This window comes from Gymnogyps californianus, chromosome 24, assembly GCF_018139145.2.
Source record: "Gymnogyps californianus isolate 813 chromosome 24, ASM1813914v2, whole genome shotgun sequence".
NCBI classification, from domain to species: domain Eukaryota; kingdom Metazoa; phylum Chordata; class Aves; order Accipitriformes; family Cathartidae; genus Gymnogyps; species Gymnogyps californianus.
The window spans coordinates 2,242,090-2,351,619 of record NC_059494.1 but is presented as its reverse complement, the minus strand read 5'-3'; the positions used below and the strand labels follow the sequence as shown (position 1 = coordinate 2,351,619).

The following is a 109,530-nucleotide window of genomic DNA, read 5'->3' as shown; positions in this document are numbered from 1 at the left end:
AGTGTATTTCAATAGCTTTTAAAGTTCTCCACCCCACAGTGGCATTGGAATTGTTTTACAGGGGACAGCACTCAGACAAGCAGAAGTGAAAGAATTTGACCTCAGTTGCTCCACAGGCTAGAAACTGGCCTGGCTGAAGTCGGGGCTTCCACAGATCCACCCACTCCTTATCTCCTTAGCACACAAAATTCTGCTCAGCCAGTGTCGGGGTAGCCTAGAGGTAAATGCAAACCCACTGGCTCTGGAAGTCTGGCTTCAGTTTTTTCATAAATTTATAGCATTAGTTTGGGGGGGGGGGGGGGGGGGGGGGGGGCAGCGGAAGGAAACGCAGAAGAGCAGAAGGACCTGAGAAGGAATGAAGGAAGTGACTGAACAAGTTACAAGAGTGATTTACAAGATAGGTCAGACAAAAATAGGCACGTCGTTCACTGTTTCAAATCCCTCCCCCCATTAAAAAAAAATAAAATTATTTTAAGACAGCTTCCAGGCACTGTATGTATTAATTTCAGATTTTTGAAGGGGAAAAAAAATTGTCTGAATACATTTAAACGCCTAAGGACAGATTTGTGGATGGACAGACTACTGTCACTCAGGTCCCATGCTGAGACGGAGCTAGAACGTTCCATCAGCAGATAAACAACGGCAGAACAGCCAAGAGCGGCCACGGTGCGTTCGCAGCAGCTATACAGCTGCAGTAATCCGTGAAACTCTGACAGGTGCACGGTTACTACAGAAGCTTAGCAAAGCTTATCTCCTCCTTAGTTTGAAGTATGTTGTGAAACATGCTTCACCCATTTGACATGCTGAACCCTTTAATGAAATATCATTACCATGATATTTCCTCAACAAAAATGAGCGTGAATTTTACATGAAAGTGTAAGCCAGTTCCAAAACCTAGTGCTTTATTACAGATGTTTTCAATACATTTTAGCAGGGTTAAAATGCAGTTAATAAAAAAAAAATAACCTTTCTATAGAGAATTTAACTATGTTGTGCTATTAAAAATAACTGAAACTGGTCACAAAATTTAATGTTGAATTTAAAAAAAACTGTTTTAATACAACTGTATTGCTGCAGATTCCAAGAAGCTGTTAAACTGTCAAGATCTCTAGAGAGAGATTTAAGTAAAAAAAATGTGAACTTCTTTCAAATAACAATTAAAGCTCTTCCTTCTCGATAGTGTTCCTCACTGCTCTATCCTTTCCAGATTCTTTTTTTCTCTCTAGCTTTTTCTTAAACCGTTGCTCAAAGTATTTTTCTTCTGTAACTCTTTCTCTCTCCTGCTCTTCCTCAGTCTGCTTTATGTTCATTTCCTTTTCAGGACCCTAATATTAAGATTTCATTTTTATGCACCAATAGGTTCTTGTTCAGATTAGACAGGGGATTTTTAAAATGTGGTAATAAAGAACCAAAACAGACACAAGAATTTCACGTTACCTTCGTTTCTCCCCATGTTTCATCTCCAAAGTCTTCTGCATAAACCTCATCATCTGTTATCAAGAAGTTGTCAAAAATTGTGCCAGCTCTCACCTTTGAAGGAATAGGGGAAAAAACCAACCGAGGATGCCTCTGTTTTCTCAAGAGTTTTCATCTCTTTTTTTTTTTTAACAATATGTTTGTATCATATATTCAATATAGAGTATTCATGTCAAGAACCCCATAGATTTTTACAGAATTTGATGAAGAAGTCTCTCTTTTTGGACAACTGTTTTCAAGAATCTAAAGAACTTGGTTTAACTTTATGCACTTCACTGCTCTTCTTAGAAGTTTTAAGTCTCATCACTGGCTAGTCAAGAAACCGGAGATAGAGGCAGATCTCAGAGGTACCCCAGAGGGCAGTTTTCTCCTCATTAATTTTTGGGTAAGTCAGGAGTAACTGAGCTGCTTGAAGCCTCAGTTACACACCTCAAGTCAGGTGGAGTAAGTCATACTTTGCAATACTTACACAAATTAGTTTAGGCCCCTCACTTACCTGTAGATGATTATCATCCAAACAACTACAACAGAAGATCAGTGCGTCTTACAGATTTTTCAATTGTATATATATTTACTTAAGAGCAAGTTAAAGACATAGGTCCCTAAGATCCCAAACCAACAGATAGTATTTATATGCAAAGGGTAAACAGGTTGCTATATACTCAGCGAGAGAGAAGTTCTTTATTTTCCAGTAAAGGCATCTCACCTGCCAGATATCTAGTCCAATGATGCTAATATTTTCATAGCTGTAGATATTGAAGTCTGGCGAGTAATTGGGGTTGTCAATCTGTGGATGAGGCCAAACTCCTCTATAATTTGGGTTATCAATCTGCCTTGGTTTCCATTCCCCCTAGGATAAACCACATGTTCTGAATACAGTCAGGCAAAGAAAAGTTGCTTAAAGTGTTATCCATAACTAGGATTATGAGATTATTTATACTCTGTGTAGAGGATTCTTGACCATAGGATAATGCCATTCTCCATTCACAGCATCATCCCAATCTTCAGGTTTCTCAGCACTAGTGTCCATAATGTATTCAGGTTCATCCCAATCCTTTGAAAAGACACAGGAAGATTAAGAAAGCAAAACTAGTGCAGAGTTCAACTATATTGAACGTGTATTCGGTAGAAATTAAGTAATCCAGTAATGCAGAATAAGGAGAGCAAATTACCTCGGGTTTGATGTCATTTGGATCATCAATTTGGATTCGATCATCCCAGTCAGTGGGTTTCCTCACTGTTGGATCATTAATTTTCCTTGGTGGCAAAAAACCTAAATCATCTTCTAAGTTGCCGGATGCAACCATTTTGTTATCAATTTTTACTTCATAAGTCTGATCTGGCCTTATAATCAAAGTATATAGATGTGTATATCCGTCAACCTGGGTTTTAAAGAAAGCAAGTAAAATTTTTTAAGAACCTTAAATATAGCTCTTAGGAACTGCCTTGCACCAGAATTATAATACTAATTTCTAATGGATTTTTCATAAGCAGTAGTAAGAAAAAATAATTCCCAAAGTCTCCTAGAGGGGGAAAATAAAATTAATGACATTTTTCACATATATTTTCCAGTCCTCCCATCTGGGTCTCTGAACAAAACCGAATGGTTGCAAGAAAGCACAGTCTAGATCTGATTGGCAAGAGGAAGTATCACAAGACTGAAAATAGTATCAGATAAAGTAATGATTTTAGTGAATATCAGATACAAGTTATTTATATCCCAAACAGCTACAGCAAAGGCACATAAAAAGGCCTACTACATAGGTTAAAAGCAAAAATATTGAAAGTATAGCCAGGATCTTACATTTATATCACAAGAAAGCACTCTCTCGCTAGGAAATGTGGAATTAAAGTTACAATCAAGAAACACAATGACATACATTTCTTAATAACATACAGCACCCTTGCAACCTTGTTTCATCCTGTATCAGTATCAGGTATTATGAATGCAATTATTAAATTGCAAACATACGAACTAAGAAATATCTGAAGTCCCAAAATTGACATGACCTTTAAGATATGATGAAAAGTAGAACTTCTCAAAGGTGTTACATGTTTGGAATAGTGGTTTGGGGCTTTTTTTGTTTTGTTTTGTTTTTTTCTTCCTAATATCCCTGTAACTTGTTTATTTTAAAGTTTATGTATCTTTGAAATGTGTATTTACCTTGCATCTGATTTGTTTCTTGATTGGATGGGGTTTATTCTTGTAATTTAAAATAACATGGACTTTCTTTGTCTCAGATCCACAAATATCTGGCCCTACAAAGAGATTATATGCTTTGTATCCTTAACTTCTTTGCAGAAAAATACAGATTGTTTACCCTTTCCTTCTATTACTGCTAGACATCTCTCCCATTCCACGTATTTTGATGTATTCCATTCCATTTTAAATGGATGATGTGGCTTCCACTCAAAGTCTCTAAATCTACGTTAGAATGGGTTAGTTTCTAACCCAGAAAACAAAAACCCAGGCAAAATAAAAATTATCTATGGTGCAAGCTGAATAACTATGTAATTATATTAGATACATAATGACAAATTTCACTAAGTCACTGGAAACTACATAGAAGTATGTAAGGGCAGATAATGGCGTACAGTATGTTGTTTCAGTTAAAGGTCTTAAAAAAAAAAAATCCTGCTGAACAACTACTTTTATTCTAAGCTCACTCTAATCATTTTCAGTAATGTCCTTCAAATCAGCTCAGAATGTTTGCATAAATATGTATTTTGTTAATACATATTTAGAGATCTCTCAAGCATGGAAGATCTAACTCCTTACAGTCACAACATCCTTCTTTGTTAAGACAGCCTTCCTTTATGATTTTTCCACCATTTCCACAATCATCTTTGAAGAACTGCACAACAGCAGCAACAGTATTTTAGTAATGCAGAAATAACTATAAACTCACCAAACATGATGTAATAATGTGAATTTCCACTTAGGTTCTTCTGGTCCAAGTTTGAGGAAAAAATCTTAACATATCCCCCACCACAATCTATCTTCTGCTCATGTTTCACAGTATACTGAATGACCAGAGTCTTCCCTTTGTTACTAAATGGTTTAAATCGTGAGGAGATAGCATAAAATTTAGAGTTTTCACTAGTTTGTAGACCTGTAAAGATATTAGTATAATAGACAAACTTACATTTTTTCTCCATTTGCAAAGAAATAATACTTTTATTGCCATGCACTGCACATCTATAAAGGCAAATCCCCAACTCTAGAGATGATTCCCATAGTGTATTTTGAATGAAACCCACATACCTTTATCTCGCACTGGATCTCCATAGAACTTCCCTGCAGTGAGTTTAAACTTCCCAAGGTCTGCCTTGTACTCAGAATTCATCCACCTCTTCTGCCAGTTGGCTGTCCCGCAAGGCCAGCGCCAGCAACAACACAAGAGCAGGGTCAGTCAGCACGGTACAGTGAGGGGGGCTCCCTCCCCACCAGCTCACACACTCCCAGCCGTTACCGGCAGCTGCCCCACCACCCCCTCTACCCCCTTGCCCTCGCCCAACCTCCGTCCAGAAACTGCTCCTGGAAATACACCGTGGCCCGGGCAGAGCCCAGCGCGGCCCCGAGGAGCAGGGCCAGCCTCAGCGCGACGACGGCCGGAGCCCTGCCACGGCGCCCTCTCGGCCCAGCCGCAGCCATGGCCGCCATCGCCGCCCTCACACGACAACGGACTCACGCCCTCGCGCCTCCGACCAACATCACCCGCAGCCTCGCGCCTTCGGGGCCCCGCCCTTTCCATGGCGGGCTCTGATTGGCCGCGCTTGCCTAACTTATTGTGCAACGGGATCGGATTGGCTTAGCGCCACCGAGGGGGGAGCGGGCTGCCACGTGCCCGAGCGGCGAAATGCATGCTGGGGCTTGTAGTCGGCGCTCTCACGGGCTGGCGGCAGTATGCCTTCTTGGGATTGGCTACTTACGGCCAAGCATCGCCGGCGCGCGAGGGGGGGGCTCTACGCGGAGCCAATGAGGGGGCGGGATGTTGGGGAGTCGCGGTCTCCGGGATACGGCCCGCCGCCGACCGCTCTGGCCCCGGCCTGGGGGAGCCGCCGCCGCCGCCTCAGGACGGCCCGTCCCGGATGGCTGCGATCGCTCGGGCGCAGAGGGCGCCCGCGGGCGGAGGGCAGGTGAGGCGCCAGCTCTCGTCCCGGCCTCCGCAGTGCCTCAGCGTCAGCCGCGCTCGGTTTGCATCTGGGCAGCCGCCGGCCCCGAGCCGGTGTTTCAGCCGCGTGCGGGGAGGGCCCACACCGGAGAGTGGGAGGGGGTGGCACGGCACAGGTTGGGACGAGGGCAGGGCCGTGGGGAGCGGGAGCGTCTGCTCAGTCCCGGGAGCTGGGAGCTGAACCGGGCCGCCTGCCTCCACCTCTGAGGGCTCTTTGCATCCTCTTCTCGGCAGGGACGCAGCGACGCTCCCCGTAGGAGAACCATCGCAGCCGGGCGCAGCGTCCTTCCTCGCTCCTGTAGTGACCTCTCTGCGGTTGACACAGAGTTGGAGAAAACTGGAAGAGCTCTGTTCTGCCACAGCAGATTCCTAAAGGTGCGCAACGAAAATGTACATGGAAGCCAGTGGTGGCAGACATCGGGAAGCGCTGTGCAGACAGCGAGCAGACACGCCGCGAAGAGCAGTCCGGGTAGCGCTTCCCACACACGGTCGAGCTCAGCTCTGAGGAAGGTGGCACAACTAGAAAGCAAAATCATGAATCGAAAAAAGCAGATGGAATTGCAAAACACTGGCTTGGGCCAGAAGCCTTTGGATGAAGAGTCCTTCTCATCTGCTTCTGGTCACGAACACAGTGCAAGGGGCAAGAAATATCTGAAGAATTACGCTACTGCCAGTGGAAATATGACCCTCAGTAATGCCTGTTCTAAGGAAGAGGAAAGCAGCCAAAGCCCTGAAAAGAATCTTATGGTTAAACAACAGCTTGGTTTGGATAGCGATGAAGAGGAAATGAGAGAATTGATGGAGAGCTCTTTGGAGTTTTCCAGTGGAAATCTGGAGAATTGGAGAGTTGTTGTAAGTGATTCTAAATGGGGTGGAAAGGTAAATACAGACTTTGCTGGATTATGTATTTTTATTTATACTTTTATGAAATCATTTTAATTGGTAGGTCACTTTTTATTTAGATAACACCAGAAATTAAAATTTGATTTTGCATTTGCGGCTTGCTCATGATATGATTTAGCTTCAATTCACATTTTAAAATTACTCTTTTTTTACCCATTATAATTGGTTTTCCTTTTTAGTGATCTACACATAAGAAATGAAGTAACACAAATCTCTCTTTCATGTTCTTCAAAAGAATAAGACTCCAGTTGCGTCAGGAGTGCCCCCTCCATCTCATAAAGAAGTTTCACTGACAGAGGTATCTAAAACATCTTTTCATAGCAGAGACGCAGAGAAAAATGGTTTTGGTAGAGTTAATTCACCAACACCTTCACCAGCCAGCAGAAACCTGTCAGTACGACATAATATGAGATCTCAATCACTGTCCTCTTCCATGAAAGACAATACTGTAAAGATTACTCTGCCTAGAACAGGCAACACCAAGCAAAGCCAAATATCACTTGAAAGTGACAGAAGTGAAATAAAATCATTAGATGAATTATTTTCAAAAGCAGCTGATGCGGAAGATTCAACTAGCAGCAGCTCAAATGGTAAGTTAGTTCTAAAATATTGTCTCAGTAGACTTGGCATGAATTGTACTAATAATCTACTGATAAATTTACTAATAAACATGGGCAGATACTCACATTGAAAGGATTCAGTAGTGTAATTTTACCTAAACCGAGACTTTTATCAAAGGAATTATGTTGCTCTGTTTCTTTTTTCTAGTGTAATATATTTGTATTTTTCTTGGCTTTTGATTTAATGGGTTCAGTTTAATGATGCTTCCCTGGGTGACGGTTATGTCATCAAAGCAATTACAACATTTTAATAGTTTTCAGATATGAGTGGGACAATGTACCAACGGCTCTGAGTGAGAACAAGTGTGAATGAGGGGCAGCAAGCATCTCTTGAACGGGGGTTAGCAGATCCACTGACAGGCAAAGGAGGAAACATAAGAAAGAGCTGCTGCTAAGTTAAAGGTTCAGAGTGATTGACTGCTATTACTTTTTAGTATTACACTTTAAATTAGGAATGTGGTACTGACTTTTTTTTTTCCACGTTTCTTGCTTAAGGGAAAGTGTACTGTAATTTTCATGCAAATTCTCATGACGAAATATCATTTGATTCTAGACTTCAGAGTGAATATCCTGAGCCTTGATGATTTGGCACCAAACATCACCAGTGAGGCAGCAGAATCAGAGCAGAAAGTAAGTAGAAATTCCCTACTAGCACATATTTCCATTCTGTGTTTGGTGGAGGGTGGATATTTTAAAATGAATACTTCTATTCTACTCATAGGCTATGTGGGGTGGGCACGTCTCACTAGCTGTAAGGGTTAGATAGGATTTTACAGTCTACTGAAACCTGACCAAATTCTTTTTTTAGTGTCTGCATTTCCTTACTAAATGTAACAGCACTGCACAGTTTGCAGGGTGACACAGAAGAGCAACATTTTTATTTCCTAATGAAGTAGTAGCTAACTCTCAGGGATGTGCAGCAGAACAGATGAAGAATAATGGAGGCATACTCAAGGTTATATTTTGTTGATTCTCCTAACATACAGCTGTTTTGTTTTACAGGGGACAGACATTCACATTACTCAAGAATCAAATAGAAATCCAAAAAAAGATACCTTCCTGGTGGAAAAAGACCAAACTTCTCTTAAAATGGCAAGTGCAGTAACTGGTGTGAATGATGCTTCTGAAGGGGATATTGAAAAAACCGTGACTGAAGCTGAAATCTCTGAGCATTTGAGTGGAGTTTCTGCAGATCTTCCGAGACACAAACAGGATTATCTTGATCATGATGAGAGAACTGTTAATTCAGAATATTCTGAAGACTTTGAAAGGTCTCTGTCTACAACAGACAGGGAATCTGTATCAAAAATGTCAGAGGAACGTTCTGAGAGCTGCACATATTCTGGAAAACACCCATCTTCAGCATCGTCCCCTTTATTTACCAGAGAGCGGCATGACCAGGTACACAGAGTAACTGTCAAAGAAACCGCGGTGCAGACAGCGGATCCTCCATTCACCTATTGCTGGTCAAAGAGTAAGTTCATGAGATATTGCCCTATTCAGGCAATCTTTACATTTTATATGCTAGCCTAGTCAGCCTTGATAGAGTTCTTACTTTCAGTACTAGCTTCCCCTAGCTGACATTAAATTAAAAACTTTCTAAAGCCCAACACTTTAATCTGCTATCTGTAGCAAAGATTGGGATTGGACAACAGAGTAAGAACTTGGAACTGTTTTTTGCTAAAAAAGAAGCACAAGAGGAACTCTGGATGGATGAGCTAGTGTTAGCGACAGAGCTTGCAATAACCCGAGTAATATTCTCAAATGGAATTCAACGTTTTTATTGTATCTTTACTATTGTAAACAGTACTACTGTATCGTTACTGACGTGATCACCCATCGTAGAGTTCTTTTTTTGCATTGTATTTATTTCTTGGGAAAGCACTATGGCCCCATTTACAAAAGGCAGAGGTGACCTTTAGCTGTTTCTGAGGGGGAGCTCTGTTCCTACCTCTCTTGACTTAAAGGAAAAAGTGGCAAGAGCCGCTTCTTGCCACACTCAAGGAGGAGAAAATAGAAACTCGGGTGTGCTTGAAAACAGTACCTTCCTTCAAGTACAAAAGCCTTTATTTTTCCTCTGTCTAGGGTTAGAAAAGATGCCTTCCGCAATGGCACGTGTTGTGAACGTACGAGTGAAGGAACTGTGGAGGTCATAGGACTATTTTAGCATTAGGCTTTACAGCGGTTCTGCAGCAACTGATGTCCCAAGAGAGCGCTGAGGATGAACCGAGTTCTAGCGCTAAACCTTTCCACCCTCCAAACCCAGTAATTCTGATTTTATCCTACACACAGCAAACACCTCCGCAGTACTTGACCCACCTGTAGGAAACAGTTACATTGATCCGGTACCTATCGCCAGTCACGTCATCAGCATGGATGCAGTAGAAGGTACTGAAAAACATGTTTCTTACTATTCTGTTTTACTGTATTTTATGCATCTAACCCCTGCTTGGATTGTTTAGCCCTTACTATCGGACTGTAATGTATCCCTAAAGTACATACTCTCCGTTTCTTGCAGCCTTGACAGCATACAGCCCGTCAGTTCTTGTTTTAAATGCCATGTTGAAACAGCACTTGATGTTGACTCAGCAGTTTGTAGAGAACATTCACCACCTTCACGTAACCCTTGTGGAGTCACTAGAGAACGAGAAGTTCCACTACCATACCCTGGAAGAGGCTAAAGAGGTATTTACCATAGACCAGGCAGCAGCCTAGATACCTTTCCAAACGCTTCTACTAGTTGCGGCAAACAGATTTTCTTTGCATATTTTTCATTAATCAGATAAAGTTCCTATTATCATTGAATAAATTACTTCATAAAAGAAGAATACTATAACGCTTGTGCCCATATTAATAACAAGTTGGAGTTTATACAGTAAAAGATGACTGAAGTCTTACTGGAGGCCATAGTTTTGAAAGAATAAGCTTTCTGCTGTGGCATTTAGCTGTCCTCAAACGAGCAAGGATCGTCCTCGTGCTGCAAGAGAAGTTATCAGTTTCTGTTGCTAGTATAGAAAAGTGCAGGTATCTTGATGTGAAGATTTATTATTTATTAAATACTAGAAAGTATTTATCTACATAATAAAGAAATTTGTGTATTAACTTTTTTTTGGCAGTACATCAGGAATCACAAATCCCCACCTCTAACAATTGAGCAAGCACGTGAAGAAATTCGGAAAGCGCAGGAAGAAAAACTGCTTTGACTCTCTGAATTTTAAGTAAAATTCACATTTACAGATCTCAAGCTGGAACAAGAAACCCTTCCAAATTGCACAGATAAAAAGTTACAAACTATGGACCGGAAGGATTTGTACTAACTGCTATGTTTCCTATTATACATAATTTATTTTCCTGTATCTGAATTTTGTACTAATGTACGTGATATAGGGACAGGCAGGAACCTTCAGCCAGACCGTGTCAGTGCTCAGCAGAAAACCAAGAAAACACTCCTCTCTAAGGGGAGCGGGTAAGTCCTCGCAGCGTGCATGTCTGTCATGCAGATCGTGTGAGCTGTGATCACATCTGTGATCACGGTAGAAGTGAAAGTCTGGACTACAGCACCCGAGGAACACGATCACAGCAGAAAACTGCCGTATCCTGACTTTAGTGCCATATTTAAACAGTGTTGATCTGTAATTAGCCTTGTCGGATTACTACGAAACCAAACACGCGCAAAGTTAAGATAAATTCAATACAAGGAAGGCTTATAGCCAATGTACGGGAATCCATTTACTCTGAAATATGAGCCACCATTTGATTTTTATTAAAAAAAAAAAAGTGTTTATTGGAAGGCAAAACAATAAAATTCACAAGTTGATAACATACAGGTGGTGTATGCTGATTCACAGACAGGTACAGTTCCACAACTACAGTAGATCTAGAACAAACTGATATTTCACCATATTAACTGAATGGTTTTAAGAGGGTTTCTGCTATACAAACAAATGACTCGGGAAGAGGTTACCACCACGCCGACCTCTGGAGTGGAAGTGCAGTGTAAGGGCCTAACATCTTTCGCTGGTGGTCTCTGGAAACAGTTACAAAAGGTTTTTTTTTCTCATTTAGATTAAAGGAAGTTTCCAAGAACATTTCATTGTTAGAAACTTGCAGAGCAGAGAAAATGGATTCTCTTCTATTGAACTAATTAGCTTTTATTAAAGGGTATATACAAAAATATAAAAAGCTTAAAGAATGTCTTCCGTTACAAAGCATTGAACATCCCTTAGAGCGCTTGAAAAGCTAGAACAGTTAACCCTCGTGTTCTGACCAGAGTTGGGACTGCAGCAGCTGGTGTGTAGGGGCGTTAAGTTGTATGGTAGGTTCTAACAAGCTTGCACAGTGCTCATAGGTCACCTGTACTGGAACTAGATGCTTCATTCCCCACTTAGACATTAGGATACACTGCTCAGCATCAGTCTGACTTGATCCCAAGGCAGCACCCCTCCACTTCAAATAGAATTAACCTTTTGAGAGAAATAAACATACATTATGGAACTAGAGAACATATAACCATATCAGATAACGTCTGTATTCCACAGGAATGAATGACTCACAATCCTGCACCAGGGATGGCTTGGCTGGGGTTTAATTCTAGTATAAAATGGGTAACTAATTAAAAATTTTTGCAAAATAAATGGAAATTCTTAAACTCGCTAGACATGTCACAGTAACGACTGGCCTTTTCTAAACGCTAAGCGACAAGTGTTGAAGTACATGTCATAGCTTTCCATTTTTCACCATAGTTTTAAAAGTAATTCATTTGTCACTTCCTCCAGACTTTAATCCGGATTTATACAAGTTTAATGTTTTGTAGAAGATGCAAGACATCTTTCTTCAGAGAGTCTTATTCGGGTGGTGGAGGGTCTTGCGTTTCACGCTTCACTGAAACAATAGGGAAAAGAGTTCTTACACATTCTGCAGTTACCTAAGCTGTCTGAAATGTTTCACGGAATGAGGGCTCTATTCATAAGGAATTGTTCCTTTTGGGCTTTATTTGAACCCATTTGATTACACAGACCTACTGCAGCCATAGGCAGAAGTGACTTTTCATTTCGCATGCCAATTTTTTCCTTTTAGTCATTGGCAAGTGCAGTTGTTCTACGTAACACAGACTCTCTGCAAAAATCCATCGTTTGGGTAATCGTCTTCATCTCTTAAGAAGCACCTCCACTTTTTCTGAACCCTTCCTGCGCTACAGCGAATTTATCACAGCGCTAATTGTAGGAAACTCGGAGTTGGGCAGGGCCGAGCAGTAAGCCTGGTCTAACTTCCTTCCAACCACAAAGACCCTCCTGCTTTAGCGACCATCCCTCCTGTGGCGCAGCTCCCTCCGCTACCTTTGGGATTGCTCCTATTTTTTGAAGGGTAACATTCAAAGATGCAGGCTCTCGGTATCGCAGCCAGGAAGTGGCTTACACAGAACAGGCTAATTAATGTTTCAGAAACGAGAATACAACACAACTCCTAAAAGGGAGAAGATGCTGGGTTAATCAGAGCATACGTCTCCTTACCTGTTGTTTTATTGTATCCGTTACGTTAGAAAGAATTACGAGTTACTAGTCTTTTGGTTTGGGTTTACAGTCTACAGTAAATAGGACAAAATCGCTATTAAGTCTGCACAGTTTATAAATTGCTTAGAAACATTCACTTACATTCATCTCTGGCCTTCATGCGTGCGATAAACGAGTAACTTTTATTTCTTCGGTAATTTTCGTAAGGGTCATCTAATGCAACTCCCACTCCTTTATATTGATCCCATTTGTCTCGGATATCCCCTCCTTTAATTGGATCCTGAATTCCTTGTTCCTTGGCTCCCAATCCACCAGATCCACTCCATCCTGCAGAAAGGACACAACATCGCAACCCTGTAACTACTTTTTTACTACTGGAATTCTGAAGACAGACAAACACAGACATTTTGGAAACAACCAAAGCAAGCGTCAATTTGATAGAGCAGGACAGTAACGGACAGCCTGAGACAACGCAGGAACTGTCCCATTTATTTCAAAAGCATTAACATGCAGAGATTCTGGGGGCTGACAAACACCAGCGCTTCCCCTAAAAACTTTCGAGAGTACAAGGGGAAAGACAGCGCAGGCCCGATCTGTCCAGGCAGCCCCGCTGATCTACGCTCCAGGGAGACAAAACGCCGTGGGTAGGAAAGTTCGGTGTCCTGACGATGATCCACCATCACCCACCCGCAGTGGGGACAGTCCCTGTCTTCCATATCCTTCCCAGAAAGGCAACTACCACCACTGCTCCATGTCCTATATACTTACACCTCTGAATATCCTCACGCTGACCTTGGAATACCAAGGGATAGTTACCTATGAACAGCCATTAATTAATTGTATCCAAGAGTTTGGTGCCCGATTTTGTTTCCTGGCTTGTGTAAGATTCCAGAACAGCATCTTACCCATTTTCACGAGCATTTGATGGCCTTTATTTTCTTCTCCAAGTCTTGATTCTGGTATGGGAGGCCCAGAACTGGAGCCCAAACCAGCAGAAGATCTGAAGAAATAAAAAGAACAAATTAAGAACAAGTGATCCTGTTCTGACACAAAGCAAGGTCATTTATATTCTGTTAAACATTAACACCCAATATAATCCCATCCACTCTACTAAGCTATTCTTTTATAAAGCTCTTAGATTAGATTATGGAGTTATAAAGGTGCCAGAAACACCCTACCTGCTTCTCAGTACAGGGGAAATCAAACACTACGGTCTTCCTAACAGAAAGCACGCGGAGGATTCCTCCTGCTTCCCAGGAAGGCATACAAAGCCTTCATAGCTGCACAGTGTTTTGTTATAACAAAAAGCCACCACAGCGGAGTCATATTCTCTCTATAAGCACATATAGCATATAAAGCATTTCTAAATCCGCCTTCCATCTTCTTTTCTACTCTTTGTTGAAATGCCTGCTATACCCAGCTTATGAGAAAGCACCCTTGTCGGTACTTTTCCGAACAACCCAGGTAAAAAGAGAAATAAACAAACAAAAGTTTACGGAGGAGTGGGGCTGCGAGACCGGGACCGGCGCCGCCTTCCTGGGGAGTATGACTTCGATCTTGATCGTGACCGCGATCGCGAGCGGCTGTGAGAAGAGCGGGATCTGCTCCGGCTTCTGGGAAGGGAGAGCACAGGAGATCAGATGCACAAGTTACCAGAGCAACATCCACGGTTCCTCATTCAGCCTGAGCGTTGGTTTTTTCCGCCCCCCGCAGCTCCCGAGATTCAGCCCACTGCACTCTACCTGGACTGAGAGCGTGAATAGGATCGTGACCGAGAGCAAGAGCGAGATCGTGACCTCGAATAGGAGCCAGATGATTTTGAAGATCGCGAATTGGACCGGGAGGATGAGCGACCTCGGCTTTTAGACCGACTGCGGGACCGAGAAGGCCCACTGCACAGATAAAAGCAGAGAAACTCCAGTGAAACTCCTGGGAGAAGCACGACAAACGCAAATATACTTCTGATCGAATTCAAATTACACACAAGCACTGTATTTCTGCAGACAATCCAGTGAAAACTTGAGTGTGGCAAAAACTATTTTCTGCAGATCAGAGAAATTCCAGCGCGTTGAAACTCAGTTATTCCATCAGCATGTTGCTGAACACTTTCCCTCTGCGTTTAGCCCGAGGTATTCCTAGCACCTTCCAAACAAACAGCATGCATCAGAAGGCAGCAAGCAGGATCTCTCACCTATTTCTCTTCTCCTGACCTTTCCTCCGCCTCGCTCTCATTTTAGCTCTGAAGAATTCGTACAGTCCATTCTGCTCCCAGCCTTCACTGCAATAAATCAACCACACATAGAACCGACATCTGTAAAATTCTACTTTGCTCAACGGAGACGTTCAGGATTTCCGCTAGATTTTGTAGGGAACAAAGGGCCTGGGCAAAAAGGTCTCACAAAGCTCGGTGTAAGATCAAACAGCGTGTGCAGTTTAAAATACAACAAGAGCACTCATTTCAGCATTAGAAGAACCAAGACACAGGCGAAGGAAGAGAGAGGCACTTCGTGGTTTGAGACAGCTTCTTAGGGCATTTTCCTTACCATATTGTTAGCTATACCTACTCTTACCTGTTTCTAGGCCTGTCATGAGATGGTGGACTATAAAATGCCTCAACCGCAGCCAGTAGTCTCTCACTGGGGGGCATTGGGGGTGGAAGACGTATATCTTTAGGATCTAAAGGTTTATACTCATGATCTTCAAGCTGCCGGAAACAAAACAAATTACATTCGTGTCATGTGTCATGGGGTGGCTACCTGAAGAGATAAATATAGATTTAACTGTGTAGGGACCTCACATTTCACTATTGGATAAAAAATGGTCCAGAAATAAGGATTCTGCAGATGACCCACTGCTTTCGCGTGCTATTGCTACCATTTTGAGTTCTATGAGAAAAGCCAGCACTACACATGTCGCAGCATTAACTGGATTGCCAGGCAGATAAACGGCAGATCTCATCTATCCACCTTTGTGATAACAGTGGCTGGATGGAAGCCTGGCAAAAGCTGGTGTATGCTGAGAGTAATACAAAGTTAGCGATGGAAGAGACCTATTTGTTCATCTCAAACACAGAATGCATAAATGTATAGATCCCCGAAGATGCTGATACAGACACATTTCCTGTTCTCTATCATTCTTTGTTTGTATATATAACATTAGTGTTGTAAAACATCTTTGTAAGAAAGAACTCTGAATACCAAAAACTAGTACACAGTGGCCACATCAGAACTGCAAGGTCCCTCTGCCCATCTGAGAATCACTGGGGATTTCTGTTTTCTAAAAACAGGGGTAAGATTTTCAAGAGTAAATTAAGTCTTTCACATATACGAGCTCAAACGGCTTTCACCGGGACACAACACTTGAAAATGTTACCATTTTCACTACCTTCTCCCCCCGCTCCTGCCTTGTATACCCTACAACAACTTTGGCTGATGGTTGCTGGATGGAAAGATTTGAAATTATAAATGTTCACGTCAAACTGTCCCTAATATTGACCACGGGATTTTGATCTTTTAATTCTACTAGTGAGGGCCCATTGCAAGCACTTACTTTTACAAGTGGAGCCATCAGTCCAGCAGGAAGATCAAAGTAGGGAACATTTGGCACCAGGCTAGGATCATCGTGGTTCATGTGAGGGGGGCCTTGTCGCCGCATGTGAGGAGGCTGCCCGTTAAATCCATGCGGGGGAGGCCCGAAATCAGGGTGCTGTGGCCCTCCCCAGGGAGGATGCTCGCTGATTCCAGGATGAGGCAATCTGTGACCAGGGTGATGATGAGGAGGTCCAATTTCTGCAGAGTGGGAGGGTTAAAACATTCTATTTAGCTATAGAGAAGGGAAGGCAACCAGAGATGTACTTCAATTAGTGCATTTATCCTAAAAAACAATCTTGGCACCCAGAGCCTTGCAGATCAAGAAAAGCAACAGAACTGAAGAACTAGAGGCTGGCTACAGGTCCACATTCATGAATATCTTGCGGTGCATCTCCCTCCCTGGCCATAGCAACCGCTCTCGGGACAACAGGATACTTTAACCCTAAGCCACTGCTTACTTTGGGACATAGTGTGGTCAAAAAGTACCACAAGAAAGATACGCTCAAGAACAAAAGGTTTCAGATGCAGCAGGGCAGCTACTGATGAGATCTATTTCTGAAGCCTAAATACACAAGCATGGCTCAGCATGGACCTGTAATTAGTTCTGTCTCAATGCCAAACCATCATATATAAAGAAATAAATATGGCAGGAATTAACTCACATGAGTAGGTGACAAGAAAATACTTTGTTTAAAGAGGCGTTTCGAGAAGAGGTAGAGAGAATATCCTGTTAAAACAGAGAAGTGAATGACATCCATCCAATCACTGATGGACAAACCATTTGCCACGAACACCAGGATACCCTGCTGAACTCCTTGCACTATATGGAGAAAAACGCAAGACTGAAAATCAACATCTTCTGCAGCAGGACCAACAGTTTTTCCAGGAACAGCCATTATAGCCACTGCCCCATCTTCAGCCAGTACTATTTGACTCATCTTCATCAGAACTTGAGCACAGTCTGCGTTGTCGTTGCTTCACCGCTTTCCTAATTTTAGCCATCTCTTTTAGTAGATCCCCTCCTCCAACAACTTTACATGAAACAACAGATGTTTTGGATCACCGCTACAATCCAAAACAGAGCATCTTTTCTGAGCTTAAACCTTAATTCCCCCAGGACAAGAAAAGCTGTTCTCCCTACTCACTACCACAACTCTTAAAAAAACCAAACAACCAACAAACCCAAAGAAAAAGAAAAAAAAAAAACCAACCAAAAAACCAATCTCTACTGGAGAAGTTAATCACAACCCTAAATATATAAGCTCTAATTCATTGGTTTGCAATGTTTTTTGGACTTGGGGAATTCAGAATCTTTTAAGCTTAAAATAGCAACTCCTACATAGCAACATAATTGCGCTTCTAAGTGGCTTGTCATACAGAACCACAGTGATCTTTAGACTTTACACTGATAAGGATCATTCCAGAATAATCATAACTTCTGCATGTGAAATAGAAACTACATCGGGGCAGAACTATACCAGACTTCACAAGGGAGCCCGCAGCCAACTCTGAGCCACACAGGCCAGGCAAGCAGTGCACTGACTACGCTGCCGGACATCCCTGTGTTCCAGCAAGAGAGCAAACCAAACAAAAAGGGAGAACTGGAGGTAAGGATCATTTCACCAGACAATACCAAGCCACACAATATTAAGGCAGACAATTAGAGAGCTCTTCGGTAAAAATAAAGAGAAGAAAAGAAGGGCATGGATGAACGTATGCACCAGAACAACTGCTTCCAGCCTGGCTTCCTCCAACTTCCTCCATCTATGGAGGGCACAGCTGAAGAGCCCTCATCTATGGCCTGATGTGCAGGCGATCGAATTTACAAGCAAATGCTGCTTCTCACCCTTGAGCTTACTACTTTTAACGTGAAATAGTCACAAAAGGGGTGCCTGTAGAGATGCTGACTCGACTTTGGATTACAATTTCTGGTTATCTGCATCCATTAGGGAAGGAAGACTCAAAAAGCAAGGAAGCATCCAACTCTGCACGTATTTCCTACTGAGTTGTTAGCAGTAGCTTCCCAAACCCCCAAACTCAACATTTCTCAGGAAAACCACAACAGTCCACCAAGAATAAGTTGTCACCCCAAAGCACTAAATAATTTTGTAATGGCAATCAGCATCGCAACATAAGAAAACCTGGCCTGGTACACACTTTACCTTGAGGAAAATCCCCCTGGGGGTAATCAAAACGATGAGGATAAGGAGGCCTTTCAAAGGGATGGCGAGGTGGAAAATCATCCTGCATGAAGCGAGGTGGAAAGCGGTTGAAATTATGCGGATGCGGGGGCTGGTTGAATTGGGGATGTTGCTGATGTGGAGGAAATGGGCCTCTGAAGTGAGGTGGCCGCTGCATTCGAAATGGAGGTTCCCTTTGACCCCCACCCCATGGAGGTTGTTCATGCTGGTTGTTCCACGGTGCTTCAAACTGGTTGTTCCAAGAAGGATCGGGCTGGTTGTTCCAAGGTGTCTCTCTCTGATTGTTCCAGCCTTGATCTCTCTGTTCGTTCCACATTCCTTCATGGTTGTTATTCCACGGAGGACAATGAGGTGGTCCCTAGCGGCGAAGAAAAGAAGCCTGGTCATTAGGCTACAAAAATAAAGGCGGCAATAAAAACAATCTACCTTTTTTAAGTAAATACAGCCTGTAGGCAACACGCACAAGTGAAAGAACTTTCCGAATACAAGGTCTGAACAACTGCAGCTTCAGAGTAGAGACAGGAAAAGACCAAAGTGTTACTGAACCAAGCAGCTCTGTACTCAAGACAGCACTTCTTGTTCTGCTTGTTCATAGGGAAAGTGTGATGGTTGACAAACTGAAATACAATTTGTACTTTGCCTTTAACTGGGCTCAGAATGAGAAAGCTTGGCATTTGAACCTGGATTTATAACTTTTACAGCTTTTCACCACACTTCCACAACCAAGATGGTCATCGTGAACCTCCACCTCCCTCTACACCTTGTTTCAGAACTATGTTTCTTACCTGTTGTTGACCCCATGGTGCAACAGGGTGAGGTTGGTCAAACCAGGGTGGTTTATTTGGAGGAATCTGATCATGAGATCCAGGGCCACGTGGTCCACCAGAGGCAGGATCCTGCACTCCAGACCCTGTTGTGTCATACTCTGTAGAACCAGCTAGAGGCAGCTGAGATTTACCATCATCTGAAACAAAGTGGAGACTACTATAAGCATCCAGGTCACACGTAGTTAATAAAACACCAGCACACCTACAACAGGCTCCACCGAAACTTTGTTGGATGTGTAAACATTCTGCAGAAATCTATCACTGGGAGAGAGGATTTCTGATCCATTTAACATTCGTCTCTCTGGTTCTTTTTATATTCAAGCATCAGACTGCACCAGCTGCAAACCTCCAAACAGTTTCAGGCTTTTGCCTGACCCAAACCAGCACAGCACAGTACCTCACTATTAAAAAAGGAGCAAAAAAAAGTCTCACAGTGTTGCCACCCACTGATTTCTGCACAGGTCCCCAGAACAGGTCAGTACCTGCTTGTGTAACTGGAGCAGACGGCGGAGCCGAGGCTGGTGCTGCTGTCGGGGCTTGAGGCGGGGGTGTTGATTTCACCTCGTTCTCTAGTGGTGGTATTTGTATTTGTTGCTGCTGCTGCTGAGTTAAACTGTTTACAAACTCTTCATGTTGAGTTTTCAAGTTCTGTATCTGCTGTTGGAAGGCTACCTGTACAGGCTGCACTACCGTTGCATATTCAGTGATCAAATTTGCCTGATAAAATGAGATGAATTAACAAGTTAACACTGTACCTAAAACAGTTATCCTGTCTGCTCATTCAGAATCTCCTATATTGCTCTCCACCCCCTCCCAAGAAACACACGAGAATGCAGGATAACCTACTGGCAGAAGAACCTAGCCACACTACGAAGCTTTGCGAAGATTTCCAAAATATTCTCTGCAGGCTAGAATCCACAGTCTATATTAATGCCCAGCTTTCAAATACAGCTAAAATCAACAGCATTCATTATTAATGCTAAAAATGAATAGTTCCTGCTGCCACAACAATTTTTATGCTTAGTGTATCCAATTTAAAGCTATGGTTTCTTTAGTTTCCTTTTTACCAAACACTCATTTCCATAAAAAGAGAACACACTGCCAAATATGTACACGACTGCAGCAGTTACAAATGCAAACAGACTTTCCGGGATCGTATCAGCAGCCAAATTACTGAATGTTTGAAATAACACGGTTAGGTTTTTACATTATTTTCGTAATCCCTTGTAAACAACTTCAAGGGAGGGGGATGGGGGGAATTAATATTTACCTTTCAAAAAAAGGAAAGCATTTCCTAAATCTGTTTTCAAAATATTTACATAAATAAGAAAAGTGTTACTTTTCTTTTGTGACTAACCTGGTACTGGCCAAGTCCAAGAGCCGGGCTCTGTAACTGCTGAATAATTGACTCATCAAAGTACCCGTTTTTCTCCCATAGTTGAAGAAGCTGCATAAATTCAAGAGTGAAAAGTTTTTAGAAATTATGAACAATAAAAGAAAAATTGAGGCACAGCATTTTTATGTCTCTAGCTTTGTCAAAAGACCTAGGATTTCGGCACTTGTCTTTGAACCACCAAAGATTCAGATGCATTCATCATTACTATAACTTTTAAATAAAGCCTAGGTACTTCTAAGTTCTAGTTTAAACATGAACGAAAGCACATCCTGTAATAGACTTTATGAAGACAATCAGACTACAAAAATCTCAGTGGTCCTCTTCCATCCTCATATTTGTGAATCTGCCTAGCACTAACCTAACAAAACAAAGCATACAGTTCAACCAAAACCAGATACTCACTCTGGCAATTTTCTGTTGCTTATCCTCCTCCACTGCTAGAAAACTGGTACAATAAATAGGCACAACCACCTTCTGTAAAGCAGCCAGAAGATCTCGTGCTTGCTTCCGCTGGCTTCAAGAAAGGAATGGGAAGAGAAGAGTTACTGCCTTTCACTATAACACTAAGAGCACTGTAATATTCGATTCCTCTCAACTGCTATACTAAAAGTAGTGGATTCGTAAAATAGAGAGTTCTCTCCTTTACATTTTTACTGTAAAGTCTTGTCTGGAGGAAAAATACACAAAGTAGGTAAAAGCTGAGTTTGATTATTAATCAATGCCAGCTATGGACATCTTAAGACGGCTGCTAAAAATAATTAATACATTAAAAACAAAAAGTCAAACTAACCATGTATCTAGCAGAGAGAGACTTCACCAAATTAATCAAACCATCAAACTGAAAACCACAATTTAATTCTTACCAGTGATGCAATACATCATTGATTAAGTAGATTAGATGTAACCGAAGCTCAAAGTGAGCTCCTTCTGCCGTTATACGATTTCGCAGGTGCCCAGCCATCAGCTCACAGTGCGCAGGAGATTTTGCATTACTAAACATCCAGTTCTTGCCAGCCTTAGAAGAGCAAATTTAAAATATTTTGAGTTAGTCTAATGTGTTCGCATCATATGGACTTTCTAGAACTCTGAAATAACTGCAAGAAGGGAAGTTTTCAAGTAACAGCTATCATCTTACCTACCATACAGCACAACAATAAAGCTGCTGTTTACTATACAGACAATCTCAAAATTCAAATTATACTTAACCCACAACACCACCAAGTAACTGTTCAGATTTAGGTCACTTACTGAGATTGCATCTTTCGTACAAGTGTCAATTATTGGCTGCAACAGGTTGTCAAATTCGTTCATATCTAACTGTGTTTCCTCCAAAACTTTCTGCATTTGTTGCTCAATTGCAAGGGCTACTGCTGATGTGATTTGCTCCTGAAAAAAAGAAGAAAATAATAATAAAAAAAGAATTATATTATATTCAATGTTCTTTTGAAGAACTAAGCTGCTGTATCCCTGTCCTCTTATCCGTAAGTAGCTATCTTGAAGACCAAGATCTTTTACAAGCAATGTGACCACATATAAATGTTTCAGTTATTTGTTTTTGAGAAGAAAAGACTCTTCTCATTCTTCAGGAAAAGCCCAGTTTATTTCCACCTCCAAGATCTCTCCATTGTGAAAAAAATAATTGTGGGAAGCTCCTAAACGTCTAGAACATAATCAAGGCATGCTGCTTTCCTCCATGAACTCTTCAGTTTGGTTCCCAGTAGCTTTAACAGCAAAATGTCGCCTGCAAAAACCAATGAGTTCAAAGCGTGCAGTTCCCTTCCACCCCTAATCAGAATCCACCTTAGAATGCTACAAGTTGGAATGTCTTGCAGTTCCCAGCAACCTGCAGCATTAAACAAAGATTAAAGCAGTCACAATTTATTCCACTCTGCAAATCAACAAGGTTTTTCATATAGTAAATAAACTGTTTTAATCAAAGATCAATCTTGCTAGCACATCAGACACATCTGTTCCAAGGAGATGAGGGCAGTTGCCACAGAACAAAAATACACAAAGTAACACTCCCTCTCCTCACCACCACTACTCAGAAGAAAACCTTCCTCTCCCCTTTCACTCCTAATTTCACTCCACAGCCACTGGCAGTCTAGGATAAACCAGGTGAGTGCTTATCTTAAACCAACCTGTCTCATAGCAAGGAGATGCTGCTCCTGCTGCTGCAGGTTCCACTGACTCTGCTGGATAAGTTCCTCCACGGAAGGAGTGCCCTGAGGAGCTGGGATAGGTGCAGCCGGTGGGAGAGACGGTTGTGGCAGCGGCTGGATCTGTGCGGTAGCCTCGATATCTTGACTTTGCTTGCACAACACTATCAGACAAAGTAAACTTTTAAAGTAAGCCTCACAGAGAAATCTGCTACCACCAGCCCACACACGACAACCGTGCTGGTTCCAAAACAGACCCTCGCTCTTTGCACAATTGCTTAACACAAAATGGAAATCGTGCAGTCAAGGGTGGAGGGTGCAGAAGAGGAGTGTCAGCAACTCCTGGCGCGCTTCGAGAGGAATGACTCCAACACAAGACCAGCCTCCGGAGCTGCTGCACTGGACCACCCTATTCTTGCGGGCCCTCCCGGTGCTGAGCTCCGTCTCACCGCACCGCCTGTACCTGCGGTGCAGCCCAGCCTACCTCCAAACCCGCAAACCGGGGGGGCGTGAAGAGCCGCGGGCAGGGCTCAGCCAACTGCCTGGAGCTCAGAGGACAGCAAGAGGCTGCAAACCAGTCCCGGCGTGTCAGAGCAAGGCCAGGAGGGACAAAAACGGCTCCGCCAGCCGGGGCCGAGAACCAGTGGCCGCGGGGGAGGGGAGCAGAGCCCGCCGCGGCCCTGTGCCGGCCCCGAGCCGCCGGCCCTGCACAAGCCGCGGGCCCCACTCACGCTGCTGCTGCTCCAGGGCCAGCTTGTACTTGTAGTAGCCGTAGAAGTCGCCCCCGAAGAGGAAGGAGAATTTGGGGTTCTCCTTCTGCTTCTCCATCGTCATCTTCTCGAACTCGGGCCCGTTCCGCGCCACGAACTGCGCCAGCTTGTCGATGACATTCCGCAGCTCCTGGTCTGTGGGGAGGCAGCGCCGTCAGCCGCCGCCAGCCCCCGCTGCCGCCCCGCTCCCCCCCCCCGCGTCCTCCCTTCCCTTCCCACCCCCGCCCGGGCCGCGCTCACCGTCGGGCGGCAGCGGCATCTCCATGGCTGCGGGACAACGGGGCGCCGCCGCCGCTAGGCCGCACCGGCCGGAAGTGCCGCGAGACGCCAGGCGGCACGCGCAGCCGCGCTTTACGGCCCCGTCGCTATGGAGACGGCGCGCGGCGCAGGGCACGTGCGGCCGTTTCTCCCCACCCTCCCGCGCGCAGCGGGCGGGACGAGGCGCCCTGAGGAGAGACCCGGGCCCCGCTTCTCGCCGTGGGCCGGGCCCGGGACTGGCGGGGCAGGGACCGGGACCGGGACCGGGACCGAGTCCAAGTCCAGGAAGGGCCTGCGGGGGCAGGGGCCAGCCCCGAGCCCGGGGGTAGGCCCAGGCCCAGGAGGCCCGGGCCCAGGCCAGGCCGCCGAAGGGCCCGCGGGGCAGGGTCTCAGGCCGCTCTGTCAGCGTTGCAGGAGCCGTCTGGGCCCATGGCTCGCCCTTCCCCAGCGCCGTGCCGCTGGTGTGGCTGAGGCTTGCGCACACATCGCCTTCGCCGGCCCCTGAAGGAGAAGCTGCTGCTGGCCTGCGGCGTGTGAGACCTCGTCCTCTCCCGCTCGGCTCCCCGAGTACCTGCAGAGCTGCCGGACCGCTCCAATTCGAGCAGCAGGTGGTTCCTCTACGTGTAAAACCCCACGTCCAAGCTGCAGTTCGGTTGCCAGAAATGAATAGCATTAAAAGAAAGCATATCATTTAATACTTGTTTCATCTGGGGGACAATCCATCGCAGTGGCACTTAAGCTACGTAGACCATCGGCACGGTGTAAAAAGGAACATGGATGTGTAGGAAGCTCAGTAGAGAGCGAATTGAACTTAAAATACAACTGTTAAGGAAAGAAAGTGCAGATGCTATGCATAGACATTAAGCACTGCTGCTTTCTTTAAGTGACTTCATTCCTTTATGCAGTTAAAACGAAAATGTTCATTTCTGGTTCTTAACTTTCCTTTTGCACCTGATACTCCATTATTTTTCAAAGTGGAATTAAAAATACACCACATTTACATACCTGCTGGATTCAGGAAAACATTCCCTCAAAAGCAAGGTACTGATCTGATCAGCTTCACACCCTAGTCAAGCGGTACAAGGCACGGCAGAAACTGCTCAACTCCTTCTACTTAACACAATTCAAAAAAACCCACAAAACCCCACCACACTTGAAGACCATTTCTACGAGAACTAGACATCAAAACTCAAAAGTGACGCCCAAATAATTTTGGTGTCCTTCAATATTTCAGGAAAACTGAATCTACAAGTGGACATGATCATGTGGGAATCACGAGGCCAAAAGCAAACCTGAGCATCCTGACGCTCCCCTGGAGCTGTAATCACTGTCTGAAGCTTCAGGCATTAAATTACACTTTGCAGGATTTCTGGTCACACCGATAACAGTCACAGACATCCTCACAATAAGGCAGAACTTTTTATTCTTACAAGACATACCATGAAGACCCCTCTATATTACCTACAGAATACAAAAACTCAGGAAGATGGATGTTTCCATGTATCCAAATAACAAATTTAAAAAAAAACAAACCCAAACCAAAAAAACAGACTGACCATGATTCTACATCACTCTGCAGTCCTGGAAATTAACACAGATCCCAGAAGACCAGATTAAGTTCAAATCTTAGCTCCTAACACTTCAAAATTCCTGCTGCCGCCTTCCATCCCAACACAAACGTTACTGCTTTGCACGTTGGAGCCCATGCAGTCACCGTCCAGGCTGCCACGTTCCTCAGCACGCAGCAATGGTTTATCCACAAAATGCCCCAAAAGCTATAGTTACCTGACAGAGGCGTCTGCCAAAAACCATCTGAGCAGCTGATTTATTTTAGATGGGAAAGAGTCCCAGTACCTGGAAGTCACCAGTGTGGTTTCTTCCCGTCAGCCCATAAGGGATCCCAGCTTCAGCAGCAGTATCGACAGGCTGGAGGGGTGCGTCGCAGGCAATCCGGCTGACTAACGTCCAGAACTTCACAGAACGACAGAGTTGAAATAAGAACGGGAAAACAATACAGAAGCATTCATTTGCTTAAGTGCCAGATTTCATACAGTAAGGAGTGTGGGGGTTTGGGGTTTTTTTTTGTAAAACCACCCATATTCACATCAATTTATAGGTACCAACATAAAAAAAAAAAAAAAAAAGATGAGCCGTGACTGCCACCTGCATATTTGCACTTGCATATCTACATAATGTGATCGTGTCATACACCTGTCATCTCAAGATTAACAGATTTGTTTTACTGGCCTGTACCATCACCACAAAGATATTTCAGAATTAACAGCTTACAACATGGTTCAGAAATGGAAGCCTTAGAAAAACAAACTTTCCCTTTATTCATATTGCACTTTTTTCACAAATAGCTACACGGCAGAAGTTTCTGCTGCTGCAAAATGCTACATCAGAAAAATGTGAGTTTCAACACAGATTAGAAAGAAAAGGTCTTGAGCTTCAGGAATCATCATGAGTTGACCCCAAATTACCAACACTATTTTTACAAATCACCGTACACCTACAAAGCCTAAGTATTGCCTCAATTTTATTTAGCATTCAGTTATTTAAAAAACACGAGCATTTTACCGGATGATAAAGATGCTGTAATCACTACTGGGTACTAAACTTGAATCTGCAAGGGAAATATTTTGAAGATCTCTTGAAAGAGCACCAAATATTCTACGGAGCTATCAACAGAAAACCCACACGTAGTGGGGAGAGATTGGTTTCTTTCACACTGGTCTTTCTAGAACTATCTGGGACTGGTTTGGGAAGAATTTCCCCATTTTGTGATGTATTTACATGTATGTTAGAAATGCACAACGGAAATCAAAACAGTTCTAAGGATACCAGTGACTAGTGTCCCAACGCTAGTTATGGCATTCAAAGCATCATAGTTTCAGTCTACGTCACCCTCCGGTAAGGTATCACACCCATACAGCAAAACCTTAATCTGATTTCTCGCAAGTGGCCATTACTAATGTATGGCACTCCCAAAGCTTCCTGCAAGGAAAAAAACCAAACCAACCCCCTTCACTTTGATTTAATAACAGGGTCATTATACACGATTGTCTAGATATGCCCTTTTTATTCCAGTGTTTCCATACTTTCTACAGACCTATATACATAGTTAAATACGTCATTAATTTACAAACCATGTTAAAACAAATGTTTCACCTTGCCAAACAAAATCTCGCAGCGGTCCAAGATTAAAATATATATATTACAACAGTATCAGAAACTTCCTTTACCTGAATGTGGGCAATATTGCTTAAGGACTCGGATTCAGGTACTCAGCAAAACCACCTCTTGTAACCCATTCACTTAACCATTTTAATTGCATGTTCTACCATACAAAATTATCCCCGTTGACCACAGACCTGAACTAGAAGAGCATGAATGCTGTCAGGCAGTCTCCAGGGAAGAGATTCACTCTCCGGGCCCTAAACGGATGATATCCTCATTTTTGGTCAGTCCTTTTTTGCTCTGCAAGTACAGTAGTTTTGTTTCAGAGACACAGTGAGGCCACGAGCCCAGACTGGAATTTGGGACGAGGTACTTTCAACAGAAAGCCCTCACCTGCTACCGTACTCTTGACAGAAAAAGCTGAGCTAAAGACCTGCCACACTAAGTGTGCAGTACAAGCTTTCTCTGAAAACAGTTGCAAAAAAGATCTGGTTATGTTCTTTAAAAGGAAACCATCTAAATATATTTAATAAAGCCTCTGATCTGTGAATAAAGTATGCGGAGCTTTACTCCAAGTAACAGTTCAAGTTGTATGAAGATGGTACAGCTGCAGACATACCAGAAGATGTAGAGACGAACTCACAGTATGCCTGTACATCCCTGGGGCCCACACTGCTACTGTCTTCCTGGTATTTCACCCCCCTATGTAGTAGGGAAGAATCATCTCCATTTTCCAAATGGGAAACCGAGGCACAAAGAACACAATTAAGTTGCAGGAGTCTAACAGTTTACAGCTAGCTCCCTTCGAAAGCAGTTTGAGAACTTCAGCCCCTCTTAAAAATCTCAGCCTAAATATCTCATCCTCAAATCAGCCTTTTGCAGAGCCAGAACCTAATCCAAATCCAGAGTCCACACGCTCCTTTTTACATGTATGTAAAAGCACTTAAAGATTGGGAAGTGAGCCTTAGAAATACACATTTTGCACTTTCCCATATTAAAAAGAAGTAATTATCCATAAATTAATACCGGAACAGGCAAAAGAAATTTCATCTGAAAGAATGCTTTTCCTCATTATCTTGTTCTTGTTAACCTGGGTTAGGGAATAATTTATCTAGATTTTCTAAACTAAAAGCCCAAGTTCTAAGCTAGCATGAACAGATTCAACTCCAGTCAAGTGAAGGAAGTTCTGCTCACAAACATTAGCAGCATATTTAACCCATCTCTGAAGTTTCAGAAGGACCATTTCCTCTTTTGGACTGTGTGGTGGAAGGCAGTCTACATAACTACCTCCTCAGTCAGCCAAAAGAATAAGATCAGGTTGACTATGCACTTAAAAATAAATTCTTTATTATCCAAGAAAGGAGCCAAATCATCATCTCGCATCACGGAAATGGTCATTTTTAAAGCAATAAATACGTGGAAGGAGTGTTCTGTAGCACACCCTGAATTTTGTCACTGGTATCTAATACCTCTCTAGTAAAAACATAATATTTATGCTATCAAAAATCTCACTGTACAACAGTTTTTCTGTTAAGGAAAGAAGGCCCCTAAAATCTTCCTTTGCTAAAGTAATAACAATAACAATCTGATTCAGTGAAACCCAAGTTCAACTGGTTTCATTCCTCTCATGCACAAATGCAGTATCTGACGCACAACAATCAACTCGTCTAGAATTAAGTACGTTCATTTATACTAACTGAATCAGTTCTTCTTAACCATAAATTATCTATTTACTGATGACTCAAATATTTTTTTCTGAACAATTTACTATTTGAGCTAGGGGAGTTGCAGGAACAGAGCAGGATACAAAATTTAACTTCTTTCAGCGGAAAGTGGAAGTCACACTAAATGCACACAGCAACTCCAACAGCAGTAATTAAGAAACTTAAAAAAACAATTAGGGGCTAAAAAGATAGACTTAAGAAACAATTAAGAATGATGATTATTCAAATTAATGCATTCATAATATATGAATCATATAAGAGAGCATAATTTATGCATAAAACTGAGAAGAAAACACCTTAAACCTTTCAATTCCTAAAGCAACAAAAGAGTTTTGTAAGAACAGGTCTGAAGCAAGTAAAAAAATATCATATTATTCCAAACGCTTTATTTGTGAAGGTGTTTTCTGTATTGCCGAGGAAGAGCAATGTCTGAAGTTACAGGACTACATTATTCAGAAAACAATTATGATCTTAAGCTCTGTTTGTCATCTACAGTGACTGGGACAACAGTGATTTTAGAGAATTCTGTTTCTCTATGCCTGAAGTACGCTTCTTGAAGAGCTCAATCTTTCTACTGTCTACTCTTTCAGAAACACTTCTGGTTTGTCATCAAAAACTGAAGGCATAGGCACAAAAGTAGCTAATACCCACATGAAGTTTCGTAGTTGCTCGAGGTGAATTCAGGTCTACCTATCTGCAACTGATATACACAAGTCAATCCTCCTCAAACAGACAAATCCTGATAACCAAAGTACGCCTTAGTTTCGCTTCTTTCTGAAGGTTTCATTAAAAGAAAGTATCAGTAAAACATACTAGAGAACAAATTAAAGGTGACGTTACCAGCGTGGAAACAAAATACTGGCCAGAATTTAGCTGCCGAAAGAATAATCAGCTGACAGACTCTGAAAAGGAGCAGTGACAGCAGATATTTTACTCTGAAGTTACGTACGTGCGTTTCACCAGAATCTCTGTACAAGAGCTACACTGTGCATTTCGTTCCAGTGTCAGATCTAGCTGTTTCACGTTTAAAGGTCTGCTTAGCAGAAGTTGAAGGTCTGTACCGCTTTCACTACACATGCATCTTCCCTTCTGCGAAAACTGTACAATAAAATGGCTTTACATTCATGGATGTACTAAAAGTTTCTGATAATGTTGGGGACACCTTGATATCACAGTCTATACCTGTTTGCCAGGATTCTATATATCAAAACGATTTAAGTTGTAGGTAGTTGGATAGTTTTGCCGATTATACTGGAAGTGGTCTGTTAAGATATTGGTTCGACCATACTGATAGTCTCCGTGTTGTGCAAATGCCGTAAGTCCGTTCTGAGACTTTTCAGGAGTGTTTCGATGCCGGTCCAAATTCACGAGGTCTCCAGTTGTAACTGGAAGTAGCTGCTTCTTTGCTTCTTGGTTTGCATCATATTTTGTCTAGGAAAGAAAGAAAGTATGTTTTTCTTAGATGTCACCTAACATATTCATATACCTAGAAAAAAGCATACAGTTTTACAATTACACTACTATCTATGCCTGTCAGGGTCTTAAAACATTAGTGGCTTCTAATAAAAACCTCGTTCCTCTCATATGCCAAATCAGTAGGCTGCTCTTTTGCTCAAGAGATTTGAGTGAGTTACTTCCCAGTGTTGATTTTTCAAGGAAATATTAAGATCAAAATTTAAGTTTGTTAGAGGCCTAGCAGCTGGCCTGACCCAAGCACCCGAGTACTTCGCTTAGGCGACACACACACCTCCTCTGCAATGAGGTTTTATGCCGTGCATTCTACATTTTTGTTCTGCTAGCTGTTAACTTGTGGTACAAAAAATAATTTAGAGCTACTGGACTGTTTCCAGTGAGTTTCCTGAATAAACAAACAAACCAACCAACCAACCCCTTACCTTGTTATATAAGAAGACCCCTAAGATAGCCGTCATCATTCCAAGGACATTGGTGCTCGTTACCGGATTGCGAAGCATTATAAGGGACACGGTGATGACCATGATTCTTTTTGTGGCATTTGCGACAGAGTAACTTAGCGGGCTGATCAGGTTAAGAATACTGAAGGCAATGACATTCTGGGCAAAATTACAAAATCCACTGATTATAAGCAGCATCAAGGTCCAGGACCAATGAGACATCGTGCTCTGTAATAAAGACAAACATTAGAAGGAAAAAAAAAAAATTATCTCAGGTTTCAGATAAGAGACCAAGAAACACAAATACAACTTGAGTCACTTCTTACCTGCTCTTGATAGGAAGAATATCCACAACTTAACTCTAAAGAGCACCCAAGTACGTTACACTACGCAACTACCAACTCTGAGAAAACATCTCTCTACATACTTGTCACACACATTCTGGGTGCATTTGCTCCTGTCTCCAGCTACTAATTCCTGAGATTTACGCTGTCACATAAGCTACCTCTCCTAACCCTGACGTCAATTCTCACAATAAACACTATGCTTGTTTTTTTTATACTGTTTCATGAACCAATTTGCAGGTATTTCACAACAGTTCCTTCCATGCTGATGAGGAAGTACACTGAAACACTTAAGTGCACTTTTTTGGTATAGGTGGTGGTGTTTGTTGGTTGGTTTTGGGTTTTTTTCCCTCTTTTCTTTCTTAATAGCAAACAGTTTCCCAAATACAACACTTACCAAGTCATTCTCTACTAAGAAGGAAGAAAGATCTACCAAAACCCACGTTGGGATCATGAAGAACACAGCATGGCACCCAAGTATGTTCAGCAACCGAAGATGATGTATTCGGGAATCTCTTAACACCTGACAAAAAACATTATTAAACAGCCTTTCTTCAGCTACTGCCCACGTTATCAGCGGAGATTCAGGAGCCATGTAACAGTAACAGCTTTAGATGACAGATAAATTATGAAAATAAGTAAATACTGTTACAGTATGAATTTCCTATAAGGATGACCAAAGAAAAACAATGGCTTCTTGAGCGGTGACTCTTAGTATTAACAAGATAATAATACATGTAAAATGCTCTACAAACCAGAAATCATTTTGTAACTAAATAGATTCAAGACATACATTTTAATTTTGTTTCTAATATTTCAAGGAGTGCCCAGTGTTGGCACTGACTCATTCACTACAGAGAAAGGATTTGATACAGCAAGATACATTAAAAGCTTTCAAACGAACTGTTAAATTTAAGCACTATCGAACTGTCAGCAGAAAAAAAAAAATCCATGCCGAGGAATAAAGAAAAGGCTCAGGATAAACTCTGAGTTCTGCCCAATTTTCAGTATAACAGCTTCGACAGGTAGGAAGAACTGTAGAGAACAGGCACACAAAATAACCAACCATTACTTTGGGCTCCTTTGACTATAAAGTCAACGTAAAAAAAAAAAAAAGTCTATATGTACTGGAAAATACATACTGCCCTGCTAAAGGATGATGCTCCTGAGCAATGTTATGAACAGCAAAACTATTACCTTCTTTGAGAAGATGTTCTGAAGTGAAAAACACAGAGTAGCAGCAAGTGCACTGATGAGTCCCCACATGTCAAAGGAAAGTTCTGTGACGGTGGCCAACAGGACACCAGTTATTATGGGGATCAGAGACAAGTACACCTGAAAGAGGAAGAGAGAGGAGTGGCTTACATCATGTAAGAATTTTCATTTCAACTGAGTTTATACATACCCCTGATTTGGGGAGGGAAGGAGAAGGAAGAATAAAGCAACAGAACCAGGGATCAACTTTTATACTGTTGTAGTTGAGGAAATTAAGTGACTACAATACACACTGTAACAACTCCAGTGTATCAGAGAGCATCACCTTGCTCAATGTTTAGACGTGTTTTCTTTACATTCACAATAAAAGGAAAAGGAACTTGTAAAATCCGCATAATCTAATTTTAATCACAAAATTCACCCAGCTAACCACAGCCTGAGCTTTCCTGATCCCAGCCAGCAGAGCACACTGCAAACACCACCAAGAGAAGAAACCTCAGCAAACCTGTCCGCACCTTCGTCGTCTGCTTTTCCTTCATTATGATCCGCGAAAGAAGAACCACCCATATTGGCATCGTCGCTTTTACTGAGAAAGGAAAGAAGATGTCGGTGGAGATGCGAAGCTTGGGCCAACTCCATTAACCACATCGGCAGCGGGTGAGCGCCGGGGATGGAGGAGAGGCTCAGGTCCGCTCCCACCAAAGCCACAACCTCAGCCCAGGCTGGGTCATCCCTCCTCGTCACTGCTGGGCACTCGTGCAAACACGGGCTGGTTCGTGGTGCTCTGGGACACCACACTGGGCACCCACACGAGCGCACGGCGGGGCACGGCACACCACGCCAGGCACCCACACGAGCGCACGCCGGGCTTCAGGTCACTGCACCAGGCACCGGTGCAAGCATGCACTGGGAATCAGGACACTGCACTGGGCACCCATACAAACACACAATGGAGACTGGGACACCGCACCAGGCACCCGTACAAGCACACAGCGGAGACTGGGACACCGCACCAGGCACCCGTAGAAGCACACACTGGAGACTGGGACACCGCACCGGGCACCCATACAAGCACACAGCAGAGACTGGGACACTGCACTGGGCACCCGTACAAGCACACAGCGGAGACTGGGATACCGCACCGGGCACCCGTACAAGCACACAGCGGAGACTGGGACACCGCACCAGGCACCCGTACAAGCACACAGTGGAGACTGGGACACCGCACCGGGCACCCGTACAAGCACACAGCAGAGACTGGGACACCGCACTGGGCACCCATACAAACACACAGCGGAGACTGGGACACCGCACCGGGCACCCGTACAAGCACACAGCAGAGACTGGGACACCGCACTGGGCACCCATACAAACACACAGCGGAGACTGGGACACCGCACTGGGCACCCATACAAACACACAGCGGAGACTGGGACGCCGCACCGGGCACCCGTACAAGCACACAGCGGAGACTGGGACACTGCACTGGGCACCCGTACAAGCACACAGCGGAGACTGGGACACTGCACTGGGCACCCGTACAAGCACACAGCGGAGACTGGGACACCGCACTGGGCACCCGTACAAGCACACAGCGGACAGCGGAGACTGGGACACCACACTGGGCACCCGTACAAGCACACAGCGGACAGCGGAGACTGGGACACCACACTGGGCACCCGTACAAGCACACAGCAAGCTTCAGGTCGCCCCACAGGGCACCAGCGCCAGCAAACACTGGGTACCCGTACAAGCAGACGCTGGGCCCCAGGACATCACACCGAGCGCACGCTGGGCTTCAGGTCGCTGCGCCGGGCGCCCACGCGAGCACAACCAGTGCTGGGACATCTCACCGGCCACCCACAGGAGGACACCCCGGGCACAAGGCCACCCCACCGGGCACCCCGGCCTCCCCGCACACACCGGGCCTCACCTGTGTGCGCGTAGGAGACCGGGACCCTCCAGAGCGAGACGTGCGCGGAGACGGAGGCGAAGTACTTGCCGAAGGCGAGCGGCAGGATGTAGCGGGGGTAGGCGCGGGGCGGCAGCTGGGCCGGGCCGGCGGGCGGTACCCGCCAGGCCCGCAGCAGCGGCGGCAGGAGCCCGCACAGCCCCAGGATGTGGAAGAGCGAGACGGTGACGGGCCGCGGGAAGCCGCCGAGCAGCAGCTTGTTCACCACGTTCCCGCCGGCGCTCAGCCCGTACCAGGCCAGGCACAGCGCCGACACCCGCGCCCCCTCCCGCAGCGCCGGACCGCGCCCCGCCCTCCCCGCCGCCGCCGCCGCCGCCGCCGCCCCCCCGCCGCCCGCCGCCGTCAGCGGGGCCGCCATGGCTTCCCTGCGCCGCCCGGCCGCCGGTGAAACGTCACCGCCGCCAACGCGTCGCTTCCTGGGGCGGGGCCGGCGCGAGGGCTCGCCGCCGCCTCAGCGGCTACGGGTGCCGACAGGAGCCGCCGCGCCGCTCCCGCGCGTCACTTCCGCCGCGGCCGTTCCCTGGCGGGAAGTCGCCGCCAAGGGGCCGCTGCCGCCCGGCCCGCACTCACCGTTCCTCCGGGCTCGCAGTGCTCCCAGCCCCGCGTCCCCTCCGGGCTTCCCCCCCCGCGCCCCCCCACCCCCCGGCACCGCCGAGCCCCGGCGGCGTTTTCCTGCGGCCGCGGGAGCCGCTCGGTAGGACCGGGAGCCCCGGCACGGCTGCGCACCGGCCACGGGAGCCTGTCACCCCGGCGCTGGCAGAGCAGGTTAAGGCAAGGCCCGGAGCCCGGTCTCAGCCCGTTACTCCGTCAGGCAGGAGCCCTCCACAGCACTGCTGACTGGGGGTGCCTCAGCCTAGGCCCAGAGGCAGCCCGAGGGCTCCCGGCGGGAGCGCGGCCTACAAGAAATGCACAAACATCTCTCTTTCCGATCTGGTTTTACAGCAGGAGCGTGCTCCTAAATGGAAGGCAGGCCTTAATGGCAGAGCAGCCACCGAAGCCTGCCTCAGGAAACCCAAAGGGCAGTCGGCACGGTGACTGAGCAAAGGTCACGTACTCAAAGGCAATGAGACGATTGTTCCTGACCTTTAAAACTAACTCAAGGAATAGGTAGCGCTGGCTGGATTGAAAGGTGGGTGAGTACCTGTCAAGCAGGAGGGGGTTCATCCATGCACTCTGTCAAGACATTTCTACATCGTTAATGTACCTATAAAAACATGCACTTTAGGTAATGGCGATTCCCCGGAGATCTGCAGATGAGCCATTTCATGTCATCCATTGACAAGAAAGAGATGGCAGTACATTAATTTAAGATTTCAGGATTAGAAGAATAAGTTTTGTAAGGCAGGTAGGAGAAACCACTAGCAGAGAAACTGAGTTCATGCAAAAATGAGAGTACACAGCAGATACGCACACGGTAAACTTCATTTGAACTTGTTTTACAAAATTGACAAAAAAAAATACCACCTTGTAAACTTATTCACATTTGTTGGAGCTCACAGAACTGGTTATACTGGCATGCTGAAATAAAGATTGTCAAGCCTCGCCTCACCCTGGCTGACGTCCAGAGGAGTTGACCCTTACAGCGGAAACCAACTCGACAGGGAACGGGATTTAAAGCTTGCATTGCGAGTGAATTTCTCCAGCGACTTTGCACCGCCAGGGAAAGGGCTGGCTCCAGCACCTGACGCTCCCTCAAGCAACGTGAGCATCAGCACGGCCGCTTTGCTCCCCAGCGCTGGATGTCATCTGAAAGCAGTGGTGAACTCAGGGCATCACCTCACCGAGCGTGGTCCACAAGGGCCATCCATGGCATCAGAAATGTAAGCAGTGGAGAAAAAGATGGGGTTTATAAAGTGTACTGTGTCATTTCCTGAAATTTGCCCTACATTCCAAGGCCTCAAAAGAGCACGGACCCTCTTCCTAGATAAGATCATTCGGTGAAAGAGGGAGAAGGGGCGGGGGAGAGAAGATGCACAATATTTTTTACATAAACAAAACCCAAGCATTTTCCAAAACGGCCAGCTTTTTAGCCTTCTACCATCAAATCTACCTTTCTGAACTGCAAGACAGTCGCTTTCCCCAACTCTAAAACACACTGCTTGACCTCATCAACTGCAGGAGGACAAAATGGAAGTAAACTGAAAATATACTTGGAAACATTTTTTGGTAACCACTTTTTCTGGTTTCACTCTCGGACCTCAGATTTCAGAAACGGAAGCAAACAGACATCAGTTAAGATTTCTGACACACCCACACATTTCAATACCAGTCAGATCACAAAAGCAGTAGGTTTGAACAAGAATGACTTAAAAATAAACCAAACCTTATCAGTTGTATTCCAGGGAATGAACCAACTTAATGTATGCCTGGCGAGGAACACCCTTTTAAGGTCATCCGAGAGCTTGACTCCGCTCTCGCAGGCAGGAGGACTCTGCCAAGGCTCTCCTCCATCGAAGCGAGACCCAGCACAAACGGGTTAACAGAGTTAACATCACTAAACCTAGAAATATTTTTGGTATCGTGTCCCCCTCCCCTTTTCTCCTGGACAGGAGTCCAGCACTGGCGACTGCAGAAAACAACTAGTCCCAAATGTTAAAGCAATTACAATTACTAGAAATTCTTAGCTTTCTATACTGAACCAGGCTGCTTCAGAAAGCATTTTAACAATTAGGAATAATATATTACAAAGTTACTGAGAAAAGAGATGAACTATGAATCTTTTTAGACTTCGAGGTACATTAACAGCAATTGGGTTATCAGTCTCCAGACCCTGGATGCAACCAGAGCGAAAAAAATAATCCAACCTGTGCGACTGAATACCACCAACGTACTTGGAAGACATCTTGTATATCCCTAACAGCCAGCTGCTTTCGACAGCGTCGGATGGGATTCAGCTGCACCACACCGCTCCGACGGATTCTCAGTGTCGATGATCACTTAGCTGGTCTGAACTGAGCAAACTTGAAAAAAAAATGAGTTAAGTATAAATAATTCACAAACTGTTTTGTGCAAATTTTTTTTATTTCCACATTTATATCACAATGTGTCCACTTAAAGGACCAAATAGCAAAGTTGCTCCCTTCTGCATCCCAAGAACACAGAAGTCTAGGTACTGTACATTCACTAAGGCTCTTTGTTTTTGCAAATTGCGTTTATGATGGATATCCATAAGGCAAACAATATCTAAAGGAATGGTAACAAGTATATTTCCAGCATACAAACAGGCTTCCTTTTTCCCTCTCACAGTACAGTTACAAACTTGTAGCACCCTCATTACATTTAGACTCTAGAAAAGGTGATTTTTCTTCTTTTTTTTTTTTCCTAGAAGTTTGCAGGAAGGGAAAAGGAGGAAAAATATTTGGCTGGTGGTGGTGGGATCAAAAATATCATTAAACATCTAGTTTTTGCAGCATTTCTCAGAGACTGGATTTAAACTGAAACCAGACTAAAATATGTGGATGCCTATGGAATGTTGAGCTGAAGCTGGTCTCCCAGCCTGCAGTGCAACACCTGCTGTTTAAAACCCAATCTCCGTACCACATGACTTTAAAAAAACGCAATCATGTTCAGAGATGTGATACAAATAAAACTACAGTTTTTGCACATTGTCTCTCGAATATCTCACTGCCAAATAAAAACCCAAATCAAGTCAAATAAATAGATGCATATTTTGTTAAGGTAACTTCCACAATTTTCTCTGTACCTGCCTGTAATAAGATTCCGGCATTCAGAAAGTGCTGGAAATCCTCTTGACTTCTTGGGGACTAACACTTTTTTATAGCTGGCTCGCTATAGAGTTTTGAACTCAATTTATCAACCTTCGTATGCCTTCCTTTGCAATTGTTAGTAAACTGGTAGCAGCATTTCACAAAAGGAGAATTTAAAGGAAAGAGCTGTAAAGAACCAGCTCCCTCACACCCTCTGCTCGTTGGGCCTGTTTGTCCAGGACAGGAGGCTTTCTCCATCTTTAAGTGGCATAGTGTCTGCCATTGTTGCTAACTGCAGATGTAAAAGCATTTTTAGCAAAACTGTACTCAGTCTAGGCAGACGTAAGGCAGGATGTTCAATCTACCATCATCCCCATGTGGATCTAAAGATATGCACTGTGTCCAATCATACCAGTTACCCTGTGTGTCATAACAACCGTTCACGCCTGGCCAGTTATGTTCACATATTCTGTTGAGGTCATCACTCGTGACCTCTCTTGTGACCCCAGGCAAGTCTGTAGGTTTGCTGTTAGGAGCTAGAACATGAGTCTTTCTAGCCTCTTTTCTAGTGCTTTCCTCCTGCTTTAAATATTCAGACATGAAGTAGTGAGCTCCTGGAGTCTGTACTCCTGACGAAGACAGCAAGCTACTCTGTCTGTTTAAATATGACTGAATGATTTCATTTCTGGATAATTCTTTCCAGTTCGTTTGTTCAAAAGGGCTTTGCAGGTTGGGTTTTTGCTCCTGCTTTTCCGTTTCTGTCCTGTGCTGTTCAGTAAGTGCAGGGATTTCTACCTGCAAAGGATCTTTCTGTGTTAAAGGTTTTATCTGTCCTGTCATGGGATCAAAAGTGAGTTTTCTCTCTTTTAATCTCACAGGTTTCACACCCCCTTCTGTCACGTGCCCGTCCAAGTTGACCGTATAGTCTCTGGGTCGGTACCTTTTCTTCTTTTTACTATCGGAACCTGAAGCAGCATCATCACTGTCCATTTTTGAAGTGTCCTGTGAAAAGCCCAGGTGTGGCGTGAGAGATTCCCCAGGGTGGGAGCTGGTTTTGCAGCTGGGAGATGGGTGCTGTTGAAGTGTCCCTGCTGTATGCCTGTGCTGGCTTTCAGACGGTACCTGCTGCTCCTGCCAGTGCTGAGATACCTCAGTTACTGATTGCTGAGAGAACTCCAGTCTTTTTGCTGGCATCGGAGGTGTCGATGGTTGCATCAAGGATGGTGGCGGTGACGGCACCTGTGCAGTATCTAAGAACTGAGACCTTTGAGATGGACTAGGCATTGAATCCTTTGGTGAGTACGTAGTATGCTGCCGAGCAAAAGTATCATGCCTAACGTTTCTAGGGCTAAACGAGGAACAGCGAGGACTCTTAGGTTGGTGCGGTCCTGTGGTTTCTTCCGATTTATCATGCTGCTGAAGCACTGCAGTCTTTAATAACGAGGAAGTGCTTGAAGGTTTTACAAGTCCTGGAGAACTGGTGTGAGGTTTTACAGCATTTACTGGGATCTTACTGTGTTTATCGTTTTCACTGAGTTCTGTCCTGCTGCTTTCAGGCCCTGCATGTAGATTTATGTCTACAGGACTAGGAAAATTTTCAGGACTACCTCCAATTCCATTTGTTGGAGGGGGTGAAGAGTTTTGTAATACTTCATGACTAGCTTTGGAGACTTTTGGGGGAGGAGGGCCCTGATGCCCGTCCCTGTGTTCACCTTTCCTTTTCCGATTTCCCAGTTTCTCTGGTTTTGGAGAATTTAGTTTCTGTATATCATTCCTGCTTTTCAATTCGCTGATTGGCTTGGATCCAGCCACAGCAGGAAGCTGCGCTTCTGGTTTGCAGTTGTGAGCACCACCATTTGCTGATCCAGGTGGATTCGGCAACCCCCTTGGCACTGGTTCATTCTGGGTTACAGGTTCTATCAACTTTTGCCAATTCCGCAACAATTTCTTGGCACGTTTGGCAAGTTCCTCATTGGATGTCTTCTTCCTCACCTCATTGATAAGCCTCCCAAGTCTCGTTTCCTATGAAGAAAGAAAAGTTGGTTTACAAACAGGTATCGTTCTAAACAGAATTCTTAAGGTACATTTCTGCTTTGTAATGCTTACCCTAAGAAATACCTAGTTAAAAACCGCTAAAGATCTAAGTCTTGAATTAATCTTTCTGGAAAGGATCAGTCCAGTTGGTCCAGTGCTCTGCCACGCAACATGAAACCTACTGTAGGTTTCAAGTCACCCTGTCTTTATTCCCTGGCTAAAGCACCAGAGCCAGTAGCCGTGAAAATTATCGAAAGGAATTCTTTAATCAGCAAGAATCTTGAGAATAAAGGTGCAAGCTCGGATTCGAGGGGAAACGCAGCACCCAAGGCAGAAAAGGTGCGTGTTTATCGCAATGAAAGTATAAGATCTGCAGAAAAAGGCAAGAGAAAAAATTCCAGAATCTTCACCTGTTACCATAATACACTGACAATAAAAATCTCCATTTCACAAACCTGACTAGCCAGGGCGCGACTTACGTCCTACCTTCTTCCTCCATCTCTCCTCTCCCTTCACTCCCCAGTATCTTGAAAGGGTATGAAAGACCGATTTAAACAAGCGTTCCTAGGGTGTCCCAAAGTGGTTTCATAAGCGGAAGGAAGTGTTTGATTGTTCCCAAAGCACATTTGAGAACAAAGAATTGTTCCACAAGTCGGATTACTTAAGAAAAGCACTTCAAAGGAAAACATAGACCAGACTGTGAGAGAAATATGGAATATGTTGTGATACATATGTTGAAATACAGCTGGAGTTATAATTAAGCAATAGTTAAAAGCAAGTAACACCAATAATTTCAATATAAAGATTGAAAAAATTTTATAATTTAGCTTCTTTGGGCTCTGTTTCTAAGAGTGGCCAGCGAGACTGCAGCTATCCCACCTGATACTGCAGCTTTTAACACACCTAATCTCACCAACTAGATCAGGCATTGAAACTTGCTTAACTGAATTTAAGATTAATTCTATAGACACAGAGTAACTATATTGCTATTTCAGATTCTTTGGTGCTTGGGCACCAAACATCTAAAAAGGTGACCAGTACTTCAGCAAGCAGAGTGATGTTGCCGAATGCAACAGAATTAATCAGTAGCAAGTAATGATTAATTTAGTGCCCTAAACAAACAGGAACTGTGCTGCACAGAACACTGATCTAAATCCAGAAAGAATCACTGTGTATGCACTGAGATGTCAGAAGCAGCACGAGAGGGACAAAATAATATCTTAATTGTGAATCCTTTGCAATCAACCTATTGTTTCAAGAAAAGCTCTTATGGAAATCAGATAGGCAAAAAAAGCCCTTTTATACACATAAAAATCAAGTAATGTTCAGAGGGTGACATACCTCAAGTGCCTCTTTGGTAATGGGATATTTCTCCAGGCTGGAGATCACTTCCAGCACTGCCACCATGTTATGGATCTGCAACAAAGAAGACAAAGTCACTTCATGTTTCGTGTACAGGTCTGAGTTATCAAGTGTAAGTTAAGACCTTCCACTTTATAATTGCTGGAAGCATTAATCACAAAATTGCTATCACACTGTCTGGCTTTGGGGAGCTGACTGTTCAAAGAATAGGGACAAGGACACTTTACTGACCTAGTTGGAAACTGCAGGAGCGGTAACAAACACACTCTTAGGTAAAACTAAAAGAAACATTAGCAATAAAACCAGCGTGACTTACTAGCAAAGTTCTGCGACCCGTAGCCAAGGTATTAGTTAACAGTCCTACAGCCTAACTGGAAACTTAAGTGCCGAGTGGACCAAGCAGAGCAACAAGTCAAATCAGAAATCAATTCCTTTCGGCACTGCTTTCGATTTACACAAGTCACCGTTCTACAATTTTCTTCACAATAGCGATGCTTCCTGCAGCTACACCCCGCCAGTCTGAAGGCGCAGGTATGAACTCCTCCAAGCTGAGCAGCAGCGGAAGCAAAGGCAGCGCCCAGTAGGTGTCCTCAGACCATCGCCCAGCACCCGCCGGACCGGGCGCGGGAGGTGGCCACGGCTCCCCAGCAGCCACCCTGAAAACTCCCCACGCATCCTAGAATTGTATTTCCCGCTGTGTAAGACGGTGAGGAGTAGCTGCAGAAATTCACATCACATTAACAAAGCGCCTATCAGATATTCTGATGGGCTTCGCTGCAACGTTTGTGTGTGCATGAGTGAGCTCCACACAAAAGCAGTTGCTACAATCTGTAGATGTTAAGCACAAGTGGGATTTTAATAATTTCTGTGAGAAACCCCAGACTACAGAGAGATCCATATTTCCATTACCTGGTGTTAAGAGCACCAAAACCTGGAACTTCTAATTCACCTTTGTAGATAGATTTAAAAGATAAGCAAAGGAAAACTTGAATCACAGTCTCATTTATTGCTTAATTGCATTTGTGACTCAACTGGACATGAACTGCATCTGAGACAAATCTCTCAGCAAGAACCTCTGCAGGGATCCCACATTATCCTGAAGTCTTATCAGGAGCATAATCAGGTAGCTCTACCCTCCCAGCCACGCACTCCGCTGCAAGATTCTTCATTTTAAAAAGACTGCAAGTTTGTAAGAATTAGCTTTTTCAAGTCAATTCTACCCTTCTATTAAGACACAACAGGAGAATCAGGAGCTCAAGTCCCCTCCTTTCACAAAATCTTGCGCATAGACAATGTTTTTCCCATCACAGCGGGATTGCTTAATGTTGGAGATACTCGGATAAAGCTGCCAGCAATTAAACACTTTGCCTGATTTTTAGATTTACTTTTATCAAACTTACATTTAAAGTCTATATAAGCTTTGAATGATTATAACTCTTACAGGTTGTAACACCAACTTCAGACCAAAGATGAATTAATTTGTCATGGTTCTTTCTTCACTGACCTACAATGCCTATGCAGATATTTAAAGCCCTACCATCCGGTCAGGTCTGGTAAAACTCCACTTAAGCTTCAAAGCGGCAACAGCACGTATTTTGACATATTTTAGTTCTTACTATTTCACTTCAGTGAAGTGAAGAAAGGAAAACTTTCTTCCATGTTTTGATCCTTGCACTGCCCTCCGTGGCTAGGAAGGATGATTTAGCACCACAGTTTAAGTAATACATAACACCAGGGTTGGTTTGGGTTTTGTTTTTTTTTTTTTTTTCAGTTTCTAGAACCAGAGCACTTAGAATAGCTAATGCTCAATTCTGGGAGTTTCCAGACAAACATTTTTAGACTTGCAAAACATGATACTCTCCTTCCCAACACATACTTTAGACTATGAATTACCAGGGTGCAAAAAGGCTCTGTGTATTGCACACACCAATAATACCAATTATTTTTGCAGTTACTGGTAATCCCCAAATATTCATGATCTAAATGACAAACCGATGGCAAAAAAGGATTATTAGTCTATCAAAAGGTCAAGATGGGGAAACTGATACGCTCGTGTATATATCCACACCTACAGAAAGATGAAATTGGCCAGGGAGTTTCCAGTAACAGCTTTGCCTTTGTTCAGTATACCTAAGGATGCCCCCGAATGCTGAATCACCTACCGAGACCAGGTCTACACCAAGACCGATAGACTGTTACTTCATTCCCTCCTTTGAGGGACACATGGTGCCAATTAAGACAGCAAACCAATTGAAAACATGCTGTCGCACTGAAGCAATCGCTGCAAGGAGCACGAAGGCTCCCACTCGAGATCAACTGCAAGAAGCTCCTCTCATTTCTTCCTTCTTTTTGACCTGCAGGGAAGCGTAGTTCTTAAAAAAAACCCAATAAAATGTTCAGGCCGGTTCAACAACTTCTCCACCCTTCCCCAGTAGTTTTGTGTAGTTTTCTTGGAATGCTTCACCCAAACTGCCATAAAGAGAAGCTTATAATAAAAATCATATTCACCTATTCCAAAATAATATAGACTATGAAATTTCTTGTGGTATAGTTAAACACTATGACGAAAACAAGATGACCTCCCCAAAACACCTGAAGTATCATCTACTCAATGTGAAGACACCTATTTCGATAACAGCAGCACACCAGTATTTCGGTAACAGCAGCACACCAGTATTTCGATAACAGCAGCACACCAGTATTGCACACCAGTATCTTTACCTTAAACCATCTGTTACTGGCTTAATAAAATTAATATATTGTCACATAACTGACATGAGACTGAAGTTACAAAACCTACCAGGACATCATCCTACTTTGAGCAGCACCAGAAATGATAATTTATTAACGCAAGCTGCTATGAAAAGCGCTTATTGCCTACACAGCAGATAGGCAAAGTAACATAAAGCAGAGTGGGACGAGGGAGTTTGGCAACCTTGCTCTCTTCAGACACTGGTTAAGAGTACAGTTGCGTAAGTCAGCATCTCAGGAACTTGCACATCGTTTTAGTTTCTATTTGCCTTTGTCTACTTACCCGGCAACCCGTTACTACCACCCCAAAACAAGAACTTCCATGAAGCAACCCCAGGACCTCGCATTTAGGAGCTTGCAGAAAACAGCTAAGAATAATTTATACGGCATTTCAAATTATCCCATGCTATTCCCATGTTGTGAAGATTGACTGGCACACAGACTAATTCACTCGAAAGTTTACTGGAGAACATCTGCTTTGAGTCATCTACAATAATCCTTTCCAGCCAACCCTAATGACAGTCACAGAAAACAAATCTTATTTATTCCACGCAAGTCTCCTTAAGTCATTCAGCCATACTCTGGAGCTTACTACTGGCATCTGAGATATCTTCCAAGTTAAGCACTAAATGTTTTTACTACAGCCTCAGACGAAAGCATGGGTTTCTGAACTCTCTGGAAAAGATCAAGCAGGTTAATTTCCTTTTTTTTAACTGCCATCTTAATCCCATTTTAGTTTTTCTAAATCAAGAACAATTCAGTAACTAACTTCAGGGTAAGTGTAACACAGCAGTTTAAAAGGATAAAAGGTGTGTTTGGGTCTGGGAAGTTTAATGTACAGCTTTTCCCTGCCACCTCCAATTCTACTGCCTCCTTCCCCGGTAGATTTGAAAATAGCAGCAAACTCAGCATCCGCACATGAGCTGGTATCACCGTTTCCACGTGCTGGGACGCGTTTTACGTTGGACTAGCACACTCAAATGTTATGCTTTGATTCCCTTCCTTCATCTACAGACCAGTCCAAATAGAAAACACAAAATGAGCACTGATGTAACACTTTTCTTTCCTCCTCAGGACTGCCTCGACACACAGGACAACCTGCATCTCACTCCACTGCTGCCTAAGAAACAAATGTTACAGAAACATTCAATTGCAGTCATTTGAATAAAGCAAATTTTTTTTTTTTTAAATGTTTCACAGGGATGTTCCTAAAGATCTTTGCATGCATGACTAGACCATGACAGATGACAAACCAGATCTGAGTTAGCAAGGATGATGTTGCTGAGACAGTTATACAGGCCTGGAGTAGGAGAAGGAGCAGGTATTTCCTTGTAACATGAAAACCTGAGAGCTAGGGTGCACAATTACAAAAAAATTGCAGTGAAACTGCTCATACAGATTCCCATCCTACTGGATTCTGGCTAGAAAGGCTCTTTTTAATCACTTGCATAAAGCTCACATAACAGCACTAAAAGGCATCTTTCGACACAGTATCATCATCCATATGGGTCACATTAGCACCTTTAAAAGTTCCTAAAGGGTATTGAAACTTGGCCTAGTATGTCTAGAGTCCCTAATTGCTGAAACTGCTAAAACCAAACTGTAACCCTATTATCCTCCTGATATCACAGGTTATAATAATCAATAATCTGACTCCATTGTAGGCATTTTCAAACAGACTATACAGATATATCAGAAGACACTGGCTTTGAGAGAATGTATTCGTCATCACACTTCAACTTACTTCCTCAGAATATGCTATAAATACTCAATATTTTGCTAGTTTCAAAGAAAGTACTTTCACAACATTTTCCCACCTGTAGTACCGAAGCCATTTTACAAAAGCAAGCAGAGAAGTGGGCCCACCGTGGAAGACTAAACACATCTTTCTATCTTTACTACAGATACAAATCCAGATCTCTATTGCCAAGTTGGTGTCTTCTGCTGGCAATTAATACAAGAAATGCAGTATGGTCTATACAGAAGTTCACAGGAGCATTTGTTCCATTTTTCATTGTCTTCCCCCTGCTCCTAGGGACAGCAGCATTTTATTGGGTAGTTATAAAAAACTGTCATATATCTATGGGCCACGTATAGCCTTAGGTAGTGCAGGATAACGTTCAAGAAGATGCCGGCTTCGAGGTCAATATTGCTGAAATTGCCAGGAAGGCAGAGCTGATCCAAAAGGAGGTACAGCAACAGCACCACGAGCAACGTCATCCGCTCGCATTTATTTTCTCCAAAGCAGGGCAGTGATTACCTGCATCTAAACACCAATTCCTGCCCCGGACTGGGGTCTCTGATCAGTGTCAGATCTTGCCCCCAGCACTGCATTTGTATAAAAGCTACTTCATTGCATAATAATCTGAAACATGGAATAAGAAGTAAGAAGAGAAAAGTTGCTATTCATAGTAGGCTTTATTTAAACGTGGCAATGGAAATACAGCAGTATAGCGTTTATTTAGCACTTCATATAGGACGCATTAGATACCAGACACTAACAATACATACCATGAACAGTAAACTATAATGTCATTTTTTCAAAGATACAGACCAAACACACAAAGTTAGAATTCAGGTTACAACCTGCTGGTATTTAGTTCAGTTCCCTTGCAACTGATCTATTAACAGTTTCCCCTACCCGCAATGTGACATGATGTTGTCTAAAGATAGGGTACACGAGATACTATTCACAGAAATGACATACCAAAAAGATGACCATGCACTACTTTGTTCATAATTATTGAAAATGTTTGAAAGTCAGTTTGCTAAGCAGAGTTCAAGTATTCACCAGGACACAAAAGATATTCTTAAAGGTGGAGGTGAGTTTTCTAATAGTATTTAGTAAAGCAGATCTTTAAACATGAAGGAATCAATGATTTGGGTTCAAAGTCATCCACTGAGAGTATCTTCCATGACAGAGAAATTCAGTTGGAGTCCATGCTTTGAAAACTGATCAGAAATTTGTGCTGCAAAACAACAGGTAGAAGAAATGCTCCTTGACCACCAAGAACAGTCAAAAAAGTGGCTAGGCACAGCAAGCACTCATCCTTACCGCTGGATTTAAAATTTCCAGGTCTAATTTAAAGAGTCAAAACAATTCGCATATATTTTATTTGTACTTAGGCTTTATTTAATGGTAAAGTAACATCATCCAGATACCTTCCCATATATACTTTACAAAGCCAGGATCATCAAACACGAGTAAGGTCAGATTCCAACAAAACACCGCATTGCGAAGAAATCAGCAGACCTGAAATATTTCACTTGAGCGAGACAACAGTTTAGCCCTCTGTTACCTTTTGGCAGTATATACGCACGTAAGTAAGGTGTAGAGAGACTTAGATCAGCCAAGAGATCAAGAGGAGTTTGCCAGCAGAAAACACAGTTTGCCCCGGCAGTTACAAACAGCCTCGAGACACAAATCCACAGCGGTTGATAAGTGCCATCGCTCTAGCTCTTCTCTACGTGGTGCACTCCAAAGGAGACGTCTAACCCTGGCAGAGGCCCCTGACATAGCAGGAAAACACTCCACACTTCGGCAAGGCAGGGGAAACCACCCAATGAAAGGGGTACCCATCGGTGGAGTCATTTAGAAGGTAAGATATAAGAGGCAGTGATATACAGACTATGGAGACAAGACGCACGCCCAGAACATAACCAGTTCACAGAACAGCAGTGGCACATGGAGGGAAGTCTTCCTGCTCTACAGGAAGAGGTCTTTAAGGCAAATAGAAAACAGTCAACAGTATAACACTTTTCTCCATTCATATTTATTAGCCAATAATTGGAAGACATTCTTGTTACTACAGAGAGGAATAATTGTCTGTCAACTTCAACATTTACTAAACATTTTGTATAATATCATAAGAATTGTACCTGTAGTGCCTACCCCTCAGGTGTATACGAAACATAGAAGACTCACTGCAACGTGACCCCCACACACACTTCTTTTTCCAGCCCCCCCACAAAAAACCCCAAACCACCAGACCATGAAGTTGGGCAAAACCTTTTTTGGGAACAAATTTATTAGCCTGATTTAAAAAGCCCAGCAGTTAAGTGAAGGTTAGTTACATGAAATACTATTAAACTGGAAAGACATGTGGGGCACAAATTCAAGATAAGGGAACAGAGTAAGAAGAGGAGTGGGCACTGCGGACCACAAAGCCAGGCAGTCATTGTCACAGCAGGGCAGCACACAGTCTCAATGGTAGCTACCACGGCATGCTGCAAGCAAGATAATTTTAGTCTTGTTTTTCACTCAGCACTATACTGATACGGAATGGTATAGGAATCAAATTCAGCTGGAATTACATGTTCATCTCAAGGCGCCACAGCTCAAGAAGAATGTATACAATGAGGAGTTCAGAGGAGAGCAGTGATAAGAGGTTTTGAAAACATGGTTAATAAGAAAAAGTTTAAGTACTCAGTTCACGCAGCATTGAAAAAAATAGGGAGGAGACACACAAAGCTTGAAATAAGCCTCCCTATGCATTATTAGTCATAATAAAGAAAATGGTGATCAACTGTTTTCATGCTCACTGGCCTAATTTGCAACAAGGCTGATTACATATTAGGAATAACCAGAGAGCTACCAATGCACTCAAATAAGCTCTCAAATAGTTTCCATAGCCACTACAGAGGTTTAAGAACAGATTAGACAAGTCTGGAAGGAGTTGTTTTATACAGGTGATGCTACTTCAGTGAAGGTGAGGGACCACGTAGCTTCATGAAGTCCCTTCCAGCCACGCACCCCTATGATTCACACCTGGGGAACAGATACTGAACAGCAAGTAGTAGAAACACATCGCAACACCCATTTCTATCTAGTCCAAACTAGACTCAAAATAGTAATTCTAAATTCTGTCCTCTCAAAGAGATACGTACAGATAACTATATGAAGCAGTTTGTATTATAAAGCACTTACAAAATTCAACACTTCAAAACTCGCTGCCCCACCACAGAGGGCAGGCTCACTCTCCCACGTGCAGTGCCCCGAGTGAACGGGATCCCAGAAGAAACGCCCAAGGCTGTCCCAGCCTTCGCAGGCGGCTCCTCACCGCTCAGGCTCTGCAGTCACTTCATATCACCATTTCAACCACCTCCTGCTTACCCCCTACATCCCAACACCTGAGCACATTTCTAAAACAGCATGGTCCTGCCAAAACAAAGCGTAATAAAACAAGAATAACCAAGGCAACTATTAGGTTTGACTCAGCCCTATACATCCATTGCCTTCTGGTATAAATACCACAAATCACACGGCCAGCTACAAACGTGTTTAACATTTAGTGGAACAACGTAGCATGTCTTACAGAATGAGGCTTGTCAAGTGTTGAGCTGCACAACCAAAGAGTATGAAATAATGCAGCCTGTCCCTCCCCAGGTGCAGCAATCGCTACAGATTATTTCAGCACAATAAATAACACCCATAGAACACATCACTAACACACAAGCCCTAAAAACCCAATCACTACACTGGTCCTAAGGACATCTAACCACAATACAGTTTCATTGTATACATGATAATCATTTCTCCTCCTCTTCCACCTATACATAAACTTTAACCAGATGAATCTTGGTAGTTACTATTTATAAGCCATGAACTGAAGTCCAAAATTATTGCTTAAAAATTTAGAGAGCCATAAAATGAGGTTGCTGTGCAATCAAAGTCACAGGAACAACTGGTCCTATTTCAACAACAGAGAAACACAGGGTTTGCTGATTATTCAGGCAGAATAATACAGAAAATTCAGCCCTAAAATGTGCCCCTTCTGATTTATCATGATCTTGGTACTTTCTATGGTAAGGAGAGATCCACTCATTCAGCCAGAAGCCTGTACTTTGACTGCAGTTACTCAGGGAAGTGAAAAGCCAACGCTGAGAGTTAATGCACAACAGGCGGGTGCCGGCAGAGCCGGACACTCCCAGCACAGCAGCTCTCCACTTCACCTGAGCTCACTGTTATTATCTACCCACGTTACGGTAAGAGCAAAGTCAGACACCGAACTAGATTATAAGAATGACCCTTAAAGGCATCACCTGGACAGAATCGTTCTGCAATCACCTGCTTAATCTTAATGCACTCCAGAGAACTAGTGGAGATTTAAAATTATGCAACATGCATTTAAGGACTTGATGAGAATGGCTTCAAAGGGTCAAGAGCTTTCTGAAGTTCTTAAATATTATGTTACCCATCCCATGGAATATCTACCCAGAGCTGTTAATACGGAGCAGTTAATATCTGAATGTAATACAGAAAAGCCCTACTAATATCACCACAATATAAACTTTTCACTCTTTTCGTAAAAAAATAAAAATGTCTATCACCGTATTGGTGTACTTTTAAATACAGCAGGCCAACTTTTTTCAAAATGCTAGGGAAGCTTCTCAGCCGATTCCTTAGATGATAAAGGAGGCTAAGGTAAGAGCCTGTTGAATACATTGCATTGTGGAATTGATTAATTCATCACATTGAAGCGCAATATGCTTGCATGACTGCTCATGAGAATTTAAGAATGGCATATTTGTTCATAAAACCTGAGAAAAAGTGTCTTATGAATTGGGAAAGCTTTAAATACCAAGTTTGGAGAGAAGTCACTGTATCCTTTCAACAGCAGTTACTAACACAGAATTTCCATCAGCACATACCATAGAGAAGTTTTATGGATATGCAAAAAAACTGAAATCAATTTACCCATCTCCTAGAATTACTGCTCACCAAATTCTAGATAAAACGCTGCTGCCAGTCACCCATTTCCAAATACCTCCGTTCTCTGAAGACTGTGCAGGTCCTCCCGAGAATATAACCTGTTGGGAAAGCGATGACCCCCCTGATAATCAGTCGAGAATGCTCGGCCATTCCATTCAGTGGCACAATCATTAGCAGCTACTTGGAAACAAAATGAGTTTTCTACCTTTGGCTGGAAAAAAAAAATCTTCCCCCAGAGGACCATAAGCACACCACCTTTCATCTCAGGGCTTACAAGGCTACTTTACTTTAAGACCAGCTCCACTCCAGAGCCAATTGTCCAGTGTGATCATGACAGGACAAAAGAACCCAGTACCCCATCAGCATTTTATTTACATTTAAACACAGAACGTTCAGGAAGCTGCAACCTGGCGCTAGTTATTTCTAATCTAGTAGCAAAAAACTTCATGATTTCCACTTAAGAATGCCCCACTGACATTTAAGCCCCTTGGCAGCCCATCTTAAAAAGTCCAGTGAAGAGAGTACTACACAAAGTCAAAACTCGGTAGCTCATATTTTGATAGACTGCAACTCACACACATGACAACAGAGACCGAGTTTCCGTGATGCAGTCAGATTCTTAACTAGTGTGCTTACCCCATAAGCACACAAGCTGCAGGCACCCCACCTTTGCAAACACATTTGAAACATCACCTCTTGCATCTTCTCTTCCATCTCACTATGCTCAACTCTATTCAAGAATCAACTGTGGTTTCTCCAAGGATAAACTATAATATCGAGGTATAAACTATAATATCGAGGTATAAACTATAATATCGAGGTATAAACTATAATATCGAGGTATAAACTATAATATCGAGGTATAAACTTTTCTGGAACTTTCAGGATGATAACTTATATACAGACATAAAAATTCCATGTTCCTTCCCATGCAATTAATTTACACAGCACAAGGAGTGTTACATGCTGACCATGCTACACAGCTCAAAGAGCTCCGCTTAAGGGATGGCTCGAGTTACAGAAACTCAGCACTGGTTGTAGATGTGCTGGAAGTTTCTTCACTGAAGACAAGTTATGAATGTGCATCACCACCTTGGGAAAAACCCATGCTCCTCTACCTTCAGAAGTTCTACACTCCTTAAAAAAAAAAAAAATCAATTTAGACCTGCAGTGTAATCATGATACTCTGCAAGCTGATTCTGCATGAAAACAGTGAGAAAGCAGCTCCACAAAAGTGCTGGCTGTCACTCTTAGACAAGACTTCCACCTCTGCACACTCATCTTTACAGCACAAAGTTTCAAAATACACCCAGTTGAGTATGTTGCTGAATACTACAGACAGACTTGGACGTAGGATTCCTCTCCTCCCCAACTGCTATGTTAGAAAACCACTTTGTTCAGTAAACCAGAACTAATTACGTTTTACTTCCAGTGATTCCTCAATAGAAATTTCTACCACCGACTGTTTGGACATGCTGAAAATTGTATACTTTGATATTAACAGTCACACTTAAGCATGTACTGCTGCCCCATGAAAGCCATGCCCCAGAAAACACTGACACGCTGTTAAGTTTAGCAGATTGCACCTCAAATTAAAGCAGTTTGTTAGCACTTAAATATTGTTCCAAACACTGAAAGCATGAATTACCTGCAGAAAAAATAATTTAGCTGTTAGAATACTGAATAAACAAACCTACATTTACATTAAACAATGTGATGTACTTACCTTTACCTTAAATATTTCTTTAAACACCAAGTGCGTAAGTGGGGCCACATCATACCATATGTTATACAGACCGAAGAAAGTTTATTTGAAGTTATCACCAAGCACAAAATGGGTGAGACAAGATAGCAGCAAAGCGTTATCAGCCAAAACAGACATGGGGTTTTTTTATTTATGAGAACTGACATTAATTTGAACTCCAAATCTAATATATTGGAGTAACTATGCCTTAAAAGAAGTGTTTCTTAATTAACATCAAATTTCCGCAGCAGGCAGAATCAATTCCTTCTTTCCCTATCCTGAAACTTTCATGGTTCCTGAAAAAAGAAAACTGTACTTGTCAACTCCTTGAAGAAACTGGAAAAGGATCTCCCCTCACAGGATACTGTGAGAAAAAGCTTCAGCTGCTCTGAAACTTCTTTGATCAGCAGCCAAAGGTGCCAGAATGACAGCGCTGTTGTGTCATATGGCCATACCAAAAACCCCGAAGAGAGGCAATAACCCACACCTTACGCACTCCTAAACTGGGCTCACCCTCAACTTACTGGACAAAACCCTAACAAATGACAAACTGGAGTTTCTATCCTAGGTCCAGACTTCTGAAACACGGGCTAAGCCGAAGGTCTTCATATTTTCTAAGACACAGGCTGGGTCTCTCCCCACTTGGGAGCTTTTGACAGCAAATATTTTCCCTCTCACCCACGCCAGCGTCAGGCTGCAGTGCCTCGGCAGCAGGAGCCGATCCAGCTGCACCCCATGCCCACCCCACCTCCAGCCCTCCGGGGACCCCGCGCTCAGCTGCCTCAGCTCCCGGCTTTCCTGGGTTAATTGTGTGCCAACGTGCACCAAAACGGCTTCACGCAGGGTCCCGGGTGCACCAGCGGCCGCAGGAACACAGCTGCCCCGAGTCAGAGCAACTTGGGAAACTGCAGCCTCGGGTTCTTCGCTGTCTGGGAAGTTTGTTTTAGCACGTCTCTCCTGGAAGGATGCGCAGCTTACGCATCAGCTGTCTTTTGCACACTGTGGTTCGTGGTGACTGTCAGAGATTATTCCTGGTGTTTATTCTACCTACAAAAAATTGGTTCTTCCATTCAGTAAACTGCTTCATGGTTACATCAAGAAAAATGTGTTAGATTAGTTATTTCCCTCCCAGCGCTTCCTCCCTCTAACCTCTGAGCAATCGAAGTGTTCATTTCTCACCAAGGGTCCATGCTACGGCGTGCGCTGACAGCTACTTGCTGCAAAGCTTTATCATTTGGATTTGAAAAGCCTGATCCCCTTTAATGAAAACCTGACAAACTGAGGGGTGTCTGGCTGGAGGGTGCCGCTCTGCAACAGCTTGAGCTTGTACCGCTTGGGGCTGCCACTACCCCACCGTCACCTCTCCTTGTCACACACACTCCCCCAACTACTGCTTTGTGCCCAAGCTGCCACCTCCCTGAGCCCAGGACGAGCCAGGGCAGGGCAAGGGGCCCCAGAGGAGCCCCCTTTCAGGCAGGGTTTGGCCAGGGGAGTTCCTCGGCTGGCCCAGTGCAGGGTGAGCACAAGGGAGGGAACAGGAACGTGCAACTGGAGGTGGGGAAGCGGATGGGGGTCACAGCAGCTCTCCCGCCGGGTGCAGCTCCACTGGCAGTTTCAGCTGGTGTAACCATGCAAGTTTAAGCCAAGACAATTCAATTTTTGATTATTTGGAGCATTAGCCACACAGCCTTCAGTGTAAGGTGGTTTACTCTTGAGTTGCAAAGCTCACTCATCAGTTACTACTCAGAAGCATCCTCCTGACTATCCATAAAGAAGTTTCCCAGCATTTATCCCAGGAACATGTGCCGAGCCCTTGCATTACTGCATCGCAACGAACACAGGGGATGATTCCAGACATCCGTGAACCACGCACAAGTGACAGTGACAACAAAGCCTCTACAAGTGAAACTTGACCATAAGGCATCCACTCTCGTCTCAAAAAATACAGACAAGTGTGGTTAACTTTTACAGGTAACACATACCTCCTTCCTACGAGGTCCCAAGCCAGCCTGCTAAGGCAGCAGGAAGAACGAGGAAGCAAATGGCATTCCATTTTTCAGCTTCCATACTTATTTAAACACTTTAATACCCAATTCTGCTGCCACACCTGTGCCAGTACTATTTGTGATGCACCGTAAGTTTTATCAGGTAATTGAGCTACATCAAAAACTACCTGGGAAAAAAAATATATACTGTCTTCTCTTTTTTAAGCCCTGATCAATTCCCCAGTTCGGTTCACCACATGATCCCGCAAATAGTTGCACCGGCACACATAAAATGGGCGTGTGTAGCAGGAATAAGAAGTGGGTGTTATTTAAATTGTCACTGCTGCTGAAACAAACACTCAAATTACAGCTTAAGAGCGAATGACTACTGCCATCATCACTGCAACCTGGGGAGTTTCAAGGAATTAACAATAGAAAGGCAATTTGGCATTCCCCTTGCTTTGACCCCTCAACCCAAACTCCCAGCTACTTTTGTTTGCTCAGATTTTGTCTTAGCAGCCTCAAACTTTATAACGGTCTCACTACTGCAAGGGGTACTGTGCAAGTGAAAAGTTTTTAACCTCCCCCCGCAAAACCTCTCAAAAAGTAACAGGCTGTATTACCACCAAAACCAAATTGTCCAGGACTATCCAGGCAACTAACCAGACAAGCGCTAACTTGGCCTAGTCAAACTCAGTACGTAGGCATCACAGGCACTGTGGGAATATACTTCCACCAAGCAAAAAAAGCTATTTTTGGAAAGAGGTGGACAGGAAAGCCGCAAAGCAAGGCCAAGAAACTAACTACACCACCACCCTCAAACAGGTGAATTCAAGTGTATCCAGCTGCTTACAATACAGAGCAGCAAAGAAAGCAATCATCCTCTTTTAAGGTTATTTAAAATTATGAAGAAACTGAATACAATGGGACTTACTGCAACAGGCCCAAATCTTTATCTGGAACCCGGCACTGACACGATAACAACACTTCAGACCCTACACATTAGGAAATGCCACAACCCCCGCATGTTTCACCACACACCTGAAACACACTCCACTGCCTTGATGCACAAAATGCAATGCTACTTGAAACAAGACGAGCTACAATAAGGAAATAAACAAAAACGGTGAGAGGTACAACAGGTTCCAGCCTCTTTGCACACTTCAGCTTCCTCAAAACTGATAAGCTTATTAAGGCCTCACAGAAAAGGATAAAGCTAAAGCAAAAGCCATGCCTAGGCTACTTTCGCCCACACATAACACTTCCCTGCATCCAAAGAAACCACCAAGACCCTCCCGAAGTGAACCACCGCCTCCCTCCACTCTCTACATCTCTATTATTACAGCAGTATCTTGCACCTTCTCCCCACCTTTTAAAACTCAATTCTAGAAAGCGTATTTATCACTGATGATAGAGGCTCTTGTTCCCAGGACTTTGGTAAGGCAATCAATATGGAAAACAGCCATGGAAGCATCTTTAACTATGCAACTCATGCATTAACTGGAAGATCACCCCAGGCCAATGCACTAAACATACTACAACACACGGACCAACTTATTATTAATAATTCAGATCATGGACCTCTCCTGAAGGTCTGAGCAGCAAGGCCAACTGAGATACTGCATGAACGGCAGCCTGATTTACAATCAACTCCAACCACACAGTGAGCATATAATGGGTTGTTACTCAAACCAAAGCTGGGTTTGCATCACAGAGAGCTATTAATGGCAAATAATTAAATTATTGTCTAATATTTAAAATCAGGAAAAGATTGCTACATATTCAGGATGAAGAACCATTTAATTGCAAGCACAATTCTAACAGCCAGTTGGAAACGACAGGCTCTCCCACAGAGCAAAAACTAACAGATCTCATTATTCCTGACATCAGGTAATAAATTCCCTGAAGAGCACCGAGCACAATTTAACAAGGCAAAGGTGTTCTGCCTGGCGGAAGAGGTGGTTTCTCAGCACACTGAGCCCAAAGGGAAAAGCGTTGCTTCTACCAGAACCAAGGAATCTCTCCCCTTTAAGACCTCACACAACTGCTACAATAAGGTTTCGGACACTCTTCACCAGTTACTGTTTCTACACTGCTCTTCCAGGAAAAGGATTGTCCTCCAAGAAAATCGTATCACCCATCGTGGTGGGTGGTACCACTGAACTCATGCTTTCCTCCAACATGAGTCGTGGTACGTTCTCGCTAAGGCACAAGCTTTGGAAGGAAATTGATGTTGATACTTAGTGTTTAAGTCATGTAGCAGAATTAGTTTGCCCATATGTTTTTTCAAGGGGAAAAGGCTGAATAAATGAAGACATAATACCAGACATCCCGGGTGGCTTCCAAGATGATGTAATTTTTTAAAAATAGCTTATTTCTTGTAGGTCTCCTTTGAAATAGAGGTTACCCGTGTAAATTCTGAAATAAGTGTGTGAAACTAAGTTATAAATATATTCTGCAGCAATTACTAGAAGGGGTCTCAAGTGCTAAATGCATGTGTACAATTAAAACATTGCTCCTGAGTCAGCACGGCTTTATGTAGCAGTCCAAATAAAGATGAACAATCAGCACAGAAGATGATTTCTCAAAGCAAGCAGGTTCTGAAAGCTTGGGGAAAAGATTATTTTGGCTAGTTCAACTCAACACAGGTAGGGAAACTTACCTCTCTCTATTTTTTTTTTAATTTAAGGCAGGACCGCAGAGGTAACCAAGATCTGTATATACCACAAAGACCTTTACAGCTACACTGGAATGAATATCCACAATGGAGAAACAGTTTGTATCAGAGAACGTATCACTGAAGCTTAAATTTACAGCGCCCCACAGTAAAGCACTATAAAGAACCATAGCCTCTTCCTCAACCTCACGAAACTGGACTGTTTTTTTGCCCACTTGACAATATTAGCGCGGTTTCACCCTCTCCCCTCTCCAGAAACACACACATAAGCACACCAACAATTATATTGAAAAGCTGAATGAAATCCAGGCCTCAAAGCTTGACTTTCTTGGTAAACAAGGAAGTCAATCACAATAATGAATACTGTAAGTTTGAATGCAACCACTTCTTTTAGGAGAAGATTCTAAAAGCCAGAAGAAAGTAGCCAGAGTTTTCTGTGAGGACCCGCCAAGCGCAGCAGCTCGTACCTGCATTGACTTCTTCCTGCGGGAAAACATCAGAACAGTTTCTTATACTTTTATGCTGGTGCCCAAGTGCGATTAAATTCAGAATCTGCTTTTAAGCATGTTCAAAACTTCTCTTCCCTTCGTGAAAGTGGCATGACAGGTAGCTTTATTGATTGTTTACCACTTATTCTATGTGCTTTGAAGGAAAAAGTCTGAGATCTAAGCCTGCACAATGAATCTCAACTACACCACCTCTGCTCTCCTTCGCAGAAAAGGTTAAAATGGAAGACAGCCCCCTGCCTACAGGCATTTCTAAACAATGGGCTGATTTTTCTGCCACCAATTATTGCCCTGGATAAGTATCAAGTATGTAGAATTATAATTTAACATACATCACTCCTCAGCTGATGGGGCTACTGACCTGTTGGAAGCTCAGCAGAGCTATTGGCCGATGCTCTAACTTCCCCTTGCAGACAGCTGCCTGGTTATTCCTGGTCCCCCTCATCACAACCAAACTGCAAGCATGTTCGCAGCGTAATGTAACATGAACGTATGGAGAAAGGGAAAAGTATCCATCTCAAAATGTATTTCCTGGCTGCTTAATTCCGCACAGCCACAGTGTTTTAGAAAGAAACAGCAGAATTAGGGTAACCATTGCTGCTGATGGTTTTGAGGTTAAAAGAAACCATAGATCTGTTAGAATCTTATTAAACTAGGTTAGCACTCGGTCTAATGTAAAGTGAAAAATTTGCCGCCACAAAAAGAGAATTCAGCGCACACAAAATTCATGAAGTGTACTAACTGACATTTCAGCAAGATCCACGTTAAAGTACTGCAAACTCAAACAACTTTGACATTTAAAAGCCCACAACTACCATTATAATTCATTACTGTTACTCGAACATGTAGCATTGCAGCTCGTGACAAATGCACATCACAGGGGACTACTAAAGAAGCTACAGGGTCAGGGTGATTTTTCTTCAGTTCTCATGTCACATGCAGGCCACTCCAGAACGTTTCCAAATGGCAATAACTTCATTAGCTACTGTGAGACCTCAATACAGGTCTATTACAAAAAAAACAATTGTTCAGACAGAAGCAGGCATGACTTTAATAGAACCAAAATACCATTTCATATACCCAGCCTCCTGGAATAACACACACACACACACACACACGCGTTCAGCCTGACGCACCCGTAGCTGCCCCCACAAACTGCAGATGGCCAAGACAAACCCACCTTTGCATCCTGCTGTGGTGACTGTTGATCTAAGATTCAAAAATCTGACAGATTGCAGGCTCTGCAGTCCTCTCACAGTAATAAACACCTAAGCGGAGAACTGCTTTAATGTGCCAAAAAAACCCTTAAAAGGAGTAAATCGTACTTTGGATAACCGCCACTTAAGCGTTAAGGCCACTTACAGGTAAAATATACGCCGACTTCTGTGCTTACACTACATCCCAGAAGGAGCAGATAAGCTCATTAGTGCGCTGCAGGAAAGGATAACAGCGAAGACCGAGGCTGCTCGGTGCTGAAGCCGCTCCAGAGCCCCGAAGCCACCGTCGAAGCCCTCCCGGCGTCCCCGGAGCCCGGGGTGCCCCACGGCCCCGGCTGCAGGCGGCCGCAGGGGCCGAGGAACAGGTGGGCGCCCCGGAAGGTCCCGGCCAGCCGCGGTGGAGCCCGGCCCAGAGCCCCCTGCAGGCCGCGCCCGAGCCGCGGCCTGGCGTCGGGAGGCCGCCGGGCCGCACGCCGCATGGCCGGGCAGCGCCGGCCGGGCCCCGGGGGGTGTCGTGCGGCGGCGGGAGGCGGTGCGGCGGGGGGCGGAGGCGGCCCCCTGGGAGGAGGGGGAAGAGGCCTCCGGTGCCACCGCCGGGGCGGCCCCGCGGTCCCGGCTCGGGGAGCGAGCGGCGAGGCGCCGCTGGCAGCGGGACCCCGGGCGGGCAGGACGCTGGGGAGCTCCCCGCTACCGCCCGCAGCGGAGGCTTCCGGTGCCCGGGGAGGAGCCCGGCCGCAGCCGCGGTCCCGGCGGGAGGCGAGGCGGTGGCGGCGGACGCGGGGCCCCGGCACCCCCTCGGACAGCGGCGGGAGACGGCGGGGCGGGGAGCCCCGGGCGGGCGGCCGCGGCCCGCGGCCCCCCGCGCTACCGGCACGGGAGCCGCGGGGCCCGGCGGGCCGTACTCACGTTGCTCTGCGGGTCGATGGCCTGCAGCAGCCGGTCCCTGATCTGCTGCGGGGAGGGGGCCGGAGCCGCTGTCATTGCCTGGGCGAAGCGGGGCGGCTGCGGCCGGGGCGGGCGGGCGGCGGGGCCAGGCCGGGCCGGGGCGGCGGCTCCTCACTCGCCGGCGGCGGCCTCCTCGGGGAGCCGGAGTCGCATGTTCGCTCCCCGCGAGGCGGGGGCAGCGGCGCTCGGAGCGGGGCGCGGGGGGAACCGCGACGGCGCGACCGGGCCGGGCCCGACTGTTCCGCTCGGGGCCAAACTCAACTGTGGGCAGGAGCCAGCCCCGCGCAGGGCACCCTGGGACACGCCCGACGCCGTAACGCACGGCGCGCCCCTGACGCCCCGCCGCACGCACCGGCGGGCACGGAGCGCGCCTGCGCAGTGGGCTTCGCGGGGGGCGCGCCTGCGCGGCGAGGGAGGGGGAACGCGCTTGCGCGGAGCGGGGGCGGCCGGACGTGCGCGGCGGAGCATGGCGGCCGGCGGAGGTGGGAGCGGAGAGCAGGGCGGCCCGGCCCGGAGGGGAGAGGGGCGAGCCCGGCGTCCCCGCCGAGCGCCAGCCCCCGAGTGCTCCGGCCGGCGGCGCGGGAGGCGCTCTCCCGCCGTCAGCGCTTCCGCGGGCCGCCCGGGGCGAGGGGCGGCCCCGCACGCCTGATGGGACCAGGCCTCGTGGGGAGAGGGGGGGCGGAAGTGCATAAATATCGGCAATAAACCATCGCTGCTCGGATATCGCAGGCCTAATGCAATGGTACGTGCCTTCTTTCAGGCTCGCAGGAAGGTAATACGGTCCTCTTAGGTGTGAACAGTCCAGCATGTTCTGGAAAAAATTACTACGACTAGAAGTTTTTGCCAAGCGGCAGAACTTCGTATTTTCATTATTTTCAAAATAACGGGTGAGGCAACAATTACAAACTTCCAGCCGTCACCTGGAAAGTTAACCTTACAAGACCTGAACAAATAGTTCCTTATACAGACGTATTTACTTCTCTCTTCTCTTGTCTCCTTGATTCAGAAGAAAGCACAAGTAAAAAGCAAGTCAGGTTTTCAGAAGCTTGTAATACAAAAACGGACTTGGTAGAAAAGCAGCTGTACAACAAAAAACTTAGAGCGAAAGGCATCCTGCACCACACTGGGTAAGTGATCAGCCCAGCATTTAAACTTCCCAAAGTATTTAATAGCAGCTCAAAATAACTAGTAATTTTTAAAGTTTAACCCGCTTAGGAGCTGAATGACAACTTTTATTCTTTTGAACAAATGAAATCTTGAGGTGACAGCATGTTTTTAAGCCACATAATCTATTTAGAGCGATAAAATTGTCCGTATTCCTTTACCAGTAGAGCTTGATCATCCTCCGTTTCCTGTATTCACTGCATTCAAAGCGTTGCTCAGGAAGCAGACTGTCAGTTCTGCACAGGATCAACCATTTTTCCAAGTTAGAATTAAACCCCCCCGAGTCCGAAAGAGCCTGAGCGCTGCGGTGCCGAGTCCAGGGGCCTCTGGCGTCTCATGCACAGATGGTGACGGCCGAAGGTGACCCTCACCTTTACATTGCAGGGGAAGACTTGGTTTAATGAAGATTAGGGAGAAAATGTTTTCCAGGAACTATATAAAGCACTGGCTTTTGTTTGGATGCCATGACAAGGCAGCATGCTACTTTTTTTTGCTCATTCAAAAGAATTAGAAAAAGGTTAAAATATAAAATACAGAAATTACAGACAAGACAAGGAGTATGTTTAAATTTAACGCGGGATTGTAAGTATTTCTGCACAGTTCAAACCACGCTTGAAGGATCCTTTCCTCCATACATTTTTCTATGTTCGTTACAGCAAGGCATCTTCCCTCAAACTGTCCTTCCCCAAAAGAGCGGAACTACCCTTCCCCTTTCGTGTTTCATTAAGATGAAAACTTCAGTTAATGCAAGAGAGGGTGACTCGAGTAAATTGCTGCGAGTGCCCAACATTTGCGTCTGACTACCCAACTGCATCCAGATAAAATTCAAGGTATTTGCTAAAACCTGAGCCTCAGAATCATTTAAATGAGGCCTCTCTCTCTCCTTTTCAACAGTCAGACAGCTAAAGAAACTGAAGCCAAAGAACCTCCGCTAACAGTTTACAGTTTGATTTAAAAGAAACCCAGCACTGCACTCTCTTAAATGATCTTGGTGATGCTGGGGAAAAGCCGCTGGTCAAAGAGGCTAACTTAACATAAATAAAAATAACACAAGAATCCAGACACGATTACACGACTAGTTACAATTTCTCAAAACACACCAATACTGAATTGATTTCTCCGGTAACAGAATGAACACAGCATCAAATACATATTTTACCCTTAAATAGAACAACTTTATTCAACCAAATCCAAGGTTATTCCAAAACTATTCCTTAGCATTGGCTTATAGAATTATTTTTGCTATTTTTCCTATTCAAAATCCCTTACATGTTGCTTAGGAAAAAAAAAAAAATCTTATCTTTGAAATTCTAATTTAAAAAGGACATTGTTGGAAAAAGAAGTGAGAAGGTGAGAATCCCATTTTTTTCATCATCCTTTTCTGCTTCTCCAACAAAACTAAATGGAACAGTGAGAAGTAACACCAATACTTTGCTCAACTTTATAAAAATGAGAATCAACAAGTGCGACTTCCAAGTACCCTAGACAATGGTGACATTAGCAGACACATCCAGAGCTGGGAGTGACTTAACAATGCAGAGTTTTAAGATTGTGGTCTTCAGTCATGCTCCAATTCTACCCTGCACACTAGGTACCGCACTCTAAGCCTAGCAAAACAATTTCAAGTTCTCTTTATTTCAGTAAAGTCGAAATAATTTTACTTTGAAGATTTTGGCTCAGGGGCCTAAAGGCTCAATCCCCCCGGCAGCAAGCGAACCAGCATGCACCGTATTATTACATGACTGGCTGAAGAGGATGAACGTGTCCTGTCCCTTGAGCGTGTTAGGAGCTTGCACCGAAGAACGGGCCACAATCCCAGGGCTGTATTTTGAAAGCATTATAATCTTTTACTTTATAGAAAAGTTATGTTTCCAGCCAAAAGTCTCTTCCAAGTTAACAGACATGTTTGTGGATGACTTTCAAGATCCAAATAACCTAGTGGATGCAACAGAAAAAAAGTAGATGAGAACCGGGTACAACGGGGAACAGTCATGCCAATGCCCTTCCAGCTCACACCACCAGTGCACATCTGGCCATCCGCTTTGCTCCCCCATACATCAGACCATATAGCTACGCAAGTGAAAGGAAAGCAGCCTGCTAGCCTGCCTATCAGAACTAAAGCCTGTTGTTTGTAGACTCTGTTCTCAAGGCCGATTCCATTCTAGTACTCGGTGGGTTTTTTTCCCCTCTAAAATGAAAAACATCCCCAAAGTTAAACTGAAATGCTGACCCAAATGATGTTTTGTCTAAGCAACCCACAACAAGGAACACTATATCTAAGGCTGAATGACTCACACGCTGGCAGAGAAGGTTTTCATGCACTACAGGTGCCCACATTAGCAAAAAACTGTGAAATGAAAAGGAATTCTGGAACAATAGAGTGGGAGAGAAAGAGATCTGAAAAGAAATATATGTGCAAGAAAAATCCCAACATACACGACTTCCTATAAACAAATGACAAGATGCTGCACAGCATTACTTACACAATCATGCAGAACATCATGAAGACATTCCACAAGGCAATGAAGATTCGAAAATATCTGAGACTCAGCAAGAACTCTCTGATATTGTCACCTAAAAGTCAAGAGAAGAAGCCCTCGATGTGCAAAACACCTAATACAGTGACAAGTCACATTTTTAACAGTGCCTGAAAAACATAAGCAACTCTGACAGGAAAAAAAAAACCCAAGAGGTCAGACAACAAAAAACTGAAAGTTGAAGTTTTAGGTAAACGATCCATGCTACGTTCAGTGCATCCCCATAAGGGCATGTGGCAAAATAAACAACAAACGATAAAAAGAGGCCACACTATTAAAAAGGGAAGGACAGCCCTCTGTTGTAGTTTCCAGCCTTTCTGCCACTTTTAACCAGCAAGGAGAGATACAAAGGAGCAATGCGCGTGCATACACACCAAAATGGAAATCGGGCTGCAAGCAGAACGTTACCTCTGTAGCACAGGCACCTACATTCAAAAATGCACAAAGAAATGTACATTTTTGTATTTCTTCTCAAATCACCAATTTGGGATCAGTTAGGTTTGCCATGCCTGTATGTAAACATCACGGAGGAAAATTTTAGGTTGCAATTTAGTAAACCAGTTATTCCAGCCACAGAGTAATTCACATCCAAACAAAATGGCGTTAAACTTGTACTTTGGCGCCTTGAAAATGCTTTAACCAAGAATTTCCTTCAGAGAACGCCCATTCCTGTATATATTTAGACAGCCCTGAGCAGAGAGGCAGTCCAGGGGTAAGGGTGCAGGCTGGCTGTGCCCAGACCCCGCTCCGCGGCTCCCGGGTCCCCTCCGTTACCGGTCGTGGGTTCCCTCGACTCCTCGCCGAAGCCCTCCGTGTCTCTCTTCCTCCTGCGGGACAGCGAAGGGGGGGGGTCCGTATCAGGTAGGGTGAAGGCCCCCCCAAAACCGGCGCCTCTCTCCCTCCCTCCCTCCCTCCCCGCCGCCCGCTCACAGCCTGAAGTTGAGCACGGCGCCGGCGTTCATCAGCAGCGTCCTAAGGGAGAGACAGAGAGAGCGCGTCAGGCACGGCCGGGACGGGCCGAACCGGGCCGCCCCCGGTACCCCGGGCCCCGTCCCCGCTACCCGCAGAGCAGCAGGTCCCCGATCATGGCGGCGGCTCCGACGGCGGAAGCGGAAAGGGCGGGCGCTGCTCACACCGATGTGGCGCCTGCGCTCCCCGGGGGCTCCGGGACCGGGGCGGGGGGGGGGGGGGGTAAAGCGTCCAGACGCCGTCCCGCCGCGGCGGCAGGAGAACGAACCGCCCCACGGGGCCTGGGCTGCGCCGGTCACGCCTCCCGCTGCCGCCACAGCCCCGTTAGACGGGAGGCCGCGCCCCGGGACGTCCCTCTGAAGGCGGGCTCGGGGGCGGGCCGGGGCGAGCGGCGGAGGGAGGGAAGGCGGGAGGGCGGCCGGCGCTGCCCGCTGCCGCGGCGCCATGGAGCTGGCGGGGGCCCTGCAGCTCGGGGAGCTGGCGGCCGCCTTCGCCGCCCTGCCCGTCTTCCCGCTCTTCGATACGGCCTACTTCATCGTCTCCGTCCTCTACCTCAAGTACGAGCCAGGTGAGTGCGGCCCCGCGCCCTTGGCCGCCCGGCCCGGCTGAGGCGGGGAACCGGCGGCCGCCTGGGCAATAGCCCCGTCAGTCAGGGCCGGGGGCGGGCCGGGCCGGGCGGGGTTGGGGGGGGAAACCGCTTTTTAAGGGCGGTGAATGACACGGGGCCGTGCGGGCGCGTTGGGGAAGGGCAGTAACAGTCCTGTCATGTTTTCTGAGGCATAAACCTGGCATTTTTTGGTGCGTGAACAGGTAATCCTGCCTGCCTGTTCTGTACTTCTCGGTTTTCGCTGTAATCAGCCGCCGTGCCCTGTGTGCGATAGGATTCAGGGCTGAGAGCCTTGCTGCATTGCTTTTTCAGAGGTTCTGACACATGTCTAAATATAAAGCAGAAGAAACCCAAGAACTAGTTACTCTGATTTTGAAAATCTTGCATTTTATTTAAGATTGGATTCCAACCACACTGAAGTATTTAAGTCCAGTCACTTCTTTGCTGCTGTCCCAGTTGCTTGGCTTTTCTATTTTTGTGGCAATACTCTCCTCCTATTTATATACAAAAAGGCTGTCAGTAAAACCTTCGTTTTTTTCCCAGCTTCCAGACCGTGATGTAACCTGTTCTCAGGCACCCTAACTGACCTTGCTTTGTTTGTTCTCTTGGGCTTATCTTGTAAAGATCAATAGATCTGCATCTTAGCTTTCACTTTCTGCGCTGTTGCAGTCTGACTATGCCTTGGTCTTCTCCGAATGCCACCTTCTCTATGTATTTTTGATAGCGTGCACACTCTTCATGCTCTGTTTTGAACAGTTTCAGTGCAAGTGCCCAATGACTGAGGGAAAAACAAAAATCCACTTTGGTATGATTTTGAAATCCTCAAGTTGTCAGATCTCTGTGCTGTACAACCTACATACTGTTCTATTTAAACTCCATGTAAACAGAAGTGCTGGGTTTTCGAGGCCCGATCACTTACAGCTGTCTTCCAGCATTAAGTCCTGAACAGAATAGTTAACAGGCAACCCTTATGAAAATAGCTTTTAAAAATATGTAAGCCCGGTAATCCACTTGGACTGGATAAGGCTGGGGTCTACTTTTCACTGGATTCCTACACTGCTTCATCCCACAGCTCCTATGCTGAAGATCAGTGTCAGGACAGTAATGTCCTGTTTCCTCCTTGGAGACAGCATGGCTTCATGGAGCCAAAGAAAAACAAGTGTTACTAAATTTAAGCCTCAAGCTAAACTTCAGGTTCCTATAGAACCAGCTTCATAGCATGGCTGTTGCAGCTGTCTCGCTCCCACTGTGCTTTCAGTTGGTTCAAATGTCTTTGAGGATGGAAGAGTCTGAGCAGTCATAGTTTTAGCATATGCTGATTCACTTACTGCTATTTAAGGTAGGCTACTGTTAGTAATGTTGACATCACATTTTAGCATTCTCTCTTTTCACTGCCTGTTACTGGCTTACTGAACAGAGTTTGGTATCTGAAACGCTGCACAAAGGACTCTGGAGCAGTTTAAGGTGATGAAATAACCTTACAGAATTGATGCTGTTGAGAGACTTCCTTGAAGAAGTACAGAGGTGGAGGAAAATAGCTAGAGGAATAAAAAAAAAAGCAATAGGAAGTTGTGGGAAGAGACCACAATGTATTACCAATGCAATGGAATACAATGTTACAGTAGAGTAACACTGTTTTAATATCTCGTTGTACTTTCAGAGGGCATTTCCAAACTAGTACAGGAGCAGGGAAGAATCCTCAAATCCTCTTCTTTCAAATAAAGATTAAGAATTACTGTTCTATTTTTACAGGTTATCTTATGAATGAAAGAGCTGAACAGATTGTTCATGAATTCTAGAGGGCACCTAGGTTGAAGCAATGGAGAGAATGGTACTAGTATGCATTTTATTTTTAGACTGTAAAAAGACATTGATTTCAAGGGGAAAATTATTCTTTCTGATAGCAGTAAGTAGCAGCAAATACAGGAGATAAACTCTTAGCCAATTCATAAACTTCTAATGGCTCAGTTCATTTGAAACCTTATGGGGGGCCTGCAAGCTATGATCACACATACCATTTCTTGCCAGTATCTGGTACTTGTTCAGGTTTCACAGAATACTCGTTTGTATTTTGTTTTACAAGCACTTTTCTTTGACTTATTTTGTTGGAGAACATGCACCGCAAGCCTCTTTCTTAGAGGGTCTTGAAGTTTCTGCTTATTTGCTGAATTCGTCTTCTCATTTAGAATTTGCTTCACAGGAGCTGTGGAGATGTCTCGTAAGAGCCCTTTTGCCTCCTGGCTTTGTGCTATGCTCCACTGCTTTGGAAGTTACATACTTGCTGATCTGTTACTTGGAGAATCGCCTATTGATTACTTCAGTAATAACTCCAGTGTCATCCTGGCCACAGCAGTCTGGTGAGTCTTTTGCACTTCACCTAATTTATTAAGCATGAGACACCGCTGGCTCTGTACAAAACCATCCGATGTGAAGGGCGGTATTCTGTTTGTGTGACACACATGTACTATCTTGCTTGGATTAACTGGGGAAAGAAGAGGTGCCGTGAGGTAGTCTTTGAGTCTTTTGTATTCCTAGATCTAGTTTCCAGTTTCTCTGACCAGTTGTCTAATGCTTTGATTATATGGGTTGGGTCCGGTCCAATCGCCGGGCATTTCTATTCATAGCTGCTGCAGCTGAACCGTGGCCAAACCGCAGAAGCAGCATGCACTGCACTGATACCACATATAGTAGAGGAGTGGCACGCACTGAAGATCTGGGGGCATTTCATTCGTCATGCTAGTGAAATGTGCACAAATTAACCACAGTTACTCCAAGTTTAATTTCCTCGGTGCGTATGGGTTGTATGTGCTTTTGCATGACAGAACCAGCATTTCCTTCTCCCTGACGTAATTCAGGCTAACAGCACAGTACTCTTAATCAATCCTCTCTATACGTCCCAGATCAGGACAAACAAATGGGTCCTTAAACTCTTTGTGGTTTTGTTCCAGGTATTTGATATTCTTCTGTCCCATGAACCTCTTCTACAAGTGTGTTAGCTTTCTGCCTATGAAGCTCATCTTTGTGGCAATGAAGGAGGTGGTCAGAGTTCGCAAAATTGCAGCTGGGGTCCACCACGCTCATCACCGTTACCACCACGGGTGGTTCATTATGATGGCTACTGGATGGGTCAAAGGTGAAACACGAGATACTCTTAATGCAGCAGGGAGGCACCCAGCCCTGTGGGGAGGGACGGGAGAATCTGTGAGCGAAGCTAAAGGTGACCACATCGCTCAGGGCTGACCAGCAGGCTGGTCGTGGATGTGGTCAGCTGGCTTCAATCAATCATGTTCCCTAGAACCCAGGTATTTATTCGTACTCGCAGAATGGTTGTCAGTTGAGTCATCATCTAACTTTAATGGAGGCATGAAGAACTGGAGTCACTATCAAATACGGGTGTAGAATTCAGGAATTCTTTCTCCTGTGTTCTGCTGTCTCTGGCCTCGACTGTATCTTTTCAGGGGGGTTCTATCAGTGTTGAAACAGCCCAGTCAGTTTTCCTTCGGCTTTTGTATGGAGCAAGCATTTGGGCATCAGTAAATGGAACAGAGGCAAATGCCCTTTCCCAGCATCAGGAAACACTTTATAGGAAGTCTAGAAAGTGTTTGCCCTGCTCTGTTGTTTTATGCTAACTTCTTTTAAATTTGGGAAGAATGTCATGAACCTTTTGTTCCCCTTAGGTTTTCCTTATCCCTTGGGGATCTAGAAAAGACAGCAGAGCTCTCTTCTGGTGTGGCAGTTCTAGCTGTTCACTTTTACTGTTTCACAGGTTCTGGCGTTGCCTTGATGTCTAACTTGGAGCAACTGCTGCGTGGGGTCTGGAAGCCAGAAACCAATGAAATTCTTCATATGTCCTTGTAAGTAGGTAGCCTGTAAATTCTCTGTCGGACCAAAAATGGAATTTAAAGAACCATTCAGGACTGGATGCAAACGATGCAAACCTCCTAGAAAACATCTTTATTTCTCTTCTAGCCCTACAAAGGCTAGTCTGTATGGCACAGTCCTCTTCACTCTGCAACAAACTCGCTGGCTCCCTATCTCTGAAGCCAACCTCATCTTCTTTTTCACCATGTTCATGATAGTTTGCAAGGTAAGTTTACAGCAGGTTTGCTGCTAACAAATCTACAGAACCAGAGAAAGGGTACAGACTTAAACCGGGGGTGTTCACCTTCCTAAGCCACTATTGAAGGCATTGGCTGTACATACCAGGAAAGATCTGCTCAGGAAATTATAGGCTAAATTCTCCATCATATAGGCAGTATGGTAGAAGATCCTTGTGATATAGCCTTGAGTCATGTAGCAATAGGGACTTTTATCTGGAGTAAGTGGAATGCTCCTTACTAATTAGTATTTCATAGCTGGTGTATGCGATCTTTAAGTATTCACTGTTGCATTGCAGGTTTTCATGACGGCGACTCACTCTCACGCCTCACCTTTTGCTCCAGTGGAAAGCTTCATCTGCCCGGTTTTCTTTGGCTCTGTTTCTAGTGGACACACTAGTCATCGTCATGATCAGCATGGGGCCTCCCATGAGGTTTCCCATCCTCCACCTCCTCCTCCTGCAAAGTCAAAAGAGGAGCTAAATGAAGGCACAAGGAAACGGAAAGCAAAAAAAGCTGAATAAAAAAGCAACCACACAGTAAATAGGCCAAGAAAATTCTTCCAGAGCTGAGTCTCAAAGCCACCTGTGACCTCCTTTATCCTCCAGTCCTTCTCTCTCAAGACTCCAGAGAAGTGGAAGCCAGGGCACTGCCAGGCGGGTCCCTGAATTTCATTTGTGCTCCCTGTGCTGCTGCTTGCTTCTTGGTCTCTGTCTCTCTATTCTGATCATATTTTCAAGGATTTGTAGATATGTGCCAGGATGATAAGTGGGTGCCAGTTCCCAAGCTGTCAGCAATTATGATGCAGCATTTTCAATTGATGTAAAATCTTGCACTGTGTTTCTTTATGAATGGAGGTAATGGTTTGTGCTCTTGCAACTCGTAAGTTCCTTTGAGTTTTCACTGACCTTTTTGATGTCTACCAAAACAACAAACTGTTTAGACACAATCACTGTGGAAATTGGATTTCATACTCAAGGAAATTAAATGGTCTCATATGAGCCTGATCTAATTTTTCCTAGCTCCCACATCTGCCATATCTCCAATTAACGTGACATTTTATATGCAATAAGGACATCGACTCTGGTGTCCTGGCCAAACTGTTTCTCTCACCTAAGTTCCTTCTGATTCTTAATGGATAGAACATTGTCACTTTCTTAACTAAGTCTGTGTTTGCAAGAGCTTTGAAGCTGTGAAATGCTCTGAGTGCTATGTATTGGTACTGTTATTATTCTAAACTGTTGTGTAGCGTTGCTGCACGTTGTTAATAATAGTGTGTCCCACCTCAAACCGGATCATATTTAACTAGGGAAGAAGCATGGGTTTGGTTTGTTTGTAATCCTGTGGGATACAAGAAGGGTGTGTGAGTGTAAATAAGTATTTATTACTATTTATTTATAATTGCCAGGGCATCTAATTCATGGACCTGAAACTAGCTTTTTTAAAATGTTGGATCTCTATATAGAGAATTGGATACTTCTAAGTGTGGCCCTAAGCCCACAGCTACACACTGGTTTGTGCTTGAAGCAGCGATTTTGGTGTGCTAAAGGACAGCCTGAACACTCTCACTGGATGCAGGAAGGAACATTTCCTCTATTTTTAAGCTATAAAGGCTGAAGAAGTGGATTCCACAGCAGCCGATTAAAACTACTTTAAAGGACTGATAAAAGCACACCAGCTGAAGATATCGATCATCCTTTGTAGGTCCCTTTCAGCCAGACTACTGGTCTGTGAAAGCAGCTTGTGCCCAATGAGTGAAGAAGAATATGAAATGCCTTGCATGGCTCAGGGAGGAGTCTGTCAGTTCGTTCATGTTCTGCTTAGTGAATACTGGCTTTTAGACTAGTTTTAAGCTGTTCTTATAACTGATTTTGTTCTTAAAAGTGTCATCATCCAAGGGCTGGGATCACTGCGGTGAAAGTGGCGTGCATGGGGATGTAGCACTGGGCTTTCAGTTAAGCAGCATCTTGCCATCCCTAGCAATAAGGTTTGCTGCTTTCATCTTGCAACTGGGAATATAAATAGGAGGATTTAAGAAAAGCGTGTGGGGGGTTTTTTGTGTGTGTCCCTGTTCAGAATTGAAATTGATGGTTAATTAAAAATTAAAAAAAATTCTTGTATACAACCAGATGAAAGCCAGTACAAAAGGTCAAATGATTTGTGGGCTTGGGTTTTGACAGTGCCTTAATTTTGTGAGTTTCCCTCCCCTTCAGTAGAAAACAGGAATTCTACCTGACAACTCAACTGTCTGGTTTTGCAGATACTGGTCTACTGAAACCTGATGTATTACTAGCATGCACAAGACTATAAATGTTTTATGAGATGTCTGATTCAAGGGGAATTTTGTTTTATAAAAGCCGTCAACAAATAAAACTTGTGAAGTGACTCTGATTGTCCACTGGCACTTGAGAAATATGCATGTTTCTTTTACTCTCACCAGTTTCAGAAGCAACACGCTCCCTGATCTACTTAAAAGTCTCCTTGACCTGATGACAAAATGATTCTAACTGAAGAGAGAGATCAAACTTTGATATGTTCTACAAGTACGCCTGAGCACTTTATAAATGGAAATAACATGGTAAAAGGTCCATTGCTTTTGTTGTGCTTGTAGTGTTGTCATCCAAGCAGACTTTCTGAGATTTCAGGGAGGGAAATAAGGAAACTAACTTCCTTTGGTGTTTATACCAGTTGACTCTGTCTTTCCTTTTGTCACTGTAAGAGGAAGGAGGACATTCACCTGGGACAGGTAAATATACACATGCACATACAACCACACACACACAATTCTAGCATATTTATATGGAGTTTCAGTATTTCTATTTAAAACTGAAAAAAATCAAAATGCTTTGAACGAGTGTGAATATTTATTTAGCATGGTCCTCTAAGCTGCTGCTCTGTTTTCTAAGTGCCAGAGTCCTTGCTCTTCAAAGTCTTTTGGACTGAGTCAAACCATAGCTGCTAACCAAGAACAGATAGGAGAAATATGCCAAGAGATGTTAAAATGAAAGCTCTGTACACCTTCAAAGTACCTTATCGGGAATGGGATTAGTATTGAGAAGACAACTGCCATAAAGAAGAGTCACAAGCTTCATTTAGTGAAGCCTTTCATAGTGAGAGATACAGAACCTTTCTTGAATTTCCATGGCTCAGCGCTGGTAGTCTTTGGTACAATTCCAGACAAGCGTCCTTCATCCCAAGAAGCAAAGATGGATCTTTCCAAAAGCACCACATTTTAACCATTGCTGCAGGGACACAGGGTTCTACAGGGCTGCTTCTACACTTCGGAGAAGCCCTACTTCCCCGGTACATACGCTTCTTCCTTAAGACTCTGCTCCAACCAGGATGAAAATGGTAGCTAGGCATTTCCTAGAGGGATGGAATAACCTGCTTCCATGGCACAGAGATGGAAGTGATGAGGAAAACGTGACACAGTCAATCTACCTGGCTCACCAAATGAGGACCTGCAAAAGGCTATTCATTTTCTGAAGGGTTTCACTTGTCTCCCCCCAAATCGAACTCTTTTAAAATGTTTATTAATACTCCTTAATTTATCAGAGCAATTGAGAATATAAGTTGCATTGGAGTGTGGGATTTAAAGTCGCTGTATGGCCCAACCAATGGAAAAGAAGGTCAGTGCAAGCATTACGCATATTTAAAAAAAAACTCCAGAAAAAAGCATTAGCATGTTTCATGCGGTTTAACCATTCTCCTCTCCTGTGACATCCATTTCAGTGTTATCAACAACTTTTGCTCAGGACCTGGATGGAACAATAAGCGAGCAGGCTGATGAGAGTAGGTATTTCAAGTGCTTTGAAAAATCCTACGATGTCTCCGGAGTCCCATGCTGTGCTGGCTGTGCAGAATGTTCCCGCCTCCAAACTCCGCACCAGCACAGGGTAGGAGAGAAGCATGCCAGGGCTTAGACTTCCATGGGACAGACGTCATTCCCTCCAAAGATGTTCTGATCTGATAACTCCTGGTACTAACTCTAGTGAGATGTAGCTAAATTTAGCAATAGGTTTAATCCTCAAAGAGGCCCTGGTTGCCTGATGGAAAAAGCAAAGTGTTTGCTGCTCTCAGCATTTCTGGTTGATTGACAGGTGTCGTGGTTTAACCCCAGCCAGCAACTAAGCACCATGCAGCCGCTTCCCCCTGCCCCCTCCCAGTGGGATGGGGAGGAGGATTGGGGAAAAAGGTAAAACTCGTGGGTTGAGATAAGAATGGTTTAATAACTAAAGTAAAATGAAATATAATACTAACTAATAATAATAATATAATGATAATAATTGCAATGAAGAGGAATATAACAAAAAAAAAAAAAAGACAAGTGATGCACAATGCAATTGCTCACCACCCACTGACCGATGCCCCAGCAGCGATCCGCCCCTCCCGGCCAACTCCCCCCATTTATATACTGGGCATGACGTTCTATGGTATGGAATACCCCTTGGGCTAGTTGGGGTCAGCTGCCCTGGCTCTGCTCCCTCCCAGCTCCTTGCACACCTGCTTGCTGGCAGAGCATGGGAAACTGGAAAGTCTTTCACTTAGGATAAGCGCTACTTAGCAACAACTAAACCATCAGCGTGTTATCAACATTGTTCTCACACTAAATCCAAAACACAGCACTGTACCAGCTACTAAGAAGAAAATTAACTCTATCCCAGCTGAAACCAAGACAACAGGTTTCCCTTTTCTGTTACATCGAGTGAGCCAAACCCAGTGTCTACAGGTTTTTCATCATTGCAGATCAGCTTCACAGATGGGGAAAGCTCTACAGCCCTTGCTGTGCTTGTAGAAAAAAACCAAACCCATAGGATAATTTTACAGAAAACATTAATAATTCTTCACAGTAAATGAACTGAAGTAAAAAGAATGGGAGGCCAAATGAAAGAATTTCTACGCTGAAGAGCTTATGTGAGAAAGGGCAAAGCCAATACAATAGAGCGCCAAGCTAGAGCAACCAGCGTTCCTGTTTTCCCCTTTTATTATTGACAGTATGTACATTCTTCCACATTTTGTCCAAAGAGCAACCAAATTATATAATCCAGCTAAGCGGAAAGACCCGGAAGATAAAGACGGATGTTACCTTGGCCATCTCCTGAGCAACAGAGAAGTTGTTCCTTTTAACACGTGCCAGGTGATCAGCTGCCAAATGTCTGCCGCTTCTTCCTGCAGCCTATTTCATGGCTCTGTGGTGCTTTAAAGGTGTAAAGCACTAGATCAGTGCTGAGAGTGTCAGTCCAAATAGCACACAGGACACGTAGAAGCATTAAAAATTACAGCTTTATGCATTTCACAGTAGCACATCTTTATTTGGGCCCTTAGCTATAATTGTCTACTTTACGGTTCTTGTGCTATCCTTTAAAGGACCTAACTGGCTACTGTAAGACACAAGACAGAGGATTATATGGAAGGTAAGGCTGGTATAGCATGGCATTTCCTATGACCTTAGATACCCAGCTTTTTGCTGCAGCAAAGATTTTTCTCTCAAGATATTTTAGTTCTTTGCCAAAATAATGAGAAATCAGAATATACATCTATAAAAGATTTTCTAGAAAGCTCACGAAGATAGTTTGGATTTAGTATGAGCTTCTTCCATCTCTATTAGGAAGAGAGGACACTGACAAGGCAAACTACTAGCAATGGAGAAAATACGCTGTTGATACCAAAGCTGAGACAGTCACTCTGCACACAGAGGGCTGATATTTGCCTCTTTAGGACGCTCTTACTATCAGCCCCAAGGAGATCTGGTTTGTCCTGTGTGCCCATCCACTGTAAGGAAAGACCAATTAAAGTCTGATTTCATCAGACACCAACAGTGTGGTTCTTACTTGGTAAACACCCACAAAATTACCTCCCAGCTAAGAATTTAATCCTGCTCTCATGTGGTCTGTGAGCAAGCTGTTGGGGGATGATGGCTCATGGAACAGACAGACGGTGAGAAAAAAAGTTCCCTATCGTGCCAGAGCCCACGCTGCCATCGTGACTCACAGTTGCTACTCACTTCACCTCTGTGATGACATTTCTGACAAAAAGGAGATGTTGATAGTGCTAAGATCAACATTCATGAATATCTTTGAGTCTGGTCCCTCTTTTACGCTGGTGCATTTGCATGTTTCACACATTCTCCCTAGAAAAAGTACCCTTTGTAACATTTTCTGTCATGACCCTTATCTGTTTCCTTTATGTTCCAAAAGAGAATTTGGGGAGGGAATTTTTTAAAGAGCTTGCAAATGTAACCTTTTAGGAAGAATCAGTGTGAGATAGTGATTTCATCTTAGCTTTAGGATACAGGTAGGCTATAGGCGTGGAATGCAGGAAAACAGGTCTGATATGTTTAGAGGCTTGAACATTTTTATAGCCTGAGGAAATCCAGAATGTCCCTGGAAAAGATTTGGTTGGTTGGTTTTGTTTGGTTTTGATTTGCAAATTACAGAAAGTGCACCAGTAAAACACGAACACACACACACACACACAGAGCGCGCTAATTTTCTTTGATTTATTAGTGACAAGAATTGGTGTAATCAGTAATAATGACAGGTATATGCAATGTGAGATGCATATAGCACGTCACAGATTGCAGTGCCTTGAAGAACTGTCTAAAAATCCATTAGAGTCCTAATGTTGGCTTAAATTAGATTTAGAACAATGTAGGCTAAACCCTAATGTAGGCTTTCTGCAATGTTTGTCTCTTAAGGTAAGATGCTTCGTCTGCCTGCCTGTTTGATTTATGATAGATTAGGATGTCGGTTAATCTCTTCTTATTTGGCTAGATGACTGTGGAGATTAATCAAGTATTGTCTGTAAAAGGAGCCCATAAATACAGATTACTAATTTTTCTTTAATTATTCCTCTGTATGCCAGAGGGATACAGAGGGGTACAGACAAGGATAGACAACAGCCTCTTAAATCTCATTTCATGAGAGAAACAGAAAAAACACAGCAGCTGCTCTGGCTGATACTGGTTTTCTCTGACATGCTCCCTTCAGTTTCCTGGAAAAGGCAAAAAGCCACAGAAATAATAGATTATGGTCTCCCGTGAGAAAATGGGGAAGCAGAAAGTGGTCCCGAGTGAGTGAATCTGCTTGGCCGGTATAGCACCATCTCTGTTTCCACAGGACATGGAGAAAGCAGCATTTCTTATGGGAAAAGCTATACTGAACTAATACAGAAACACATATTGAAACAAACTGAAATAGCAATGTGCTGTGAATACTGGAAAACAGACCAGCATGGAAGAAAGACACTGAAAAGCATGCTCTGTGAACAGGAGGTGGAGACGCCTCTTCTGTTAGGGCCTCTGTTGAGATGTTTGCACCAGTTACCTTCTCTCCCTGTGCATTCCAAGGGCACTTGGACAAAGATGTTATTTTTCTACTTGTTCTCTGTTGACAGCTGCAGCTTCCTGCCTTTGAGCTCAACAATTGACACTACGGGTGAGCACTGCAGCAGCACACACTGATCCCTTCAGTGGGGGGATCAGCAGGTGGGTCATGGATGTTGTCCTGCGCTATATAACTTAAAACTAGGAGCAACAGCCAAACAGCTTCTGTTGCTGGAGTTCTACTGTTAGCTGTGGTATCCCTTGGGAAGTCTTTTTTCTTCTCGCTTTCTGATTTCTACCTACTTGCTGGTTTTTTGTAAATTATTAAATTTTTGCTCCTGTCTTTTCCCATGTGCTGCTCTTTTGGGGATGGTAGCCCAGTCCAAACATAGCCATAAAGTAGTAAGTATTTCTTGTGCACAGTTCAAATGCCTTTTAGTAAATTCACTCTTGCACGGCTTGACAGATGGCAAATAGTGACAGGGCATAGGCATACCCCCTGGGTATTAAGAAACCTGCTTTAAATGGCTGAGAGTGCCTGAACCATAAATGATACTAGTACTGGCAGGCTTACGTGATGCTAAAATACAGAGACAATTATTTCTAAAATAGTCAAGGGTAGTGAACAAAGAGACCTCAGGTGTACAGTACCTGATAGGGAGTACATTTAGTGCCTTAGAAAGAGACCCTGGGGATTCTGCCCAAGTGACAAACACTGGTTGCTATAGAGATATCTGTCCTCTTCAAATACAGATGGATCGCTCCAGGATGCAGTGAAGTTTCACTGCATCTCAGTGCAGTCAACCATTTCCTACTGTTCCTGTCAAAGTAGCTGAAATCTTCCCAGGCTTTCCTTAAAAAAAGGAGCAAGCCAGCTTTCTGGAGAGAGGCACCACAGACTGGTGTTCATTGCCATTAGTCATCTCCGCTCTAACGAGCAGTCTCTGCTGAGGAGAGCTCAGAGAGTCCAGATAGCAGCATGAGCTTCAGTCCAGATACATGCCGGGATCTTCTCTGTGGGAAGATGGTTCCTCTTCCTTTCCAGCCCTCCAGCCTGCTCTGAATCTTCATCAGCTCAGTTTTTTCAGGTAAATAAACTGAAAAGTCCTGAAGCTGCTGAATGCATCGGGCACTCTCTCTGCTAGAGTCTGCAAAGTGTAACAATGCGGTGAGACTACTGTGCTTAGCAGAGAAGCCGTAAGCTTGCAGCTTCATTTGAAAGTGAAGATGCCTACAATCTGCTGCATTTTATATACAGCTTTGTTCTGTCACACCCAGTTTGCACTTAGAACATGTCAGAGATGGCAGAATTCTGCATTAGTTCGGGAACTAATGGCATTTGCAGTGAAGGCAAATTCAGCCTAGGCACCACTGTGCAATAATAGCTCAGTGCAGCACAGTGCCTGTCCGCACACAAGACAGCAAAGTTTGCAGGCTTTCTCGAAACCCTGGGCAACACACATTTGATTCCCATCCACCACTGTAACAGCAAGAAATATTTGTGAAGAACTTCTCTTCTTGGACAATATCCAAATATTTCCCACTTCCTCTGCCTACTGGGACACAGCTGCCAGACTGAGCTCCTGAAGTAACTGGCAGTGGGTAGCAATGACTCAGATTTTCAGGAATTACAAAACTCAGTTTCCCCTTCTGAAAATCATTCACTCTGTCTCCATTTTTAAATAAGAAAACCCAGGCTTAGACAGGCTCTCAATTCCACAAAAAGTGCCTTCCAAAGAAAGAAAATACTGCAGCATCTCCTGCAGTAGGATGTAACACGATGAATACGCTGTTTGGACAGTGAGGTGTTTCCAGCCTAAGCAGATAGGTCAGCATTTACAGAAACAGTTAGAGCTGCAGTTTCTGGAAGAGAAGTGCAGACAATCTGAAATTAGTGGGCATATAAGGACACAGCTAGTGGTAAGATTTTACCTACAACACCTGTCCAAGTTGTGGTAGACCTCATGTATTTTCAGGAACAGTTTTGGGATGAAGGATGTGACGTGATGGGATCTTCACCAAAAGACAGGGTTATAAATTAAACCCACTCTCACTGTAAGGTTCGGAATACATGTGGGCTGGAGTGTAAAGCGATACAAGGATTTCCCGTAACTACTGCAACCTTGGTGAGAGCTAATAAATTATTCCAGGGGTATTACGTTGAGAGTGCTTGCTCCCTGTTGGACAGCAGCGCAGACATGATAATTCCTAACCCAAGGGAGCTCTTTCCTCATCTGACGCTGGCACAGTCTTCATTAGTGATCACTTTTCACTTAGAACAGTCACAGGGAAAGCTGCAGATGCAGCCATTGCCCGTCCTAATTTTAGCATTCCCTCTTGTACTACTTTATCACATGATTATGTAGTGCCATGAATGTTTACATAATTTTGGGATGAGAATATTCCAGTTCTGAAGAAATTATAATCTCATATGATAAAATATATGTAAGGAGAAAAACGTCCTTTATATTCCTCATGTCTTTTAATTTTGCAGGTTTGAAAAGTAACCATGAATATAAGACCTGTGTATCAGTGAACAGGAGAGGGTGCATGCATGTCGGCGCTGGGAGTGAGCACTCATGCTTGCGTTTGTGTGCATGTATGTGCTTACTTTTCTTCCTGTTTGCTTTGTCTTCTTAATTTATCTTAAATTTACCTAGTTTGTTGTTTGATTTAATTCAGTGAGTATGTCACTTAAAAGGTGTCACAAAGATTTTTCTAGAAAGTGGTAATCTCTCTTGTAAAAAAGCACAGCAGGGGAAGTGGCCATAAAAATTTCACAGACTTGACTCTGTATGAAAAGATTCCCTGTGGGTAGAATTGCCTTTTATTGTGGCTATTTATCACTGCTGAGATGGCCAACAGTGTGGCTGAGTGGTCTTAAAATAGGATGGAGGATTTGCCACAGTAAGATGTAAGAAATATATTTTTCTGGATCAATGCTGCTGTACTGTATTCTATAACTATGCAATCCAAAATTTCCAGATCCTGGAATATGAGTTAATATTAAATATAACTCATATCCTAATATGAGTTTTCATATTAGCAAATAAAAACACAGCGTGACAAGCCAGTATAGAACCTTGAAAATGCACTCGCGTTGGTAATGTAGTAACGTGGGCACAAGCCTGCAGACATCTGGAAACCACAGTTTTACAAGATTTAACCACAACGTCAACTACATGAAACTCAACACAGACTAGATGATAGCAACACGAACTGCGTTTTCAGTGCAAGGTCTAAAATCACAAGTAGACAACCTGGCTCCAAATTCCTAACTTCTGTTGTGCTGCACAAATCCTTTCATGCAGACATAGCTACAGAAAGAGAGACCCTCCTGGAGAAAGCATACCCAGAAGCACAGGCCTTCTGTCAGAAGCACGGCCTAATGTTTGAGGTAAATCACTCCTCTCCTGTCTATCCTGTCCAAAGGCCATCAAAATATGTGGGATGGAGGAAAAAAAAACCCAAAATGCTCATAGGTTTTCCATCTCCTTAGAAGCCTCCTAGGAGTCAAATACTGCTGTACTGATTTCCTAGAACTTTTGGATGAAGTATATTTGTATGCTTGAGTTGTATGGATTTCAATGCAGAGTTAGGTGGCTAATCATCTTCAAGCACCTGGACATGAGGATTTACATCATCCTTTTGGTTCTATATTCAATTGGAAAAAAAGTTCCATGTATAAATGCCACTGGATGTACTTCAGGAGTAGTTGAACTAGTCCTAAGTATACTAATTTGCACAGAACTTCAAGCATAAAAGGGGCTATTGAAATGTGGGGCATCCTTACCTTCTGTGATAGAAGATAGGCTTGAAATGTTGCAGCAAATAACCTACAGTTTTGAGGTTCCTTGTCCTGAAAGACGAAGTTGCTTACTTGGTCATCCATGGTCCAAAAACCTAAGTCTTTCACAGAAGAAATCCCTACCGAGAGATTTTGAATATCTCCAAGTCTCTTGCAGAGTTCCAGTAATTAAAGTTGCATATCACTACTGTTCAGACTGATGTAAAAATTAAACGTGATAGAATGACTTGATTTTCCCATGTCACTGTTTTTATGATAGTATTGACTAGTCTAAGAATCTTAAAAAAAGTATTTTTGTGCAGGTAATTGACTTGAGGTGGGGTATTTCTGAGCTTGTAGACCCTGATCACAGAAACACACACAACTCTCTCCGGAGGAAACTGAAGCCTGTCAGAAACTGTCAGCTGGTCCCACCTTCATCATAAGTGCTAGCACGGCAGTACATACTCAATCCCTACAGCTGAAGTGAGACATACAGAGCAGGCCACACGCACTCAGAAGGTCTACTAGACAAGTAAGGTGGTTTTCAAAAGTAACTAGCCTGCCTGAGCAGCTTCACAAGTCAGCTAGCAGATGGGGCTCAGATGTCAATAACTGCCAGTAGTCCCTAGAAGACAAAAGAAGCCCTGGCAGGCACACACATATAGTCCAGCCCTGAACACAGAGTCTCTTCAGAGCAGAAGATAACAGGGGTTGTGTGTATGAACTAGGAGATATAAGAGGCAGATGGAGACACACATAAGGCCAGAAGCTCTTACTCCAAGCTTGCTTCCTGCCCAATACCTCAATATTGAGGAGGTTTTCTCAGTAACTAAGGAACGAATACAAATTCCCTATGCAAAGAACCAGAAATGAAAATGCCATAGCAACTACCAGGGACAGAGCGGGGTGTCACACTGCAAGCTGCTACCTGTTCCATGCTTCTGCCCTACTCAAATCCCTCCAATCACTCCTTCTGACCACTGAAAGCTCCCCACCTCAGCTTCCTTGAAGCACTTTGGTGACAGCCCCAAACAGAAACCCACACTCAGAACTTCAAGCCTTGCAGAAGGGATGAGGAGGCTGAGACACCTGCAGAAGTGCCAGGTTGCTTCCTCAGGTTGTTTTGGTTTTAGAAAGGGAGAAAGAAAGTTTTGCTGAACAAAGAGAATAAATACGCAGTCCCAGGGGGCATAATTGAAGCCACAAGTAAATAAATAACCAATTAAGTATTTGTGCAAATTGTGCCTGATTTCCCTCGAGACACTTCCACCAGAGGCCAGCAACGGAGGGGCAGAGACCATGAGAGCCTCACCACAGCATTACTGCATCCAGGAGCTCACCATCGCTGAGCTCCCTGCAGCTCACACCTCTGTTAGCTGCGCCATATCGCCTATGCAATAGGCACTCAGGCAGTGTCTTCCTCGGACTGGTTTTCAGTGTGTACCTAGAAATCTCAGTAGAGCCAGCCACAAAGGTTTGACTACTCCCTCTTTCCTTTACGCACACCAGAAGGGGACTGCTCAAGGATTACACTGTGGGTGTGTGCTCTGAGCTCATTCTGGCTGTTTCCAGACTGCATGGATACTGGATGCTGACGCTTTTCAGGATCTCACTCTTACCCTGCCCAGCCTTCAGTCCTAATCAAAAGTTCCCAGGCGCAGTCCTGTTCCCTTAGTTCTTCTCCACCCCAAAGCCAATCTTACAGCACCACTGGCCAAAGTCCCCAAACCACTTCTGCCCTGTGCTTCCACCGCCTCACCTCCATCACTCTCTGCCCCCCCCAGACACACTGTAAAGGCCTGAGGAGCCGCTGCTGTAAAGCCACTTCTCCCCGACCACGGGGCAGGCTGGGGCTCTGCCTGGCTGTCCCCATCCAACACGGAAGCCACAAGGGCGCTGTGGTTACCAGCCAGTTTTCTGAGCAGCCCTCCCCGACAATCCTAGGTGGTAAGGCAAGCAGCCAGTCCACATCCCAGCTGTCACTGCAGAAACAGTGCCTGAATGCCGGACCTTTTTTGCCTGTTGCAGGGACTCCTGGGAGACCACTGTGGGCACCAGACTGTGCCTCAGCTCATTGCGGAGGAGGAATTTGAGGCCCTAACTCTGCAGCTGTCAGGGGACTCTGCCCAGCTCCTGACACAGCGGTACTCACGGGATGAGAACGCGCTGCCCACCTGCTATGTGCTGCAGCCGGCTGACGGGCAGGCCTGGCATTGCCTGGAGAGACGCCTGGCCTCAGCGCCGCGCGTGGCAGCCCAGAAGGCAGAGAGGTGTGGGCTGCTCGGCCCAGAGCAGAGGCACTGCTAGCACAAATCAGGTGTGTTCTGGCAGGGCTGTAATGTCCTTCTAACCAGAGCTGTCAGGGAGGACAGCTGTTTGTTTCAAGACAACATCAGATTGTTACAACAGGAAAGATGCAGGGAGGGAAGAGACTTGCTAACCATCTGCCATATCCGAATCCTGAGGAGGGAGGTTGGTGCTGACTGGCAAACAGCAATACACCAGATAGAAATGTTTCTCCTTTTCCCCCCAGTCTCCCTGACCACATCCAGGAGTATGCCTAGCTCAGAGGACGTGGGGAATGCTGACTTGCTAGCATCATGTGAAATACAGAAGGACCAAGGGATGTCACATTAATGTTGATGGATGGCTTTTCCTGTGTTCTGTTCTGAAACTGAATGCTCACATCTCCCTTTTTTTTTTTTTTTGTTTTGTAGCAATTGAATGGGAGATTGAACAGGGTCTCCTCAATACCCAGGAGAGCAACCTGGGGGCTTTCATATTGCTCAGAGAGGCTGAGGATTCCAACAGACAAACTGGGCAAGGGACAAACAGTGTGCCATTAGAAAAAGAGGACAATCTGGACAGTGAAGCAAAACAGCTGCTCAGCAACCTTAAAGCAAAAATTGCAAGCCATTATCCCAAACACCTCAAAGTACACACACTGGCATACAGTGAAGACCCTGGGAACCCTCAGTGCAAGGACAATAATAAATACCTGAAACAACTTTGTGAGCAGTTCACTGCTGTCACTAATCACCAGGTTTTAGAGAATCTTCGATACCAAGGACAGATCAGCGAGGAGCCAGGGCGACTTCTGCAGGAGCTGGGCCACCACACAGCTCTGTGCCTGAAGAACTGCAGATTTTTCTGTGGGAGACAGAATTTATTGGATAACATTTTTCATCGTATTAGGCGGAACAATGATAAAACCCACACAACCCCTATTCTTTATGGGCCACCAGGCTGTGGAAAAACAGCTGTGATGTGCCAACTATCTGAGCGGGTGCAAGCTGTTTTAGGGCAAGACAGTGTAGTTGTGATTTGTTTGCTGGGGACATCCCAGCTCAGTTCTGCCATTCACAGCCTCCTGAAGGACATTTGTCTCCGAGTGTGTTTAGCATTTGATTTGCCACCACCTCCAACCCAGACCAAACAGGCTTGCAGTGATTTAGTCTTGTTCCTCAGTAAACTCCTCCTCACCGTCTCCCATCGTGGCACACAGACACTGGTGGTGTTCCTTGACTCTGTGGAAAGATTCCTTCCTGGTGATGGTGCTCACAGATTCCACTGGCTCCCTACAGATTGCCCTCCAAAGGTCTACATCATCATTTCCATTTCCACAGCAGAGCCCGATACTCTGAAAGCTCCCCAACACACTGTGCCTGACGCTGAAGCGTACTTTGAAGTAGGACCCTTATCCTGTGAGGAAGGTGAGGAGATGCTAGAGATGCTCTTAGCATCAGACACACGAGAGGCCTATTTCTGTCAGAGCTTCCCTAGTGGTGGGCAAGCCCTGCTCTTCAAGCTGGCCTTCCATGAGGCCAGAAAATGGGCATCTTACACTTCACCTTCAGAACTACTGATTGCCAGCACAGCCCAGGACGCCATGCACCGTCTGTGCAAGAGACTGGAAAAGTCACATGGCACAGTCCTTGTGGCTCATGTGCTTGGCTACATTGCTTCCTCACGGTGAGTACTGCTGTATCTCTGACGGAACAGCCCATACTTTCTGCTGTTCATAGGGAATATGTCTAAATACAGCCAAACCTAGTCAAAGCTCTCAGTTCTTTGAGCCTGTGAATGTGTTCATACATATATTTAGCAAGCATAACATTCCTCTCATACCTGGCAGCCTACCTAAAATATTGTCTCGAAGGGAGATGTTCTGGGATTACTCGGAAAAGGAACTCTATCTCCGTGGTTTATCCAGTGTCTAAGCTCTCAGCTGAGACTACCATGTGTGTATGTGAGCTAGTGAGATTTTTGGTGACTAGTGCTTTTGAACTGCCAGAGAAACCACTCACCCTCCCACTATGGATATCAGTGTAAACAGTAAGGAGGAGGATAAATAATTTCCTTTCATATATCACACTTCACTTGCAGAAATGGGCTGTCAGACATGGAGCTGAAGGACATTTTATCCCTTGACGATGAAGTTCTCTCAGAGATTCACCACTGCCACCTTCCTTCTAGTAAAACTATCTTGCACCTTCCTCCTCTCCACTGGGGACGGCTATGCAGTGACATGGGAAAGTGCCTGGCAGAACGGAAGGCAGATGGCTTCACCCTTCTTTGCTTTGCAGAGGTTTCTTCTTTGCCAAAAGGTATTTTGTCTACTTGATTAGAGCAGTTCACCACAACCAAAGCGCCTGTTGCCACACGTCTAGTAGAAGCACCTGTTAGCTATCTGGATTGCCTTGCAGCTTTAAAGCTAACTAGAGAGGGTACACAGTGCTGCTCCTCTGTCTTCTCCTCAGAATACCCAGTCCTCCCTCAGGGGAAACATCCTGCCACATCATTACATTTGCCCATGTTTTACACTGTAGCCTTCCTTATATTATTCAAGTGCCTGGCCAGATAAGGCCAGCTCAGTTCATTACATACTGTACATCACATAAAATACAACTATGGTAGCTCTCAGAGGCCCACCAGAGTCATGTTCTAAAATGCTTTTCTGTCTCTGCCCTCTTAGGAGTGAGTATAATATACAGAGAAGTGTTGGCCAGGCTTCTTTTTTTGGTGCCTTCTTACCCGGAGGTAACTGGGAAGCTGTACCAGCAGTGTCTAAGCTGGTGCAGTGTCTGTCCCTATCCTGTTCTCATTCCACTGTGCGGATTTCTCCAGCCACCTGGTGAGCCCCTACACACAATGCTCACCGGATTCCTCATAGGTAGGATTAGTCCTGGGGACAGATACAGCCCAAGAACATATCTAATCATCCATCTGTTATGAATGAGATCCAAGAAACATAATAAATAAACAGAGCAAGAAGGAGAGAACATCTGTTTCTGTAGAAATACAGTTTTTCCTATGAGCTTACACAAAGGCAGGATAAAGGTCCATTTGCCTTTGTGCTCAGTCACGCACCAGTCACATTCGCAATTGCTTCAACAAATAAGGATAAAGTGGGTCATTTTGTCGACAGGACAACAAAAGCACACACTGACCTAGATATGTCTGAGGGAACCTAATCTTGCTCTTGGCATAGACTATGGGGTTCAGACAGTATAGGGGGGTTCCAGCTAGGGAAACACAGGATATTAACAATCTCAAAATGTCTCTTTTCTGTCTGTGGTATCAAGAACAGCCTTTCCTCTGTGTATCACAGCAGGCGTCACAGTGATGGCACTTAGTTCTGATTACCAGCTGCTGGTGGCAGGTTCCCAGGATGGCTCAATGCTTGTCTGGAATATGGAAGTTTTTGAGATGCTGCACACCCTTCCTGGGCACTCTGGTGAGCCTTCTCCACTTTTTACGGTTGGAAATCTCTTTTCAAGTCTGAAAAGAGCTCTGACAGCTTGGCCTTCCTTGAGCTGTAGGCACACAGACACCTCCCAGCTGCCAGCATTCTCCCAATTGCTGAAAGCACTGAGAATCCCTCATTTTGTGAATCCTCGTCTTATTTCATAGCTGAGGTGAGGTGTGTGAAAGTGTTTGGAAAAGGAACCTGTGCTGTTTCAGCTGCCATGGATCACAGTCTGCACATCTGGAATTTGATTTCTGGCAGAGCAAGGTTTATTATCCAGGATATGCATATCGAAGAACACTGGATGGCATGGGAGCACCGGTAACACTCTTAGCCCTGCGCAACTGCACTTTGGTTCCTGCCTCCCACAGCGCACCGTATCTAGGAGAGTGGAACCTCATTTACAATCATCAGCAGAAAACCTTGGCGCCTGTCCCAAATACAGGCTGCGCTACAGTGTCCCATGGGGGGAACTATGTCTATTTTACCCAACCTGAAGACACACATAAAGTTATCATCTGGAACACCGCAGAAGGTGAACTGCATCTCAGAAATACTGCATTAAATTAAGCCTGCATGTGGGGTAGGATAGAAATAAAACAACTCACAGAGGCAGCAAAGGTAGGGTTAGCTTTCTGAGCATATGACAAGCATAGTCTGCTCCTTTCTGCTTTTTCTAAGCATGAGATTTAGGAAAATTTGTTTCAGGCTTGGAGAGCTTTTTAATCTCCTCTCCAAAGTTTTTGTCTAGAATAGCTTATTATTATGACATGGGAAAATTGGAAATATGCAAATTATTTCACAAATAAAGAAGCCAGTCATGAGTCCCGTCTGAGGGAAAACATTCACATTGCAGCTGGAGCAAGAACAGTCTTGCTGATTTCCTTCTGGCTTACAGGTGAAGTGTGTGACACACTGGACACCTCCACCCGAGTGAGATGCCTGGAAATAGCTGAGCAAAACCATCTCCTTTTCACAGGGCTTATATCTGGAACAGTTCTTGTCTTTCCACTGAACGCCAGGCAGGATGTAGCATGCATCCCACCTCCAGAGCCACAGAAACCAGTCAACGACATGGCAATCAACAAGCAGGAAAAGCAGCTTGCCATAGCATACGATAATTTAGTCCTTGTTCTGGATATTATCCCTGCAGATCCGTGCCCAATGATCGACAGGCCCACCTACACCTTTAAAACTCAGATCCCTGGCTCTCTGATTTCCAGAGTGGCTGTCCTCACAGATTACGGTCCTCTATGGCATGACTAGCAGGAACTTACTCCTTTATGACTGCCCTCGGGCCCAAATGTTTCCTTTGGAAGGTCACAGAAGCCAGATCTCCTGTTTGGAAAGCAGCCACAGAGTGCAGCAGGGACTCAGTGGATCTGAAGATTCCCTGCAGTGTCTCTGGGACTTGGAGTTCTGTCAGCAGGAACACGAGATGTGCTATTATAAGGTACTACAGTAGTAAGACAGTGTCAATAGTCGATTACTGCCCTGAGCTGTCAGGGAGGATCCAGCTGACAGGATTCCCAGCTCTCAAAGAGAATACCCAAATTCTGCACACAGCTGTTCAAACTGACAGGCAGCAAGCTATTCTCAGCATCTAGGTCTGATTGTAAAGCATCCTTACATCTAAATATACTATCAAGGTGTCAATGCTGTCTAAGTGAATGACTGCTGTTAACACCACTCTGACACTAAACATAAGTCATAGGAGTTATTTATCTGAAGCTTATAACCGATCATTTAGCCGGTGTAAGCTAGATGACACAAATCAGTGAAGAGAATGAGACTTCACAAGCTAACAATAGCAACAGAAGGGGTAAATTGGCCCAGCTCAGGAGAATCCAGTAGGGGAAAAAAAAAAGTGATGGTGGAAGCTGGATCAATGCTGTTACTCTTTCACCTGACAATACACCACGGACACGTCTGAGCTACTCCTTTCCATAGGCGGAATAATGGGCTCTTATACAGTCGTACTAGGCTCTCTTTCCTGCACAGCTATAGAGTGCTTCACAAGCTAGGGGCTTTATTTTGTGACACCTCCCATCCTCCTTCCAGGATCACTCTTGTAAAAAAGATTTATTACCTCTATTCTTAACCATTGAATAACCACTGAATACTTTAAGGCATCTTCACTTCAACCTGTATTTACCAGCATAACAATCTAATCCTAACCATCCATTTGCAGCCCACATCTCTCCTGAAAAGCATTTGCTGTGCTTGCTTCTCAAAAGATGCTAAGTACTTGTCCACTGGGTCGCTGGATCAGTCCATTACAGTCTGGGATGCTGCAAGTGGTAATTGTGAAATGCTAGCAACAACGAGAAAGTCTGTACTCCTTCCTGTATTAAACAGGCTTGTAGCATCCTTCATGTTGTAAGAAGGGAAACATGCCATACTGCAACAGTTTGTGCAAGTATCAGAACAGAGGCTAGAATACCGAATCCAGAGGTAGCATATTAGCATTGTGACTGTAAGCTGCAATTGCAAGACTACAGATGGAGTATTCCAGCACACAGTAGAGAAAAACATCCTGGGTTCAAATATCAGCAGTGAGTTTAAGGGAAAAGCAAGAAAGGTTTCTGTAAGTTTCTATTATGCAAATCATCTATAACGCTTTAAGGAGAAACAAGCAGCATGGCTTATTTTTTTCCCTCTCCTCCTTGCTCTTCATGTGACCCAGTTTTGCTGAGTTCAAATTGTCTGTTGAAGAGGGACGATTTGAGGGAAGTGGCATATTTTAAGTCCAAACCTACTATGCAGTAAATGCTTTATTCTGAGCTTGGTTTGCACAGGTGCCTTGCTGGCTGTATACACAACTGCTAACAGAATTGTACCAACTGCAAATGGATTTGTTGCAGTAACAAAAGTTGGTTATAGAATTTGTGAGAAGTTTCACTGTCCTAAGACCACCCCTCCTCGGTATAACCCACTCCAGAACATCGTGGCAATGTGTACGGTAAAATCCAGAAAGAAAGACAAGGAAAACGCAAGCAAGCAACAGTACCACCAAGGAAATTCTTCTGGGAGCCTGATTCATACCAGCAAGCTCTCTCAAATCTGTTCAGTGGTGTAAAAAGCAAAGATGAATAGGATAAATCAGCATAAACACCCAGGATTGAGCTTGTGGGTTTCTCTTTCTATCCTTTTGCCTTAGTGTCTCAGAATCACAATATTAAACATTGCTGAAAACTCCCTCGCTACAGTTATTCAGAGTCTATTGATACTTTGGCACGATACTACTGCTGTGGCGTACCATAATAATAACCACCTAAGAAAGGTAAATAAGAAAAAAAACCCAACCAACAACAAAACCAACCCTAAACCCACATTTTACCCAACTACACCAGAGCAGGCACTGGAGCTCAGTGCGCACCACTGACCGCAGCTCAGCCGGAGATCAGAAGCCGCCGGCGGGCACTCGGCACTGCGGCCTTCCCGCGCCCCACCTCGGCTCTCCCCTTCCCGCCAGTGCCACCGCTTCCCGGCACAGAGGCACCGGGGACTCGGGCCGCCGCTGCCCCCTTAGGGGCTCGGCTCCAGCCCCGGCACCACCAGCTCACCCCGCCGGGGCCGGACCCCCGGTGATCCCCTCCCTCCTTCAGGTCGCTCACCGGGGCCGGGACGGCGCCGCTCCCCCTCCCGCAGCCGCCGAACAGCCGCCTGAGGCGCGGCTCCCGCCATGGCGGTTGAACGGCCGGAAGCAGCGCGCGCTCCCGGGCGGCGCCGACGGCGGCCGCGAAGGTTCCGCTCCGGGCCGGGCCGGGCCGTGGCGCGCGGGCGGGCGGGCCGGCCGGCGGCGCCGTGCGCGCTGACGCAGTCGCTCCGCACGCGCTGACGGGGGGCGCGCTGCTGCCCGACTCCCAACATGGCGGCGGGGGGCGGCGGCGGCCGGGGGGCAGCGCCCCGCGCTGGGGCGGCGGCAGCCGGGCCGCGGCGCAGGAGAAGCTGCCGGTGCATGTGAGTGCGGCGACCGCCCCGGCGGCCGCCCCCCCCCCCCCCCGCCGGGACCGCCGTGATTTTCCCCTTCCCCCCCGCCCCCGCGAAGGGCCGCTCCTCTTCTCCCTCGACCCCCCGGGACGGCGCTGCCCGCCCCGCCGTGACCTGCCCCGCCCCGTCCGCGGCGCCGAACCCGCCCCCGGCGCCTGTACCCCCCGCCGGTACCGTGGGGTGTCCCGGGGCCTTCTCCCCCCGGTGCCGTGGGGCACCCCCGCCCTCCTCCCCCGGTACCGTGGGGTCCCCTGTGGCCTGCGCCCTCCTCCTCCGGTACCGTGAGGCCCCCCTGGCCTGTTCCCTCCCTCCCTTATACCGTGCCCCCCCTCCCCAGCCCCGCTGTTCTCTTCTGGTACCGCGGTCATCCTCCCCGGGGACCTGTTCCCCTCTCCACGGTACCGTGCCCCCCTCCGTGCCTTGCCATTCTCCTCCGGCACCGTGAGGCCCACTCTGCCTAGTTACGGTGGTGCCCCACCGGGGTCTGCCTTCCTCAGGGCCTCCTCATCTGGTACCGTGTGCCCCTCCTCAGGCTGCTCCCCCTTCCCCGGTGCTGTGGGGCTCCCCCGGGGGCCTGTTCTCACCTCCCTCAGTGCCCTGGGGTGCCCCTGCCCCCATTCTGGGGCTGTGGGGTGCCCCAGGGCCTGTTCCCCCTTTCTGGGCCTGACCCGCGTTCTCGCTCTGCAGGTGGAGGATGCGCTTTCCTACCTGGACCAGGTGAAGATCCGCTTTGGCAGCGACCCCGCCACCTACAATGGCTTCCTGGAGATCATGAAAGAGTTCAAGAGCCAGAGGTAAAGCTCAGGCCCTGCGCCCCAGGGCTGCGCCGGGGAGCTCCTCTGCCTTTGCGGGGGTGTCTCTCTCTGCCTTTGCAGGGTCCCCCAGCCTTCACATCATCTTTCCACCTCCGCAGACACACAGGCTACCCTGCTGGCCTGTCCCCCAGTAGTGCAGTCACTAGGCACTGGAGGTGGAGGGTCTCTGTCCATCCCGTTGTTTTCCAGAGATGAAATCCACAGGAAAAGGCAAATCGATTTTTACTTCCCGCTCTGAAACACAGATCTGGAAAATAAGTGAAGAAGCTTGAGTGCAGAGCCTCTCTGTGACCTGTCAGCCCTAGGGGTGGTGGCTGTCTTGCCCGTTTTGGGTAACCTGCACACTCATCTCTCCTCTCTGTGGATAACACTCCCAGTATGAGGCTGCAGTGGTCATTCCCTCTGCTTGGGCTAATTTCTAGGTCTGAGGTTCCCAAACTTGCCTGTTAAAAATTGCATCTCTGAGAAGCCAGATGCTTCCCTTACCTCTGTAATTTTCTAGGCTTAACTTGTATTTCTGATTCGGACACAAGTAACAAACCCTTCTCAATTTTAGCATTGACACACCTGGAGTAATCCGACGTGTTTCCCAGCTTTTCCATGAGCATCCCGACCTCATTGTAGGATTCAATGCTTTCCTTCCTCTGGGCTACAGGATAGAAATTCCAAAGAACGGGAAGTTAAGTATACAGTCACCTTTGAATAGTCAGGTAGGTTATAGAGCTCATATTGTCTAAATAAATTCTGTTACATGTGTCGCTATACACATCTCTTGCACAGTTTAGGCTACGTAGATCTATGTGTATTGCACGTTACTAAAGTTTTTACATGGTTTTCAAAGTCTGTGATAATGGGTATAATATAAATTTAAATATTTATTCTCAAACCAGTTGTTAGTTTAGCTTACACAAGAATGATACTCCTGCATGACGTGCCACTTCAAATACTTCAGTCAGATTTGAAAACTGAAATTGTAATTGGCTTGACATATTTATATAGATTCTCAATACGTGGTGTGTGTAGTGACAAATTTCAACAAGAGATCCTGGAAGAATTGCATTTCCAGTCTTCCGCTGAGAAACTGGGAAATGTGTTTAGGCAATAGGCAAAAAATACATGCCAGGTATTGCCGTGCAATTGCTAAAACCCTGCAATGAAAGACATCTGCTGTAGTACAGATGGATACATATTGGCCTCTGCTTCTTTTTTGTTGTCGCTGTGTGGTTGTGGAGGCTGAAACAGAGCTATTACCTGAATTCTACTGACAAACTTGTGGTTTAACTCTAATTAGCAGCAGTAAATATCTTTTAGATCTCAGTTCCCTTAGATCTCTCTGTTGCTTAGAAATTTAGCATCTTTAAGAGCCTTACGTTTTAATATGGTTCTTAAAACTGACAATTCCTCTGAAATAAAACAGTGGTAACAGAAACTGCGGTGCGTGTTGTTTGGTACACCCTCTCAAGTGTAGTGGATAATGCAGTGACAAGTCAAAAGCAGTAATGAGCCAGATGGTTCATTAGCCAGATATGGCTTACGGGATTTTTTTTTAACTGATGGTGTTAATAAAATAGGTAGGGAAATTTATTGGCTAATTAAATCTTTTTTCTTTCTTCTTCACGTCGTAATCTTTTTTAGCTAAAGAGCTTGAAAATGCTGATGGTAGATTGTTGTTGAACTTGCACCTATGTTTCTGTACAAGTCACTGTCTTTTGTGTCTTATGCCACTAGGTGCCCTCAGAGCCTGTTCCCAGCGCTCTCCCTGGCAGCGGGCTGTTGTTGCATTACTCCCAGGAGAATTCGCACAATCACAGTGACTGTTCCGAGGAGTTTAGGCAACAGCTTCCATACAAAGAAGATAAATCCCAAATTCCTTTGGAGTCTGATTCTGTAGAGTTCAATAATGCTATCAGTTACGTGAATAAGATCAAAACACGTTTTCTTGACCATCCAGAAATTTACAGATCCTTTTTAGAAATTCTTCATACTTACCAGGTAAAAAGTCTTCCCATATAAGCGATTGTGGGTTTGCACTGTAGCTGTTTGAGGAGTAGTTGTCAAATGCAATGTCTGCCTATTGAACAGGCTTATACAGTTCCCAAGCACTAGCCTTTGTCCAACAATTGCCTCATAGATACTCACATGAAATGACAAAAGTGTGAAAATTGTAGCACTTTCCAGGGTCTGAGGTGTAAAGGGGTTGTATCCAGATCTGTCTTTACTAACCTTTGGTTGATTTAGTGATATTTTGTGTGAAAGGATGCACTGTAAGAACCTTGGGCTATCTGATAGTTATTTCAAGTTTGCGTAGCATAAGGTTTTTGGCTGAGTTGATGAGTTTTCTTGCATAGTGAGGTATGTTTTTGACGCTGTTTAACATCTGTGCGTATCTTTTCAGAAAGAACAGCTGAACACTAAAGGCCGACCCTTTCGGGGCATGTCAGAGGAAGAAGTGTTTACTGAAGTCGCAAATCTGTTCAGGGGACAGGAGGATCTGCTTTCTGAGTTTGGACAGTTCCTCCCGGAGGCTAAAAGGTCTTTGGTATGTGTATGCTTAGAACAAGGCAGAATATTGAATACTCTCTGTTTGTACGTAGAATACATAAAGAAGCTTTAGGAATGCAAAACATTATGGAAAAACATACAGCCAGTAGATGAACTTTGCTCCTCTTCATTGTTTGGAATTTCACAGAACAGGTGACAACTATATGCTTTGTGTCCCCTTCAGATATATAGGATTCTTTATTTGCGCCAGTCGAGAAGAGAACGTTGAAATCATTATTGATTTACTTCAGTTCACAGGAAATGGACCATGTGAAGTGAACAGTGTCCAGAAAACTGAGCATGAGAAGAATCTGGAACACAGCAAAAAGCGATCCAGACCACTGCTGTTGCGTCCTGTTTCTGGCCCAGCAAAGGTATCTTTTAGCAAGTAAAAGCTTAGAATAACCTGATATTACTTGTTGTGTTTAGATAATTGCTTAGATAAAGTTGTAATGAGTAGCGTCTTTGAGGTACGTAGGTGTTAGGTATGAGAAACAAAATTTCAAAGTTATTTTAAAAATAATAATTACTGTAGAAAAAGAGAATTTTAAAAGTATGCTTAAATGTGTGTGGTAACATGTTGAATACTAAATATCAAGACCTTCTGTACTAAGTATGGGGCCTGGAAAGGGACAATTTATTGCTTCTACAAAGAAATCTTTCTTTGGAATTCTTTCTCAAGCGATCCTTTTTTTTGTTGTTTCTTCTTAGCTGGGAGTCATTTAATAGAGATTGCTGTGGAGGACTTGACACAGCAATGCTAGATCACTGTTTGGGAAATACGGAGTTTCAGCCTTTGCAGAGAGCTGTTGTGTGTCAGCAAAGTGGAATTTGATAGCATTTGAGTCACAACATTTTAAGTATAACTGCTTGTTCTTTTAACAGAAGAAAATGAAACTGCGAGGTACCAAAGATCTGTCAGTAGCGACAGTGGGAAAATACGGAACGCTGCAAGAGTTTTCCTTCTTTGACAAGGTCAGTATTTGGCCTGTTCTCACATTCTGTGGACTTACTTTCAACCACTTAAGTGGTTATTAATTGGTTGGTTTTCTATACAATCTGCGTGTCAGCACTTAGCAATTGCGTGACTTTTCAAGTGGTAGAGAAAGACAGAGCAAGAAAAGGGAAAATAGGTGGGTTTGGAAGACTAATAGAAACTGATAATTAACCTTTTCCTGAATGCTTGTCTCTTACAGACATGTTTTTCTCTATTTTTCAGTGATGTTTCCTCATAGTACCATCTGTAGTTACTAGATTATTGTTTGAAACTGGGCATTTTTGTGCATATTCTCTTTTTATGTTGCAACGTAGACAGAGGTTTGTCACTGTACCCATGGTTCAGACTACTTAGAGTATGAACTAAATAAAAATGGTGTTCAAGTGATCTGATCGGTTCTCTCCAAACTGTGCTTTAGGTGCGTAGGGTGCTAAAGAGTCAGGAAGTCTACGAAAATTTTCTCCGTTGCATTGCTCTCTTCAACCAGGAGTTGGTCTCTGGCTCTGAGTTGCTCCAGCTAGTTACACCATTTTTAGGGTAAGTTACTGACTACCTTCTCTGCTGTGTCGTACTTTTTAGGTCTTACTCTGTTGCTTTTTGGTCGACATTGTGAACTTTGTTACTGAAGTTTTGGATTTAACTTCAGAAATATCTTCTAGGTAGCATGCAAGAAATTGAAGGCTAATCCAAGAAGAGGAGTAATAAAATCTGAATCTTTTAACATATCCACACAGCTCTTAAAGAGCATTTTGGGGAGGATATTTTCCTCTGTCCGTGCATCCAGTTGAACACCTCACAAGCAGCAGACTACTTGATGTTACACTAAATCATTGGGGGCAGAGAATCTCATGAATTCTGGGGGTGGTCTCTGTTCACACTCCCTGTTCTAATCTCTCAAAATATAATACAGGTATAAACATGAAATCTCAGAACAGAGCTGTGACAAGGATAAATAGTTCTAGCTCTGATGTGAGCCTCTCGTGCTGTTTGGCTTCCAACAGAAGAGGGAGAGTCACATGGCAAGGATGAGTGATTCCTCAGTCAGTTAAGGGGAGTATTCGTGAAGTTGTGAAGGGAAATTCTTTTCCTGCCTTAAGTAAAAAAAAAAAAACAACCTAAAGTAATTCAGAGAGAATGGTAACAGAGGTAAAACGCTGGTGAAAGATTTCTCACTGCAATGCTAAGTTTGTTTAGATTTTCTCCCTCACTTCTATGACACACATTAGCCACCCTAAAACTGTCAGAGTGAAATAACAAAATACGCCTACTTGTGTTTTTGAAGGAAATTCCCAGAACTCTTTGCACAGTTCAAGTCCTTCCTTGGTGTGAAAGAGCTTTCATTTGCTTCTCCACTGAGCGACCGATCTGGGGATGGAATGAGTCGGGAAATTGATTATGCTTCCTGCAAACGCATAGGATCAAGTTACCGGGCTCTCCCAAAAACCTATCAGCAGCCAAAGTGCAGTGGAAGAACAGCCATTTGCAAGGAGGTACTTTGGGGTCAACCTGTTCAATCCCTGAACGCACATTGCACTTATGTAACTTGAAGTGGGGTAGTTAGCGCTACACCTTCTGCACGTGGATTCCCCTCTTTAATGCCGATTAGCCAGCTTTCATCTCACATCGGTTATTTATCCAATTTATTGAAATAAGACTATCCACATGCATTTTACTAATTTTATCTAAACCCATCTCAAATGGCTCTTTAATGTCTTTTGAGTCTATGTGCATACACATTTATTCCTGTAGACAGAAAAGACTATTAAATAGCCTGAAATTAATTTTCTAGCAGTGGACCAATACGGCCTTTAGAAACAGTTTTTCTCCTGAAAGAGCACTGTGAGCCAGTGTCTTAGACACTGTTCTCACTGAGAACAGACGTCTGCAGCATAGGTGCTCCCACTTCTTGCTGTGGTTGGCAACTCTGTCTCCTTCACTTACAGTTGCTGATTACTGCAGAATGATCTCTGTGGTTTGTGAGATGATAGCGAAGATGCTTTCAAGCTTTCTGAGCAGGGCCCTGGCACAGTTCCACACAGACCTCTAATATTCTGCGGAGCAGTCATGACAGTGACTTGGGAACTAGGTCTGAAACTTCCAATAGAAACTCAGGGAAGAACCGTGCAAAAATAAACCAGAGGAGGATCAGACCCCGTGAGAACAGCTCTGGGCTCATAAGGCTCTGTTCAACGTCATGTCTTTGCACTGTTGCAGGTGTTAAATGATACCTGGGTTTCATTTCCATCCTGGTCTGAAGACTCCACTTTTGTCAGCTCCAAGAAGACTCCTTATGAGGAGCAGTTGCACCGCTGTGAAGATGAGCGGTTTGAGGTACCTCTGCTACTGAGCTTCCTTTCTGCCTGTCTGCCTCCTCAGAAAGCAAAACTTCTAGCTATGAAGATTTTGACTGACTGAATTGGTGGCCAAATACTGAAAGTTCTATTACTGTTTGTTGGTTTGAGCTAGAGTTTGGTATTTTCCACTTGCTTGGAGTCTAATAGGTCTTTCTAGGCATGGGTCCAGTTCTAAAAAGCATGTTACCTTTGGGAGAACTGGCGGAGGTATATTTTCCAGTAAGAAACCTTGCTGATGCTTCTTAGCTCCACCCAGTGGGGCTGGAATGTATGCCACAAACCTGAGTGGTGCTGGTCTCCATTTTCCTGCTACGCCTGTTCTTACACTCTGTCTTTTGTGAATTCTTAACAGTTGGATGTTGTCTTGGAGACCAATTTAGCCACAATACGTGTGCTGGAGAGTGTGCAGAAAAAACTGTCTCGACTGACTCAAGAGGATCAGGAGAAATTTCGACTGGATGATTGCTTGGGAGGAACATCAGAAGTGATCCAGCGCAGGGCCATCTATCGCATCTATGGTGATAAAGCACCAGAGATCATTGAAAGTCTTAAGAAAAACCCAGTTACTGCAGTTCCTGTTGTTCTTAAGAGGTAATTCCTATTCTCCTGTGTTCACCTGGGTTCTTTAAGAAACTGATAAAGGATTTTTAAAGCATTTTTAAACAACTATTTTCTGTAGATGTTGTTTCAAAGGATAACTCATCTTCAGTTGCTTTTATTTATTTCCTTATTGCTTCCAGGAATACTGAAAAGTTTTTGGTGCATCATAGTTGGTGTCCTGGTTTTGGCTGGGACAGAGTTAATTTTCTTCTTAGTAGCTGGTACAGTGCTGTGTTTTGGATTTAGTGTGAGAATAATGTTGATAACACGCTGATGTTTTAGTTGTTGCTAAGTAGCGCTTATCCTAAGTGAAGGATTTTCCAGTTTCCCATGCTCTGCCAGCAAGCAGGTGTGCAAGGAGCTGGGAGGGAGCAGAGCCAGGGCAGCTGACCCCAACTAGCCCAAGGGCTATTCCATACCATAGAATGGCGTGCCCAGTATATAAATGGGGGGAGTTGGCCGGGAGGGGCGGATCGCTGCTGGGGCATCGGTCAGCGGGTGGTGAGCAATTGCATTGTGCATCACTGGGTTTTTTTTCTTTTTTTTTCCCTCTTCTTCTTTTGTTATATTCCTTTTCATTACTATTATTATTATAATATTATATTTCATTATTATTATTGCTAGTATTATATTTTACTTTAGTTATTAAACCATTCTTATCTCAACCCACAAGTTCTACCTTCTTTCCCAATTCTCCTCCCCATCCCACTGGGAGCAGGGAGTGAGCGAGCGGCTGCGTGGTGCTCAGCTGCTGGCTGGGGTTAAACCACGACAGTTGGCTACATGAAAAATGCTTTGTGTGTATTTCTGTGGTCGTCTTTTTGAACTGAAGTAGATTATACATTTATGCAGATTGAAAGCAAAAGAGGAGGAATGGCGGGAGGCCCAGCAGGGCTTCAACAAAATTTGGCGGGAGCAGTATGAGAAAGCCTACCTGAAGTCCCTTGACCACCAGGCCGTCAACTTCAAACAAAATGACACCAAAGCCTTGCGCTCCAAGAGCTTGCTGAATGAAATTGAGAGTGTCTATGATGAGGTGCGTGTGCTAGTAAATAATCCACCCTGTATGTCCTTCATTTCTAGTATTATCTAGATGTTTACATAGCACCTGGGACCTTGTTGAAGTGGTAGTGCTCTGAAGAGTCCTCAGTCAAAAATGACTGTCCCAACCATAGCGTTAATCCTGGCTTATTTCTTCTGGCAGGAATGGCTCTTGAGCATGGATTGGAAGGATCTTTATCTATTTGTCTCTTGATTACAGCATCAGGAGCAGCATTCAGAGGGGAGAAGTTCGTCCACAAACGAGCCTCATCTTATCTTTATCTATGAAGATAAGCAGATTTTGGAAGATGCAGCGTCTCTTATCAGCTATTATGTAAAAAGGCAGCCTACTATCCAAAAGGAGGATCAAGCAACCATCCGGCAGATAGTGCATCACTTCATACCTGAGCTGTTTTTCTCTCAGCCCCCTGAGCACAGTATTTCTGAAGAATCAACAGATGAGGACAGAGAAAACCATCAGGGGCAGAACCTGGATACTCCTGAGCTACGGAAAAAACATGTGCCTGGGCCTCCAAGCAGTCCTTTGGAGGCAAAAGCAACCTTCTGTGATGTTACAGCTGCTGAGCCCCACAACACTCTGGATGATGTTTACAGTCTATTCTTTGTCAATAATAATTGGTATTTCTTCCTCCGCCTTCACCAGACTCTTTGCTCAAGGCTCCTAAAGATTTATCGTCAAGCTCAGAAGCAGCTTCTAGAATATCGGACTGAAAAAGAGAGAGAGAAACTCCTTTGTGAGGGAAGAAAAGAAAAAACCAATGATCCAGCCATGGAACTAAGACTGAAGCAACCAAGTAAGAATAATCCGGGACATAGTCCATTCTTAATGCTCTGGTTGCTAGTGCTCGATTGTATTTATCTGAGTAACTGAGACCAGCAGGCAAGTCTGTAAGGAATGTAGAGGTGCAAACCTCCACTGTATTTGTGATTTGTGGATACAGCTAATTTAACAGGATAGCTAGTTTGTAATTTATCTTCTGAGGGCTCTCATGTGTAGTTCATAGAAGAGACTTCACGCAAGCCCACTGTTGTCAGATGTTCTCAGGTGTCTCATTGTATTAATCTGTTAACTTTGATTTTAAAATGTAAATGGCTCCACAACAAAATAGTTAACTACACAAGGCAGTCATGGAAGTGCATGAGATAAAACTGTTACAGTCTGTCAGCACTCCTTGCAGAGAACTGTCTGTCTGTAAGCATGTTCTCGGTACTGAATGTCATGGATCTTGAGTAGGGCTGTCCCTTGTATCTCTTGACTTCACTGTGCCTCTTACACGCGTTAAGTGACTGCACTTTTCCCCTGCCCAGGTGAGGTGGAACTGGAGGAGTACTACCCCGCATTCCTGGATATGGTGAGGAGTCTGCTGGATGGGAATATTGACCCAACGCAGTACGAGGACACTCTGAGGGAGATGTTCACTATCCATGCCTATATTGGCTTTACTATGGACAAACTGGTGCAGAATATTGTCCGCCAGGTAACTAATTTGACGGCTGTGCTGTGTGTTTGGGGGGCCGCACCTCTCTCTTCTATAGACAGATAGGTTTCTCACAGTACCCTGTAATGCGAGGACTCGCTAAACGTAAAGCAAATTCATAGAAAAGTTATATATGTAGGGGAAACATTCTAACAGAAGTTCAGTGAGATAGTTCAGCTTCAGTACAGGGACCAGCTTAGGGGATTTACTCTTCCTGGCCTTTTCCAACATTCTTTAAGTTCCAGTCTTTTCAAAATTCTGCCATTTCCAAAATACATCTAAGGCAAAAAAAAAAAAAGGTCCAGTCCTTTTTACTCAAATCTGTCTTCTAATTGTAGTTTTTTACAGTTAAGGCACATCAGCCCCTCACTCTTCTCTGTTCCTTTTATTGCAAAGTAATGAAAAAGAGTGAAATGTGTGAAGTCTCTGGAGTTAAAGCTTTGGTACTTCATCTGAGGTGTGATGCTGTGCTGAGTTTTGTGCTCCTTTCGTAACACACTGGAGTTAACTCTTGGCCCAGACTTGCTGACTGAATTCCCCCTTTTTTAATGGCAGCTTCACCATCTAGTGAGCGATGACATCTGCTTGAAGGTTGTTGAGCTCTACTTGAACGAAAAGAAGCGAGGTGCTGCTGGAGGTAACTTATCCTCTAGGTGTGTCCGGGCAGCAAAGGAGACCAGCTATCAGTGGAAGGCTGAACGTTGCATGGCGGATGAGAACTGTTTCAAGGTAAGAACTTGCTGCCAGGGAACTTCATAAAGTGACTGTGGCACTTGACCTGGGAGAAATGGGTTTGGAAGCTCCAAGGCCGCAGTGGTGAGAGAGCGCCATATGGAGAGAAGGTACCAAAACCAGAGTATAGACAGTAAAGTGGCATACTGGCTCACTGAAAAGGCCTGCTGCTTACTTCTCTCCTAGCTCATATTTGTTGTCCGAATGACTTGTTGTGGATATACAGCATTTTATTGTGAACCCATGTGGCCCATATCTCATGCCTGTAACTTTATTACAGGTAATGTTTCTTCAGCGGAAAGGACAGGTGATCATGACCATTGAGCTTCTGGATACGGAAGAAACCCAGACAGAAGATCCTGTGGAGGTCCAGGTAATATCACAGTGACCATGGAGTCTGCTATACCACAGACAAAGCAGATGTCTAAGAATGCTTTCCCGCTTTCTTGTTCCAAAATGTGAGACTTTGCCAGGAGGGTAAGTTTACCTGGGAGGTGGGAAGATTACATGTGGGGCTGTGGTCATTGACAGAAATGGGTATGTTAGCAAAAGAGTTTCAACATAAATCAGCTTCCTAAAAAGCAGCTTGGAAATAAACTAGTTCTTTTTAGTGATGTTTGTCTTGATGAGAGCGAAATCTGACTTGAAATTGGTCTCTCTTGCGTAGCACCTGGCTAACTACATGGAGCAGTACGTTGGGGTAGAGGGAGCTCCGAACAACCAGAATGATGGCTTCTTACTGAAACCAGTCTTTCTGCAAAGGTGAGCGCGCTCCCTCTCCTGAGTCCTACCCGCAGCAGCTGGTACTGCGTCCTCTCTGCATATGTGGCAGTGATTTTAGGTGATGTGCCATACGAGCAACTCTAGGGAAATGCACTCATCTTTGAGGTCCAAAGGGGCTGCTGTAGTCCAGTGCACTGCATAAGAATGCTGAAGAAAAAATTTATGACTGCTCTATTAAGGTTTGTTCATGAAACTGTTTAGAATGGAGTGGGACTGTCTAAGCAGTCCCTTTTGGGAGGAATTTGAGGTCTAATTTGTTCCCATTTCACTAAATATTTGTCAGAGTGTACGGAGGAAGATCCTGGAGAAAGTCTGAAAACTAAATGTGGAAATACACATTTTGTACTTGTGCTGTCAGCTCTGCTAGCTTAAGAGAATGGATAACCAAGTGTGACACATGCTTCGTAATGTTCTTGTTTTGTTCTAGAAACCTAAAAAAGTTTCGCAAGTGGCAATGTAAGCAAGTGAGAGCTCTGCGTAGCGAAGTGAAGAGCTCCTGGAAGAGGCTGATTGGGGTGGAAAGTGCCTGCAATGTGGACTGCCGGTTCAAGCTCAACACCCACAAAATGATGTTCATCATGAACTCGGAGGATTACATGTACAGGCGGGGAGCGCTCTGCCGAGCCAAGCAGGTGCATCTCCTATTACTCTCTCTGCAGCTCAGGCAGTAGCAGAGGTTGAGGATGTGAGCCAAAAGACAGGTACCGATAAGAAGTCTTGTGGCTGAATTCCTGCAAACTCCACCCAGAAGTCACTACTCTGTGTTGGATGAAACACGGAGGAGAGCTGGTAAATGCTCTGTACTTTGGTTTAGTTTAGCAGCCTTTTCTCTACCATGCAAATTTTAAGGGGGAGTGGCAAACATTAAGAAATAGAGATCTTTAAATGCAGGTATGCGGTTTCCTGTTTTACTGTTTGTCTTGTGTTGTAAAGCATGCACATCTCAGACATACAAAGAGGTGAGGGTTTTGGCTTCTCCCCCAGTAACCTCTCAGTGATCTTTGCTGTCGTGCTTTCAGGTACAGCCAATGGTGCTGCTAAAGCACCACCAGCAGTTTGAAGAGTGGCACAATAGGTGGCTAGAAGAGAACGTGACCATGGAGGCAGTTGATGTAGTTCAAGACTGGCTAATGGGAGACGAAGACGAGGAGATGGTGCCCTGTAAGACAACTTGTGAGACGGTGAATGTCCACGGGGTCCCAGTGAACAGATACAGAGTTCAGTACAGTCGCCGTCCAGCTTCACCGTGAGCAGAGACTTGTTCCTGGGACCAAGACAAGTAGGAGCGTTGCTGGTGAAACACATTTACTCTGAGAATAGTGGTGGGAATGCAATGTATGTATTAATGATATTTATCCAAACAGCATTTTACTTTGGATTATGATGTATTTTCCATATGGCATAGACTCGTCTCCTTGCAGTGTAATCCTCCAGCCATCATGAAGAGACTTTTAAAAGCTTTATGGGAAGAGGGCTCTTGGCATCGCCACACACTTTTTAGTAGTTTCCTAGCTTTAGGCCACTGCTGACCAGCCAATACTGGAAGGCTGAGTGAGAGGGTCAGGCTCTGGGCGAACTACCACTAGTGGCTTTGTTGTAGAGATGGAGCTGGGCTGCTGTTTGAGCAGATGCTGGCAGCCGCTTCCACTTCAAAGGGTTTAATGTTCCCTATTTTCCTGAATTTGTGCCGTCTTGGAGCCTGCAGAACTCTTCAATGTAACCTCCGAGTGCCAGCGGGGCTGAGAGCACCTGGCACAGATTGCTAGCCCTGCTGGGGGCTGCTTCGTTATCGATGTGTACTAATAAGGCAATGAACGCAGTATTTTTACTGGTGCTCTGGTGAGAAAAATGCCAAAACCGAGACAAGGGTGAACAGCGTACTAAACGCTCTAACTCTCACTCATCAACTAAGTATTTTGGAGCATGAACTAAGGGGAAGAAACTCTCTGAGCTGCGGTGCTAGGCAAGAGAGCAGTTTGCGGCGCAAGACAGCCTATGCCCGTCAGCTACCCCTCTGCAGATGAGCACCGGATCCCACGTTGTTGCTTTGTGAACTTATGACCTGCTGCATACTCTGCCTTCTCAGATCTGGAGCTGCTTGGAGCGTGTGCGTGGGGAGGAATATCCATTGCGAGGTCTGGCCTTTTTTTTTTTGCCTTTTTTTTTTTTTGTTGTTGTATTTTGCATGTTGATTGGCAACTTCTGGAGACTGCGTTCTCAGGCGCTTCGCTTTCCTTGTGCATGCCCGGACTCCGTGGTTCTGCTGGGTTGTACCACTTAAATAACATCAGTAGATGGAGCTCTTGCAGCACAGCGTTTGCACTGGATCTGAGGTTTGTCCCAGATACTTTGCTGTTTCTGCTGGGTCAGCACAGATGCTGTATTTGCAGTGACACATGGAAATCTGTAATGGGCAGTATTAGATCCAGCCACAACCATCGTAGACAAGCTTTTCCACTGAAGCGTCTGTACTTCTATCTAAGCTTTTTTGCAATGAAACCTAACAAAAACCCTACCCTGAACCATGCAGAACACTACGTCAATTGTCTGACTTACTTAATCTATTGAAAAATCAAGAAAATTTAATTGTGTCTGTCCTGCAACCCCACTGTGACTTCGCTCTTGTTTTTCAGGGGCCAAGGGCAAGCACACTGTCCATGGAGTGTATTACAAATATAATGTCTTGAGGCAGGTCCAGCCTCCTTTCAGCTCTGCTTCCAACTTTTTCCTGGCTTTTGGGGGAATAACCCCCCCACCCCGATATTTTTTGTGGCTTTGATTTTTAGGTTATAATTTCTGCCAGACCTAAGTAGCAGCCTGTAGGATTTGTCCTGGGTTATTTCCACTGTACAACATTTGGTTTTGCAATTGTCTCACTTGACAGTAGAAAAATTGGCCTTTGGGGTACGTTTAATAGAAAACCGTACTGACTCTTTGTCTTTTTTGCAAAATAATCTGTAGGAGGGAAGGAGGGAGGCCAGTCTCTGGCATTCGTGGCCACTTGCACAACCACTGCCAGCGGAGGACTTTTCATCAAGAACTCATGTTCTCGTTGTCTGGGTCTCTGTTAAATTTTGGTTACTGAAATGATCTGATGGTTCTTCCCCTGCTCTCGTTGCAGTAAGTGATAAAAGACACTGACCACGTAGCTATGTGAGGGCTGGGTGGAGGAGCGGGGGGACAAGCCCAGTGCAAAGCACAGTATCCCCCTTTTGCTTCCAGACAGCTCAACAAAATACACCTCAGCCCTGTTCACCTCTCTGCTGTCTTCCAGTGGAGATGACAACTGTGCCAAATTTTATGGTTTTATGATACAGAAAAATGTTTACTAGAAAATAGGTTGCAACTTGTGGCTTAAAATGCATTTGATTCCAAGTGTACCAGGGTGTAGGAGGGTAACGCACCTGTGCACCATCCTGTTCCATCTCCCCATTTTTAAGTGTACTTCAGGTATTTTTAAGCATCCTTATTTTGTAAACCTTAATTTATAATCTGAACAGATTAAGTAAGACTTTTGCCCTTTACAGTGCTATTGTCTCAAAAATGATAGTAGCAAATGATGTGAATGGAATAAGCAGGCGGTGCAGGTTTGAGAGTGGCTTGCTAATGTCTGAGAGTTTAAGCTCGACCGCTGTGTATCTGCTAGCACGACCTTGATTCAAGAGTTTGTTCTTCCATTTTTTTGAAGGATCTTTGCTTTTGGGCTTGTAATTGCTTTGCCAGCTCTTTGAATGTAGTTTTTTTTATATTTATTTGCACATTCAAGTAAAATAAAATATTGATTTTAAAAGTCTACAGCTCTCACTGTTTTAAATTTATTTTAAATTAATTTAAACTTTCTGACAATCCCCAGAATTTATTGTCTTGCACCTGAAACTGAATTTTAAATGGTAGAAAAATGCAATTGAAAAGTTGGGTGAACTTCCCTTCAGTTGCTGGACAGGCTGCAGGATGTAATGATTTAGATGTGTGCCAGCTCACTTCCAGTGGGCCAGCAGGCAGCGAATCTTTAACCTTACCCCCACTGAGAAGTTAGTGCACGGTAAGCATATGTAAGCGAGTGCACTAGCTAACATAAAAGGGAAATAGTTTCCTGCAAGTAGCGTGCAATAGGAGATCCCATGCAGGAAGACAGTGGCTGTGGCTCTGCACTTACGTGTGTGCTGCCAAGACCTCTCTTGGAGCAAAGGCCCACGGCTGGACGAGAGCACGGGAGTCCATGGGGTGGCATAGTTGCTCCATGCAGAGAGAGCTTTCAAAAGAAAACACTGCATAGTGCCAGCAAAGCATATCTGTTTGCAGATTGGTTTATTTCTAGCAGCACCTTTGCCATGAGAGGTGTGGCGCAAAAATATGGTCCAGGCCTGGCCCCCGAGTACTCGCACGCTAAATACAACAGACATTCAAGAAAAGTGACTGATTCCAGTTCCGAAATCTATAAGCACATCTGCTACAGGTTAAGACAATACAACTGCAACCATGAAAATAACCCTCCACCCGCCTTTCCCTCAGCCTCCCCAAATTCCTGGGTAATAACATGTTTAACTGTGTTCCCTGTGAGCTCTGCACAACAAATGAATGTGTAGATTTTGCAAATTAAGCTGTAGTGATGTGACCCAAATCTGATAGGAGTTTCCTTTACATCATTCTCAACACTTCCGTTGCCATAACAAAAGGCAACTCTGCTTTCTGTGCAGCGTATTACTTGCTCACAGGGAAACAAACTGTTGTTCTCCTAATAACAATTCTCTGATGCATAAATTGCATGGAATAATTTGATTAAAATGATGGTAGTGGCGTCTCAGAGGACACAGTCCACTTTACACAAGTCTTCTCGCAGAGATCTTGGACTTCTCACAAAGAGGACATTCCCTGTGCTGAAGGGGAGGGACAGCCAGATCTGACATCACCCAAGAGCAGTTGGAGATCTCAGCAAGTGGACAGCTTTGGCAACGACAAAGGAAGACAGCTTAAAAATATCTTTCAGGTTTGCGGGATGGAATAAGAATTAATGGTTTTCTAAATTACATTAAGAATTGCTAAAGGGAGTACCTGAATTCAGTATTTAATATTTCAGGACTTCTTTTTTTCACGTTTCTGTATCACAGTGATGCACAGAGAGAAAGACAGGGCTGCGAACCAGTGAGAGGTAGTCTAGAAGTATGTGCGTAAACATGAGTTGAGTTTTTCTTCATGCTTTAGCCACTCCTCTGGATTAGAACTAAGTAACTCAACCTTCATGAAACTAGAGGTACGCTCTACCTTCCACTCATCAAAATTAAACACTAAGTTAAAGTCTAGCAACTCTAACCCATACCTGTGCTAAAGGATGAATCCAAAAAGAATCATCTGAGACCCAGTGCTGAAAAGGGATGATGATGTCTGTATCAGGCAAGGTAGCCCCTACCCCAGTGTCATTATCTTGCTAAGAAAGGACCAAAAGAAGCTATTCCAGAACACCTAGTGATGCTAATAAACTTCAAATATTCCTGTGGACTTCCTACACTCTGAAGTGAAAACTGCAAGCAAGCAGAAGAGTAGTTCTGAAAAAAACCTGTCTCCCCAAAAGTATTACACCAGCATAAGGCTTACAAGCGGTGAGGAGAATGTGAGCACAAAAGGTGTGGCATAACCACGGGAAAAGATTGGGTGGGATCCCCGTGGAACAGGAGAACTGTGGAACAAGCAGAAGGGAAGAGAGGCAGGGAGATTCCCTGGAGCTGTGGAGCATCTCAGGGTGATGGTAAGAGACCTGACGAAGTGAGACGAAGGGGAGCTGGTGTGATGGCAAAGGCAGGAAGAGTGCCCAAGGCATGACGTCGTCTTGTACGTGCCAAAGCCTGCCAAGACAAATCTGGGGTGGGGGGATCCTGGTTCAAAGGACCATCGTTTCTATTTCAATAGTCAGTGGAAGTTTTCTGTGCCTTGTGGTATTGAGAAGGCTCAGACGCTTGCACACCCAGCGGCGGGGAAAGGCAAGGCCAGCATTGCATTCATGGAAAATGTGAGGTTGTGCTGACACTGGTGGAAATGCTTCATGCTGCTGCCGCTAAGGCAGAGCTGCTGCCTCCGTGGTCAGCTGCCCCTCGTGTCTGCATCGCAAATGCGAGCTCAGCCTGGGGCAGGTACTAGCTGCGCTAAGATTTCTGTCTTCACACCTGCTGGCTTGCAGCTGAAGAACTCTCTGGAGCCGCTGGAACAGAGCAGAAATAGCAAGCCCCATTATTTGCCTACCACAGTTTGCTCTTCCAAGCCTTAAAGATGTATGGGACAGGCCAGGTGGTGTTTGTACCCTCCCTCCGAGCTTTAAAATCCCTAGCCTGTTTTCCAGCATTACATCTTTTGGGTTCAGAGCCATGGAATAAAAGAGCGCCTTCTCCCAGGACATGATCTATTGCACAATGAATTACTTTAAAACCAAATTGTTACCCCACAGGGCAGGGATCACACGACTTAAAGAGATGTTAACAAGCCGTGACAAACCTCTGGCATTAGAATTTTCAAGCAAGCTGTTCTGCATCTAAAGCAGTCACTAAAGATCACACAGCATCTGAAAAATGAAGAATACAGCAATAAGTAACCTCTCTCTGCTCCACTCCAGAGACCTGGCCATAGGAAGCAGGGCTGCGATTTGCACACTATCTGAACCTGATTATGTCTAATTTTTTGCATACAGAGCATGGAAAGGATCCTGGCTGAGGCATGGAAAATATGTGGCCACATGAGTCATTCTGTAATGGTTCATAAATCCTGAGAGAATCACAAAAGCAAAACATCTAACATTGCATCTTCCCTGTCCCTGCCAGTGGAACTCCACCTCTCGACACGCTCGGCACAAGGATGTGGGAATATGGTGAAAGCAAAGGAAATAGGATCATTTTCTCCTTGGAATAGAAGAATCTCATCAAACAGCAGCCAGGCTCAGATTTGCAACCTTCACAGAAGAGGCCATTCATAAGCTGAGGAGAAAGAAATGAACTACTCCTCAGGTTGCCAAACCAAATTTACAGTTCCTACTGCCCGGGCTCCAGCTTCTGTCTTTACTCCCTTGCAGAGCCAGGCAGGGGACCGGAGAGCAAAAGCCTAAAAACCAGCAACCTCTCAAGCTACGACCTCCTGCCCCACTTGCCTGCCCACTTGATGACCACTGGGAAGTGGTCATGCTGGGGCTCTTACACAGGCAATGGGAGAGCATTTGGGACTTTCCCAGCAATGCTGTGCAAGGCAGAGCACGGAAGGGACTTACACTCTCAAGAAGTTCGAGAAAGGGGGACCGAGTAGCAAAGGATCTTAAAGGTGCAGGTAACATCTACCAGTCCCTCTCACAACATTATGTGAGTTGGCTTCTCCATACAACCAGCAGGTATCTGGCAGCAGCATGCCGCTGCTCCAAGCTATTAGCTAACACAGAGCGCTCAACCCTCTTGGGGGTTTACTGGGTGGAGACTGCACATCTCTGGAAAAACAGAGCTCTTCTTGGGCAAGAGTGACTGAAATTCACCATTATCTACCCAACAGCAGAGACTTCCTGCGCACCCGTGTCAGGCCCCTTTCCTGCTGGATGGAGCTGCTCTCCCTGTTCCTGGTAGTTTATCAGCGGAAGCACAGTGTGTCCGTCAAGCCGTGAGACCTTGCCACTTATCATTTGTATGTTACGGCACTCCAGGCTGGTGCTAGTGCTGATTCTTTCACATGCAAATAGCTCCGACCCACAGGACTTCTGATCAACCTCTGCGGTGAGACCAAGAAGGAAGGTGCAGGAGCTTTGTCCCCTGTTTAGCCAGGGAGCAGGAGCAGAAATAAAGAAGCAGGAGAACTCTGAAAGGCCCAGCCTGGTCTGGGGGCTGCAAGGCAGACACTAAAAACCTTGAATTGCCACAACATGAAGCTGGAAGAGCCCTGTGTAGACCCTAGCAGCTGGGGAGGTTTGTCTGGATCTGCAGCTCTCCTGCACTTCATTTATGTTTCTGTGAGGGGATGATATCTTCTCAATTTGCACTACCAGAAAGCATTTTGAATCAGGGTGTGGGGAAAGACTGCAAATCTCACACAGAGCCACTTGGGT

At 44.7% G+C, this 109,530-nt stretch overlaps 9 protein-coding genes across 14 annotated transcripts; 4 read left to right on the top strand and 5 right to left on the bottom strand.

The window, feature by feature from the left end:
* Positions 1-903: 903 nt before the first annotated feature.
* On the bottom strand, positions 904-5,140 carry CALR3 (calreticulin 3). The gene is made up of 9 exons (XM_050910789.1): positions 4,996-5,140; positions 4,742-4,843; positions 4,386-4,589; positions 3,641-3,735; positions 2,649-2,858; positions 2,417-2,530; positions 2,183-2,326; positions 1,438-1,530; positions 904-1,325 (listed from the first exon to the last, which is right to left on the bottom strand). The coding sequence occupies exons 1-9, from the start codon at positions 5,138-5,140 to the stop codon at positions 1,158-1,160; spliced, it is 1,275 nt and encodes a 424-aa protein (XP_050766746.1). The 3' UTR covers positions 904-1,157.
* A 200-nt stretch (positions 5,141-5,340) lies between these two features.
* On the top strand, positions 5,341-10,996 carry C24H19orf44 (chromosome 24 C19orf44 homolog). The gene is made up of 8 exons (XM_050910788.1): positions 5,341-5,616; positions 5,886-6,530; positions 6,790-7,144; positions 7,728-7,804; positions 8,177-8,648; positions 9,467-9,562; positions 9,693-9,859; positions 10,291-10,996. Exons 1-8 carry the CDS (start codon positions 5,341-5,343, stop codon positions 10,375-10,377), a joined length of 2,175 nt encoding a protein of 724 aa, XP_050766745.1. The 3' UTR covers positions 10,378-10,996.
* A 1,821-nt stretch (positions 10,997-12,817) lies between these two features.
* CHERP (calcium homeostasis endoplasmic reticulum protein) lies at positions 12,818-23,892 on the bottom strand. Its single transcript, XM_050910477.1, is given in 17 exon segments — positions 12,818-13,011; positions 13,590-13,684; positions 14,181-14,297; positions 14,427-14,576; positions 14,876-14,962; positions 15,255-15,388; positions 16,234-16,472; positions 18,437-18,866; positions 19,261-19,439; positions 19,785-20,019; positions 20,660-20,749; positions 21,101-21,212; positions 21,562-21,713; positions 21,947-22,084; positions 22,840-23,021; positions 23,589-23,762; positions 23,868-23,892. Coding segments are annotated over 17 exon segments (2,733 nt in total).
* A 1,924-nt stretch (positions 23,893-25,816) lies between these two features.
* SLC35E1 (solute carrier family 35 member E1) lies at positions 25,817-34,591 on the bottom strand. Of its 2 annotated transcripts, XM_050910661.1 has the most exons (7): positions 34,195-34,591; positions 32,777-32,847; positions 32,244-32,381; positions 31,444-31,569; positions 30,685-30,930; positions 29,972-30,220; positions 25,817-25,856 (listed from the first exon to the last, which is right to left on the bottom strand). In XM_050910661.1, exons 1-6 carry the CDS (start codon positions 34,589-34,591, stop codon positions 29,987-29,989), a joined length of 1,212 nt encoding a protein of 403 aa, XP_050766618.1. In that variant the 3' UTR covers positions 25,817-25,856; positions 29,972-29,986. The 2 variants fall into 2 exon arrangements, with proteins under 2 accessions (XP_050766618.1, XP_050766617.1); XM_050910660.1 differs by lacking the exon at positions 25,817-25,856 and having other exon boundaries at positions 28,090-30,220.
* Positions 34,592-37,124: 2,533 nt separating this feature from the next.
* Positions 37,125-60,064, bottom strand: MED26 (mediator complex subunit 26). Of its 3 annotated transcripts, XR_007767676.1 has the most exons (4): positions 59,835-60,064; positions 41,316-41,390; positions 37,937-39,962; positions 37,125-37,193 (listed from the first exon to the last, which is right to left on the bottom strand). XR_007767676.1 is itself a non-coding variant. In XM_050910544.1 (3 exons), exons 1-3 carry the CDS (start codon positions 59,907-59,909, stop codon positions 38,268-38,270), a joined length of 1,845 nt encoding a protein of 614 aa, XP_050766501.1. In that variant the 5' UTR covers positions 59,910-60,064; the 3' UTR covers positions 37,245-38,267. The 3 variants fall into 3 exon arrangements, 2 of the variants coding, with proteins under 2 accessions (XP_050766501.1, XP_050766502.1); XM_050910544.1 differs by lacking the exon at positions 37,125-37,193 and having other exon boundaries at positions 37,245-39,962; XM_050910545.1 differs by lacking the exons at positions 37,125-37,193; positions 59,835-60,064 and adding an exon at positions 52,526-52,541 and having other exon boundaries at positions 37,245-39,962.
* An 839-nt stretch (positions 60,065-60,903) lies between these two features.
* On the bottom strand, positions 60,904-64,722 carry SMIM7 (small integral membrane protein 7). The gene is made up of 5 exons (XM_050910763.1): positions 64,636-64,722; positions 64,505-64,546; positions 64,349-64,401; positions 63,521-63,611; positions 60,904-62,972 (listed from the first exon to the last, which is right to left on the bottom strand). The coding sequence occupies exons 1-5, from the start codon at positions 64,659-64,661 to the stop codon at positions 62,957-62,959; spliced, it is 228 nt and encodes a 75-aa protein (XP_050766720.1). The 5' UTR covers positions 64,662-64,722; the 3' UTR covers positions 60,904-62,956.
* A 265-nt stretch (positions 64,723-64,987) lies between these two features.
* On the top strand, positions 64,988-71,633 carry TMEM38A (transmembrane protein 38A). 3 transcript variants are annotated; one of them, XM_050910761.1, is made up of 7 exons: positions 65,080-65,111; positions 66,903-66,981; positions 67,351-67,507; positions 68,099-68,283; positions 68,917-69,004; positions 69,120-69,237; positions 69,547-71,633. In XM_050910761.1, exons 3-7 carry the CDS (start codon positions 67,362-67,364, stop codon positions 69,769-69,771), a joined length of 762 nt encoding a protein of 253 aa, XP_050766718.1. In that variant the 5' UTR covers positions 65,080-65,111; positions 66,903-66,981; positions 67,351-67,361; the 3' UTR covers positions 69,772-71,633. The 3 variants fall into 3 exon arrangements, with proteins under 3 accessions (XP_050766717.1, XP_050766718.1, XP_050766719.1); XM_050910760.1 differs by lacking the exon at positions 66,903-66,981 and having other exon boundaries at positions 64,988-65,111; XM_050910762.1 differs by lacking the exon at positions 65,080-65,111 and having other exon boundaries at positions 66,878-66,981.
* A 1,439-nt stretch (positions 71,634-73,072) lies between these two features.
* NWD1 (NACHT and WD repeat domain containing 1) lies at positions 73,073-87,575 on the top strand. Its single transcript, XM_050910787.1, is given in 13 exon segments — positions 73,073-73,143; positions 76,643-76,683; positions 79,883-79,968; positions 80,682-80,768; positions 82,390-82,633; positions 83,079-84,333; positions 84,748-84,968; positions 85,337-85,534; positions 85,976-86,098; positions 86,275-86,431; positions 86,482-86,645; positions 87,009-87,354; positions 87,356-87,575. Coding segments are annotated over 13 exon segments (3,213 nt in total).
* A 2,406-nt stretch (positions 87,576-89,981) lies between these two features.
* SIN3B (SIN3 transcription regulator family member B) lies at positions 89,982-105,258 on the top strand. Its single transcript, XM_050910627.1, is given in 20 exon segments — positions 89,982-90,003; positions 90,006-90,073; positions 90,791-90,897; positions 91,475-91,628; positions 92,647-92,910; positions 93,314-93,457; positions 93,711-93,833; positions 94,345-94,434; positions 94,875-94,993; positions 95,739-95,946; positions 96,671-96,787; positions 97,163-97,401; positions 98,263-98,446; positions 98,672-99,266; positions 99,781-99,950; positions 100,506-100,679; positions 100,963-101,055; positions 101,350-101,444; positions 101,893-102,097; positions 102,485-105,258. Coding segments are annotated over 20 exon segments (3,402 nt in total). The 3' UTR covers positions 102,716-105,258.
* Positions 105,259-109,530: the final 4,272 nt, after the last annotated feature.

Coding starts and splice junctions, on each gene's coding strand:
- MED26 (XM_050910544.1), bottom strand. CDS start 59,909: ATGACAGCGGCTCCGGCCCCCTCCCCGCAGCAGATCAGGGACCGGCTG. Junction 41,391..59,834: donor CCATCGACCCGCAGAGCAAC/GTGAGTACGGCC, acceptor TCTTTGTTGCAG/ATCCATAACATGGTGGCAGT. Junction 39,963..41,315: donor TTACCAAAGAGGCACTTGAG/GTATGTCACCCT, acceptor CTTTCTTCATAG/GAAACGAGACTTGGGAGGCT.
- SMIM7 (XM_050910763.1), bottom strand. CDS start 64,661: ATGATCGGGGACCTGCTGCTCTGCGG. Junction 64,402..64,504: donor GCCGTGCTCAACTTCAGGCT/GTGAGCGGGCGG, acceptor GCTGTCCCGCAG/GAGGAAGAGAGACACGGAGG. Junction 63,612..64,348: donor GTCGAGGGAACCCACGACCG/GTAACGGAGGGG, acceptor CTTGACTTTTAG/GTGACAATATCAGAGAGTTC.
- SLC35E1 (XM_050910661.1), bottom strand. CDS start 34,591: ATGGCGGCCCCGCTGACGGCGGCGGGCGGCGGGGGGGCGGCGGCGGCG. Junction 32,382..32,776: donor AGGAAAAGCAGACGACGAAG/GTGCGGACAGGT, acceptor TTCCTCTTTCAG/GTGTACTTGTCTCTGATCCC. Junction 30,221..30,684: donor GGGTCTTCTTATATAACAAG/GTAAGGGGTTGG, acceptor TTTCTTTCCTAG/ACAAAATATGATGCAAACCA.
- TMEM38A (XM_050910760.1), top strand. CDS start 64,988: ATGGAGCTGGCGGGGGCCCTGCAGCTCGGGGAGCTGGCGGCCGCCTTC. Junction 67,508..68,098: donor ATCCTGGCCACAGCAGTCTG/GTGAGTCTTTTG, acceptor GTTTTGTTCCAG/GTATTTGATATTCTTCTGTC. Junction 68,284..68,916: donor GGCTACTGGATGGGTCAAAG/GTGAAACACGAG, acceptor ACTGTTTCACAG/GTTCTGGCGTTGCCTTGATG.
- C24H19orf44 (XM_050910788.1), top strand. CDS start 5,341: ATGCTGGGGCTTGTAGTCGGCGCTCTCACGGGCTGGCGGCAGTATGCC. Junction 6,531..6,789: donor ATTCTAAATGGGGTGGAAAG/GTAAATACAGAC, acceptor GTTCTTCAAAAG/AATAAGACTCCAGTTGCGTC. Junction 9,563..9,692: donor CAGCATGGATGCAGTAGAAG/GTACTGAAAAAC, acceptor CGTTTCTTGCAG/CCTTGACAGCATACAGCCCG.
- CALR3 (XM_050910789.1), bottom strand. CDS start 5,140: ATGGCGGCCATGGCTGCGGCTGGGCCGAGAGGGCGCCGTGGCAGGGCT. Junction 3,736..4,385: donor ACATTATTACATCATGTTTG/GTGAGTTTATAG, acceptor ATCTCTTTGTAG/GGCCAGATATTTGTGGATCT. Junction 2,327..2,416: donor TCAAGAATCCTCTACACAGA/GTATAAATAATC, acceptor GGTTTATCCTAG/GGGGAATGGAAACCAAGGCA.